Source organism: Lissotriton helveticus, chromosome 6, assembly GCF_964261635.1.
Source record: "Lissotriton helveticus chromosome 6, aLisHel1.1, whole genome shotgun sequence".
Classification (NCBI taxonomy): Eukaryota; Metazoa; Chordata; class Amphibia; order Caudata; family Salamandridae; genus Lissotriton; species Lissotriton helveticus.
Window position 1 is genome coordinate 1,949,458,682 of NC_136067.1, and position 144,179 is coordinate 1,949,602,860.

At 44.6% G+C, this 144,179-nt stretch overlaps 1 protein-coding gene across 1 annotated transcript; it reads right to left on the reverse strand.

Annotated features, from left to right (window-relative positions):
* Nucleotides 1–8,019: 8,019 nt before the first annotated feature.
* LOC144761978 (cysteine-rich secretory protein 2-like) lies at nt 8,020–96,770 on the reverse strand. The gene is made up of 8 exons (XM_078647147.1): nt 96,682–96,770; nt 90,691–90,755; nt 87,378–87,491; nt 84,388–84,478; nt 58,245–58,387; nt 42,425–42,510; nt 29,828–29,916; nt 8,020–10,337 (listed from the first exon to the last, which is right to left on the reverse strand). Exons 2-8 carry the CDS (start codon nt 90,751–90,753, stop codon nt 10,228–10,230), a joined length of 696 nt encoding a protein of 231 aa, XP_078503273.1. The 5' UTR covers nt 90,754–90,755; nt 96,682–96,770; the 3' UTR covers nt 8,020–10,227.
* Nucleotides 96,771–144,179: the final 47,409 nt, after the last annotated feature.

Here is a 144,179-nt window from a genome sequence, read left to right on the forward strand (position 1 = left end):
TTTCCATCATACTTTTAATTGTGTGACTTAAAATAGGTGTAGCAGATTCTGACCAGACTTCTATGAAGGAAGGCCTTTTATTTAAATCTGCTGATTTCACCTATGCCTGGTCTTTGAGCTTGTCTCTTGAAATTCATGGCCTGTTCCCTATGAACTGTAATTTGGTTTATATGAGACTGACATCTTCAGCTTAGAATCTGCCCTTCCTATTCTCTAGTGCTTTATTTAGATTAGGGAAAATCATTTATGGAACCAGTTCTGCCTTTAGTTTACAATCCATACTTGCTCATGATTTGCATTGTCAGCTATATAATACATTTTTTTTTTGTAAAAACAATTTTTATTGGCATTCCGAGTCAAAATATCACTTTTCAATGAGTGAATTATGCGGTAACAACCGACTTTCAGGATAATAATACATTTCTGACCAGATGCCTTTTATAATAACAATCCCCCAAACCGCCCCCTCCCTGGTTCCCACCCCCCTAGTCAGTGCGCCGGTGTCTTCTCTCCCAAGCAGCTGAAAATCAACAGTGAGTTACCTCCTGGAAACAATCGAAAGGAAAAGGTAAGTAGTGCATATCAATGGGGGACCTGAGCTATCGGGACCTCCGTCGTTACTTGTCACAATGGTGCGCTGCACTGGAAGTGGGGTACCCCTCAAAGCACTACCCTATGGTGTTGCTACTTTGCCATCCTCACTTTGGTCACTCTCCGGCGCCTGGAGCGCAGTCACTAGGGCCTCCCACGCTCTGGCCACCTCTAAGGCCTTGTCACTATCTAGTCGCCTGGCCTGTTGCAGCCGTAACGCGCTCTCCGCTTTCGCCCACCGCTCCAGAGTGGTCCTCCAACGCAAGTAAATGGGGCCCCGGCTAGATTTCCAATGCATGGTGATCTCCCGTTTGGCCAGTATTAGGCCCAAGTCATAAAACTTACTGGTAATGCGATTGCGGGGGGTGTGAGGGAACCACAACAGTAAGCAAGCGCCTATATCCGCGTCAATCTGCCGATCCGTGACAGCATTCAGGCAGGCCATTACTGCCTCCCAGTACTCAGTTAGCCTCCCACAGGACCATAACATGTGCGCAAAGTCTGCGTCCTCCGCTCCACATCTAGGGCAGAGGGAAGATGCACCTTCAAAATATTGCGAGATCTTAACCGGCGTTAGGTAAGCTCGGTGGAGGGTGAAAAACTGGACCAGCTGGAACCTGGCATTCCTAGTGCCTTTCCATGCCCGCCGCAAAAGCTGCGGCCACGTCGACTCAGGGATCGGTCGCCCGATATCCCCTTCCCATTTGGCTCTCAACCCATCCAGGGGCTGCAGAGTTTCAGTCGACAGCCTCCGATAGAGGCAGGTGACGGCCTTGTAAGTGCCAGCCGCCATGACCACATATTGACAGCACTCAGATGTCGGTGGCTCAGAGAGCCCCCTCTTCCAGTGACTCCGAATACCAGCCACCAGCGAGGCGTGCAACAGGTAGTCACCCCTTGGGAGGCCGTAAGCGTGGTACAGCTCTTGAAACGTGAGCAGCGCTCCCTCTTTGTAGAGATCACCGAGCATTTGCAGGCCAAGTTCCTCCCATGTCGCCAGCGCAGACCAATCTCCCCCATGCAGAAAGGCAGTGCACATCCCTAGCGGGATCTCAGGGGCATATGGGCGAGTGACGCCGGATCGCCTATGGCAACGTAGCCAGCAGTTACGAATCGTCCGTTCCTCCCCTTTAAGCTGGGTAAGGTCCAATTTCTGGCCTAGAATTATGAATGAGATGACGTGTCTCGGAAGGATTCTGCCCGCTACCCCCTCTGGGCCTCGGAATTCTAAAGCCACTGCTTGGGTAAGCCACTGCAGCTGCGCCGCCAAATAATACCATTCGAAATCCGGGGCCGCAAGTCCTCCGTCTGATCTGGGGCGCATCCACGTGGGCAGCGCCACGCGCCTCCTGCCCATTCCCCAAATGAACCCGGAAATTAAGGAGCGAAGTCTGGTAAAAACCGACGTCGGGATCCAGATCGGTAGCGTGCGAAACAGATATAAGAGACGAGGCAGTGCCACCATCTTCAGTAACGCCACTCGCCCCGCGACCGACAACGGTAGCGTCCGCCAGAATCCCATGCAGCCTCGTAGACTTCGGATCGCTCTTTCAATGTTACCCTCCAGGAGGTCCAATGTCGATCGATAAATGTGCGTGCCTAGATAAGGGAGGCAATGATATTCCCATCGCAGCTCACCCTCCGGCTGGGAATCGTCCACTCTCGACGCCAACGGGAAGAGGCAGGACTTCCCCCAGTTGACCCTCAGTCCCGAGAGGCGGCCAAAATCCGAGAGCAATCACTCGGCCCCACGCAGGGCCTCGTCCGTGTCGGCCAAAAACAGTAGGCAATCGTCAGCATAGAGGTGATATGTAGTGGGTGACGCCTCTTAGCTGAAGGCCCTCATACGTTTGGCCCATACGGGCGTGAGCAGCTAGGGGCTCTATGGCTAGCACAAATAGCAGGGGGGACAGGGAACATCCCTGTCGAGTCCCCCGCCCTACTCTGTACGGGGCAGAGATGGTGGCCCCCGTCTTGACTCGGGCTGTGGCCGCAGCATAAAGCAAGGCGGTCCACTTCACAAATCGTTCGCCCAATCCGAAGGCCTCCAATACTCAGAGCAGGTACGGCCATTCAACACTGTCGAATGCTTTCTCAATGTCAGTCGAAAGGACAGCGGCACCCGGTAATCCAGCGGCATTGCCTCCCATAACCCGGAGCAGCCGACGCACACAGGTGGCGGTGGTGGGCTGGGGAATAAAGCCCGCTTGGTCTGAGTGCACCAAAGCGCGCATGTGGCCCAGAAGCCGCGTCGCAAGAACCTTGCTCAGAATTTTGTAGTCCGTCGTGAGCATGGACAGTGGGCGGTAGGCCGAACGAGAGGTAGCATCGCTGCTCCGCTTCAGTAAGGGTATCACCAAGGCCTCTCGAGTGGTCGCAGGCAGAACCCCGGTATCCCAGGCCTCCCGGTAAACCGTCTGTAACCGCGGTATCAATACATCCGTGAAGGCTGCATAAAATTCGATCGGTAGCCCATCTGTGCCCGGGGTCTTGCGGCGAGCCATGTGTTTAATGGCTACTCTAATCTCTCCCTCAGAGATGTCCCCGCCCAAACGGTCCGCGTGTTTGGGGTCGAGCCGGGGAAGCCGCGCCGCCAGAAGGAACTCATCCAGCTCCACTGGCACACATGGCATCTCGCTCCTATGAAGGCGCGCGTAATATGTCAAAAATTGGCCGTTGATCTCCGATTGAGTATAAACCGTGTGTCCCTCCGGAGTGGTCAGAGCCACAATCGGGTTGCCGCGGGACCCTGGGGCGGCCAACCAGGCCAGTAGCGAGCCCACCTTGTCTCGTTCAGCATGAGCTCGAACCAGAAACTCCTTATAATCGAAGCAGCGCAGCTTCTCCATCGCTGTCGCCACTTCCTCCCGCGCGGCCGAAACCGCTCCGTGAGCCTCAGGAGTCACGTGATGACGTCGTTCCTCCTTGCTTAAGCGTTCCTCGCTTCGCGTTACTTCCTGCAGGAGGGTCTTGAGGACTCCTGCGGTAGCCGAAATACAGACACCCCGAACCACTGCCTTAAAGGCGTCCCACTCCAGTGCTCTACTGGAAGCTGTGCCCACATTAGCACCAAAGTAGCCTTCCACCCTAACGCCGACTTCAGCCTTAAACGCCGCGTCCTCCAATGCCAACGGGTTTAACCGCCACGTCGGGATAGCTTGGCGTTGCCGCATCCATCGAACCACTACCAGGCAAGGGTTATGGTCAGATATTGTTTTAGCCAAATATTCACTGTGGCGGACCAAGCACTGAGCATCCGGCGAGCACAGAATGCTGTCAAGGCGAACATGAAGCGTGTGTGGGGGGGAATAAAAGGAAAAATCCCTCTCTGTAGGGTGTTGGGTTCGCCATGCATCAACCAGGCCCCAGCTACTCTGCCACTCTCCCCTACTCTTCGCTAGCCTGTGAGCAGCCGCCTGCGCCAGTGGTGGGTGAGACCTATCCAATTCCACATCTAGTACAGAATTAAAGTCACCCCCCAGTAAGACCGTATTGGCTAGGACTGACGCCAGTTTCCCAGACAATCTTGCAAAAAAGGCAGGTTGGTCCACATTTGGGGCGTAGACGCTGCAGAGTGCCACGTCCCACCCGTCTAGGCGGCCCTGGACAGCTACATACCTCCCCTCGGGATCTATCACTGTCAGCAAGGGTTGGAAGGGAACCCCTGCCCGCACCCAGATCGAAACCCCCCTCGCAAAGGCCGAATAGACTGTGTAGAACAGCTGTCCCCGCCACCTGCGCTGTAATGCCCACCCCTCAGTTCGGTCAATATGTGTTTCCTGCAGGAAGGCTACTTGAATCCCCCTACGAACAAGATAGGCATGCACCTTGTGGCGTTTCAGCATGGAGTTCAGTCCCCGCACGTTCCAGGTCACACACTTCAGATCAGGTAGGGTCCCCATTCACAGCAGCAAGTACAGTACTGATTAAAGAAAAAAACCTAGGCGCACTGACAACACCCCAAAACCAGTCCCTGAAAACCACCCAACAATCCTGTGTCCCACCCATCCCCAGAATAGGCCCCAAACAGCAGAAACCCATCCAAAAGTCAAAAGCCCAAGCAAAACAAAACAATCTCTGGTAACTACCAGAGTCCCACAATAGGTGTGAGATGGGGGGGGTGGCCTGTCGCAATGTCCAACAGACCGTGAGCTACACATGCCATCCGGCCGGCCCTCCCCAATGTGTCCTAGTTGCCCCACATCCCCACCCCTTCAAAGGCAGAAACCACAATCGGCGTAAGGCAGTCCCCCCGCAACAATCCAACTCTCCGCTCACCCGAGCCACATGCCTCCGCCCCCAACCCAAACAGGAGCCCGGCTGCAAATACAATACCACTACGGAGGAGCATTAGGATCATTCGTCCAATAAGCCATCTGCAGTTCCAGGCGTGACAAGAGGTGGCCCAGATCCACCAGCGCCCGACTCCTCCGATGCCTCTTCCTCAGAGCCCTCCCGGGAGCCGGACTCCACTGCTGATGTCGATGCCACCGTCTTGGAGATGGTGGAGACCTCCCAGAGGGCCTCCTTGCGTTCCAGCTCGGTCTGCAAGACAGTAGGTGTCCTAGCTTTCGGTGGTCGCCTCCTGGGTCTCCTGGTCCGCCTGGACCTCTGAGCCATCATCCGCGGCTCCTAAGACGCGAGATGATCATCCGCACCAGTCTTGTATAGCTCCAGCCAGTCCCAAACGTCGTCCGGTGAATTGTAGAAGGAGGATTTACCGTCCATCATTATCCGCAGGCGGGCTGGAAATAAGAGAGAGTAACGGACCCCCTCCTCCCGAAGAGCCCTCTTGACTGCCAGAAAGGTGGAGCGTTGCCTCTGAACCTCAAAAGAGTAATCCGGGTAGATGGTGACATGGACGTTGTCCACCCGATAGGGCCCCAGTGCCCGCGCCCGCTGTAGGATAATGTCACGGTCCCTGTAGTGCAGCAAGCGCGCCACCACTGGTCGAGGAGGCCGACCCTCAGCTGGGGGCCGAGCCGGTACCCGGTGAGCGCGCTCCAAAGTGTAGAACGGGGTCAGACCCTCCGGGACCACCACGTCACGCAGCCAGGACTCCAGGTAGCCCAACATGTCCGCCCCTTCAATTTTCTCGGGCAGGCCAACCACGCGTATGTTGTTGCGGCGGTTGCGTCCCTCCGCATCCTCCGCCCTCTGTTCCAGCAGGTGCACCTGTTGTTGCAGCTCCCTCAGCGAAGCCTCAGCCGCGTTGGTCGTGGGCTCCAGTGCGTCCATTCGAATCTCAGCTTGCTTGACCCGGTCCGCCAGTTTGCCGTGGTCCGCTCGCAGGAGCCCCAGGCTCGTGGATACCTGCCCGATGTCATGACGCAATGCCTCCCTGGTGTCAGCGATGGCCTGCAAGATCTGCTCCATTTGGCCCTGTGGCAGGCCCAGCTTCGAGCCTTTGTCCACTGTAGAATCTTGGCTGCACGCCGGTCTCTCCTCAGCATCTGTCGTGGGCTTCTGCCGTCTCCCCATAACGGTAGCCGGCGGCCGATGCAGGGCGTGCTCTCAAACAGTACCGCCGAGTGCGCACGTCGTGTCGGTGGGCCAGCACTTTGGCCCACTAGCCCTAGGGTCACCTCCCGTGACTCGCTCGCGGCAGCGCTGAGGGCCTCCGGGTCCAGCACCCCACAGCATGGAGTCAGTTAAGCGGCAATGCGTGTGTTCTCCTGAGGCAATAGGTCCCTGTCCCAGCCAGGGGGGGTCAGCACCACTGCGCCCCGGACAAGAACCACCCCCGGGGGGGCCGGACCCCTCCACACACCCAGGGATCTCGTCTGGGTATCAGCTCCCACGCCGGCAGTGTCTAATGGAGTCCCCCAGGCCCCGATCACCTCAGGGGCCCCTCCGTGCCGCCCCCTCAGGGCTCTCACCGGCAGAGGTCCACGCTGGTTCCACAGGGGAAGCGGCCGGTGTCAGCAAGGCCCCCTCTGCAGCACACCGTCTCCAGGAGATGATCCGGTGTCCCCCCGGGCCCGGGTCTAGGAAGCCCCCGCAATCACTTGCGCCGGCCTGGTCACTCTCCAAGTGGGCTCCGCCAGCCGTCCACGCCTCAGAGCATCTGCGGGGTAGCCCGTCCTCCGCCGCCGGGGCTCCGGTCGCGGAGTTGCAGACCCGACCCTCGTGGCGGCCGGTGGCCGGGCAGCTCCTACCGCAGGTCGGCCACCCACTCAATGGATGCCGGGGATGCAGTCGAAGACCCAGGCCGCACAAAATGGCCGGCGCCGCCCAGGAAAGCTCAGGCCCAACGCGTCTCCGCACCGCCGCCGGGACAATTCCGCTGCCCCAAGGTGAGCCTCAAAGTCTGCGGTCAGGGATGTGGTCAAGCCCCAGCCAGCGGGGCCAGCAGGGGATGCTGTGCAGGATAAACGGGGAAGGCCGTGACGGAGCTCAGAGCTCACGCGTCCATTCCCAACGGCGGTCAAGCCACGCCCCTCAGCTATATAATACATATACCTAAAATTTAATAATCACTTTGATATACATGCTTATTTGATTAACTGATTTACTAAACAAATAAACCTGTAACTCTGACTAATTTGTTTATAAACCTTCATGATTGGAAACCATCTGCTCTGTCGTTCTTGTGAAGCCAAATAGATTTCATGGCAAATTGATAGCTTGTGCTGATGTTAGCTCCGACACTTTCAGTCAATAATCAAAGGTCCTTACAACCAGTGGTGCAATCTGTTTGATTATTACACCAAAGCTTACAGATATGGAAAAGTGCGCTGGATCAGTTCCATTCATTCCAGCCATCTTTGAATGAATTTGTTCAAATATCATAAATGCATTTAACGAAGACTATGCAGATGTGCATGCATCCACAGAGGCTTGCTAACAAAAAAAGCATTGGCAAAGCCAATAAGTATCTCCATACAAAGAACTATTGACTTGGTCAATGCTTGCTTTTGAAAGATTCGGACTAATTGGCATTGTGACCCTCTACATTTTCCTTTGAGAGGACAACATTTTAAAGATAACTTCAAATGTGGCCGTTATTTTATTAGGAGTGGACATTCATTATATGTTTAAAAGTTTGAAAGGTTTGCGTGTGAACCTTTGTTTGCATATTATGATAGTATATCAACCACAGTCAAAGACAATGGATCTGGCTTATTACTGCAAATAAATGCTGACCTGTTGGTTTCACCAATACTTGTTAAAACATAGAACTGAAACCTTGCACCCATGGTTTACTAAACTTCAGTGTTTAAACATTAATTGCAGAGATCTCTGTGTGACCTACAAAGTAGCATGTTTAAATGTTTTTATTTTTAATTTAAAAATATGGCGACCAAGTTTAGACAGCAGCATGTAATAAAATCTTTGTCTTTATATATTTTACTTATTTACTCTATTAAACACATCACAAGGCTCTGTTTGCAAATATTCTTTGATAAATACACAACATTACATGAATGTGTTGTACAATTTATTGCCTGAATCATGAGAGAAACACATATTTATTAAATAGAATAATGTAAATGTTAATTTTCCGCTTATCAATTCACAGATGAAAAACCAAAGGGGGGCATACATATATGATGGTGAATAAAAATAAGATGAAATTCCAATAATTTAGACTTCCTCTCTCACTGTGTCAGATAGAGCAAAATTTAGCAGTTTTAAAGTTATTATGCAGTGTACCTTCACATTCAGCTTACACCAAATTTCTGTTTTATTACACAAAAATAAGAAGAGCTCTGAGTTTAGACATTAGATCACAATAGCGTGAGTCATTCTACATAATTACATTTCCTTATATGGCAAGCATTGATTTATATTCAGATTAATAACACAAAATATCTGTGCAGTTTATAAAACGTATTAAGGAGAAAGAGGACAAAGGTCATAGATTAAAATGCCTTCAAGGCTGAATAGACCCCAATTCTTCCAAAATTAACAAGTTGAGTACTGTTAAATTGTGTAATATTAATGCATATCATTTGCAGCATTATAAATTGGCCAATCAGAATACCGAGCAATGAATGTAAATGTTATTATTATAATAACTTATTTTGATACCACAGGGGGTCTGAACATAATGAGTATATTATTTTCATATCATGATATATCAATAAATTAGTGGTTGCCCGGAAGAGTTCACTGAAATTTTAATTTCAAGCAAATGATGTATGTATTTTGTTTGCAAGCAAAATGATGTAGGAGATGTCCATTTACAAAGTGCAAAAAGACAATTGATGGACAGAATGCAGAACAATGGCGTACATTCACCCAGTACAGAGATCTGGGCCTAAATCCATCATTTTTTGTGCTCACCATGCCATTCCAGTTTGGAAGCAGCCATATGCAAATCAGTCTTGACCCTGTGCCCAATGGCTGATGAAGGGTGATGCCCTGAAACCGGTCCCAGGTTGCTTGTTTCCGGTCCAGGGAGAACCTGGCTTGGCAGTTCGGGCTGGACGGTTCCCACAAGGAGTCAAGCCTAATTTACATATGGCTGGGTCCAATCTGGGGTGGTGTGGTGAGCAAAATAATGATGGATTAAACCCAGATCCTTGGGACTGGGGGTGAATGTCTGCATTGTCCAGCATCAATTGTTTCTTTTGCATATATCGCCCTAAGGAGGAAGGGTATGCCCAGACATGGGTCCCGTGGTCACTACACCACTAGATTCAAGCTAGTCTGGCTGATGAAGGGTGATGCCCTGAAACCGGTCCCAGGATACTTTTTTCCTGTCCAGGGAGGACTTTGCATGGCAGTTTGGGCTGGACTGTTCCCACAAGGAACCGGGGCAAAACTGATTTGCATATGGCTGGGTCCAATCTGGGGTGGTGTGGTGAGCAAAAGAATGATGGATTAAACCCAGATCCTTGGGTCTGGGGGTAAATGTCTGCATTGTCCAGCATTCCGTCCATCAATTGTTTCTTTTGCATTTTACAATGTGGGCTGCTGAAATGTCCCAGCTGTCACAGTTTAATACATGTTTGGTATCTGTCTAATGCAAATTCCAAACATTCAATAAACTAATTTTCTGCCATGAACAATATGAGATTGCCAACAATGTGTACTTTCTAAGCCGCACACAAGGGCTAAGGTCTTGAAATTATGCTCAAACATTCTTAAACATGCTAAAAGCCTACACATCCGTTGACTCGACACATACTGTGAAGGGATTTTGTGTCCAAATGAATTTGGTATTAGGCAAGAATTTGACTTGGTTACCTATGATTGTTTTTTTTTTTAAATATTCAATTTGTATTTGGCACAAATGTATACGCTTATGATACATTCACAAGTAACATTTTAAATGATAAGTGTAGTTCTCAATTCAGTACAAAAGATTTTGACATACAACATCTCAACATGTGCTTTACAGTGTAAAATTACATTTTCCCTTGACTTCTGAGGACATTCAGATTTAAAGGCCTTCCATTTAAGACAATTAGCATGAAAATCAAATCTACAAATCTACAAATCTACTAATGTAGGTGCAATGTGATCTTTTGAGGCATGAAAAAATTCCCGTTACATTTCACAGAACTTCTCAAATGAGTACAAGTTTGAAGAATTTATGAAATTCCGTGTGGGGTAAATGAAAATAAGTGCTGTAGCAGGTGGTTTTGCTCCATCGATCTGTTAGTTGCCTTCATGCCCTGCAAACTCTTAGCCACACTTGCATGTTTCGTCACACTTGTCGCCCAGCATACCGGAATCGCAAGCATATGACAGTTCTTTGCAGTTACTTGCCTTGTCCTTATATAGGCAGGGATTGGCTAGAAAAGAGAACAAATAACACATTTGTCAAAAGAGGAATGTGGGATGGAACAACACAATTATTTCTATTCAGTAAAACGTATGTCCATGTATTTGCAAAGTGTGATTATTGTGCACCCTAGGCTATATCACCTAAATAGAGTTCGGCGGTATTTGAAATTGCTGGCAGTAGCAGAGGCTTAGAGGTGTATCATGGGCCAGAATGTAGGCAATGGAAATGGGCCTCCAACATCCCCCCCATTTGTTAGTAAGATACAGTCATAACTGAGGTGCAGAGTGCCATTCACTGCACCTGCTGTACCAATGTTAGATGCACCTCTGGCCATCAGTAAAGTGCACAATGGTTGATGTTAGCGCAATCCTGCACCACATATCTATGTTTTTTCCCTGCCGTTGGTATTTGAATAAACATTTTTCCCAAAAAATTAAAAGACCACCATAGGGAAAAATCAAATACTGCTGCCACCAACTGTTTAATGAAATGGCCTAAGTCCCTTAAAGTGAACAAACAGTAATGCCATAGTAAATTTAATGCCAAATATACTTGTAAAATAAAAATCATATTTTTTATGTAACTCTTGGTATGTATATTCTTCTGTTTGCCATTTTTACTGAAGTTGTACCAAGGCAATTAACAATACATTATGAGAAAAAGTGCAGTATAATAAAATAAATACACCTATATATTCAGTATTCAAATAATGAGACTACTAAAAAGGAAAATGTAATTAATACAATTTAAGTCTTAAATACACTGAATATCAGTATAAAAAAGCAACTTAATTCACAGCAATTTAGAAACATAGAACAATCTAGATGATAGAGAACAAAGGGGTCTAGGAATAATATTCAATGACCTTTCTATTAATATGGGACCATATGTATCATTCAAAATTGTGATCACAAACACCATAATTCGCCGAATTTCGGCGTTTGCGATCGCAATTAGGCTTAATGGTATGTATTAAAGAAAAAACGCCTCTCAAAATAAGGAATCGCAAAATTTGCGATTCCTTATTTTGCAAATACATTTAAGAAATCGCAAATTGTGATTCCTTAAATGGAATGTATGAGGCACCCAAGTTGTGCAAATATGGCATAAGGAATCGCAAATTACCACCAACAACAGGTTGGTAGTAATTTGCGATTTCTTTCAAATATTCAAATTTTTGCATTTTTCAAAGTGGCATGTGGCGCACACACATGCCCTTAGGGCATGTATGTGCGCCACATGTGCACCCATGTTCATTTCAGAGGTGTAAAAAAATAGTTTTTTTGCTCTTTGGGGTCCTTCTAGGCCCCCCTTAGAAAACCTAGGAGGTCAGGGGGTCTCTATCCTGCCCCCTTTTAATGTTTTCCCCTTTTGTTTTTCACCTCTTGTGTCTCGGTTCTTCCGAGACACAAGATGGCGGACTCTCCGGACCATTTGGAATGTTTACAGACACCCGAGAGCCAATCAGCTTTCCGCTCGTGCACTTCCGTGGCACGCTGTGTGCGCTTACCGGTACGCGTACCCAAAGCGCTCGAAGCGCACATATAGATATATACATTTTTTTGAAGGTAATTTTCATAAAAACCACTGGAGCGATTTTAACCAAATATGGAAAAGGCCCTACTGCGTACCAGTCCCTACCATTTTGCCAAGTTTGGTGTAATTCCGTTCAGCCGTTCGGGCTGTAGCCGTGTCTAATCGTCCTATGGAAATTAACATGGGGAAAACACGTTTTGGGACCCCCTTTTTTCTCGGCCCCCGCTTGACGAATCTACCCGAGACTTTCAGGAAAGAAGCGGAGCGGAACGGGCCATCTTCTTTAAGAAATTCGCGAAGATTCAACCACCGGCGCCAAAGTTATTCCCAATAGAATGTTGCGGATTTCCTATGGAAACTAGGTCCTAACTATATATACCTACTGGCGACCGCCAGTAGGTAATATATATATATATATATATATATATATATATATATATATATATATATATATATATATATATATATATATATATATATATATATTTCTGTATACACGTTACTTTCTGAATTGTGCAGCACTTAACCACTTTGAATCCCTTTGCACTGAAGTACAGAAGGGCCCACACACAAACCACAAGAGTTATGCAACAGGCTAACCTGGACCTTTCAGGAGAACATTTATTTCTGAGTAGGACGCATAACACTCTCCACATTTTAGAGCAAAGGTTAAAGTGGACTTTATTGAGCCTCTGACCTGCGGGATGCCAAGACAAGTGGACTAAACAAGGAGATATGACAGAGACAGAAAGCTGACGGGTACTTGATGTGGATGAGGCAGAGTCTCACCATCAAGAATGTTTCGTGAAAGTGGACTAGAGAATATTCTGTACCAAATAGACCCTTCCAGGTGGAGGAGCTAGGTCATGCAGTTACAAAGGTGGAAGTGGGAACCTGAGAGTTTCTGTTGGTCCAGGGAATGCCACCAATGATAAACTTGATCTACTCTTTAAAATCACATGTTTGGACCACTTTGAGAAGGAAATCCTGCTCTCCTGAGCAGACAAATTCCTGTGTACCTGCTGAAGACCTTTTCTTATAGTTATCCTGTTCCTTCTCAAAATTCAGCCTTCAGCACTTGTTGAATATGCGTAGCCATTTTCTGCCCATGCTGTCCAGAGGGACTTGCACGCATCTCTTGAGAGGATCCTGCCGCCTGTTGGAGGAAGTTGTCCAAGGATGCTCAAGTGTTGAGGGGGCTTAGAAGGACCTGCAATCAAAGGGAGCTTCTGCTCAGCAGGACTCACGAAAGTGGTTGGGTGTCAAGTACAGGAGGTGGAGAATGTTGTGGTTATGTTGAACTTTTGCCAGGTTGAAACCTTCCTTTTAAATACATCAAGGTTACTCCTAGAGTATGCCCTAAACAGCCCACAGGGTAGGGTGCTTTATATTTAAAAAGTAGAGCATGTGTTTTTAAGTTTTACATGTCCTATAGTGAAAAACTCCTAAATTCGTTTTTCATTACTGTAATGCCTGCCTCTCCCATAGGATAAAATAGGATGCCCTCTCCCATAGGATATCACAGTGTTAGACCTGACAGCCTTAGAGTGGTCTTTCCCCCAACTTTTTCCCTGCCTCCATCCATTTTTCTGATCTTGTTTTTGCTGATATTAGGATTCTATGCACTTTATCATTGCTAAGAAGTTCTAAAGGGCTTGTGCTCCTTCCCCTAAACATGGTAATATTGGTTCATTCCCAACTGGCATATTTAATTTAAGTATAAGTCCCTAGTCAAATGGTACCCCTTGCTACCAAGGACTATAAAAGAAATGCTACTAGTGGTTGTGCAGCACTGGTTGTGCCACCCACTTAAGTAGCCCTTTAACCATGACTCAGGCCTCCCATTGAAGGGCCAGTGTCACCAGGCCCAAACCTTCCCTTTTTATACATATAAGTCACCTCTAAGTGGCCACGCCTACTGGCCGGAAAGTAAAACAATAGTCTTCCGCTCCCGCATCGCGGGACGCGTGGGGGCTCGCGCCGGGTGAAGCCCGGGCCAAGGGCGGGCCCGTTGTAGCCCGTTAGAGTCCGGTGGAGGCTGGGCTGGGCCAGCCCTCTAACGTTTATACCTAACCCCGGCTGTTGAGTTGCAGTATGTACGTATTGTACACATTTCATACATTTTTGTATAGTTACACACTACATTGACTGGTGATCTGTCCCTGAAATAATGTCTACCCGAGGGAGCAGAAGTAAAACAGCTGCAGGAGGGACCCTATCAACGGGCACCTTGGATAATTTCATCATAAGGGCTAACACCTTTATAGACCAAGGGATCACACTAATGGAGCATAGGGTGTCCCAAGACCTCGCCCTGGCAAAGAAAATATCATCTATGGGACCATTTGCAATGGCCAAAACTCCTGACCAATCCAAGGCAGTGGGTCTTATAGATATCCAGGCAGATGTACATGTTAATAGATGTAGCTTGCCCAATACGGTAGACCTTTCAATGTCCCACCTATCATGTGCCTCGCCACTAAGCACTGATTTGGAAAACACCCCGGATTTAGCTATCAGTACCACCCAGGAAGACACAAGCGTTACTACACTGAGAGGCAGGAGGGAGGGCGCCATCCCTAAATCACAGAGGTCAAAAAAATTGAGGGGAAGGGGACGACATCAGGAAAAGACTACTGGGGCCGTTGTCCTAAAACCAAATATAAATCACGACCCTCTGGGTAGTAATATTATAATAGAGACCGGGAGTACAGGGAACTTAGAAGGTCCAATTAGCCCGGTTGGGAAAAGTGGCAGTGGGGAAGCAGCTGACACCCAATTTTTAATAAAGGTAGAAGAGCTCTTGAAATGTTATCTTTCTCCTATTGAGAAAAGGCTATCCCACATCGAAAAACAACTAGCCGATCTCTGTACCAAGCCCAATAACCAAAAACCACCTGGGGTCCAAAAAGCAGGGAGTAATAAATCATGTGGTAATAAAGCCACAGTACAAGCTTCTAAAAACCTTCCACCAGTAGCGGTGAACATTAATCCCAACTGTTGGACTTGGCCCGCAGGGCAGGTTCGCCCCTAAACTTTTTGCCTTATGTGTGACCCCGTGTCAGTGATTTATGGGTCTCTGCGCACTTTCCCCTGGGTCCCAGAGTGAAAGTGCCCTCCCATAGGAATGCATGGGAAATGTGTGTGTCCCTGGTAGTTCCTGATGCGTGGGGAGTGCAGGCTCGAGTTTAGTATGTGTAAACTCGTGAGAGTGAATGCTGCGAGATGGTGTCTGCGGCATGTATGTGTCTAGAAGGGAAGTGTTACTTCTGGACATTGAGATATGTGTGCATGTGCTGTGAGGGTGATGGAGCGTGATTGGCTGGAGCTGGCTGGCATGCCAGGCTCCAGGAAGTCTGGATGGGTCTGCCCGGTGGTGAGTGGGAGATTAGCATGAGTGATGTGTGGGAGGAGTGTACCTGTGTCCTGGATGGGCTGGGTTTTCCCCACACAATGCTGGCTCCGCCCCCCTGTGGTGTGTCTAACGACCCTAGCCTCCCCAGTGAATGAAAGGGGTGATTGGGCCATCAAGGGTACTCCCAAGCCAGCTGCAACTGGTTTCCCCCCACCCTGCACCTCCTAACAAAGGAATTCGCTGTATAAAAATGGGGCTGTGTCCCCACAGAAATTGTTCTACTTTTGGATCCTGCCAGAGGGGGCTGTTGCTGCTGCTGGGGCCAGGAGGACCGCCACTTGGACTGTCTCCCTGCCTGGAGACCCAGTGTGCTGGCTCTGGCCCTGCCCTGCCCCTCTGCCTGCCTCCAGTCCCTGCTGGAGCTTTTGCTTTGACTTAGAGTGCCTGGAGGCGCTCTTATTTTATTTATAGCGCTAGGAGCGCTTTCCTGGTGCCCCCAGCGCTCAATAGCGCTTTGCTGACATTTCTAGCGCTAGGAGCGCTTTTCTTTAGCCCCCAAGCGCTGGGTGCGCTTTATGTCTATTATAGCGCTGTGGAGCGCTTTCGCCGCTTTTTGGCATTAGCGAGTGCCACCTCGCTTTATCTTTATTTTTGAAGGCCGGTGCCTACCCGGCATTGCCCCGTACTTGAATTTGTAAATACCTCGAGGGAGCCCACTCCTCGGGTACTGGGAGCCCGCCTGCCTACCTGGAACGGGCCGCCGCGCTGCCCGCGACGACCCGGAAGTGTTCGGGCCGACCGGCCAATCGCAGCGCGGCCCCTGAGAGGCCGACCGGAAGTCCCGCCCCCGGAGCCGAGCAGCGAGGAGAAGGGCTGCCGGCCGTGTCCCCGAGGCGCCTGGCGAGAGAGAGGAGCCCCCGCTGCAGAGACCGGTGAGTGCCTGAAAGTAGGGAGGGGCGCCGGGACACGTTGTCGGTGTCCGCCCCCTCTCCCCCCCGGTAGCGCGATCTCGCGCCCAATGATGGAGTGAAGCCACGAGGGCTTCAAGGCGGCATACCTTTGTTCCCTGAGCGGCCCCGGTTGGCAGCGGGCCGCTCCAACGTGGGCAGCATTCGTTTTAGAGCCACGAGGCTCTGAGGGGCCATTCTATTCTCCGAGTCCCAAGGAAGGACTCCACCATTTCGGGGGCATTGTTGCTAGTCCGAGTTCCCCAGAGAGGGACTCCAACGGCGGCCATCGTGGTTACGAGCCCAGAGAGGCTCACTGGGCATTGGTTGCGTTGCGAGTCCCTAGAGGACTCAGGGGGCATTGTTAATTAGGAGCCCCGAGGCTCCAGGGCCCCATTGTTGCTTTAGAGCCCCAGAGAGGCTCAGGGGCCGTGATCTGGGTTGAGAGCCCAGCGAGGCTCCCAGAGGGGACAACCAGTTGTGCAGAGCCCAGCGAGGCTCTTGAGAGGGCATTTCTTTGTTCAGAGCCCCGAGGCTCCTCCAAGCCCACAGTCGTTGTTCTGCGAGCCCAGAGAGGCTCTGAGGGTGCCATTCCCTCATTCTGGTGCCCAGTGAGGCTCCAGCCCTTTTGCTTGGCGAGCCCTGAGAGAGGCTCGAGCGCCCCCCTTGTTTGAGAGCCCTGAGAGGCTCTGGGGCCCCATTTTTTGTCCAGGAGCCCTGAGAGGCTCCAACGTTGTTCTAAACCTTCCCTGCACCAGTTGCCCAGCACTTTGTGGGCAACTGCTACGTTTAGGCCCAGACATTGGGACACAGGGACAGTCACAGGTGGTGACTTACGTGAGTTTGGCGCAATTGTACTTTCTATACACCTCTGAATGGGTAGTTTATTCATCATGTGTTCTCTTGTGCTGCACCTCTGAATGTGTTTTTATGCGTCATGTGCTTTGCTTTTACACCGCTGAATGTAGGTTCTGCATCATGTGTTTCCTTCCCCTGCACCTCTGAATGTGTTTTTATGCGTCATGTGCCTTTACACCTCTGAATGAATGTTATGCATTGCATCATGTGTTTTCCTCTTACACCCCTACAGGTATTGTAATACATAGGTGGTTGTTTTCTCCCTAGTACAGGTGGTGCTAGTGAGGTCCTGTTACCAGTGATTACTGGTTGTGTGCTCTATTTTTATATTGTGTGCTACACTGATTTTTCTTTCTACAAGTGCTAAGTTCTAAAAGTGCTGATACCCCTGACAGTGGTCCAAGTGGCCCTGTCCTGTGCAATATCCCTTGTAAATTCCGCCCGTGCCTGTTGGCACAGTGTAACAAGATGTGTGTTTTATCTGATGTATATTTATTATAATACAAAGGCTATTTTTACATAACCTTGTGTGGAGTTTCCTTTGTGGTGGGCCTTTGGTTGTTGTTGCTGGGGTGCGTGCGCAAATACTTAACCTACATCGCCTCCAAGTTTAGCCTTGCTGCTCGCGCCACGTTACCTAGAGGGTGAGTAGGGGTTATCTTGGCGTGTAACTCCCTTGCCCTGACTTGGGTGTGGTGGTCTCTGACTGACTTTGGCGAAAGCCCTGGCCAGCCGGGGATCCCATTTCCAACATTGGCGGCAAGCGGTGGGATAAGGATTTGTGTTTGCCTTGTACCTTAGTAGCGGCTGGCTGCACCACAAAACTCTGCATTTTAGATAACCACATTTTGGGGATTATTGTTGTTGGTAAAATTCCATTGTTTCTTCTCCTGAAGAGTGTCATTTGATAATTGTGTCCTGTACATTTGTCCCCCGCCCTGCTTCCAGAGTTTGGTACCTGTGTCGCTTTTGGTCAGGTTGAGAAGTCAGGGGTGGTAGAAACTGCCTTACCGATCCGAGGGGAGGGTGTGTGTGGATGAATGGTGTGTTTTCCTGGACGCATGAGTGAGTTCTTTTTTAAGGAGAGTGTGGAAGTTTTGGAATTGTGTACTCCTACTTCAGATTGCAAGGTCCCTTGTGTTGCACGTGTCTGTGAGCATCCTGTCAAGATGGAATCGCCTTTTAACCTTTGTGGCCTGTTTAAGTACAGTGTGCATGAGTTGGTACGGTTATGTAAGGAGAGAGACATCCCAGTGAGTGAGTCAGACACCCAGTCCAAGCTTAGGGATAACATGATCCTGTGGCAGAAGAGTGACTGGGAGTGTGAGCACAGAGAGAGAGAGAGGGCCCGGGCCGCACACCAGGAGGGTGGTGGGCCTGAGGCGAGCCCTGAAGAGTCTGATGTGGAGAGTGAGTTTGACAGTGGGTGGGCGCCAGCAGAGAGCGAGTATCCCCTAGATAGGGAGTCCCTTGCTGGGTCCAGTGTCAGATGTAGCACCCCATCCCTTTCCCTGTCCCCAGAGGTGTGGTTGGATAGGAGAGAAGAGAGGGAGCACCAGCTGGCCATGGAAAAGCTCAGGTTAGAGCATGCCAGAGAGATGGCGCAGTTGGGTGTGAATGAGCGGATTGCAGAGGCTGAGAGGGCCTTTGCCAGAGAGAGAGTAGCTCGGGAGGGTAGATTATCCCCTGACCGCAGTCATAATGTTCTGGATCCCCCAGGGAGGGTTGAGTCCAGTGGTGGCAGCTATTTAGATTCCAGTATAGGAAATCCCAGTCCCAGCTCCCCCAGTCTGGTACCTGTTTCCCCAGAGGAGGAGTATAGGTTGAGATTCAGGGGCAGTATGAAACTGTCTCACCAGTCTTGGGGAGAGTTTGTGGATGAATGTCAAGATGCACTGTCTGATTGGTCATCGGTTCACACAGAAGGTGATTTTGTAAAACTGTTTGATCTGGTTCTCAGAGAGCAGGTGCTCAGTAGTTGTTTGCCAGGGTTGCGACAACACCTGTTGGACTATGGGTTGACTGATCCAGACACGCTTGCTGAGGAAGCAGAGCGCTGGGAAAGGGCCAGAGGTTCTGTAGAGTCATTGGTGAGTGACTCCGAAAGTAGTGGGTCAGGGATCTTCCAGCCCAGCGTGGTGGAAGAGGCTCAGTGTAGCCCAGCTAGGTCCCAGGATAGCGAGGAGGGTGTAGGGGCTGACTGCCTGGCTCAGTGGAGCAGGAGTCAGTGGGTGGCTGAGAGCCCCCAGAGGCCCGAAGCCCTGTCTCAGAGCCTGGGTGGTTTCTTGAGGGAACACCAGGTTGGGGACCTAGGCTGTCCTGTTAGCCCATTTGAGGAGGATCTCCTAGTGAGTAGAGGACCTGGAGCGTCTGTAACCAGAGCTCCTGTGGTTCCAGAGGCTGGCAGTACCGCTCCGGTAGGGAGGGTACAGGAGTCCAGCGTGAGGAGTGATTGGGGGATGAGTTTCCCAGTGGATGCACCAGTGGACCAGAGACTAGCCAGGTGGGCTAGATCTTCTTGGAGGGACCCGGGTGGCACCACTTCTGGTCTGGGGGATCGTCCCGCACTGTCAGGTGGACAGAGGGCGGGAGATCTGCGCCAGACAGACAGTCACACAACAGATGTGTCAGTTGTTAACCTCAGGGGGATTGCGTGTGAATCCCCAGAAGTCCTGGAGTGCCAGGCAATTGTTCCACCAAAGGTTTTAGACCGGAGGTTGGATGGCCAGGTTCAGGATCAGCCTGATCTGAAGGGTGGGACGACTGTAATCAGTGTCCTGACCGGTTCTTCTTCCAGAGGAACTTCTCCAGTTGGGAGAGGGCAGACCTCTGGAAGGGGGTGCAGAGGGTGGGAGAGCCCACCTCTGACCCCGGTGCAACCTGAGGGGTTAAACCCTGGGTTGGAATGGCGTTCTAGGTGTCCCCCTCGCACGGGGAGGAGGAACCCTAAAAGAAGAGGTAAGGGGAGGAGAGCCTTCCCTGAGACTCCTGGTCCACCTGAGGTTGTAGACCCTAGGCTGGAGAACCAGTGGCAGTCTAGCCCTGTCTTGCAGACAGGAGGAGTGGAGAATGGCTACTATGGGCCTGGGGTTACTACCCCCCACTTCGTGAGTAGGCAGGAACCAGTGGCACCTGGGTGGCCTAGGGCCTGGTCCTGGCCGCAAACAGCTGAGGAGTACCAGTGGGGTAGCCCAGCTGGTCCTTACGGTAGCTTTAGAAGGAACCCTAGGGGTTCACCGTGGCATAGAACAGGAGGGTGTCCCGGCAGTGGCGGGCCTGCGTCCGTGTTCTATCGCCCCAAGCAGGGAAGTCCATCACGGTGGTGATTGTTCTCCCCTGCGTTTTGGCTGGAAGGGGGTTGTGTTGGACTTGGCCCGCAGGGCAGGTTCGCCCCTAAACTTTTTGCCTTATGTGTGACCCCGTGTCAGTGATTTTTGGGTCTCTGCGCACTTTCCCCTGGGTCCCAGAGTGAAAGTGCGTGCGTGTAGTATGGCTGGCCTGCCCTCCCATAGGAATGCATGGGAAATGTGTGTGTCCCTGGTAGTTCCTGATGCGTGGGGAGTGCAGGCTCGAGTTTAGTATGTGTAAACTCGTGAGAGTGAATGCTGCGAGATGGTGTCTGCGGCATGTATGTGTCTAGAAGGGAAGTGTTACTTCTGGACATTGAGATATGTGTGCATGTGCTGTGAGGGTGATGGAGCGTGATTGGCTGGAGCTGGCTGGCATGCCAGGCTCCAGGAAGTCTGGATGGGTCTGCCCGGTGGTGAGTGGGAGATTAGCATGAGTGATGTGTGGGAGGAGTGTACCTGTGTCCTGGATGGGCTGGGTTTTCCCCACACAATGCTGGCTCCGCCCCCCTGTGGTGTGTCTAACGACCCTAGCCTCCCCAGTGAATGAAAGGGGTGATTGGGCCATCAAGGGTACTCCCAAGCCAGCTGCAACTGGTTTCCCCCCACCCTGCACCTCCTAACAAAGGAATTCGCTGTATAAAAATGGGGCTGTGTCCCCACAGAAATTGTTCTACTTTTGGATCCTGCCAGAGGGGGCTGTTGCTGCTGCTGGGGCCAGGAGGACCGCCACTTGGACTGTCTCCCTGCCTGGAGACCCAGTGTGCTGGCTCTGGCCCTGCCCTGCCCCTCTGCCTGCCTCCAGTCCCTGCTGGAGCTTTTGCTTTGACTTAGAGTGCCTGGAGGCGCTCTTATTTTATTTATAGCGCTAGGAGCGCTTTCCTGGTGCCCCCAGCGCTCAATAGCGCTTTGCTGACATTTCTAGCGCTAGGAGCGCTTTTCTTTAGCCCCCAAGCGCTGGGTGCGCTTTATGTCTATTATAGCGCTGTGGAGCGCTTTCGCCGCTTTTTGGCATTAGCGAGTGCCACCTCGCTTTATCTTTATTTTTGAAGGCCGGTGCCTACCCGGCATTGCCCCGTACTTGAATTTGTAAATACCTCGAGGGAGCCCACTCCTCGGGTACTGGGAGCCCGCCTGCCTACCTGGAACGGGCCGCCGCGCTGCCCGCGACGACCCGGAAGTGTTCGGGCCGACCGGCCAATCGCAGCGCGGCCCCTGAGAGGCCGACCGGAAGTCCCGCCCCCGGAGCCGAGCAGCGAGGAGAAGGGCTGCCGGCCGTGTCCCCGAGGCGCCTGGCGAGAGAGAGGAGCCCCCGCTGCAGAGACCGGTGAGTGCCTGAAAGTAGGGAGGGGCGCCGGGACACGTTGTCGGTGTCCGCCCCCTCTCCCCCCCGGTAGCGCGATCTCGCGCCCAATGATGGAGTGAAGCCACGAGGGCTTCAAGGCGGCATACCTTTGTTCCCTGAGCGGCCCCGGTTGGCAGCGGGCCGCTCCAACGTGGGCAGCATTCGTTTTAGAGCCACGAGGCTCTGAGGGGCCATTCTATTCTCCGAGTCCCAAGGAAGGACTCCACCATTTCGGGGGCATTGTTGCTAGTCCGAGTTCCCCAGAGAGGGACTCCAACGGCGGCCATCGTGGTTACGAGCCCAGAGAGGCTCACTGGGCATTGGTTGCGTTGCGAGTCCCTAGAGGACTCAGGGGGCATTGTTAATTAGGAGCCCCGAGGCTCCAGGGCCCCATTGTTGCTTTAGAGCCCCAGAGAGGCTCAGGGGCCGTGATCTGGGTTGAGAGCCCAGCGAGGCTCCCAGAGGGGACAACCAGTTGTGCAGAGCCCAGCGAGGCTCTTGAGAGGGCATTTCTTTGTTCAGAGCCCCGAGGCTCCTCCAAGCCCACAGTCGTTGTTCTGCGAGCCCAGAGAGGCTCTGAGGGTGCCATTCCCTCATTCTGGTGCCCAGTGAGGCTCCAGCCCTTTTGCTTGGCGAGCCCTGAGAGAGGCTCGAGCGCCCCCCTTGTTTGAGAGCCCTGAGAGGCTCTGGGGCCCCATTTTTTGTCCAGGAGCCCTGAGAGGCTCCAACGTTGTTCTAAACCTTCCCTGCACCAGTTGCCCAGCACTTTGTGGGCAACTGCTACGTTTAGGCCCAGACATTGGGACACAGGGACAGTCACAGGTGGTGACTTACGTGAGTTTGGCGCAATTGTACTTTCTATACACCTCTGAATGGGTAGTTTATTCATCATGTGTTCTCTTGTGCTGCACCTCTGAATGTGTTTTTATGCGTCATGTGCTTTGCTTTTACACCGCTGAATGTAGGTTCTGCATCATGTGTTTCCTTCCCCTGCACCTCTGAATGTGTTTTTATGCGTCATGTGCCTTTACACCTCTGAATGAATGTTATGCATTGCATCATGTGTTTTCCTCTTACACCCCTACAGGTATTGTAATACATAGGTGGTTGTTTTCTCCCTAGTACAGGTGGTGCTAGTGAGGTCCTGTTACCAGTGATTACTGGTTGTGTGCTCTATTTTTATATTGTGTGCTACACTGATTTTTCTTTCTACAAGTGCTAAGTTCTAAAAGTGCTGATACCCCTGACAGTGGTCCAAGTGGCCCTGTCCTGTGCAATATCCCTTGTAAATTCCGCCCGTGCCTGTTGGCACAGTGTAACAAGATGTGTGTTTTATCTGATGTATATTTATTATAATACAAAGGCTATTTTTACATAACCTTGTGTGGAGTTTCCTTTGTGGTGGGCCTTTGGTTGTTGTTGCTGGGGTGCGTGCGCAAATACTTAACCTACATCGCCTCCAAGTTTAGCCTTGCTGCTCGCGCCACGTTACCTAGAGGGTGAGTAGGGGTTATCTTGGCGTGTAACTCCCTTGCCCTGACTTGGGTGTGGTGGTCTCTGACTGACTTTGGCGAAAGCCCTGGCCAGCCGGGGATCCCATTTCCAACACCAACCCAGCCCCTATTGCTGAGAAGAGAGTTGAAAAGGAAGGTACATCTAATATATGTCCCGACCTTCCCCGTGAAGGGGCCATTCCACCTAGGGAACATACCACGCAGACAAAGGAAAATAAAAATGGCGGAGTAGCGGACAGAGGAAGAGTGGTGAACCTCCCCCCGGAGGCTTCACCTTATGTGGTGGTCATGACGGGGGTCCCAGAATTGGAGGATCCCCATGAGGAAACCAACTGGTCACTACTTAACAAGGTCCGACATTGGCTCAACCAAAATCGACCCTTACCACCACATCGTTGAAGTAAGATCTTGACAGTGCGGAGTGTGGCATGGCTGGGGCACCAGAGAAAAACTGTTCAGGGAGACTGTGTGTTGATTAATTTTGCGGACCCACACACTGCCGCTCAAGTCTGCTCATGGGACACACAAGATAGGTTTGAGGGTATAGCTACTAGGCGACTCTCCTTCTTCTATCCCCCAATGAGTGGGCCCACTCGGGATCTTAGAGTTAATAGTAACTGGCATAGAGTAGGGCACCGAGATTGGGGTTGGAATCGGGAGCCCTGGGGGGATCAGTCTCCCACAGAGTCAGTTTTTAGGGATAATTGGGGTGGCTTCCCGATCATGAATAGGTTTAGCTGCCTGGACATGGTGGATTGACACGCAGCATCACCAAGTCCCCTAAATAGGGGGAACATGGTTCCTATAGCTGTGACTATCTGTGGGAGGGGAAAGTGGACCCTATAGCTGCCAACTTTCATGATAACTGCGGGACTGTAGCTATCATACAAACAAAGTTTTCGAGGGGTACAGGTGACATCAATTTACCCCTGAGATTAGTTAGTCCCTTAGAAGATATTAGTGAGCCTATTTCCTGTGCGCAGGCTGGGAATAATGGAGTAACCCCTGACGTGTCTGTTACAGGCCACAAGGTTATCCATTTGCTATCTTGGAACGTGGCGGGGTTACAAAAAAAGATGGCTTTACCAGAATGGAATGCGTTCATCGAGAAGTTCGATGTATGCATGTTCCAAGAAACCTGGAGCCTGCTCCCAGTGCACAAATCTGGTTATGCAACCTTTTTCGTGCCCGCTTTAAGCTGTGGCAAGGGCAGACCGGCGGGTGGACTTCACATCTGGGTAAAAATTGGATTGAACTGGGACATTACCTTCCATGATTCACCGACTAGAGATATCTTACATATTTCATTCGCAGGACATATTAAGGGGAGTCGGATAGACCTACTTAATATCTATTCTAGAGGGACTCCGGGGGACACAACTTCATGTACACTGACGACCCTAGAACAGGTACTAGTCAAATGCCCCCAACCTCTAAAATCATAGTGGGAGGGGACTTCAACTGTACATTTGAACCCCTATCTTGGGACGATCCCCTGGGTATAGAGGAGGAGGACTCTAGATGGTCTATCCCAGCCCTGTCACTAGCTCCAATTAGAAAATGGTCAGCAAGGGCAATACAGATCAATGCCCTGACCATGGAATTCAATTTATGAGCGTTAAACGGTAGGACAACTTCTGACTGTGTTGGAGCAATGACCTTTAATAGGCTTAACGGCCCGTCCAGAATTGATTATATCCTACTGGATGTCGCACTGTGGTGCGACCTAATAGATATGGAGGTCGTACCTTCGCAGGATAGCGACCATAACCCCTTATGCACGAAGCTACGGTGGGGTAAACTAAAGGGAAGTGGAAACAAAGCCCCTTTGAGAACAACAAACGAGGTTGTTCCTTACAATGGTAACCGTAGGCTGAAATGGGACAAGGTTCAATTCCAGGAAGGGAATCTTGAGAGGATTAGGGCGCAGGTAGCTGAATTGACAGTAGAGCTGGAGGATCTTGAACTGGGAAACGGTAGTGCCTAGGGGTCGTCCTTCTCCTCGGCTTATAAGAACACGATTGAGGAAGTAGAACAATACTTTGTAGTCCAGGGTAAAAGGGGTAGAGTGCACAATAATCCAGCCACATCCAGTAACCTGTGGTATTCAGACCAATGTAAGGCGAAACGGAAGTAGTTAACAGTCGCCCTGCTTAAAAAGAATCCCTCACTAGTTAGAGCGGCTAGGAAGGATTACGTGAGGGTGTTAGTGTTGGCTAAACGAGAGTGGGAGGAACAACATTGGCAGGATCTTAAATCCGCTGCCAACAAGAAGAATGCCATGCTGTTCTGGGATTTAATTAACAAGGCTAGGCAGCAAAGTATACCACCCATTGCTAACCACATAACGGAACACCAATGGCACTCCCACTTCTCTGCACTGTATGGTGGGAGAGAAGTAATAGGTTCACCTCCCCCAGACCCAGATACTAGGACCCAATCTCCACTGGTGTTCGAAGAACCATTTCTGCCCTCTGAATTAATACTGGCCATTAGACATCTGACCCCTAGGAAGGCAGCTGGCCCGGACGGGATACCAGGGGACCTTCTTTTGAATGATCCTGATGCCTGGGCCAGACTTATTGCCTTAATAGTGAATTTGATCTCAAAGGGTTATCCTGTGCCAGATTCATGGAAGGGAGCAAAGGTGGTAACAGTGTACAAAAAGGGGGCCAGAGATGACCCTGCCAATTACAGACCGTTCAGTCTGATTGACGTGATCCAGAAGGTGGTTGGCAGGGTCATCATCTCTAGGGTGGGTGTCTGGATGGAGGAGGAGCATGTTCTCTCCCACTTCCAAGCAGGGTTTCGCCAGAAGGTGGGTACGATGGACCAGGTCTTCCGTTTTTCTGCGATCTAATGGAAGACCGTGACCATCAATAAGGGTAGCCTCTATCTGGCATTCATAGATCTCAAAACGGCGTCCGACCTGGTCCCTCGGGCAAGGCTGTGGGATATTCTGGAGAAGATGGGTTTTCCTGGGCCACTTTTGGAATTTATTGTGAAGCTACATGAGGGGAATTATGCGAGGATTAGATGGGGCACCCAGGGACAACTGACAGAGAGGATGCCCGTGAGGAGTGGAGTCCGCCAGGGATATGTTATGGCTCTGACCCTGTTCTCCCTCTTTGTGAATGGAGTGGTGGACCACCTGAGGGAGGAAGCGGCAGATGTACTTCAGCTGAAGCCGACAAGCTCCCTCACCGATGCGCTTCCTACAGACCATTGTCTCTACTGAACAAAGACGACAAATTGTTAGTCAAAGTCTTAATCAAATTAGTGCAGAACTTCCTGCTGCAGCAGTATTGTTGGACACAGAGAAACCATTTGACTCGCTTGAGTGGTCCTTCCTATTTGCCACTTTGAAAAAATTGGGGGTCCCTATGAGCTTCTCGACTCTTGTTTGACTTATGCACACATGCCCACTGGTCTGACTTAGGGGTTGATTACGATGTCGGTCGGAAAGCATTCCGACCGAATCAGTCTCAAAGTGGTTTCCGCCCAACTCTGATCAGGGTGGTCCGACCAACCGATTACAATGCATACATATGCTTCCGGATACGAGTTGGCCAGACTCCCATTGTTTTCAATGGGAGCCTAGGTCCCGACCGAACACATGGGCTTCCATTGCAGAATGGGGTGGCTGAGGAATTTCGGAAATCCTTTGGTGGGCACCCCTTGGCACCTGTCACACCGTGCATGTTTGGAAAGGGGGGTCTCTTGGGTACCCCCCATAGGACCGATTCAGAAGGCTCTGGGTTCACAGGTTCCTTCTACGGACCCCCAAATTCAGATTCCGATAGCCGATCCAATTCGGTAGAACCGATTTAGAAAGGCTGTCCGGATCTGACATTGTAATCGCTCGGTCAGAAACACGACCCGAGACCTGTACGAGTCGGCTCCGACTGACTCGGTTACTACGAATGCCGTCCAGGTCGGATTTGGAACCAAATTGGACGGTCCGACCGCTTTACAATCATCATAATCGGAGCCTTCCGAACTACATCATAATCGACCCCTAAGAATAAACTTAACTGACCAATTCACATTATCACGTGGCACCAGACTGGGAAGCCCCCTATCAACATTTTGTTTATTATTGTCATGGATCCACTTTTGCGACATCTGCAGGAGCGACATCTGCAGCGTGGGTTGAGATTCCATCATGACCCATTGTCTGCTTGACTCTACGCCGATGAGGTGATGCTATTTATCCGAGACCTGACACTAACCTCCTTCCTTTGGTTCAAGAAATTGTACCCATCAGAGACTACTCTGGGCTCAACATCAATTGGAATAAATCAGAGATTTTCCCATTGACGGAGGCCACTGTCCCATTCATCCAAGATTTCCCCCTGCTTTAGTGCACTAACCCCCTTGATATCCCCCCTTGGTAACTGGGTGTTTATTTGCACCATAGTGCTCCGGAAATTGTCCATCTCAACTACGGGCCAACAATGGACAGATTGGTAACACAAATTGGCCGTTGGATAAAGCTTCCTCTCTCGATTGCTGGCAGAATAGCCATCATTTAAATAGTGGTACTGCCCCCAATTTCTACATTTGTTCCTCAATGTCCCTATAGCCCTTATTGCAATTTTTTTTGCTGCACTTCGAGCTATGCTTAGTAGACTGATCTGGGCTGACAGACAGCTGGACGTTGACCATGCCATATCAATGTGGAGGATTTGGAGTCCCTGATTTTTATTTGTATTACTTAGTTGCACAAGGGCATTATGCATACTATTGGTACCACCCTGATGTAAGATTACAATACTTGAAACCAGAAGGGTCACATGCCTGTTAATGCCCACTTTCCTCTATTATACTTAAGTGCCTCCCCAGGACACCATCCGAGATACATACATTGCAAACTACCTACTGGTCCTGGGGCAGGTTGCAAAGTTACTTAAATGCTGGTCTCCTCTACTCCCCACATATACCATTGCATAACAATCTCTGGCTGCCTCCCACCACTGAAATACTCACTAAGCGTACCCTAACAAGGTGTAAACTGTATACATTGGGTGACGTCTTCCCCGATAACCAACAGCGCACCATTGCAGAATTGACAGCAGGACAGGACAAGTCCTACATGGAAAGGTTTGTTCTGCATAGACTGATTAACGCATGGCACTCCCAGCTTCCCCAGAGGTTCCCACGGAATTCACCCCACTTATATTGGTTATTGCATCAACAAGCACGGTGCACCTGGTCATCTGACTCGATACCTACCGCTTTCGCTTCGGCCGGCGGTCCGAGAGGGGGCACGGGCAGCATGGGAAAGAGATTTGGGCTACCCCTTACAAGATCAGACTTGGCTCTACTATGGCGAACAAACACATTACATTTCTAGTAATCATCAGCTTAGATTGGTCCATTTTAAATTCCTACATAGAGCTTACATGACACCACACTTATTAGCGAAGATGGACCCCGCCAAATCACATAGTTGGTCAATGGCCCATGCTGACTTCTCTCACCTGGCGTGGAGTTGTGCACCTATACTGGCATACAGGGGAGAAATCTTTCGCTATCCATCCCAAATGATTGAACCTCACTCCCCACTACTTGCCCTGTTAGGTTATGTCAAGCCTTCGCCGGCTGGGGTGAGAAGGTCTGCTGCTATCGCTTTGCTTCTCGCTAAGAGCCAGATCTTGTACATGGGGGGAATCAACGGTCCGACAGGCAAGGCTTGGTTACACAATCTAATATACTGTGACACTACTAGTGAAACGTATGCCACTTTGCAACCACTCACTGCTAGACCAAAAAATATATGGCAACTGCTGCAAACCTATTTATTGATGCACCCAGAGGGAGCTGACTGATTGTATTGTACCCAAATAGACCTCTGATGGATTATGCAGATACACGCACTACCCGTTTACCAGGCATTATGCTTACACTCCCATACAACTGCTCAAGAGGGCTATAGATGCCCCTTTCGTTCTAAGGTTACAGAGACATTAGGTACTACACACATGCATTGGTGGGCACTTTGAGCTCTCCCTTCTATCTCTTCTGACTGCTGCTCCAAAGGTGGCGAGCGTCTCTTGAGCCCTACTCTTTATGATATGGATATGTTCTCCATCGAATGCATAATGTACTGGTCACCAATGCTATACTGGTTAATACTATGGTGATGATATTATTATTTCACCCTGTATCTGTTCCATGATTGTTTTTCCACTTCTTCTTCTTATGCTTATTGTATTCTTTTGATGTTTCTTGTTATCTGTCTAAAAATTCAATAACTAAATAAATAAAAAAAACATACTCATACCTAAAGTTTCTTTCTCTTTAAATACATCAGAATAAAAACAACATCCACAAATACCACATATATGAGGGAATAGAACATTTCTATCGAAGTCTAAGACTTATGGACAGAAAATATGAAAAAGATGTACTTTAAATTCTTTTAGATTACAAGATAATGCAATTGACAAAAATATAACGTTAGCTTGACTTAATAAGACAACATTCAACTGCTTACATCATTGAGCTTATTTTTTGTTTATTATTGACAAATGATACATTAATTTGAAACTAAAATCTTCAATGAAAACAAACATACGGTTCATATACTTACTGCAGAGTCCATTTTCACAGTTGTTAGGACATTTACCGCATGGTGTGCCTTCTGTATATGGTGTATTGAGTTTACCAACAGTATTTCCCCTAAAACATTGGACAAAATGTAAAAGTTGAGAGGGATTTCCAGGTTTCACATCACATTGCTCATCCCATTTCTAATATTTTATTGTGTTTCTGTTAGCAGGTCTGACTTACTCAAGACTTGTTTGTTACCTTCTTCTGATTCTTTAGATGTATGTAAAGCCCACTGAATCCACCTGTGTCAGTGTGCTTTTTTTCTCTCTGTGTGGTGCTCTGGCTGATTCATAGTGGCTGGAGAATTTCGTTCTACAAGTGGTTTGTGTGTATGGCTGGTGATGCTATGCAAGCATATGAGCCTTGCTTTTGAGGTGTGATAATGGAGATTTTATGATCCACCAATGAATGATGTACAGGATGGGTGGTTGTATTAACGATAGGGGGTGGACCTGGTGAGGGCATTTCAGGGGCTTATGTGTGGTGGAAGCAATAACTTAGATTCAGGATATAAAGGGAGATAAAAGTAATGGGTAAGAGCGATGATGGAGTGAAGGTGGCAAGTATGTGGGGCTATGAAGGTGGGAAACTGCATGCATGAGGTTGGGGAAGTACGCTGGAAATGGGCAAGATAAGATCCTTGCATGACCCTGTCACAGGGCCAATATCTTCGGGCCACTTGTACTAATCCTGCCTGAAAGCCATTAATGCTAATCTTGGTGGCCAATATTGCGACTCTATGGCGGTTATAGTTAATCTTGCCTCATGTGCTTCGTGCCTATTACCGTCTCTGCTTTGCCAGGAGAATGACTCTGCTACATTGCTTTGCTGAAGGATTAGCCCAAAGCAATAACAAAGAGTGTAATGTTCCTTCATCTTTGAATCATATATACATCAAGAAGTGGAAAGATGCTCCAGCACATATAGCCAAACAATGAGGACTTGGCCAGACTCAATAAGTATGTCTCTCTGGGATGTTTTACAATGGCATACACCAATTCCTTAGTGCATATGAGCCTCTTAAATAAGAGAACTTGTGGAGACACAAAACATTCAACAGATTTTGACCAGATAAACCCACTCATTCCCTACCGGTAGAGGATAACACCAATAGTGAACACACAGAATAAAAATGGATCTTTGACTGAACCTAACCCAAATATTGAACAACTTTTCAAACCAAAGACAGCGTGGATGAGACACTTCAATTCCCAATTAGGGACAGTACATATGTGAAACTGGTTATTTCAGTCACAGTTTTAGAACTCAAGACCAAAAGCAAATGCATCCCCAAAAGCACAACATCTGATGGAAATAAAAGCAGCAGAGCCCCCATTGGCAAAATATCCGGGCGCCACATAAAGAATAACCAAATGTCGGAGTTAGATAAATAAAGTGTCATTATTTTTTAATTTATTTGGGAGTTTTATAGAGCGCTTTGTCTCTCTCTTTAGATACTTTAGAGCATTGAAACTTGTAATGTCTATATGGTTCGTTAGAGTCTGATCATTGAAAATGCTCCTTGTTTGATGTTCTTCAGTTGGGACCCCTTTGCTTAGGTGTAACAAATAATAAATGCTATGTCGTCAAATGTTGTGTGAAGTGCATGTATTTCTTTTTGGTACTTAGATTTCAGTTTGCGACATTACATTGTCTAGAATCGTGTGCTCTGAACAATGTGTTTTTATGTTTTCTTCATTTGAAGGATTGTCCGATGAGGAGGTGTGCAGCTATGGAACAAAAGTTCTAGGTTCTTGAGTAGCAGAGGTTAAAGGCTGCAAATGGCTTTGCCCTTTCTCTTAGTGGGAAATTTAGAGGAACTTCAACTTGTCTCTGTCACAGCAAGCAAATCAACTGCTTTCAGGACTGGTTTCATGTGGCTTACAATTGTTCAGGACATCTTGTCTAGATAGTTCCTAGGGAGCCAAGGGGTATAGCTACTGCAAATCCATGTTTAGTTGCTGCCCTAGAAAGGATGAAAACAAACCATGTAGCCCAGAGGCATTAACAAATGCTGAATGCTAGCTTACATCACTTAGAACAGGGTTCTTCAATGAGTAGCTTTGGAGCTGCTGGTAGCTCTCCAACTACCTGTGAGTAGCTCCCCTACGTGTAGTAAATAAAAAACTTTATTCGGTTGAATTAGATAGGATCCCATAATTGAAAAGAATGTTTCTAAAGGTAAAGTTTTTCAGAATGGATAATCTGATGTTTTCCCTCAAAAATATATTTAAGGCTGATATTTATTATACCATTTAATATGGCAAATTATGCACTGTGCCCCGGATTGGCGACAGAGAGGTCTAAGGCCTTGAAGCTCTGGAGTGCCTTTATCCCAAAAGAGCCCAGTTGCTGCTAGGCATCTGCATAAGAGTGGGTTTGCCTCTTTGCGGATGTGGGGAACCTGGAGAACCCAGTATAGAGGCAAGCTGAGGTCGCTGTCGCAGCGCTGTCCGCTTATTCCTTGAGTGCCCTGTGGTGATGAGCCTAGTAGCTTCAGACACTGGTAGCCGGGCTTGAGCAGAAAAAGGACAATGGGCTTGATGCCGCGATGAGATGTGGAGAAATATTCGAACCAATGTTGGAGGCAAGGCCCTAAAGCACAGATGGCAATTGCAAGGGGAAATGAAGATTTCTGATTGTTGCTTGGATGGCCTGGTAAGAGGGTGGCCTAGTAGCTTAACACCTTGCCTGCGGCGCCGATTCTCCCCCGGTGCTGAACATTCCAATCGCGGGTGTGGTCATGACGGAATGGTTCCGTTATGAGCACAGCGCGACCGATGCTCATGACGGAACCGTTCCGTCATGAGCATCGAAGGGGTTAAAACAGACTGTATGTACTTGAAGCCCTGACCCTGGTAGACTTATTAAGGCACCCAGAACGGGAAAGGGGGGGGGGCATACTGAAGATGTGAAAGTCGGTGCTGGGCCTGTGAGAAAGAGTGCTTCAGGAATACTTTAGAGGTCCGAGACACTGGCTCTAGCCCCCCGCCCCCCAAATCTCTGATGGATAACATTCAGGTGCTGCACATTGCACTGTGGAAGAAGCTAGCGGAACTAGGGTAGGCTTTTAAAGTGTTTAGCCAGCACCTGGAAGCCACAGAAACGCAGCTTAGAATGCTTACATATTTACACCACCTCACTACGACTACCATCTCTCATATGAAACAATAGCTTAAATGGCTGACCACCACCTCCAAGGACTAGAAGCACAGATCGTGTAGGTACAACCTACCTTCCTTTGCATCAAATTGTAAAGCGCTCTGATATCCCTTGGGATCAAGTTTGCGCTATATAAAACTTTATAAATAAATACAATTGGGCTTATTAGGAATGTAAAAGGAGGAGTGGAAGGCTGGCACATCGTGGCATGTGTGCAAGAACTATTTTCAAACCTACTCCAACTAGGAGGTGGTGAAATGGTTCCATAGAGTGAGCACACAGAGTGGGGAGGAGGGGGGACCAACCTAAAGATGTGGTGGTCAAACCTACAAGCTTTCCAGTAAAAGAAACACTAATGGAGGTTGCGAGGACCCTTCAGAGACTCGGAAAAAGTGCTGTGCCAAGACCTAACAGCAGCCACCCAGACAAATGTTTATACCCCGAGGGCATCCAGTTTTACATGTGGTGGCAAGACACCCTGACAGCTACGGCCGGTGGTGGGAGTACCTGCAGGCGGTGACGTGGGGAGGGGGAGTGGCAGGGTGGAGGGTAGTAATGTATGGATTACGGAGTTTAACAGGTAAATTAACATATATATCAATAAAACGAATTTCGTTGCGTGCACTGCATCACCAAATGTGATGCAGTGCGCGCAACGAATTTCGTTTTATTTATTTATAAGTTTACCTCCCTGTTAAACTCCGTGATCCATACATTACTACCCCCCCCTGACCCTCCCCCCCCCCCGTCACCGCCCGCAGGTACTCCCACCACCGGCCGCGGCTGCACCCTGATTGCTCCTCAGAGGTGGAACGTAGTCTGCTCAAGTTAGAAACACAGACAGATCAACACTCAGATGATGGTGGAGAAGGATGCCCAAAAGGTGAGCTGGGAGAAAGACCATGGTGAACCCAGATGACAAGTTCACGTTGCCTGAGATTACTCCAAAAAGATACCAAGGTGAAATAAGCATGAAAAGGAATTGCAATATAGCAAAACTAATTACATTGATCTTGAACACCTCAAAGCAGTATAGTTATAACCTCAATGTGAGCTCATGGAGAGCTAAAAGAAGGGGCATGGACCACTGAAGCCTAGTTTTGCTGATTTCAATGATTTACACACAGCCGATGGGAACCTTGGGAGAGGCATATAGTTTACCCAATATTTAGGTAGATGAGAGGAGGTGAGAGGCTGCTACAGATGCAACCCCCAGGAGGGAAGGTAATCAGAGGCTCCAGAGGGGAACAGTGTGTAGGTCCTGAGGTTGGTGGACAATGATGTGATTACTGCTGAGAATACATGTTTTCGCTTTTTTTAAATTAGAAAGAAAAGTCCATACAGGGTAAGAAAGCATTTTATTTGCCCAGCATCGAAAATAAACAGAGAATTGGCAGAAAAGATATGAAAGAGAGCCAACAATAGTCACAATCCTAATTTCAAGTAAAAGGAAGCATTGTGGTAATACTTTAACCCTAAACTCCTACGTCCTGGTCAGCGAGAGTCTCGCCGGCCAGCGAGTGTCTCGTCCATCTTGTTCAACTTCAATCTCCGTGCATCATTCTCTCGCAAAGACATTTCCAGAAAACAGATATTTAGATATTTCAGCCATCAACTCCAGGGATCCGGCATCATACACGAGAGCCAGGAGCGTGCCAACACCAATTTAGCCAAAGAGTTTCAGAATATCTATGAATTAGCCAAGGTGAGTGCCTCAACATGATCAACTTCGTCCTACCAAAAAATCTGAGATGCTATTTATTTACCTGAAACCAAAAGCCCAATCTAAACATAGGGCAGGACAAGAAGCGAAGACATAAACGACATCGGCCCCACAGTAAAAGCAGCAGTCGTCTGCTCGGAGTTTTAGGGCACAATGGCGGTAAAGAGTATAATAAAAGTCACTGATAGGTTTAATTTGATGAATCTTACTTTTAATTCGCAAGACATTTAGAACAATCTGCGCTAGAAGAATACTAAGCCTGATATCCTTAACCGCTAGCTCAGTATTCTGCCAGGCTGCCCCGGGCCCCAGAAGGGGGCCACCTAAGAGGGCGGCCACCCTTGGTGCCACATGATGGTACTAAGGGTGACAACTTGACAAGCCCAGGAGCAAGCCTGAGCTGGCTACCCCAGGTCCCTGCTGCACACGCCTTACCCAAAGAGCTCTCTTAAAAAAAGAGCAATCAACCCAACAGAACTGACCCATCTGTATCTAATTTGCAGTGTGTCAGAAGCAGCGAACCAGGCCCCCTTAAGGCTAAAAGGATGTCCTAGGCCGAAGGCAGTTGTCCACCAAGATCTTGACTTACTGAGTGAACAACATGATTTCAACCACCTAGCCAACTACAACCCGTGAGAATCCTGCTTAAAATTGTTATTTGGGCGTGCCCTAGCCGCGCTTACGGAAGTCCAGGTTTGACAATACCATTGCGCCAGACCACCGGACAGACCCTCTCCCCTTCTTTGTGCAAACCCTATAGTGTGACACAAGTACTGACCTTCAGATAAGTTCTGGAGAAGACCCCTGGGCACCCCCCAATGAGTACCATACAAATCTCCTGCCCGTCCACACTTGTGGTTACCCCTCCTGTCACCTAAGAGCTGAGGCCAGTAGTTGCAAAGGTACTTGAGCACAACTGGGGCTGATGTGTAAGGATGTCATGGTAATTGCACAACCGCTACACTTAACACTGCTTCTACTCTCCCTTACAAGAAGTCAGAACGGGTTGTTACCTTGCCCCCCAAGAGCACTTAACTAGGAACAGCATTCAGGCTCCGAGCCCGGAGCACCCCTGGCCATCCCTGCTTCACCCCGATGAGCGGTGCTGCCCGGACGCTGTTTTCCCTCCCTACCGCCAACCCGGCGGTCGAGCATCAGGGGGGGTAGTTATCTAATACTATTTTGCTTTGTGTTGCAGGCGGAGTTACAGGGCGATTCAACGCTGAGAGGTACAGAAGGGTACCCTCTACAGGAGCACAGTAAGGGTGCGAGAGCCAATTATCCCCAGGGAGATCCTCGGTGGGATCCTGGAGGAGTGATGGCGCCCCGTTAGTCCTTCGGGCGGTTGTGGACCAGAGCAACCGGGGGTTGCCTGCAACGCTCAGCCCCCCGTAGTGGGGAGGGCGTGAGTAAGGGGTGGACTGTAGGTCCGCCGGGGGGAGGGGCTAGTCCTTTCCCCAAACACCCCCGCGGTTAACACCACAGGGGGTTTATGGCTCATCAGGTGGGCAGGTGGCGAGGGGCTGCCTGACCCTGGATCGCCCGTAAGGTAACCCAACAAGTTGGCATAATGTTTATGCAAATAAAGCTGCAACAACTTTCTCCAACAAAACATTGTGTGATGTCTGTTATTATGGGAAATTGCTGTGAGCGGGCTGGGGTATGGGCCGATGTTGGCACTAAGGAGCTTACACCATTTGAAAAGGATCAGCCTCTTGGTCCTGTGCAACTAAGTACATTAACTTATAAACCAGACTGATATTTCTCTTCACAGGAGCTTTCATTACCAGATCTGAAAGGGTATTTCGGGAGCTGCTAATCTTTTTTAAGACTGGAAATAAAATGTCGTACTTCCGGATACCTATGAAAGCCCATATGGGGAAGGGAAAAATGCTGCTGCAAATTTTCAAAGAAAAGAAAGATATCCCCCACAAACATTTGAGACCAAATAAGAAGTGTAGCCTTCTCCCAACTCTACCGAAAGCGTTCATGAACACAGAGAGGTAAATTTGGAATATATGCGAAATATGGATTAATCGAGGTAGTATCCGGGATTTGTTTTTTGAGAGAACTCCATATGAGATGGGAAACTTTTACGGTCTTGGACCGGGTTATTTTGAAAGAAACTGTCGACTATGCCAACAACAGGAAGTTTCGATTCTCCTAATGGCAGAAAGTCACCAAAGATACAACCCTCCTCCCACGTTCCCTAGCCCTGAACCAGACAGAGTCAGGAAAAGAACGAAGTGAGATAATAAAGCTATAAGAGAGGGAGAGAAATCCCGCCATGTTCCTTAGGCAGCTGAAGGAAATGTTTCTTGCAGCGAGGCTTCCTATAACTCCATGGAAACGTCTGCCAACAAGACTTTATCTTATTAACCCCTTGGTTGCGGTGGTAATTCCGCCGCAGCGCTAGGGGGGAGGGGGGCCGCGCAGCAGCTCCATGCTCGTGACGGAACCACTCCCTCACAGGACTCGGGCGCGCTGTGCTTGTGACGGAGTGGTTCCGTCACTGCCCCGCCCGCTCAATAGAACGCGCCACGCAGGCACGAAATCACTGCAGCGCAGGCGTGGCGGCCGGGCCGTGACGGAACTACTCTGTCACGAGCACAGCGCGTCCGAGGCTGGTGACGGAGTGGTTCCGTCACCAGCATGGATGTGCTTAAGAAAGGCCATAGAAAGAAAAGAGCAAAACGACAGAAGAGGTACATATATCCGGGCTGGTTGATCATTTTGATAAGATTACACCTGCTAATTAGACCCAGATGCTATTGATTCCACTTTTTAAAGACATTAACTGTGTATAGTTTCCCATAGTTGTATTTGACGATCTCCTCTAATTGGACCGATAATTCTATCCCCAGATAGACAGCCAGGGAATAATTTGAATAAGAGAGGGCTAAATGTATCATGGGACACTACACTTGATTGGTCTGTCTGGGCAGCAAGCATACTAAAGTCTATTTTTGTTTGTATGTATATTAGCTTCTGTCCCTGTTGAATTTGCTATATGAAAAGAATGTGTTTTCAATTATGTATGAAATCTAAATGTATAACAAAAGACATTTTTGAATTATTGAGCACTGTGTACTGTTTTGTTTTAGAAGGAAAACATCTCTCTCTGAGGATGAGTACTATTGTTTATAGTCAAACAATTCATCAGAATGTATAAAGTGCTGCAAATCACCAGTGAGGGTAGGCACAGGAGTTGATCTGTTCATTCAGTCACAATGAGGGCAAAACAAGGAGAAAGCTGTGAAAACGAGGGAAAACAAAGGAGAAGGCACTCAAAAAAACAGGGAAAGGCAAGGAAAAAGGTTGGAAAAATGAGGGAAAAACAGAGAGAAGACTTAAACAAAACAGGGAGAAAAGCAGGAGAAAGCAGTGAAACACGAGGGAAAAGCAAGGGGAAGGCACTCACAAAATAGGGGAAATAGTGAGTTGGGAGCAGTGAAAAGAGGGAAAAGGAGGAGAAGGCACTAAAAAACAGGGGAAAGGCAATGAGAAAGCAGTGAATTCGAGAGAAAAGCAAGGAGAAGGCTATTAAAAATGGGGGGAAAGAGTAATAAATGAGGGATAAGCAAGGAGAAGTCCCTCAAGAAAAGGGGGAAAAGCAGTGGAAAGCAGTAAAAAACAAAGGAGAAGCAAAGGGAAGCCTCTCAAAAAACGGGGTAAGAAGTGGGGGAAAGCAATGAAAAGCAAGCGAAAAGCAAGGAGCAGTGAATACAAGGCAAAAGCAAGGATAAGGCTCCCAAAAAATGCGGGGGAAAGCAAAGGAAAGACAATAAAAATTAGAGAAAAAAAAAAGGGAAAAACAAAGGAAAAGCAAGGGGAAGGCACTCAAAAAACGAGGGGAAAAGCGAGGAGAAAGCAATGAAAAGGAGGGAAAAGGAGGAGAAGGCACTTCAAAAAACAGGGGGAAAGTAAGAACAAAGCAGTGAATACAAGGCAAAAGCAAGGAGAAGCCTCTCAAAAATAGGAGAAAGCAGTGAAAATGAAGGGAAAGAATGAGAAGGCACTTACAAAAGAGGGAAAAAGCAAGGAGAAAGCAGTGACTACAAGGAAACAGGAAAGCAGTGAATAAAAAGGGAAAAGTATGGAGAAGGCAGTAAAAAACATGGGGGAAAGCAAGGAGATAGCAGTGAAAACAAGGGGAAAGCAAGGAAAAGGCACTCAAAAAATGGGAGACAGTGAAGACAGGGAGCAAGAGCTATGCAGCAGAATGGGGGGAGCTGGGGCTGGGGATAGTGCTTCAATCAAACAGAAGTCATTGAATCTAATTGTTTACTGTGTGACTACTTGTGTAAATGTAATACAAGTTGGACATCCTTCGTACTGCACTGGTTTCTGAGGTCCTGCTTCTGCCCTACACTCACCACGTGACTCGGGGTAAACCCATTCAGGTTACCAGGAGTGCAGAAGTGTGTGGAGAAGTGTGGCTCAATGGTTAGAGCGGCAGACCCTGATGCAGAGGTCTGGCCCGGGACCAGGGTTCAATTCCCGCCTCGGCGGCTCTAGGACACAATCTCCTCGGACCTGATAATTCTCGCCTCGGTGCCTAGTCTAATCATGGGTGTGACTCTGGGCAATAGCTTGCTTAATCTCCACAACGGCCCCAGCAGCGCTTGGATGCCTGGCTTCACCTTGGGGGTGCCCAGGAGTGGACATTTCACAGGGAAGCCAGGAAGGGTTCCACAGTGGTATGAATACAGCGCTATGAGATCTCAGGGTAGAAGGCGCTATATAAATACAAACACATTTACATTCACATTTACAAGTGCTGGTGGCCAGGATGCCGGCAGTGAGCCCGGATTCTCATAAAGCATTAATAGAAAGCGTATGCAATGCTCCCTCTCCCTATGGGCTGGAGCAGTGTCTGGTAAACACTACCTACTGCCATCAGCACAGATCTTGGTGCTGGTGTAACCTGCGGATACTGTGGCTACTAGAGGTAGCTATTCGAAAGAGGAGTAGAAATATGGGATGATATTAGGGAAATTGCACCATTTAGTGATTCACTTCCTAATAATGATTCACAAAATACTTTAACTTAATACTTGAAATGCCTCTTTTATATATGAAATAATTTGGTTTGCAATTCACACAGCCATAGTTATATAAACTCCAAATGGAAAGATGGTAGGCTACATCTGTACATGATCGATGAATACGAGTACGTTTTGTTAACTAGTGAGCTGCTATGTATTTCAATTGAAACAAAATGGCATTTACCTCTCAGACCTTTAGATTCTCTTGTTGATAAAAATCTCTTCACTGCTGTTTTGAGGAATTTATAAACTACAGCCCGTTTCACAAATATGCCCTGGGGAAAGCAATGACATAGGCACATGCCTATGGTTATGAGCACTTTGCTGACTTTGCAAGATTTCACCAAGAATTTGAGGAGTTCTCTTTGGAAAACTGCCACTATGACACAATGTCAAGAGCATTCAGGAAAACTCGCATGTAATTCCTGAACGTGAAGCCAAAGTGCATTTGTACTTTGTCCTACGTGGGAATACACCGCTACCTACATTGCCATCACTCTGGATGCGGTATGTCCCCACGACTACGCTCAAAACCGATGGTCCTGCCTCTGACAGGAGAAAATCAGTGACCATTTTCAGGTGGGAGACTATTTACAAAATATTTTCATGGCATGTTCTCATAATTTTATATGATGTGATATGATTCAGTACTTAAATTGGTCGCAGCTACTCCAGGGAGTGTCGGGGCACAGTAGCAACTGGCAGGGCAGAAAGAGAGAACAGTCAGTTTATCGAGAAAACCAGGTTTCAGCTTCTTTTTAAACAACCTTGAACAATGCCATGGAACAAAAGAGTCAATGCATGCCTTTTATGAGACGCTTATGCAGATTTTCAAGATACATAGCGGAGCCTACGCCCCCGCGAAAGATGCCGTCTGTCTGTTTTCTTGTCTCCTTTGTGATAGGTTTGCGGCTAGATATTGACAATTACATTCAGCAGAATGATTTGTGTTAGCAGTAAAAGAGTTTTAATGATTTTGAAGCAGGAAAAATACAGTAGTGAATTTTCTGATGCAAAGCAGAAAAGAATTAAGGAGAATTTGGTGATTGCCCAGGCAATGCAATTGGAAAAAGGGTCTTGAAATCAAATGGGTTCAAATATGACGTTCATGCTGGTGTGAATGGAGTGAATAAACTGCAGATGTATGGTGGTGTTAGAGGTGATGGTATGAATGTGAATGTTGGAATGTTATAAAAGAGTATAGCTTGTCGCTTATGCGGAAAGATCAGGCACTGGAAGGGAGTATTGTCAGAATCCCAACATGATTAAGGGAAATGTGAAATAACTTCCACAGATGCAAAGAAATAACGTGATGTCTGGAAAATGCAGGATTCTGAATAGGATATTAAGAGTCAGAAATAATTTCGACTACTAATGCCTTCAGACCCAGCGATACAGTAAATTATGAGAAGCAAAATGACCCATAGTGTAGGGTAAAAGCAAAATCCATTGATTCTAAATGATGAGTTGGCAAGGAGCAGTTCACAATGGCGATGCAAGAGGAGGGAGGAGAATTGCTTACATAGAGAAGTCCTAGAGGTAGACCAAAATGGCCTTTATATTGACTGTGAAGTCAATGGTCATCCTGTTTCATTTTTGATTCCTACAGGGGCTAGCTGGTCCACAGTTCATTCAGCGAAGTCCTAAACCTAGCATTCTCTGGAAGAGAAGCCTAAGGTGTATGAATCAGTAATATATAGAAATTGTTAATTGGGCTACAGCAGATGTTCCAATTAAAATTTGGTCAGATGGAGAACAAGCAACAATTATTTTTTTTATTATTCAAGTCAGCTGAAAAGGGACTTGATCTGCAAAATGAATTGTGTGATTTATTGCATTCTGGATCGCATTGTGAGTGGAACACAAGATTATGATTAAATGTTCAAGATAAATTTACCATATTGTAGAGTTCGGTTATACCTAGTTTTAGCATAAGACCTGCCTCTGGATTTAAAGACATAGGGCCTGATTACAATCTTACCAGATGGGTACTCTGTCACAAACGCAACACATATTCCACCCAAATATTAGTATGGCATACCTTATTCTCTATTCATAGATATCGACCCATTTTTCTGCAGCCTGACTCTCTATGAACACTTCAATATACCTCCTTCTCCTAAACTGGGGTTGCCTAAAAGTGTAAAGTGTAGAGTGCAAAGTGCAACAATACAAACTCATTAATAGTAAAGTGCTGTGTGCGGAGCTGCCTTGTTGGACCCTTGATATATGCTCAATCTTGCTAATATTAAAGTGCTGTATGCTTAGTTAAAGTATTCCTCCCATTAAAGGGCAAGTGCCCCAAGGTGCAATATGCTTGTTGTCCGTGTCTCCCCCTCATTACGTCGATCCACTTACTCAATGTAAAGTCCCCTGTGCTCAACGTTAAAAACCATTACTACAATTGATCTTATATACTATACAAAACAGAGGGGTTTACAGGCTCAGTTCAATTGAATAAGACATTTATTATAAATGCACATGCAGGTCTTAGTTATCTATATATCAACTAAGCATATGTTTCACCTGTTCCTTGCGAAATAGCAAAATTATATATAATGTCAACATTGCATTTTTAAAGTCCTCAACTGACAATTGTATGTGCGTTTATATAGATGTAGGTGAAAAAAAGCACTATACTTACATACAGGCGTAGTGGCAAACATAAAGATGAAAACCTGAACATTCCTTACATGCACATCCAATGCCGTAAGTATTGCCCCAAACAAGCTTTAAATGATAAAGATTAATTATTGTTATTAGAGTGAATATAATTCCCCAAAGACATGTTATAGATATTTTAACAATGTTTTTTATTATGTTCTTTATTTGGCTTACCATAGCGTCTTTATCCATAAAATTGTACAATAAGTAATTAATTACATACATAGTCATTAAATGTTCTTCCATTTTTTTAATTGGGATAAAAAGTTTGATAAGTTTATGCAATAGAACGTAGACCATATATTTACTTTTGCTATACATGAAAGGAAGTGGGATTGTGCACACTGCCTCATTATTCTTGGACTCCCTGGCTTTTAAAGCCAGGGGGTAGATGTATCAACATACCCTTTTGCGATTTCTAAATAGCGATTGTTAAGGAATCGCTATTTAGAAATCGCAAACTGGGATGTATGTAGAAATTCGCTATTTTTTAGCTATTTCTTATTCTTCCTTATTGGCGAGTTCGCAATTTGCAAATTCGCAATTAAGGAATAAATTCCCATTCATTCCTAGAGCCAGGAGGCCCATAGGAATGATTGTGAAATAATTCTCAATTTGCGATTCGTAATTTGCTAATCGCAAATTGAGAATAATTTCAAGGGTGCAGGGGTGTCTCAAGAACACCCTGCTGCACCCCTGAAATTTACATGTGTGTGCATATGGCGCACATACATGCCCTATGGGCATGTATGTGCGTCACATGCCACCTTCACAAATGCAAAATTGTGCATTTTTAAAAGAATTTGCAAATTACCACCAACTACAAGTTGGTGGTAATTTGCGATTTCTTAACCGAAATTCGCAATTCCAAAATGCTACATACATAGCATTAAGGAATCACAAAATTGTGATTCCTTAAATGCTTAAGCAACATAAGGAATCGCAAATTTATGCGATTCCTTATTTTGCGATTTTTTGTTACATGTCAAAAAATGCAAAAAGACAGTTTGCGAATTCCGGCCTTTGCGAATCGCAAACGGCTTGATACATCTACCCCCAGGTTCTAAGCAGTCACAGCTCTCCCCACTGCTTATGGTTTGCCTTTAGGAATGAGGGGCCAAAATACTATTTTTATAAAGCCTGCAACAACATCGACTTTTAGACTTTTAAAATATCCTCAGGGTAAGGTGTGGAGTTACATGAGTACATTTTATACCTCCCAGTGTATGCTTCCCTTTACGATATAGTGCTAGTAGATTTTTGAGAGTAACTATATGTGCCGGTTGATGTTTCTTTGCTTGATTTTTTCATGCACAGATGTCTATCTGCTTGTTCGTGACTCAAACTCTAAATGCTTATGAAGCATGTTATTTAAATAGTGTATTTTGGAAAAACAGGTAGCCCATGGCCTTTCCATGTCCCTCCAAGTGAAACTAGGCTGTTTCCTTTTCCTTTGGAAGGATCTAGAAGTGGTGCAGTCTGTAAGAAAACAGAAGAAGCTCTCAGATGTCTCTGCGATGGATGACAGGATTTTGTGAGCAATTTATGACATAACGGTCTAGGAAAGGGACAGAATTAATTCATAAACCTTAATGCCTCCACCTGAATTGTCGCAGTCAATGACAGGCACTCACCCTTCCCAATGACCAAAGGCATGAATCTTTAGTATCATGCCTGTATATTGGGATGTATGCACAAAGGTTATGACCCTCTCAGGGTTAGAATATGATAACTCAGGCGTGGTTTCGGCGCCGATCGAAGATGGCCGCCTGAGGGGGACGCTCCACACTTCCAGGACTTCTGAGGATTTGCCAGTGCATATTTTGCCAGTGCATATTTTCGCACTTTCCCCCTTCAGAAACATCCGCTTCTGGTGTCGGATGATGCCAGCATTCCAGTGAGCTGATTCCCGTTCTCGGTGCACTGCGCCTTCATTATTTATAATGTTTTCTAGACATCGCGTCCGCCATTTTGAACTCTCACGGACTTCTTCTGAATATGAATCTCCTCAGCTTATCATCTTTCCCTCTTCAGCGCCCTGCTCCAAACCCATAAATTTTATGCCTGCAATTAATCTTTCATGGGAATATTGTTCCAATTCTTGTGACTAACCACGCTGGATGTTTTATATGCTGCTGTTCAATTTGCCTCAGAACTTTTTGCTTCTGTCAAATGCTTTATTGGAAGATGTACAGTGCTGTGTCCTACAAGATACTTCTCCTTTTTTCAAGGACTCTATAACTCTTTATTTATCTCCAATCTTTTACAACATGGTATCACTATGAATACATTATTTTTTGGCGCGCTTCAGTCAGATACTCACCAGTTATAGCACGTACTATATACGCCAAGTGTGGTCAGTATTCCAGATATTTCCAGTGACCTTCCAACACCACTTCTTTTCTAAGGGCTTAAACACCACGACTTTTGCTTGTCTGTCCATCAACCTCTACATTACTTTGAAGACTTTTGTATATGAATATTCTGCGTAAGCCGCAATTTATCTTTGTGCCTAAAAGACGTACCGTATCAACATCGTTAACTCCTACTTCTGTTCTAGACTCATCTTTTACCGTAGGATCGATGGCTGGGGTGTCTTCCAATCACACTTCCTCCTCACAGTCTTCATCCAAATCATCTCCAACATCCTCAGCCTCTAAACATCTGAAGCAGGGTCCTCCTTCTCCTGACAAGACGTCCCCTCCCATCTTCATGGACCAGCTGCTGGAAGAAATGTGCACCCTACGTCCATTTGTAGAGGAAACAAACAACAAGATGCAATTCCTGGAGGAGAAATGGTCTACAATGGAAACTAGAGTGTCTTCAATGGAACAGCAACTTTCAGTATTCCAAGGTGACTCCCAGAGACTTTCTTCTTTATAAAATGAAGTCCGTAGTTTGAAACACCACACCGAAGATTTGGAAAATCAAAATAGGAGGAATAATTTATGCATTTATGGCCTGCCAGAAGCTTTGGAAGGTGAAGATCCTGTCTCCTTTTTTACAACTTTCTTGCCAAAACTTTTGGACATGCCTTCTACCACATCCCTCAGCATTCAGAGGGCACACAGGCTTGGTCCTCGTCCTCCACTCTCTTCATCTCCGATCAAACCAAGAGGAGTCATCAGCCTTTTCTTAAAATTCACGGATCTACTCACAGTTCTCTCTGCTGCTAGAGCCAAGAGGCACATTTCTTGGCTTGGTCAGAAGGTATTTCTCTCTCAAGATGTCTCCAATGCCACGGCAGCTAGGAGGAAGGAATTCTTCGATCTCCGTCCACCTCTTCATTCTCTTGGAGCCAGATACGGCCTCTTTCATCCCTGCATCTTTAAGGTGACTTTTTAAAATCAAACTTGGTCCTTTGAAGAACCTGCAGAACTCAAAAATGATCTTCAGTCTCATACTGCAAGCAACATGGATACTGCTGGCCCATCTAGTGGCTGATTAGTTTTTACTCTCCTAACTGTAATGATTTTTCTTCAATGCGTTTGAATTGTTTCATAATACAATTTATTCTGTTAGTTTAGTCATGTAATTTTTAAAATGTACTTCCTGTTTTTATAATAGATTGTGCAGATTCTCTCCACGATCTGTTTGTCGTCTCCTCGTTGCTCTCTTTGTGTTTGGCTTTTACCTGTTACTTAGGTTTTACCCTCTCTGTTTATCTCAGTTTTATCAATTATGCAATTTCCTTGTCCCATGTGTATATGATGTTTATTGTTTATTTTTATTTGATTTCCTTTTATTTCCGTACATAGGTTCATTCATCCGTGTTCCACATCATGGTTTTGTTTCCCTTTTCTTCCCCGTCCCGATGTGGTTCGGACCCCCCATGTTCAGGTGTCTCATCTTCTCATGTGCCGTTCCTGCCCCAGTTTCTCTTTCGTTCCTTGTCGCTTCAGGTATGTTTTTTCAGTCGTCCTTTTGAATATGTACTGTCTCTTCTTCTTGCTGTTCTCTCTTCTTTTTCCCTTTCCCTTTCCCTTCTTCCGTATTTACTCTTTTTTCCCTCCTCCTTTGTTTCTTTTCTTGATCTTTTTATCTGCAACTTTCTTCTCCTTTCTCACTCCTATACTTACCTATTGCTCTTACTGTTGCTATGATCTTTAAAAATATTTTCCAATGTCTTCTTGTTCTTAAATTCATTGGTTCATATTAAATAAGCATTCTCTGAACTCTGAACATCACATTGTATGCTTAATGTTTAGTTATCTTATTTCTATCCAGTTAAATTCAGAGTTACAACATGGAATATTAAGGGATTAAGTAACCCTATTAAAAGACAACGAGTGCTGTCACACTTAGCTAGGTTAAAGACTGACATTGTTTTACTCCAAGAAACTCATTTGTCTGATTCTGAAGCTCCTAAATTAAATAAATGTTGGGTAGGCAACGTAGTTTCTTCCCTGGCTTTGGATAAGAAAAATTGTGTTTTAATTCTTTGTCACCAAAAAATGTTATGTTTCAATTGTTCATCAAGAAACTGACTCAGATGGTTGATGGGTTATTGTTAAATTACTTATAGATAAAATTCCGTTAGTTTTCTTCAAAGTGTTTGGTCCGGTTTCTGTTGACAATACTGTTTGGTTGCAAATTTCCGGTAAATTACGTTCATTTGATGATGATTATCTTATATTTGGCGGTGACTGCAATCAAATTCATGACCCAATCTTAGACAGACATTCCCCAGTCAAATTTGTCAATACTAAAATGCATTCACAATTTACCTCTACTATACGTCACAAATCCTTAATTGATATCTGGAGACTTTGTCATCCAGACCTTCGTGAATACAGCTATTCTTCTCCCCCACATAAATCACAATCCCATACTGACTATCTCTTTTTAAGTAAATCTTTAACTCAACACGTTCTCCACTCTGCAATAGGTTCTATTTTAATTTCAGATAATGCCCCGGTTTTTGTTGATTTTGACTTAATACCTTTTAGCCCATCTGCTGGTAGATAGCGCTTTAATAACTCATTACTTATGGATCCTAAATTTTCTAGCCAATTTCGCTCTTTCACTTCTGAATTTTTCACTATTAAGACAACTCCCGAATCCTCACCCACTATGATTTGAGACTCTTTCAAAGAAGCTCATTCTCTAAAATTTAAAATCTAGAATATGCTTATTATCACTTTACCACTGATTCCTCTTTAAATGATCTCATTGCTGCAGAGATTACTTTTAATAAATTGTCTAAAGAGTAATGCTTGTTACTATGGAGGCCAAAATAAAATGGGAAAACTATTAGCTAATTACTTAAAAACACACCGAGATAGAACTAGAATAGACTCCCTGAAAAGCTCTAATGGAAATACACTTTTTAAAAAGAAAGACAAATTTGTCTCCTTCTACAAGAATCTTTATACTCCTGAGACCCAACCACTTCATTATGATCTATCCTCTTATTTTCAATCAATTATTTTTCCTCCTTCTAAACATATTGGTTTTGACTCACTGGAATCAGATATTACTTTGGCAGAAATCTCTCGTGCTGTTTCGGTACTAAGACGAGCTAAAACCCCTGGACCTAACGGATTTACTATTGAGTTTTATGAGCATTTCTCGAAGCTTCTTCTTCCAAATCTTCTTTCTTTGTTCAATTCCTTTATTACGAACGGATCGTCCCAAGGCACCTTTCAAGAAGCTATGATTTGTTTAATTCCCAAGGACAATAAGGACGCTTATTTATGTAAAAATTATCACCCCATTTCTTTAGTTAATACAGACTATAAGATTTTTGCAAAAATCCTTGCCTTACGCATTGACTCAATCTTACCTGAACTTATTGGACCAGAACAATCTGGCTTTGTAAAAGGTCGATTGTCCTCTGATAACTCTAGAGTCTTTTTCAATGTTCTTAGTAAGGCCTCTTCCCTAGATTATCCGCTCGCTGCCATAGCTCTAGATGCTGAAAAAGCATTTGTTTGGATGGGATTGGAATTTATGTTTCATGCTCTAAAATGGATAGGATTTCCTCCCAAATTAATTTCCTTGATTTCTTTATTATATTCTGGTCCTAAAGCTTCTATTTTTGCCGTTTCAGACTATTTTTCTCTTTCTAGAGGAGTATGTCAGGGTTGTCCTCTATCACTTTTATTGTTTGTAGTAGCCCTAGAACCTTTCTTAACTAAAATCAGACAGGATACTCTGATCATGGGTTTCCAACTAGGTACTCATCAAGTTAAAATGTCTGTTTACGCAGATGATATTCTTCTATATTGTTCTAACCCAGAAACTTCTCTTCCCCCTTTCCTCCATCAGGTTGCTACTTTTTCGCCGTTATCAGGATACCGCCTTAATTGGGACAAATGTGAAGTTCAGCCCCTCATTGTTTTATGTCTTAAGCACTATTTCCTTCAAACGGGATTCTCCTGGCAGCCTTCTAAACTGCAATATTTAGGACTATGGTTTTCCTCAACTCTCAGAAACTTTAAAACTAAATTTTGGATACATTACCAAAACACTAAATGGTATAATCACTGGATGGCATCCTCTTTTTCTTTCTTGGTGGGGTAGACTAGACTTGATTAAGATGATGCTTACTCCCCTTATCCTATATTCCTTATCTATGATTTCTGTACAGGTACCAGGATATTATTTCAAGAAAATAGACTCACTACTATTAAAGTTTCTTTGGAAAAACAAACCCTCTCGAATAACCATATCCTCTCTCAAAAAGGATAAACTTAATGGAGGACTTAAGTTTCCTGACTTTAAATCTTATCATTATGCTTTCTCCCTAAAACAAGCTTCCTGATGGCTTTCTTCTGATTCCATTATACATCCCCTGGTATGGTTGTCAATTGAAAAATTCTTCACCTCCCCTTTTGACTTTCGAGAGACTCTTGCCTTCACCGCTAATACTTACTCTTTACGTTCCTCAGTTATTTCTCATACTTGTAAACTTTTAACTTCTCTCCTACCATCTTCTTATCCTTCCTTTACTTCTTTATCTCAGCAACCCATTTGGCTTAATAAACTATTGCGCATCAAAAATCGTTCTTTATATTGGAAATCATTGAGATCCAAGGGTCTGCTATGGATCTCTCAACTTTTGCTCAATAATAAACCTTTATCTTTCACTGATCTCCACTCTAATTTTGCTCTTCCCAATTCCTTTAAAAAACAATATGATCTCTTACTCCCCTCTCTCCAACAATATCTTATAACACTCCCATCTTTCCCTAATCTTCCTATACCATTTTCCACAATATTTCCCTTATTAGATACTTCCCCTTCTGCATCTTCTATCTACAAATGTTTAATATTCCCTTCAGAAAGACTGAAGTCAAGGACTGAATTGGCAAGGGAAAAGGATTTATCACAATGCTGGCCTGTATCTATATGGGATAAGTTATGGTTAAAAATTCACAAAACCTCAAGGGCGCCTAATACTACCCAAACTCTTTATCTTGTTTAGCAATAATTAATATATTCCCCAGCTACACTAGCCTTCTTTTCCCCTAATATCCCATCTATTTACTGGTCTTGCCCCTGCTCAAATGCTGATTTAAAACACATGCTATTTGACTGTCCTAGTATTTATAAATTCTTGCAAACAATTTGGTCTCAAATCAACAAAGTTTTTAAAACCAACATTCCCTTTTCCTTAGCAAATATTTTCCTAGGTTCCCTATCCCCTTATTAGCCTCAATCACGATCACATTTTAAGTTATTAGATTTATTATTAGCTACAGTCTTTCATTTAATAACTTCAAATTGGAAACATGCAGACGAAGTTACTTATAAAGCCTGGTGGAACGTCATATGCTTTCATCATAGACTCGATACTAATTATGTCACCCCTATTTCTCTAGCAATTAAAAGAGATTTATTATGGATTCCACTCACTATATACTTATCTAGATCTGCTTCCTTGAATACTTCTAATGGTACTGTTGTGAATACATCAGATAATGTCCGTAAACCGCCATGAACATATCTTGTTGTCTTTTACTTAAAAATGTTGCGTTGTTATTATGTTTCGCACATATGTAATTACATAATCACATCTTTATTGAGTAATTATTGGCATTCAATGTTTAATTTTAACATCCATGTTTCCTTAAATCTTCTTATGATGATACTTATATATTATTTTCCCCTTTTCCTTTTTTCATTCTTCCCTCTTTTTTACCCTCCAGTACAAAGTGTAACCAATGCATTTCCTATCCCTTAATATGAACTTTATTGTTAACTGTTACCTAAATGGTTTATTATATTGTTGTTCTATTTCCTCTGGTTTCAAAAAACTCAAACTTAAAAAAAAGATGTTAATTCCTTTTTGTGGCTAATGAAACTTTTGTATTCCCCACTTTATGGAGGAGCACACCCAGTCGACTTCCCTAGCCTGGATTAAAGGAAAACTGACAGGTGTCTCTCCCTCCCTTCTGTAATCAGTTAAGCTCTATTAGATAGGGAATGGTATGACTCAGACAAACCGTGTAAGAGGATTCCTTATCTGAAGGGGTTATTGCAGGTGAAGCCTAACTCCCATTCCCAAGAAGAGATAACCCACCTAACAGCTGGAATTTTACAATGACTGTTCATTTATTATACATAATTGGTTTATCAATCATGTGTACCAGAATAATGATAACTAATATAATAGTCTCTGCAGTCATAAATGAAAGTTAGGGCAATTCTTAAAATGCCTCAAACATATTTCATCATGCATCCGTGCTCTATTAGTCTAAATGCTACTTAGTTTTCAAGCATTCCATAGATTTTATAGTTATCTAACTAAACTTTGTTATGCCAAGTTATGTCAGTATACCTGCATACTCTATACTCCTGCTGAGCCTGCACTCGGACAACTATCTTTCGGCATGTAGCCCTCTGCAATGGGTCCATTAGTGCCCCCCCTCACAGACCCTGGTATATCTTTAAATGTTAGCCCCAATGATTCATTTTGGAGAGGGGCCTTCTCAAGTTGCTACTTCATACACTAACAATACCTTTTTTTCACAAGTGTATGGAAGACAGGCAATTTAATTGCCTCTGCTTTCTTCCAGGTCGTACCAGCACAGGATCACTTTGCCTGGCAGCTGTGATTGCAACATGTAAACTAGTGGGTAGAGAGTTACAACGAACACTGACTAAAGTAGAGTTGAAAATAAAAACACAGCAATCGTGCACACATTCTTAATATTGACCATTCGATCAGGTATTTCAGACACTAGGACCTATACCTGAACCACACAAAATACCTAATCAATGCCTCTGTGTAGAAACCTATGCGGAAACGGAACACATGGATCCATAAAGCAGCGCTTATCACATCAAATCTTGTGTATGTTTAGCATGGGTTGCTTACACGTGCATTCCATGTGCACCCTATGAATAGTTTCTCTTGGAGTACCGTGTAGTGTTGTTGAACTGAGAACCACCCCATCGCTGCTCATGTCTTTATTGTGCTAGTCTCGGGTATGAATTCAGCTATGGGGGTGCAGGATCAAGGCAAGTTACCCCACCAAAACGGACCACAGCAGATTATATCTAAGTGCATTATGGGCACAGAACATGCAAGTATTTGGCTAAATTGCACTGGTACATGAAAATAGAACCCCTCCAAACAATTTTCGGCAGAGGAAGCATTTGATTTGGATAAAATAATGCTCTTCATGGATGTTCTTGGAGCAAGGAAATGTGGGGCGCCAGAAGATACATGGAGTTCATATCTAGATTGGTATGAAGAGAATTTACTCGGTCTAGGGTGTGAAGTCTTAAAATCTACCAGGAAAAAGTAAAGGAACACACAAAGGAATTAAAAGAAAAATGCAACAAAAGACAACTGATGACAAGGTGGCAGAAAAAAATTAAAAAGATGGTTAGGCCTAGTCCTTGGATCTATCTGCATCTTAAAGAAACCCTCACCTATGATGATGGGATGCCCCAAGGTGTAGATTTCCTCGCAGGGTTACCTCCTCCTCCTCCATCTGTTCTCTTCACCGCTACACACACTCAGGTAACCTCAGTGCAGATACAACTCCTTCCTTCTACAAACCTAAGGACCCCAGGACTAGTTCAAGCACATAGGATGCCACTCCAAAGACGCCAGCTTCTCCTAATCAAGAGACGGTTTAAAATCACAAATGATCCCTGTCTTGTCTCCAGTTGCTGCTCGCAGTCGTGTGACACAAAAGGGGGGTATTCTACAGGCTCCGCTACGGCAATCATATGGAGCCAATGGTGCTTTAGTGACAGCCCATGCCAAGGAGATCAACCCAAGGAGATCTCAGAAATGTAGTTAAAGAAATTCCTAAGATGAGGAAAAAACCTCAAAGGTTTAGAGAGGAACTAGTGACCATCTTTACCTGTTCAGTATTGTCACTATTACTGACCTCAAAACCCTAATATTTATCTGGTGCCCAACTCACCCTATATGAGATATTTGATACTGAACATCTCTCTTACCTACCTCTCGGGAAGGTGAGCAGCATGACGGCCTTACTGTCACAAACCACCTGGTGAAGCCGTTCCTTTGAAGTGGATAAACTCGCCCTGGGGCTCTGTATCTTTGAACACCCAGGAATCCCCAACTCTGCTGTGGGGCACAAATACAATCAAGGAGTGCAAAGTTGCTGACAGGTTTGGGGGTTGAGGGAGTGTAGGGTGTTGAAGGTCTTTTATTAACTATAAGTGCATTGCCTTAAACCTATGCCACACCATGGTCTTGTCTATGAAAGAGACAGGTAAAGATCCTGGAGTACTAAGAAAGTATAGATGTAACATCAAGCCAGGCCAGCTACAGAACTGAGATCATTTTGCAGTACTGAAATAACAGGACAGGCATGTCCTGGAGAAGTGTGGTGAGCAGAAGCATTTCATCTTAGCACACCAGATAACATCATTGCATTGAGAGTATTCATTAAACGTGAGAATTCTGAAAATGGATGAGAAACATTTCCGCCACGCCCTGATAACAATGCTTTTAGTGAACCGTGAGAAACATCAGGTGTACCCTATATGTTGGCCAAATTCTTATTGTACATGGAGCAAAAGTTTAGGTTATTAAATTAGACAAAAGAGTTTTTTGTACTGCACACACAATAAACTCATGTATTTGAAGGCACTGTTTTATGTGAAAATGAAGGTAAAGGCGGTTCAATGAAAAAAAACCTTTGTCTAGGATACTGCATTTTAAGGACAATATATGTATGAATTACAGTTAAGTAGACTAGAATATTCAATTCACTAGACCTGCACTTTGGCTAAAATGTTTATGATTTTTCAAGGCGGGCTATGAACAGCTATGAAGGCAACTGGACTGTCTCAGCTCCAGCAAGGGGCAAAGCAAAATTGCGTATTTGTAAAAGACCTGTTAGATGCCATACAACCCCCTATGAAATTGCTGTCAAAATATATGCAGCCCACCAGTCTGCCCATGATGACGCTATTCGTGAAAATGCCCTGGCAGATTCAACTCTCTACCCCGATTGTGAATCCCCAATGGCAAGCTTCTAAGAGGTAACTAAGCTTCAAGATAAGGCATTGGAAGGGGAGGAACAGCAGGGGAGGCAGCGAGGAGTTAGTTTACATTCAGAGCACTTATTTCCAAGATGGCCGCTTGGTTTCTCCGAGGACCCTACTGCCAACTTTACTCATGTGCATCATGGAATGGCACATCAGCGAGGGGGGGAAGGGTTGCTGTCGTGCAAATAAGGATGACTTTTTCTTGGATTATTACAAAGCTTCAATAAGTTGTGTAAATACCTTCCATTTACAGGTGTCAAGGGCTTTGCCCAAGGTACACCGTCAACCTTGTCATCAACTTCAGCCAGGAGAATGGGTGCATGTGAAAGTGTACTCAACACAAACGCGCAGCATCGATGAAAAGGACCCTTCTTGAGATTACTCCCACCAATACAGCCGTCTTCCATCATGGATGCACATGTACAACTGTTTAAAGACTTGTGCTCCAGCTGAAAGTGGGAGCGAATCTCAGGGTGCAAGTGCTGGAAACCCCTTCCCTGACAAAGAAGAGGTTTTTGCACTGTTATTGCCAAAGGGGATATGCCACTACAAATTAAAAGTGTAGCAATAAAAGTAATGATTAGCTTCACCCATACCACAGTGACTGAGGAAAGCAATTGCCTGAGGTAGGGTAGCATTGATGTTCTTTGCTACTACAGGATTGTCCCTGCTCATACTATGGTCCTAACCAGAACGGCCCTTACCCAGCCTGGCCAGCAGCCAGAGAGAACTAAATCTGCAAGTGTTATGGACAACTGGAAATAAGAGCGAAATAATAGCGAATTATAATCTTCAGCCTTGGGATGCTGGAGATTTTGTATTAAGTATCTTTGACCTTATCCAGAATCCAAATTAACCTGTAGCATGGACTGATTCTGAAATAATAGAAGAAGGTTGCATTGTAAATAGCTGGCTTAAGAAAAGTTGGTCACAGTGTATATGTGCAAGTAATGATACTACTTTTAACCGTTATGTCAATGTCTAACATGATGATATCAGTTTCTCAATAGGTGATGATGATGTATATAAGTCAAGATTGAAAGAAGACATAAAAGGCGTGGTAAATGATGCAGTATTGGTACAGTGCAATCAACTCCAAAACACTTCATGCTTGGGTCCTGAGTAGTGGTGAAAAGAAGGTTCCCTGGTCACTCAAAATCAGATCATTAACCCTCATACCTAGGAGCAGCAAGGAAATACCCAAACCTGCACCACTGTCAGGGAACCACCATCCTTTGGCATCTTAACCACCCCCAAGCCCTGCAAAATGTTTTTCTCTGCAACAAAAACACCCATGCACCTGGTGGTCTACATTGATAAGCAAATACATATTTAGCATTGCGCCTATCATGCTGATTTAATAGCCTGGGTACAAAAAAGTGGAGAAGGCTCTAGAGGAAGTGAATATTACAAGCCACTATCAAGCTCAAAAAGGTGTATTGCGAGATGTGGTAGATGTTTTTGGCAGTACAAATTCACTTATTAACACCATTCCAGTAGATAAGGAAGTTAATAGGCGCCAAGTGAATGAGGACAGGCTTGCCAATGGAGTAATTCAGGAATTGGAAGGTGGAAGGGAGTTAAGGTACGGCAAGCTGAATCTAAGGTTGCTAAATTTGTTTAAAGGAACTGATAAACTGCACTTACAATTCCCCTAAAAAACAATAGACACTATAAAAGCGTGCACTAGAAGAACATCTAACATGACTACACACCTAGTAAGCTGTACCATGGCCTTTAATACAACATTCACTCGTTTGCAGAGAACACTTGCTGAATTTGTCAGTGGTTAAAAGTGCACACTATGAGGTAATTAAATGACTACCTGGGCTCCAGGTGGGCACATGGCTTGATTCAGTCCTCACACACTCTTTTATGATCAGTGGCCAATGACCTTCCTAAAAATTGGAAATACATGTGTGTTGGACCTGTCAGCCTTAGTGTAGTCTTCCCCCAAACTCTTTGCCTACTTATTTTAATGTTGTGGAGGATTTTTGCTTGTGTTGACCTAGGGACTCTGTGCACTTTACCACTGCTAAGAAGTGCTAAAGTCCTTGTGCTCACACTGCCTAAACATGGTTTGATTGGCATTTGGCAAACACAAGGAGATGATGGACGGAGCGCTTCAGACACTCGCCCCCAGTCACAGATCTGGGTTGAATCCATCATCTTTCTTTAGCTCACTCCGCCACCCCAGTTCAGACCCTGCTATATGCAAATCAGACTTGACCCTGTTCCTCATGGTAACAGTCCAGCCCAAACTTCCAAGCATGGTCTTCCATAGACCGGAAACAAGCATCCTGGGACCGGTTTCGGGGCAACAGTTACAGTTAAGACAACATTGGTCTTTGAATGGTATGCTGACAACCAGACAGAAAGGCATCCCAGCTGTGCTCCCTCGAAGACCTCTTGAAGAACAAGACACATGTCTGTGGCAGAGAAGAGTGAAATATTTGAGAGAAATTAACAGTTAGAAGAACTGAAATTTTGCAATGATGGACCACATTGACTAGAATGCCCTAGGAGGGCTACTGAGTCTGGTTTTACTTGCAACTCACAGCTGGGGGCTGTTGGTGAGTGTCAGTCTTGTTTCAAGTGCAGCCAAGGGAAGGTTGTTTTTTGCATTAAAGGTTTTTCCGGGGTGAATAGATAGAACCAGAGGGGGACGGCCCTGCAGTAAAATGCTGTTTGTTGGACAGTTTAGAAGACACTAGTCTTTGAATGTTATGCCGCAAACATGTTTGGCACTTAGGGCCAGATTTGGGAGAGCAAATACCGGTCGGTAACGGCCGAATTCGGCCGTTACCGACCGGTATTTAGGATTCGGCAAGTAGGGGCCAACATTTTACAGAATCGGTAAATTTACCGATTCAGTAAATTTACCGATTCTGTAAAATACCGAATCGGTAATTTTACCGATTCGGTAAATCAATATGTAGGTGACACTCCTAAGAGTGCCACAGGCCCTTAAGAGTCGGTATTTTACCACCCAATCCAATTGGGTGGTAAAATACCGAATTCAGGTGTGCATGCACATGTGTGCATGCACACCTGTGCCATGTGACACATATGTGTGCCACATGTCACACATGCCTGTATTTGGGGTGCTAGAGGGTGTCAAAGTGACACCCCCTGCACCCTTGCAGGATTCGGTATTTACCGATTCAGTAAATACCGAATCGGTATTGCCCATTGATTCCTAAGGGCCTCAAGGCCCATAGGAATCAATGGGCAATACCGATTTGGTATTTACCGAATCGGTAAATACCGAATGTTACCGATTCGGTAATTGGTAAATAAAATTTACCTACATCTCCCACCTTCTAATTTACCGATTCATAAATACCGAATCGGTAAAATTCGGTATTTATGAATCGGTAAATTAGAATTACCTACATCTGCCCCTTAGTCCTTCCTGTGACAGATCTCAGACCTTATGAAAATGAAAACACATGCATCTGGGGCTTAGAAGAGTTAAATAAGTAAAGCGCTCCAATGCCCACAACCCAGATTTGTGTTATATAAAACTGAAATATATCAATACATATCATCTACTACGTCTCCACCAATAAGGAAACAACAGGACCCAGTGTGGGACTCTTGCGGGACCCAGTGTGGTGCCTTGTGCTCCTGCAGGAATCTAGTGGGTTAAGTGAGGTAATGCTGGCTACCATGAAAGTCCCGTGGTATCCCAGTAACCCAAAAAATATGGGGTTTTTTTCAATTTGGCCTTGGAGGCTGGGGACAAACTCAAGGTTGAGGGGTCAGGGAGAGAGAGACAGACAGACAGACAGACAGATAGACAGATAGACAGATAGATATATAGATAGATAGATAGATAGATAGATAGATAGATAGATAGATAGATAGATAGATAGATAGATAGATAGATAGATAGATAGATAGATAGATAGATAGATAGATAGATAGATAGATAGATAGATAGATAGATAGATAGATAGATAGATAGATAGATAGATAGGCAGGCAGGCAGGCAGGCAGGCAGGCAGGCAGGCAGGCAGGCAGGCAGGCAGGCAGGCAGACAGACAGACAGACAGACAGACAGACAGACAGACAGACAGACAGACAGACAGATAGATAGATAGATAGATAGATAGATAGATAGATAGATAGATAACAAAAAAAATACATGCTGCAATAGGTACTGCTAATAGAAAAATTCGCAATACTGTATGTGCATTCTTTGAAAATAAAGTATTTATTTTACACAAACTGCGGCAAATGTTATTTTTTAAGCAAATACCGAGCCAAAGATAGTCCATAAAAGAAATAAACAGCTCAAAGTCCTTGCATACCTGTGTGTAATGTAAATACTGCTTGTTTGGAGTGGGGCCTATGGCATATTTGAAGTCGTATTTCTCGTTGTCCCACAGCGGGATAACTTTGTCCCAGAGCATGGACCGAGTTGTCGAAGCAAGGTTTTCCCCACAGACACATGCTGAAAACATGAAAATATTCATTAAAAAACAAAATCTTGATTCCTTACTCTCTGTATACATTTTTGTACTCATAAATTTATAGTCATTGAGTAAAAGAAAAACACATTATTCGCGTACACAGAACAGAAGTGCGAGGCAAAGTTCAACGCAAACAATCACGTTTAGTTATGAAAAGTAAGTGAGCAGATATTCTTTTGTCTGCAGTCTTTTGCAACACTCTTGGGCCTGAGTGTACCTTGCAAAAAAGAACAAAATATAAGGGTCCTAACTTCGAAGAGAAGGCTTACAATTGTTAAGCACTGGGATGGCCATATATAGCATTCATGGGCAACAGGAGAAAGGACACTCTGTACTGTCCCAACATCACACTTCTACAACCTGTGCCATTTATTTCAGTCTTTGGGTTGTACCATAGTTGCAAAACTCCATGGTTCCTTAGAAAATGTGTTTTTTTCACTGCACGTTTTTTTTGTTTATATATGTAGCAACAAACAGCTTTAGCAGTGTGCCAAATTTCATAGCATCATTACAGGGCCAGCTTTAGCGCTGGTGGCACCCAGTGCGACAATGTTTGTTGGCGCCCCCCTATGACCTCCTTCTACATGGATTCCCTCACTGCCACCCTTTAACAGTGCCCCTCAGGTCTCCATAACCACTCTCCCTCTCATGCATTTCTTTTGTTTTATAGCATCACTCATACCAGTGTAAGGTGTCAGAGCACTTTACAGCACATACACAATACAAAGAGACAATGAATCATAAGTGTGTAAATCAGTGTATAGGAAATGTTACATCCGACAGGACTACAAGGTGTAGAAGTCACACGTCCTCCCTACTGACAGGATATTTTAAGAGTGCTTGTTCTGGAGAAGCACACACCCAGAATTTAAAATGTACCATCATCGTTGGGGGTTGGCTTTACTAATACAAATTGATTTCCACCCAAATGAACCCTTTTTGTAACACTAGAATAATGAAAGACTGGGGGGAAATCATAACACTCTAATATATACCTTGCAGTTTGCATGCAGCTCTTTGATGACAATTAATAGCTCACTGTTCTAAATTAGGATTTAAATGTATAAACTGCAAGTAACAAAAGGGGCTCTCTGACAGAAGCAGTATGCACTGACCTATTTACATTGTATGCACTTTGTGACCTGCATGTTACACGTGCTTTGCAGCAGGTGTTTTCACCTCGTGTGCTACTTTTGATGTGTCAAAACTTCCACTAGACAGAACTCCGATCTCTCTGCAGCAGGTCCATCAATCACCAGAGTTCTCTTGACATTTTTGTGGTTGCCTGAAAATTGCTCTAGGCAAGGAATGGGCAGCAGATGCTTTTAAAGCCATATTGTACTTGTACATGGTGCCCCACCAAGGTCAGCACCTGGTGACCCTGGAGCCGGCCCTGCATCATTATACACAGAAATGGGCACTGAGTCACATCCGTCCACAATTGGCTTATTCTGCTCATCTTCATGCATTCATAACATACAATTCACATTTTGGATCAGGCCAGAGGAAGTGACTCCCTGTCATGCTATTGGCTATTAGGGTTGGTCCACCTGCCTGAGTGCTTTTATTGCAATGCATGGTTTAAAACATTGCATTCTTTTCATATAGAAAAATACACACATCCAGAGCTCAAGAGAGTAATGGAAAACTGGTGAATATCTCCAATATCGGATGTGTTAATACCTTTGTTCAATTTCGGCAGGTCAAACCTGTCAAAATTTAACAGGGGGAAACTGTATGGTATGTACTGTATCATGCAGATTTTGGAGCGTGTAACAACAAAATTAGCTGTTATTCCTTAGAAACTTGTGATAGGTGCTATTTATGGCACCCGATAAATAACGTACCCCGTGGAATTGTTATTTATCAGCGATATATAGCGCCTGTATTTTTATTCAGGGCCCAAGTCGAAAAGCAATACACTTCTCAATATAGTTTAGATAATGTGGCATTTTCTGTGGGAAATTTTCAGGAGAGTACAATAAAGCACCCATTAATTCTCTCCACACACTCAGATCATCACAGGACCATATGCAGATTTTAACAAAAAAATTGGTTCTAGCTCAAACGGTTCAAGTTACTGAAAATGCAACTGCACGTGTTGCAGCATAGTGGAAGATCCTAGGCAAAGTTGGACTAGTCACATTCCTGTCGCATGATTTGCATTTGTGTGCCGCATAATTTTTCATAATTTGGCTCTCTCCTGCTACATAATTCCAGTGGCCCTAGACATATTAAATAATTTAGTACTATTTCTGAGTGCTCTAAGCGTCCTTCGTACAATTTCCAACTCAATAACTATTACTCATCCGGCATATTAATACATAGGTATATATGCTGTGTTTTCCTCTTGGCATCTCGAAGAGGTAACATGCAGTGATGGAAATATTTTATGCAATTTAGACAGAGTAAGATGTATCATACGTTGGAACCAAAATGTTGAAAATTTAAATCTAGCATGTCTAAACACTGTTGTCCATGCTCTACACAACCCCTCCTGCGTGAAGTTGGCGTCACATTCTCCAACCCCATTTCATTTTCATTGGAATTAGGTACATAGGACAATCTTTCTGAAGTGTCATATACAGACAGAGCAGATACTTCAAATCAGCACAATGCCTGGCCCAGTATTTCAGCCATTACTTAGGACTCGGTGCATTGGGACTGAAGCCCCAAATTAGTGAGGCATTGACCTGAGATAGATTTAAAACTAGGTCTTGTCCAATCCAAATCCCTCCTGTGCATCTTCAAATCTGGGAAACATGTGCCCTTTGAACAGGGAGCGATTTGCTTTCACCCCCCTTCAATACACCTTGCCACACCCACTTTAGATATTAACTTATGGAAATGCAGTGGCGCCTCTAGTTGATAATTGACCGCTCCAACTTACCTAGATCTGTATTGTTCCAACACCTGTATCAGCAAGGCAACTACGCAGGGCATTGCCAGTATCAGCCTCCCACCCGAAGGGAATAGGTACTTTAATCCACAATTGCCAAGCTTCCCTGGCACTGATCTATCCTTAGTATTCCAACTGTTTATCATACAGCTAGTCAGATGTTGCCACTATGTGTATAGATAATAAACCATCAGTACGGGGGGCAAGCCCACTTTTTTATAGGGACACTTTAACTTCATAAGATTAACTTTGGGTGCAATCAATCCAAATTAAGGAAGACATTACAATGTGAAGTGCCCTAGAAAATACATGAAGGCTTTAACATCACCATCTTAACCAAAGCAATGTGCCCAAACAAAGAAAGTGTTGTTCAAAATGTCTCAGAATCCCGATGTCCTATCATGACTAAGGGTGCACAAACTGGATATTTTTGTGGAAGTTCATAACATTTCATAAGAGTTACGCAAACATTCAAATAAAGAATGTGCAATACTGTTTGTTCATTTTGTGATGCAAATGATTAGTATATCAGTTGCATATCAAAATGAAGTGCTATTTCCAAACTAGTCCGTGTAGTGTTGTGTAGCTCCTACCAAACCGCAGGATCTGCGCATTGTTTAGACAACATGTACTAAGGGCTTGGTGTCTAGAATGATTCAGACACTCCTGCAAGATATGTTGGTTTAGAGACCAGCTAGCGCACAGTGCCACCGTAAGCCCCCCTAACCTATCAGGAAGTGAATGGTCTTCTTGCAACCTCTGAACATGACAGCCCTGACCACTCAGGGATCATGGAAACAGTACAGAACTTTTTCCTCAGTCACTCTTGCCAACTTAGTCTCAAAGAAATATACAGAAACTACACCGTGGAATGTTTTCAATAATATTTATTGATCCAACGTTACTCTTTCATAAAACACGTGTGCTGCAATGATTAGTAGACAAAAGCAGATAAACGTGATTACAAGCACCAAAAGCGTAAATAGTAGATATAGTTCTCCCATGGTACTGAAGCAAAGTATGCAGGCATATAAAACAAGGCAGTAATCTAGCATACTCCTACTATGTGAACCCTACTCTAAGTGTACCTAGAGTGTATGTAGATGTAAAGCCAAGAATCCCCCAAAGGGACGAACCAACCCCATTACCTGATGGTGTAGAGTGAAGGACCCCATCCTGGTCATGAACCGGACACCCCTAATGAGATGTCAGACCGCTACATGGTGATTTCTCAGCATGCAAGGACTTCGGTGTCAGAGGCAGTGCCTCCTCTGGTAATCTATTGGGAGGCTCTTCTTTTATAATAACCCGGCTATGTGCATATATATGTGATGTAATGGATATGTAGATAGCCTTGTCACCTCCTGGATGAAGAAAGTGATGACATATGTACATATTGTGAAACAAGACCTTCTACATGATGTTCAGGACGTAGTGATAATGTTGTGCAAACAAGTTTAGTTTCAGGGAAACTAACATTGTCGTGCACTCAAATAGGTGCAAAAATTCAAAGCTGAAAATGTTATTTGTGAGGACAATGTAAGAAAAAAGCGACTTTCTTAAATGGGCCTAACTCAGGGAATATAAAAGTAGAATTAGCATATACTGTTTTGCAAACAGGTCCTTGTACATCAGGCCTTTCGTTCACCGGAATCGCACATGAACATTCCACGAGGGCAGACCTCGTGTGTTGCTCAAGCGTGATGAAATGGATTCTGACCCACTTAAGCGCTATTAGAATTTTTGATTTTTGACCTCTCATGTGTCTCACTCACTGACTTGAATTGTAACCATAAGGCCCATGTCTGTGCAGGCATTCCAAGAGGGTTACTTGGAATTATGGAGCAACTGGGTCAAATAAAATCAAAATAAAATGTAATACCAATGTGCAAAGTTATTTAAAGCCATTATAATTTCACACAATAAAATACCAAGAGAGAAAAACATACAATGCAAAAGTAAAACTTGTGTAAATCCTAAAATAGATTATCTTTTCATATTTTTTCGCTAGTATGAGCTGTTTCCAGCTGCCAGTGTCAGATTGATGAGGCCATAGCCGTGGCTGTGCGAAGTTTGCTAAAGCAGCAGTGCTCGCCGTGTCATCCTTGACTGTGTCCAGCTGCTGGTTGTTGAGTCGTAGTGCCACAGTGTCCTGTTTCGAACTGCAAGCGTAAAATGGGTGAGGCCACATTGGCAAAACTGGCAAAGTACCTCATCATTGGACCAGATAGGCCTTTATTCTAGCTACAAATAGTGTCAGGACCCTTACTACCCATGTGTTTAGACAAGGGTGTTCTGGGTTTACTGCAGGAATAAGGGCCCACATACAAGCTCAAATTGTGGCTTGATTAAAACCCCCAGGAGCATCACTAAGTCCCCTGCAGCTCCTGTGGTGCAGTGGTGGCCCAACCTTCCACAGGGCCACCAACTCTTCAATGGGGCCCATTCAGCCCAAGGCTAATAAATATATATGATATAGGGAAAACTCAAGGGCCCTTCATCACCTTCTGCCCAAAACACTGAAAACCCAGTGAAACACCTTTCTTCGATCGGATAGCATGCTTGGGCAAATGCAAAATACATGTATCCTGGTCTCCTGTCCCATACCGCAGAGTCGGCATCCTGCAGTCTCAGCAGATTTTTAACCAGGCAGGAAACAGCAGCTCACCACACTCGTGTAGCTATTTGATTATTTCCCTTCGCCCCCTCAGCTCTGTTCACTGTAAACCTGGCTAATCTTTCTCAAATTAAATCCTGTTATATGGCGCCTTGCATTATTAGTCTCTATTCCTTGTGGCATGCCCCTCTGTGGGCCCGATATCCAGCCTTGCAAGGCATTATTAAGAAGGTGATTACTAGAGAAGGTGATTACTAGAGAAGGTGATTACTAGACTAGTTATGGAATATTGCATTAGTCTATAGTCCTTGTTCCATGCTCCTGTGTGGGCCAGATATCCAGCATTGCAAGACTTTATTAAGAAGGTGATTACTAGACTCGTTATGACATATTGCATTAGTCTATATTCCTTATTCCATGCTCCTGTGTGGGCCCTAGATCCAGCCTTGCAAGGCATTATTAAGAAGGTGATTACTAGAGAAGGTGATTACTAGACTAGTTATGGAATATTGCATTAGTCTATAGTCCTTGTTCCATACTCCTGTGTGGGCCCCAGATCAAGCCTTGCAAGGTATTATTAGAAAGCGATTAATTAACTCATTATGACTTTTGCTCCACACTCCCTTGCGGTTCCAGACCTGGCCATGCTAGATATTACCAACAGACCTGCCCACGATCATTTGCGGTTTTATTGCTGCCCTATCGGCACTCCCAGACCGCTTAGGCTACGATATTTTTTAGGAGCCAACCTCACACAATATACTTTAATCTCTCTCCTCCTAATATATCAGAGGAATACACAAGATTTCCTGGTAAGTGTGTTTAACTCCGATATACTTGCACGACTACTCAGTCGGTAATACGGAACAGCCTGAGACCTTATTAAGGATTTTATTTATATGTATTTAGGATGTTGTCTCTCTCCCTCTATATGCTATTATCTCATGATGGGATTTAATTCTACTAGACCAAGAGGCCATTTTGACCTCATTGACGTTGATTTTGACAATACACGGATGGATTGTACAACAGGTTGATTAACTCACAGATCTAATGCCATCTTTCGATCTGTCCCTGTTGCGTTTTGTAAAATCGTCCAAATTTCATTTTAATTTTATCTGTGTTTGTATTTGTATTCTTATTTTTGTCTTTACCAATGTTAACTTTATTCTGTTATGTTTTCTTCCTTATTTTTCTTCCTCCCCTTTATTGTTGTCCCTTCCTATTGTAGTCTTGCACAAACCCCTGACACCTACCATTGGGGCTCTTTAAAACTCTTTTCCTTTTTCTCCCCTGTTGTTCTATTCACTTTTGTTTGAATCAATGCTTCTTTTTCTTTTTGTTTCATCCCACTTGATTTTTGCACTAAATTTGTCAGCCTTGAAAAAGCCCTCGGCCTGTGGGCCATCGGGCAAAACACCTGTTGGTTGTTTTTCTTTTTGAATTACTCTTCTAGATTAAGAATTAAAACGGAGCAACAGACTCTGAAATGAAGTCTGGATTTTTGGAATTACTTACCGGAATATTATTGATCCTAAGGCACAGCTCTCTTCCCCAGCTCATCTCCTTATCAGGAAACTGATCTAGTCTAGGTTGAATTGCTAACTGGAGTCGCCTGAACTTGAGCTTTATTATAAAGCCCAAGGTTAATGAATTAATTATTTATTTAATTTTCCCTCGTGGTCGCCTGTCGAAACCACCAATAACCTAGCCCACCGCTCTTACCTGCACGATCTGCTGCTAGCTTTATATGCAATGGAAACCCGAGGTCAAAGTAGGGCTGAGGCTTTAGGGACCTGTTGGTATTAATAGCTTGCTGGGGGTGAGCCAGCTTTGCTGGAGCTGGTGTATCTTCTTGCAGGGAGAGGACTCTGTACAGGCTGTTAAACTGTTTTTTTAATTCACCAGTTGATAACTGGATGTGCCATAGATTGGTCAGGGGCTTGGACCAACTGCAAAGTGTCTTCTAAGAAATATCTAAATGTTGAATTTGTATTCTGCTTATTTATGTCTATCCAGACACATGCGACTAGTGAGTTTTCTTCAGCCCATCTAAATCTGCTGCACAGCTTCAGAACAGAGCTTTTGTGGCCCGTGTTTGTTCTGTCCGGCTCAGCTCCGGACGAGTCGTGCCTGCGATGTATAGTTTGGGAGCCTGTAAACAAGCTGATAGGCGGTTCGTGCATCCGGCAGAGGGTTTGTGGCTTTGCACATCCCTTTTTTTAATGTGTTCCACTGGGATGATGAAGTAGTGATTACTCAGGTGGTGCAAGGTTTGTACAAGCTTAGCTATGGTAAGATTCCAGTATCACATAGGTGCTGTGTAATCCGCATACCTAGATATTAGAGAGCATCTGACTGACACAGCATATTCGAATCCTTGAGAATAGCTTAATCTCTATTACCTAGCGCTCAAACAGGTTTTAGTCAAGACTATTGTCAATGTGTAAACCAGGCCAGAAAAGCAGAAAATATCCACAACTGGCATTAGAGACATTGTATATGAATATATAAATATGTATATATATTTTTTTCACTGAAAAAACTTAAAGATTAAAGTGACATTATAGAAACGAATTGTAATATTATCTTCCTTTACACTAAAAAAAGTAGATTGAAACAAGGTTGACCTTTATATATGAAGTACAGGAGCCAGGCGATAGTAACATAAAGCAGGTTTATTCCCCATGAAGAGTCCCATCCATCCGTTCCCATCAGCTGCTCACCAGATATGCCACTAACAGAGTCTCTAGGCATTCTAGATGACATAGCCTCATTCCACAACTGTGGTCACATCTACAGTACAGGTTTAAACATACTCAGGCATCTAAGATGCCTCAAATCCCTACTCCTTAATAACTTAAAGAACAAAACAACTTATAATACAAAGATATAAATTGGCAATATAAAAGCTAAAAAAGTCAAAGTTTACATGTACCTAATGTGTAAAGAGTATATCTATCTCACATACCGCATTAAGTAAGCATGTGGAGTAGTTCTCTTTCCAGACCTTCTAAGAGACAACTCTGGGGCACCAGAATCCACTGAACCCTTGAGGATTCCATCATTCCTGCATCCTGGAATGCCAAAAGTCAAAGAACCTCTTCGGATTATTTCCTCCCTGAGCAACACCACTCTGATCAAATTCCATATTTTTTTATGTTTTTTAGCTGTCATTCTTACCCACATCGTTGAAAACTTTAATGACTTGCATAGGTTTGACGAAACCTGCAGAACCTCCTTTCATGCATGGTCTCTTAACCATTTCCCAGTTCCTTACCTTGACCCCTGTCTGCTTAACAGATTTCTTTTTCATCAAAATGCTTCTTGGAGCCTCAATCTTCCTTGCCTCCTATGAGCCCAGTCACAACCCAGTTCAACACACCCAGATCTAGATTCCATATCGTTGACCCATGTAGGTGCTACCAGGGTATTGGGCTGCCTACACTTAAAGACCTCAAAGGGAGTCTTTCCTGTGATGGCATGGGGAGACACTGTACGCTTCTACCTGCTTGACAACTTCCTCTCTCCAATCCAACCCAGCATCCTTGGCCATGGTTATACTCTCCTTCAACATGCGGTTAAAGCATTCCACCATTCCATGGGTTTCTGGGTGGTACAGAGAGCACATCTTGTGCCCCACACCACGTTCATCAACAAATTGCTCCATTTCTTTTTACACTAATTGCACCCTGTTATCCGTAATAATCACACTGGGTATACCTTCCCGCCCAAACAACTCATAAAGTGAGCGTATCACATGTATGGTCTCTATTCCCTTGGAGAAGGTAATTTCCGTCCACCTAGAGTAGAAATCAACTAACACCATCACATGTGACTCACAACCCGCACAACGAATGGGCCCCACTATGTCTCTTATTACGATAGGTTGAACTTTGGGTTTGGCCACCTTTTCACTCATGGCTGGGATCAAACTGGAATGGCATGGGGAGCAAAAAAACAATGGATTAAAGCCTAGATCTCTGTAATGGGGTGAATGTATGACATTGTTCTGCATCCTGTCCATCAATTGTTCTTTTTGCATCTGTCACCCCAAGTGGCACGGGTATGCCCAGATGTGGGCCCTGTCAAGCTATCCTGGCTGATGAGGGGTGAAATCCCGAAACCAGTCCTAGGATGCTTGTTTCCAGTCCAGGGAGGACCTGGCATGGCAGTTTGGGCCGGACTGTTCCCATTGGGCGCAGGGTCAAGACTGATTTACATATGGCTGGGTTCAAACTGGAATGGCATGGGGAGAAAAAATACAATGGATTTAGGCCAAGAACTCTGTACTGGGGTGAACGTATGACATTGTTCTTCATTCTTTCCATCAATTGTTCTTTTTACCTTTTAACTCATGGCACACTAAACACATTCCCTGATCACCCTCTCCACATGAGTGTCCATCCTGGGCCACCGGTACATTAACCTGAGCCTATTCTTGGTCTTGGAGATACTATTGGTTCCTACCTGAGGGAAGTGGGTAGAACCAACGTTGTGCTACTGAACAAGAAGCCACGTTTTTCCACTAATTCTTCCCTGACGTGCCAAAAATTCTCAGATTCTTCATTACCTATCATCTTGGAGCTCGATCCTCTCTTTAACTAGTCCATCACTTTCACCATCCCCTGATCGGAGACCAGTGCATCACGTCATTTCTTCTCAGTGATGCCACCCTCATTTTTTTCACAAACCATCTCATCATCTTCCTCAGAAGTGCTAGAATGACTTTCCTCATCCACCTCCACCAATTTGGATAATGTGTCTGCTACCTTGTTGTCAACTTCTGGTAAATACTTAACCTTGAAATCATACTCTTGGAGGGCAACAACCCCCCTAGTGATCCTGCTGGAAACAGCATCAAACCCTTTCTTTTTAACGATTGTAGATAAGAGCTCTTTGACCATCCTTTCTTCAAAGCTACTGCCCAATAGAAGATTCTTCAATTTTTTTACAGTCCAATGTACTGCTAATGCCTCTCTTTACACAACAGAATTGCGTAATTCTGCCCCTTTGAGGCCTCGGGAGAGAAACAGAATGACATTGTTGGAGCCCTGACCTCCTTGCCGTAATACAGCACCTAACCCCTTCATACTAGCATCCGTAATCAAAACCGATTTGTGCCTTGGATCAAAATTCCTCAATTTAGGGGCATTGCCCAGTTTCTCCCTCACTACGTTGAACTCCTCTTTACACGCCTTGTTCAACAAGCTAATTGCACCACGGAGTTTAAACAAATAGTCAACAAAATGACTAATCAAAAATCTCAAGAAAAGGACAAAGCCTCATTGACGACGAAAATCAATGCATGGATTGTGTTGCCAACATACAAAATGTTAAAGCCTCAATCATACTTGTCGGAACTTTTGCAAATCGCATGAAGCAGCAACTGACCTTACTGAGACAGGGAGTTTACTCAACTAAAGATCTAATCCCAAAATGGAAACGGACCAAGGAGACAAGGAGACAAATCATTGCTCCACCTAATCTGTATTTTTCCGGCATTATTATCCACACGGAAATAACTTTTACAGCCAATAATGAAAAGAGAACAAATAGGGACTTGCAGATGCGCCACAATAAAATGTTTAGGAGGCTCGACAGTACAATTGGCATGTAAAGCAATAATGTTTTTGAGTTTAGCTGCAAACAAACTAGATCAGAGAGATTGAGAACTTGAACCATGCTAAGCATGTAAAGTGAAAAAGTGTAGATAATCAGCCCGCAGCCTGTATAAGAACTACATATCTCATAGCTAGACTCACTATTACAAGACTAAAGGAACCAATTGTCCTCTGTTTTTTAAACATTTTTATTTCAAATTTTAATGAGAATTTATCAATTAATCTGTATTTTGCTCATGAATTTTATGTGTTTTAGCGGTTAAGCCACTCTTTTTATGATTTAAATTAAATCAAATAAAGTAATTCTACGATGCCTCGTTCCACACAAATACAATCCCTTTCCAAAGCTGACCTCTCATGTGGGCACACATTCCTGCAAATCCCTGTACAAATTTACTGTAGCATTCGACCCTCCAGAGGAACTTCATTAACTCCTATTTGTTGGCAGGGGACCGTAACATTTGTATGACACCAACCAAAACTTCCTTGGGCATTACACATTCTCCAGAGATTGTGTGCCCTAAATAGTCTATAGATTTCCTCCTGAACTTGCATTTCTCCATTTTGACAGTCAGGATGAAATCACTCAGCCTGCTCAAACCTGCATGACCCTCTCATCCAACCAAATCCTCTTTGGGCATTACACCTTCCCTAGAGATCATGTGCCCTAAATAGTCTATAGACTCCCTCCTGAACTTGCATTTCTCCATTCTAACAGTCAAGTTGAACCCACTCAGCCTGCTCAACACCTGCATAGCCCTCTCACCCTGTTCAACATTATCCCTACTGAAGACCAAAACATCATCTTGATAGATTCTCACACCTACAAGCCCATTCAAAACCTTCACTATGGGCCCTTTGGAACACTGATGCTACCAACACCAAACCAAAAGGAAGCTTGGCAAAGTGAAAAGAGCTTGACAAATGCAGTGAGGTCCTTGGAGGTTTTATAAAGCCTAATCTGATAAAACGTTGACTTAAGGTCTAAGCTAGAAAATACCTTAGCCCCTTGCTAAAACATCAACACATCAGAAATCTTTGACAATGGGTACCAATCTACTATCACATGCTTGTTTAGCTCCCACAAGTCCACACACAAGCACACACTTCCATTGACCTTCTTGGTTGCTACAACTGGGGCAAGCCACTGTATTCCTTCCACCTCCTCAATAATGCCATCTCTTTTGAGTTTATCCAACTCTGCTTGCATTTCCTCCGGCACAGTTACAGGTGCATTATGCATTTTCACACAAACAGGTTTGGCCCCATCGACCAGGTGTATGTGGTGAACATAGTGCCGGAGACAACCAAGTGCTCCTTGAAATACACTTGGAAAACGTGCCTCCAAACTGTGTATAAATATTTCAAAGGCATCTGCTTGAGCATATACCCCTTCCATGTCAAAATGTTCTTTCTGCCTGATGGGATCCAGTATCACCCCAACATCTCTCTGGTTGAACCAACTAAGTATAAAATTTCCCTTTTGAGGAATGTACATGTTGGCATTGGTGTAACTCTCCTTGTATTCAATAAGATCCCAAAAATACCCAAATAATTTAATGCGTTCACCACCATATGGATATAGTCTTATATCAGGGAAAAACACCTTAGTCTTCTCTAGGCCACGGCAGAGTTTGAAGAAAAAAAACTCCACTGAGCTTTGCAGAGTTCCGCAAGTGGCTGAGTGTGTTAGGTCGCACAACTCCTGCTTATTTTTATTGCCAGATGTTTGTCCCACCGCAGAAAATCAGCACGAACTGCACCATACGCAGCACAAAAGGGCGCTGCTTCTTTCTGCTCCTCGAGTAGATGTTCTACTTGAGCAGCAGCTTCCTCAATGCAAACAGAAGATTTCATTACAAGAAAGGAGGCTACATTATGCATTATTCTTTTATTGCAGTCCAAGTAGCTGCATGCATCACAATATTAAAAGGTTCCAGAATAGAACATTAGCAACACATAAAAAGCATGAGCCATCAACAATCTGCCTCTTTTAAATGCGGCGCCAAGCAGACAAGTTCAATTCTTCTCATTACTACTAATAGCTTTTTATTTCTATTTCCAATTACCCCCGTGTGTGGCTTAACCCCAACCCCTCCACCACTACCTTCATACCGATCTCCAATTTATAGAGATCTCCTTTTCCCTTGTCCCACCCTTGCTTGGGCACTCCCTCTCCCCACCCCCGCCTCCCTTGCAGTGTCCAGATTGATCTGTTTGTGGTTTCATGGTATGTGTTTTGCCTTTGAGTGTTCTCAGGAATTTTGTCTTTTTTGAGCCTTTGCAGCGCTTGCTTTCTATGCTTGATTTCGCCAACTTTGGGCTTTTGCAATGCCTGCTTGCCATGTTTGATTTCCAGCTTACTTGCTCTTTTATTTATTTTCGCTGTGTCCAAGCACAGGCAATGTTTCCTCTGAGGTCCCGCTGGTTCTCTCTTCCCCGATGCAGGCCGCTAACTCTTGAGCTGCTCTGCATCACTTCGAGGATTAGAGGAACGCTCCTTGGCAACGGGGACGCTACGTCCACCTGTTGCCAGGAGTCTTTCTTCATAACGCTGCTTCTCGGCCTCCAGCTGATTGCTTACACGATCATGCTCAAGGCCGGTTTTCACCATGGAAACCTAGCAGCAGCTGATCGCGTTCAAGCGAGTTGTCAGTTCCTGGTCGTGATCGCGATTAGTTGCTGCTCCCAATTACCGCAAGTGCTCTTTGCTAAATCATAAATTTAAAAAAAAAGGGGGATTTTAAAAGGAAGAGGATTATAAAAGGAAAAATAGCTTCTCTTTACTGCTTTAAAATAAATCTTTACTCTGGCATTTCCTCACCCTCATATCTTTTAGTTTAATCTTCAAAACATTTAGTTTAAAAACTTTACTATTAATTTTAAGAATAACCCTACCATAACTTTTTTATCCTTTGAGGGACACTTTTAATACATTTCAAATTAAGCTCTTTACCTGCGCAATGTCTGACTCCGATTCAGATAACATAGATACCTACTCCTAACATAGATAATGAAGCCCTCAAAAGCATCCTTCATAAGGAAATGAGGTCCTGCATGATGGAGACCTTGAGCCACGCCATGTTCTCAAAAAGGTCACTCCCTGAGGAGGATGAGTTCACAGAAATTTTTAACCCTCTCTACTCTGATGACATCACCGAATTAAGGGGTTAAAGGCTAAAGAAAACTAAAAATATTGACAAGATCAATATGGAGGTCCTAGCACCTCATCAAATCAGGGAGGTCTTAGCACCTCAACTACTAATGGAGGTCCGCGCACCTCGAACTCCCTGGGTGTCCCTAGCGGCACGACTTATCCGGGTGTCCCTGGCGGCACAAAACATCTGGGTGTCCATAGCGGCACAAAATATCATAGTGCTCTTTACAATATGGGAGATAACGGGTTTAATGATGTCGAATCCTCTGGCATACCTGATGAGTATGTCCTTGATCTTGATGAGGACGATCAAGAATTTTACATATGGAAGGGGAACTCCCTTCTTCCTCCAAGGATATTATATTTGGCCCTTTGGGGGAAGCAATATTTTCACCATTAAACCTCAAGCACCCAAGAAGTTCTGAGTGGTGCCCAGAGGCCCACGTTGCAAAATTCATTAAAAAATGGTTGATAAACCTCCTAGAGAGAGACACTCGTAATATCCTTAGAGCCAAATGCTCTAGATCCTCTATTGAGGACATGACACGTTATACCCCGAACTTAGACCCCGAACTGATTAAATTCCTCTTCAAACTTGATCCCTGAAAGGGTGCCAGGACCATCTTCTCGATGTACTGGTTCCATTAGCCAGAACCTTAGATTCCACTGAACAAAGCCACATCAATGGCACTCCTCTCAACACCGATCTGATCAGGGGCTGGAGCCAGAGTGCAGTAATACTACTGGGAAATGCCAACGCTAGCATTAATGCAGAAAGATGAAGAGTCGTTCTGCCTAAAATAAATCCAAAAATAAGTGATATGGCAGATAGAGAACCCTCACAAAACCCACAAAAATTACTCTTTGGAGAGGATCTCATTAAATCCTTGGGGAAATATGTCTCCACTTTTACTGCCTTGGATAAGGCACAACAAAATATGCACAAAGGGTTTAACCCTAACCTTTTTGGGAGGGCCGGAAGACGGGTCACTCTTCTGGCCGCTTCAATCAAAGGCCCTATTCAAGATCCCGTGGTTACGGAAGAGGGTACCAGCAATACAACATACCTCAATTCTACCCACAGAGAGGTAGAGGACAATGCAGCAGAGGATTTAGATCCCGCTGAAGTTCCAACTCCAACATCCCTACAAGTGAGTACTCTACCCCCTCTTCCTTCCCCTTCTTTCCCCCAAAAAGTGGGTGGCAGAATTGGTGATTGATCACTCAAGATCCTTGGGTCTTAAACACGTTCAAGGGGTTTATGATAGACTTTACTCATATACCTTCTAAAACTTCTTTCCCGAGAGACATGCCTCTCTCCCTAGATCAAGAAAAAATAGTAGAGGAGGAGATCTCCTCTATGCTTCAGAAAGGAGATATAATAGAGGTCCCCTTAGAAGCATTAAGCTTTTTAAGCACATTCTTTCTTGTAAAAGGGTTGGAGACCTGTCATAAACTTAAAGAACTAAACAAATATTTGATCTACAGACACTTCAAGATGGAGGGCCTCCACCTCCTGAGGGACTTACTTTTAGAGGGAGACTGGCTAGTCAAACTGGACCTAAAGGATGCTTACTTCACCATTTCTATGTCCGAATCCCACCAACCCTTCCTTCAATTTCTCTGGAAAAATCATCTATACCAATTCCAGGCTCTCCCCTTCGGACTAGCTTCTGTCCCCTGATGTTGGACCAAGGTCATGTGTCAGGAACTCAATAGCAAGTATCCTTGCCCCAACTAACCCAAGAAAAGGTAAATTGAGCTGGCAAGGAAAACTGAGAAGAATTGCTCCTCACTTGTGGCTGTTGTTTAGTAGGCTATTGCACTTGATTGCGTGCTCGAGTCTAAACACTACTCAAGATGGCGGCCGTTGCCGAACTGAGACTAAGAATTCTAGTGTTTGGAGGAAGGGCTCGAGACCAAGACAATCTGTAGCGCGAGCCCCAGGTGAGCTGCGCACTTTAATTGTGGAATTTGCCAGAGCACAGCGTATTTCTACTGCGTCAGTCCCAAACAGAGAATTTCGATTCCTCAAGACCCAGTCCCTACCCGCAGCTCGCGGAAGGCTGTGCACACCGAGAACCCAGTTCCTTTTCCCCTTTTTGAAGCTTCCCGAATCTTTCCTGAGAGAATATAAATTCTTGTCAGGATTCTTGAAGGTTGCGAGAAAACTACAGAGACAAGAAAGCAATTATCAGAACCACCTTTTTTCCCAGTCTTGAAGATTCCGAGAGAACCTGAAAAACGTCTGTCGAAGTAAGAAATCATCTTTCTATCTATTTGAACTTCAATTGTCACAGAGACTCAATTGAACTGAATTTAATACCTTTTCATCACGATACACAACTGAGTTGCCACGTTTAGTTTTTTCTCTAATAAGGAAGTGGGGAAATTCGCTAAGCTCCTTTCCAAGGAAAAAAAAATCAATATACTACGATTCTTAGAGAGACGACAAGTGGTTAGTGAGGTAAGGGTACAGTTCTGGAGAGAGAGTGGTAGTGTATCAAGAAAGAAATGAGAGACATTAAATTGTACCGTTTTTTCCCTGCATAGGTCTACCTAGAATAACCACATTGATGTTAACTAGACGCTACCATCACAACACTTCCAGAGAGAGCGGCTAAACCTGTAGAATGTCCAGGTAGTTATTCTAGTCAGAGAAAGAGGTTTCCAAGAAGGTAGAATTAGGGAGCTTGAAACCTGAGTTATTTTCTTTCACCCATCTGCAGGTCCAGCTAGATCTTTCCCGATCAGAGAAGAAGAACGCAAGCTAGTAGTGAAGAAAACAGTCCTGAGGAGAAAGTTGGCAGCAACTGGAGAACACAGGCAGTCTCTCTATCTTATCCAATTCCCCTTTCCCTTCGTGGGTGCCTCGCCAGAACATTCTGTCGGGCAGCTGCGCAGGGGATTTGGGATCTGTCATCTGCTCCTGTGGAGACTCTGGCACTCAAGCTAAGGTCTTGACATCATGAGAGCAATCACCTCGTACCTAAGAGAAAGAGGTATTTGCATGATCATTTATCTAGACGACATTCTTATAATGTTGCAAGACCTTTCACAATTAGTCCTAGATCCCAACAGTAGGAAGCTTAGGTTCATCATAAACAAATGAAAATCAATACTCATTCCTTCCAGATCTCTGGAGTTCCTGGGCTTCACAGTAGATGCATCCAGATGTATCCTTTTACTCCCTTCCAAAGAAATTGCCAAAATCAGGAAGGAAATAAGACATGTCCTGAAACAACAGGATTTATCTCTGAGGGAGCTAGCCAGATTACTGGGTCTCCTCTCCTCCTCCATCCAAGCTTTTTTCCGGGTCCCCTAAACTATCAGACCCTAAGAGAGCCGAGAGCCCTAAGATCTGGTACGGAGATCGTATCTGTCTGGATCAAGAAGCCCAATCGAAACTAGCCTGGTGGCTCGAGAACCTAGACGCATGGAACAGAAAAGCAATCTTTGGGTCAAAACCAGAGTTTGTATTAGAACCAGATGAGAGCCTTGATGGCTGGGGAGCTTGCCTTCTCAATCAGAACACTGGTGGTATCTGGTCGCAAGAAAAATCCTCTGACCACATAAATTATTTGGAACTAACAGCTGGCCTTTACGCCTTGATGAGGTTCAAACATTCTCTCCAAGGGAGGTCAGTCTTTTCTAAAGATGGACAACATTTTCCGCTGTAGCCTATATAGATCGTCTGGGAGGCATCAAATCTGCAGACCTCTCGAATCTAGCAACGACACTATGGATTTTCTGTCTGGAACACAAGATCGCACTCAAAGTGGAATACCTCTCGGGCGAATCGAACATCTCTGCAGACTGGAACTCAAGATTCCTGTTAGATCACACCAATTGGAAACTCAATGTTTCTGTGTTCAGAACCTTGAACAAGATCTGGGGTCCCCTAGAGATAGACTTATTTGTGAGCAGACTAACTTTTCAATTGGAGAACTACTTCAGCTGGATGCCCGACCCGGTGCTCTGGCGGTCAATGCCTTCCTACAGTCCTGGAAAGAAGCCAAAGCTTACGCGTTCCCTCCTTTTGCCATGATTCAGAGAGTTCTTCAAAAAGTGAGACAGGATCAGTGCTTCCTTGTCCTACTAATTCCTTTTTGGCCATCTCAGGCATGGTTCCTGACCACTCTAAAACTAGTTTGCAATCCCCCCTTCTTAATTACTACCCTAGAGAATATACTTACAGACGTAGACGGAGGAGGTCATCCCCTAATTCAGAGTGGGAGTTTAACCCTTCTTGCCTGGAGAGTGTCAGGAATACCAATGAAATCTAAGGACTTTCGATAACAGCTGCAACTCTCCTCGGAGAGTCTTGGGCCCCAGGCACTCACTACAGATATAACAACATATGGAGAATCTGGGTACATTGGTGCCTGGAAAGGAACCAGGATTCCTTGGAGGCAACTATTGTTGACATAGTTAACTTCCTTGTTGAACAATTTGAAAGAGGTCTCAGCTATAGAACTATCAATTGCATAGATTGGCTATTTCTGCTGGCTGTGTCCTTGTCAATGGTCAAACGGTAGGTAAAAATGTCATTGATTGCAGAGTGATGAAAAGCATTAGTTTAAGAAGACCTCCTAAACCTAAATATGAAAGTCTCTGGGATCTCAAGCTAATCCTTGATCTTTTCAATAACTGGCCTGTTAATACTCTCCTAAATAGAAAAAATCTTTCCATTAAGATGGCTACTCTACTATGCCTAATTTCATGCAGAAGGTTCTCTGGTGTCAAAATCCTGGAGATTACGAATAGATCTTATAACATGTTCGGTGTAAAATTTGAGATTTATAGAAGAACAAAGACTATGTCTGATTCAACCTTTTACCCACGTTTTGATTTATGCCCAAAACTTTGAGTTGTGGACTGCATGAGAGAGTATGATCGCAGAATGTTTGCTCTTCGCCCCCAGGTTGTAAACCAATTACTTATATCCTTTGTTAACCCACACAAAGGTATAACCTCGACCTCTATTTCTAGATGGGTTAAGACTGTTATGAATTTAGCAGGTATTGACTTAAAGAAATTTCAAGCTCACTCCCTTAGAGGTGCTTTGGCCAGTAAATCTCTCTGGTCTGGAGGTAAGTTGGATGACATTCTCAAAGCGGCTGACTGGTCAATTGCTAGCACCTTTGCACATCACTATTGCAAACCTATTGAACATATGTCTAACATAGTTTTACAAAGCTACCAACCTGCATAATGTAGCCTTTGTTCTTGTAATGAAATTGCGATTCTCCTATTACCATGACTAGAGAATCTGGATTTCATTAAAGACACGGAGGCTGACATTATCTCTCCCATCCCACCCTTTGGTGGTCTTACAATGAATTCATGTTCTTTTAATTACAGGAAATAAATATACTTTTTTAAACTGTACTTGGATCTTTTCTGACTTCTTCTATTAGCTAGATACATTTTACACTTTTTGCTACGTGCAGGAGGTATTTACTTTTCTCTCTTTTCAGGTAACCCTTCTTAACTGCGAGTCATGAGGCCTTTGGTTTTACCTTCGTTCTCCCTCCTCAGAAGATCGTTTTGAAGTTTAGAAGTTTAACAGAAGATCGTTTTGAAGATTAGAAGTTTCAAGTTTCATGAACTTATTTTCCTCCACATTTAAAAGAGGCAGATTGTTGATGGCTCATGCCTTTTTATGTGTTGCTAATGTTCTATTCTGGAACCTTTTAATATTGTGATGTCGGCGGCTACATGGACTGCATTAAAAGAATAATGCATAATGTCAGCCTCCGTGTCTTTAATGAAATCCAGATTCTCTAGTCATGGTAATAGGAGAATCGCAATTTCTCTATGCAAGCAGTAGCGGCCATCCGCAACCTCCCACGGTGAGAAATCTCACAGGGTGGTAGACTGGAGTGAGATTTTCATTGCTCGCACTCACCAACTCAACGTTAAGGAGCACAAGCGAGGAACAAATGTTGCTCAAATACGGTGAGCGGAGTTTTTCAGAACTCTGCACACTACACGGAGCACGAAGTGGGAAAACCTCAGCGAGTAGAATAGAACAGTATTTCATGTCCAGGCCTAGTCTTCTCCATGATTTCTTTAAGTGAAATTCCCTGGAAACAATGGTGAACTTGGCCCCAGAATCGAACAAGACACAAGTTGTTTCACCTCATCCAACCGGCTGCTACTTTAATTTCCACTTACTTGCAGAATAATCTGCCCACACTCCACATCTGTGTCCTCATCACTTGAAGAATCACACCTATCCTTGATTTTGCTGCTCACCTTCCCCTTGAATGCTTTTCCTTTGCAAACAGTGGCAGAGTGCCCTTACTTTTTGTAATTGCTGCAGGTAGTCTTACTTGCTGGACATAGTCTATCATTGGCTAAGTGCTCTGTCTTTCCACAACAAAAGCATTTGCCTTGGAACATACTTTTCTTTTTGACCCTATTGTCAACATATTTCCTTTTGTCCTGCTTATTTTCCATGTGCTTAACTACATGCACTGAATTTCTTTTCTCCTCTTCCTTTTTTATGACCTCAATACACTTCATGCAATGTTCTATCTTTTTAACAACGAGGAGGACATCATCCAGAAAAGGTTCATCCTTCTGCCACAGCTCCTCTCCCACCCATTCAATATTGTATCCCAACATAAATTGGTCCCTTATGCACTCATCCACTAAGGAACCAAACTTACATGTCAAGGTCAATTTACTTAAACATGTTATATAATTTTCCACGGTTTCCCCTTCTACCTGGTTCCTATAACCAAAATGTTAATGTTCGAGGATGGTTGTGACTGTTGGCAGGTAGTGCCTATCCAATTTAGCAATACATCCTTCATACTCACTCAAATCTTCACCCAAAACCTCCGGCAAGTGATCAAAAACTTCTTGCCCTTCTGAGACTAAACAGTGCAGAAGCAACGCAGTCTTTCTTTCTGAACTCAGTGATGCCCCACGCACCTTGGAATATCTTTCAAACACTTTACGCAATTTCTACCACTTAGTAGGTGTATCGCCAGGGGATGTAAAAAAATGTGGCTCTGTTGCATAGTGCATGCCTTGAAAATATATGCGGAAAATAAATTGAATCTACAAGTACAGATGAAAGCTCCCACAGAGGAATTCTGCATCCTATATATGTCCCTCAAAGCCTGCAAACAAGAGGTTAACACATTGGTACAATATAAGACCTTCCAAATAAGCAATATTAAACCTTAAAATGTGATATGGCAGGGAAAAAACCAATGCAAGAATAATGACAATATAATATGACAATGTAAAATAATTATTCCAATGGGAATAAAACTGTGCCCATTGTGTTGCAGTCTCCAGAACATGCAGGCAACGCCAGGCAGCCAATGCAAAGTAAATGACAAATCTCCAGATGTGCGGTCCGGTAGTAGTGTGCATGTCACTGACGAGAAAGGCACACAGTTGAAAGGGTGCGCGTGACACACAATTGTGAATGTCACTGACAGAAACGCTTCACCGATGCCCTGCCTAATACGCCTGCCACACATAGTGTGCGAGTCACTGACACTGTGATAACGTCCTGGATTCTCCCACAACGTACTACAGCAAGATGGCTGCCATGTGCGTCGCGTGATGACGCACGTGTGACATTTTCTGAGGCACTTCCGTGCTGCTCAGCATCATGAAAAGGGAGAGAACACTGAGAGAGGACGTCAGGCGCCAGACAATGGAGCTCGAGAAGAAGGACGAGGACTTCCCCACAAGATTATTCGTGGGCCACAAAGGACCACAGACCTGCGAGACGACGATGACGACAAACAATAGCCCTTCTTCTCCGCCCTGTAGATCACATGAGTTGATTTTCAAACATGTGCATGTGCTCCAACGCATGAAAGAAAGTTGCAGACAACGGCTTCATACGCGCACACATGAAAAACATATGCGTTGTTGTTGAAGATGTCGCCTTTTAACGTGAAAATACCTCCGCCTCCTTCTGCTAACCAGCCTGTTAACAAGCCTCCTGGTCAGCAATAAAATCACATGCCACACACAGCTCTGGCCCTAACAGCTGTAATCAAACCATCCAAGATAAGGAAACACTAGGTAGATATACAAATGCACCCAACGCCTAATAGAGAAGAATAACTCCAAACATGAACCAGCAGTGTCCAATGAAATCCTGTAACAGAGGATCAGCGCAGCGTTGGTCATGGATATATTAAAGGCTTGATCCTGGGCACATGTGATGTTAGGACGCTTCACCTGCTTTCTAATGTATTGGGTAACACATCCCATCCTCATCGCCAGTGAAACAAGGTAGACTTTTATATATGAAGTACAGGAGCCAGGTGATAGTAACGTAAAACAGGTTTATTCTCCATGAAGTTTCCCATCCGTCGCTCCCATCAGCTGCTGACCAGAGATGCTAATTACAGAGTTTCTAGGCATTCTAGATGGCATAGCCTCATTCCAATACCATGGTTACATCCACACTACAGGTTTAAACATACACAGGCATCTTATATAACACAGAGATGTTGTAGTTAGGTGAAAATGTCAGTTAAAATATACCATTTTAAACCAACAAAACCACATAACTATCAATGATGTTGCTGCAGATGTTGCAGTGATGTTATCAAGAATGTCATAGAACATTTCATGAGTGATGTAACCATATAGTTATAGTTAAGACTGAGGGCCCCATTAGGATGTCGTGTGGATTGCCACCGCCATGCGCGCGCTGGCGATCTGCCCGACATCCTTCCCCACCCGCCACCCATTTCCCCCCGCCATATTACTACGGCAGGGGGGACCGCGGCAGACAGAAAGACCGTCCGCCGCTTTTCCGCCTGGTCAAGGAGTTGACCGGGCGGAAAAGAGTTTCATATGGTGGCGGTGTCTGTTAGACACCGCCATCCATATTAGGGTGAAGGCGGGGACATGCTTTTCCATGGCCGTTGCCGCCACGGAAAGACGTGCAGGAATGTCTTGTCCCCAGGGACTCCGGGGGTGAGGGGTGCACATGGGGGTACCTATGGTACCCCCCTGCACTTCACTGTACAACGTGACAGGCACCGCATGGTGCCTGTCACGTTGTGCATTGAAGTGCACAATGTGCATTTTCAGCATCGCGGCAGCGGGGCTTTTAGCACCGCCCGCCGCAATGTTAAAAATGCGGGATTCGCCCGCCAATGTGGCGGGCGCATCCTAATGCCCTCCACGGGACCGCAACCCTTATGGCGGGCAGTCCTGTTTTACGTTGGGACACCCTAATGGGCCCCTGAGTTTCCAAAGGAAATTGGTTCTTTGGTTCGCTAGAAACATTGGTGACTTTTGATGAATCTTCACAAACGATTTCTCAGAAAAAGTTAACTCTGGCCCTTCCTGGAAAGTTTCAGCCTGATCTGTCAAGTGAGGCCTAAGGAAAAAGGCAGAGTCCTAAAAGGTTTTTTTTCCGTGCAATTGCCCATAGAAAAATTGAGTAGCACTGCAGCTAAAACGGCTGAATGGAACGACACCACATTTTGCAGAAAGCTAGATCTTTACCCAGAAAGCATCCATTTTGTGATTTGGTGTAAATCCATATAGTAGCTTTGTTGAAATGAAGGATCAAAATGAATGTATATCTAGAGACGCGGGAGTACCTTGGCCGGAAGATCAAAAAAACATAACAATCTGATTGACTGCCATCAACCTCTACAAAGATGTAGCAGTAGCCATTGTAGGACCTGGGGACTCATGCCCCAATGGCCTAAAAAAAATAGGTTGTATGGGTGGAGGTTAGTTATACCCTGGCCGCTAAGGCCTGGTGGGGTGCCCCTCTGGGCAAAGAATTGATTTTTTAGTTTTTGAGGTACCATGGTAGTACCGTGGTCCCATTGCAAACTTTTTAAAATTCATATTAGAAGCCTCCCAGGAAGGGCCAGGGCCCAGTGGGTCAGTGCATCTTTTCATGGTAGAGGGGCATGCGGCTCCACTCCTGTGCCACATATTTATTTGAGGAGGGAGCGTGCCTCCCCAAACGAGCAACGTAATGTCCACAAGGACCCCATCCCCTGGGGCCTGAAGCAAAAGACTTTGGGGAGGGGTATGGATTCCCTCTCCCGGAGCTGTGTTATGCTCCCAGAGACCCTTATCCTCCAGGGACTGATGTAAAACAATGTCCTGGGGACCCCATTCCCAGGTGCACGGTTGCTCTCTACCTGCGAGAGTGTCGGCTGAAAACACTAGATTGCTACCACCACCGGCGGGAGCAGAAAGAAAAGGTGGTCCCAGCTGCACCGGAGCAAATAAATGCATCTGGCTCTCACCAGCAGCCAGGTCGGGTGGTTGCAGGGATAGCAGCGAGCCTCGAGAGCCTTAGCCTCCCCATCTGGTCCCCAACATCTGGAGTTGTCAGTGCCCTGGGTGGGACCGGGGCACCCTTCAAAAATAAATAAAAACTCATTACTATAAAAAAAGAAAAAAAAGAGTTACTACCTCACTGCTTCACTATTGAAGCGGTGGGGCGGATAATATCATGGAATGTTCACTGCTCCATTCCCGGTAGATCCACATAAAGCCCTGCATTGGCTTTGTTTTTTAAATTGTCCTCGTTGTGCAATCAGCAACCCAGGAGACATACAGTGTTTTTAACTTTCCAGGGGGGGGGCTGATGTGTACCCTGCAGCCTTCTACAATACTTTTGTAAATTGTTTGTGTTGCCCCTGCCCAGGGTTGAGCATCGGAATAATTTATTGAGACCCATTCTGAGCCCTAGACTGTGTTAGTGGCCTTATTACCAGTGTTAGATTCCTATTTACCACTACTAATAATCCACTTTCCATCAGTCATGCTCAGTAGCATTCAAGTATGTCTTGGGCACACCATCGGGGCTTAATTTGAGGTTTTGGTTTCCGTTCTTTGGCACCAGCAATTTAATTGCCAGCACCTATGACAGTCTGCCAAATGGTGGCGCTGGTTGTCTAATTTAGAGATTAGCACAACAGTTGTTTATTAATTCAATATTCATAAAAATAACTGATATCTGCTGCTCAAGCCACTCTAATAGCTTAGGGGGCCAAAAGTAGTCTCAGCTGACACTTGTTGGTGTGTGATGGTGAATGTTGTGTTAGTATGTTAAGATCTAGCATCAGCACCTGTTTCCCATCCCAGAAGCTTCTCCTTGCTCCTAATGTTAAAGAACAATAGTTGCTGTTGGACTGTGCATGGGCCACACACATCCAAGGCAGTATTTACAAGTAGTGATGTAAGAAGCAGGTTAGACTGGAAACCAAAAAATGCCACAGCACAAATGTTCAAAGAGGCCTCACGCTGCCTGAGGCCTAACTCCCTTCTCCCAGGCTGTCACTGCCTCACAGTGTCAGCAGGAACAGTGGAAGGAAGACCTAACTCCCTTCTCCTAGGCTGTCACTGCCTCACAGTGTCAGCAGGAACAGTGGGAAGACAGAGTTGAGAGCCTCCTTTTGATTGCCGCAACCATAACTTCAGCTTCTCACACTCCATCGCGAGAGAGAGAGAGGGAGAGAGCGAGAGAGACAGAGAGATAGAGAGAGGGGGTGAGGCTGTAGATTAAGGTGCTGGGATGCTGATGGCAGTGAACTTCCACAAGTGTAAATTGTCACTGCCACTTCAGTCTCTCGAATGGAGATCTCAGAATCACAATGTTCTAATATGAGACATTTATTGAATACCCCCATGTAGAATATCTTTGACTATAAACTTACTGCTAATTTTCCTTTCTGCTTCAGAACTGTGTTCAAAAATGCATTTGTCGGCAACCCTTTTAGCGTTAGCAGCAGCCTCCTTGTTCCACACCTGCAATGAATCATAATAAAAACCCTTTGATGATGATTGTAAAACAAAATATTTCCTTCTGTATCACATTATGGAATTCTTGTCTTGGAATAGAGAAACTGGGGGGCATATTTACAAGCCCCATTCGCCACCAGAGTGTCACTTTTTCCGATGATCTGGTGGCGTAGCGCTAGGGGAAATACAGGGGTGTGTTGTATTCTTGTGAATATGGCGCATCCATGCATTTAAAAAATGTTGGAGCGCGCGTTGCCAAATTTGGTGTAAGCCGTGCTCTGACATTCTTTTGTAAATATACCCCTAAATGCTATAAAAAATCTTAAGGTTAACGATTGCTCAGTACTTTTTAAGCTAGGGTGGCAATGGTACATACAGATTTTGAAAGCTAGTTTTAGGCAACAAAAACTGAAGAATGCTTTTATCATAAACTGCAGAAAACCAACGATAGAAAATCTAAAGTACATGCAGACATCTTCAAGCTACCCCAAGGTTTATTCTTTGCCACACAATTATCCATCCACAAAACACTGGATTAAACAGCTCCTATTGCACCAGGAGAGACAGTGGCGCTGAATAGCGGCTTCTTTCCGCTCAGCGCTCTGAAGCAGGTTTCCAGCTGCTACTCTTTCTCCACAAAGTGCAGGTGGTGAAAATTGCACTGGTATGATCACAGTGGAACCCTGTCATGACCACTGTGCAGTAGTAGAAAAGCGAGAATTGTCGAAATTGATGTCTGTAGGGGTGACTTCACAGCTTGGAAACAGGGGTTCGTCGTTGCAGCTACTGATTTCCAATTTCCAGGTTTCTCAGATGTTTTTGTTGGGCCTGAGTATAAAACTACATGTGAGGACCACTTCTTGTGGAAATGCCAAGTGGCATAAGAACCTAAACCAAAGTATAAAAAAGCCAACCTAGTGTTATATTTTTTACATCACGTGGAGCCTCCCTGCAGAATGCTGTGATAGAAGTCTCACAATTAATGATGAACAGCAAGGCTTGTTTTTTAAATAAATGAATAGATTTTTTGGAGCAGCAGCATGGGGGTTATGCAGAGGACTGGGGCCTGGACCATAATATCCCCTCTGGGACTCCTTGTGATGACCCTGCTGACTGGTGCTGTCTGCATCTCATACATTAACTCATAGAATTTCGGAGTTAAATATATACCTTGCAGAGAACATGCTTTCATAAAAACAGGTGTATAGCTTTATTAGAGTTTACTATAAGACTCAATTCAATTCAAAATTGCTTTATTCTATTTTCATTTTTGAATTACAAAACTATAAAAGCATAGCGTAAAACACTCTATTTGAATTCATTATTAGTAGAGCAAACAAAAACGTTTCTCAATATGAGACTCAATTCCGAAAAACGGGTTATACAAAAAAGACAGTGTATTAAAATTCAGAGTTGTTTCCTAGATGTAATTACCACTTTTAAAAATAGTGCAATGTTTCTTGTGTAACATTAACTATCCAATAGCTGCAATGCGAGATAGGCAGGCCGACATTGTCTGAGGCCCCAAATTTTTAAAATAGGAAGGATCCACCTTTTTCTTTGATCCCGATAATATTTACAGAATAAAACAACATGGATTGTCAATCGGGAAGAGAATCCGTCACAGGGACAAAGTGATACATTTTCAAACCAGTCATTTGTCGTGGGAAACGATTCTAGTTGATAAATAAAATCTAGTTTAAAGCATGTAAGTACAAATCTATCACACCCAGTTCCATAGTCAGTCAGATATGGTTGCATTGCACTAGAAGAAAGGAGCATCTGATTTAATCGAACTGTTGGCTTATGAGCCTCACTAGCATATCTAAGTTCTTCTAGGTGTGACATACATTGTTTTTTAAGACTATGGAATCTCTTCTAAAATAACCAATCAAATCCCTGAAGAAATGTTTTTTTCTGTCCTGCATAAAGCCTGCCATCCATGCTCTATTTTGCCTCACAGCAATACATGGAAAAGGAGAAAATAATGAGTGGAAGTGCTTGAATTAATCTGACACTCTGTTAATTACTCTGAGTGCATCATCAGTGAGGTGAGGTATAGACCCACATCTGGGCCTGTAAGGAAAAAGCGAGTGGGGAAAAGATAGTCAGATTCACTAACACAGCACATGTGTAGTGAATACAAAAGCTTGATTTAACCTGAGCCTGCAGTGGATACAGAGAACCAAATGGAGGCTACATTAGACTTGATTGTTAACAGGAAATTCTCCAGTTTGTAAAGGATGGGTTAAATCATCTGCTGAAGGGGTCTCTTTCCTATAGAGAAAATATGGTAGAGTCAGTTTTCACCAGAGGAGTAGCCTCAGACAGGATCTGGTATCTCCTAATTTTAAAATGATTTTACATTACCATTAAACTTTACATCACGTCTAACTCTGGTTGTGGTACAATTAGAACAACTTTTGGAAAACCTAGAACATGAGATATCTGGTGTAGTATTCCTTTGTAGAATGTTCTATTAGAATTGTTATGTTACATTGAGTGTTTAGCATTCTGTATGTGGGAGTTGTTCAGATGAAGCTGGCTTCCTATGTTGGTGGATGTATAAGCTGTTTCTCCTGTGAATAAACTACTCATGATTCAAGTTCCAGTCTGCTGGTTTACTTCATCTGGCACTCAAATATAGGCAGAAGATGATTAATAGAAATTTTGGGCTGAAAGCTTTCTGAACTCGATTAAGGTTAAAATATGAAAATGAGGTTTTTTTTGTGCCATGAAATTAGCATTCCCTCCATGTTTTGAAATGTGGAAATAAACGTAAATTAATATTCAGAATACTTGAACAAGTTTGCATGAAAATGTGTACTCGTCCTGTTCAAAGATGCTGTAAAGAAAATGCAAAGGAAAAGATTTAATCAAAAAGAAAATGTACAATGGCACTTACCAATTTTTGCATGTCGCTGGCAGATGGGTCGGCGTTTCGGCGGCATTTATTGTGCGTGTCGCAGATCACATTTTGAACATTGCCATAACCAGTATCCAGGTTAGAGTCTAGGCCCTGTCAAATATAATCAGGAAAAATAATTGTCTTTGCAGAGAAAGATCATCATCAGCTAGGGGGCTAGCAATTGATATAGTCAAAAGGTGAAGGTCTATAAGGCTATAAGAACATTCCCCACTGAGGTTGGAATGTGTTAAGATGAACAGTAGGGAAGAGAAAGTCAAGCATTGGAATGTTGGAGCAGAAGGGCTATACCACCAATTATTAACCCAAAGGAAATTCTTTGTCTTCAGTGGAGCTTGAAATATTGCAGTGTTCTAATATTTATGATAAAGTTCAAGAGCAGGGGGCGCACAGCTTTTTTCAAATGTTTGTAAAAAGTTGTATTTTCAAAGATAATAAGGTTGGGTGCTTATTCTCATTCTACGAGAACTAAAGGTGTGCCCGATATACAGGGATGTCACTATGGACACATGGTGACACTTGATTATCTAATATTTATGATAATAACGTCCAAAATAATCATACTATATTCAATAGGTAAATACACACAGCATATGTGTTTATCCACAAATCATAAGGATGACCGGGGTGCAACTTTAGGCCTCATTTGCAATATTTTGTCATAGGACAGCACTATAAGCCTTCCTGCTGCACTGCCCTACGGCAAAAGAAAAGAGCAGTAATGCTATCAGATAGGGCGCATTCCTGGGCTCTTTTCCTGTGCTGGCGCTAAATTGGCTGCTAATCGCCAATGCAGGCTTGGTGCAAGGGTGTCTGCGTTATAGGGATGATTGTTTTTGTGCAGGAAGGGATGCCTTCCTGCACATAAGCAATCAAAGGAGGGGGTTTCCTCCTTCTATATGCTGCTGAATGCAGAACACACAAAAAGAGGAAGAAAAGAGGAGAAGTAAAGTTATTTCTCCTCATTGATCATCCCCTACGCCTCCCCTAGGGAAGCGTAGGCTTTTGACTCATTCCCATGTTTACAGAACGTTGTAAATCTGGGAATGTGTAAAATGCCACGTAACGGCCATGGCACAGCTCCCTATCGCAGTGTGAGGCAACGCAGTGACTTGCACTGCGTTGCCTCACACCATATCTACAAGGCCATGAAAACCCCAACAGGGTGGTTTCATGTGGCCTTGTAATTATAGCACTGCAATGTGTGCCACCGGAGCTTCATTAAAAGTTACATTCTAGTGGCGCAGGGGCCTTGTAAATGAGGCCCTTCGTTTTTTGCAAGTTTCCAGGATATGCCGGCACCTTCTTCATGTGGTTGGTGATTATGACCATTCGTCAAAAATGTAACTGTGTACAGCATGTGTATATAGTGACACAAGCCCAACTCTGGCTCTGTGTATGCAGCACTCAAATGGAAATAGGCTTGACACATTTTGTAGTAGTTTAATAAAAGGACTTTTGGTGTAAGTTAAACTTTAAGGCCAAAACTTAAGTTTAAACAGTGTTAAATTTGAGCCTGTGGTTTCCGGTGCTCAGCACCGGCAATTAATCCTTATAGCACAAACTTGACCCAAAGGTGCACTTTTCATGAGCACCAGTTAAGGACACATTCATTTTTTGTAGGCCAAGGGAGATTAAGGGGTTTGCTCAGAATCACAAGATGTTGAGCCCACACCGAGACTCAAACCAGGTTCATCAGCTCCAAAGTCAGAAGCTCTGGCCCTTATGCCACATTCTCTCCCCACTCGTAGAGTTTTTGTTAGTTCTGTTATAGGCGGCAGATGTTGCCTCCTGATGAGAGCCCTGGCACTTATTTTTTCACAAATTAACCACTGAGTTTAACTGAGACAAAAGTCTAGCTCTTCTACTCGTAAATGCTCTTTGTGAATACCGAAAGTCGTAAAGTTTGACTTTTGCCTCAGTTTACCTTTATGAATGGGGCCCATTGTTTTAAGTGTAGAATGACTCCATATGGCGGCTGCAATTCTTTCATCCAGAGCCAAGAGACATTTTATGATGAATTCTTAAATTCATTAAATACTATCTTTGCATTGAAGGTTTCCCAAGGTACAGCATACATCGCAAATATTACCAATTAAAGGAAGAAACTGTTATTTATTCCGGTATATTTCTAAATCTGTGTTTCTAGGGCCTAATGTATTATTCCCATTTGCACACCAGGGATGTGCAATTTTCATACTGACTGATTTGTAAATGGGAATGCAATTTGAGTTGCAACCTATGTACTGATAAGTTGCATTGCAAATTGTACATTCTTGGGGGATCACAAAATGACCTTTCTAATTAATAATGATTAGGAAGGTCTCACTTTGCAACCCCACGTGGCTGGATGCCGATGCTGGGATGGAAGCAAGCAAGAGACAGCAGATATTCATCTCTGTATTTTCTGTCTGGAACGAGAATCATTTTTTAAAGCAGTCTGTGTCCATTAAAGTTATAAGTACCACCTTAAAAGATGTTTCCCATTTAGGAAGACACCAAGGACCCAGACATGATTCACAAGGTGGAAAGAGTCCTTCAGGGACTCCTTTGTCTCTTCACATCAGTCACCACCCTAACCACGAGGTCGGTCACTCCAGTGGTGGCTAGGGAATGGGTGTGGTGGTACGACGGGGCCTGGTTTGAAAATATTTTTTTTAAATAGACTTACCTTTACTGCTGGCTGCATCTCCCCTCTGCTTCTCTGCTCTTCCTGATTCCAGTCTGGAAGAAGCTGCAGGAAGCACCTGGGCACACAGGCTCCCAGGAGCCAATCACAGTGCAGCGTTGTGATGTCTGTGTGCCGTGGATTGGTGCTCAGATCGGGACAGGGAGCATGCGCATATTCCCTCCCAGGCTGTTCATTACAACCTGGTGGCAAGTATTGAAAGTGCGCATGACTGCTTGTCCAGCCAAGCAGTCATGCTCACTTAGTGTGCATAGTCCACTCCTCCTCCCTGAGCCCCCAGCACCACCCTAACCCAGCCCAGCAGCAACCAAAAATAAAATGAAAATAACGTTCAGTTATTATCATTTTATTTTTCCCTCTTTCACTGCTCTGTGAGCAATGGGGCGACGCCCCTCCACCTTAGCGGAGGAGCCGCCACTGAGTAACTTATGAATGGTTTGTGACTGCAGTGGTATAGAACATGGGGACCGAGATAAAAATTATTTTTCTGGTTGCGAACCCTGTGATTTGCATCTATACCTTTGCAAGTAGATGAAAGCATGGATGTGCTTTGACGTGTTTCTATTCTCTGATTATACCATCAATAAAGTGTAATTGTCTTACCCGGACAGAAGAGCAATGCAGTCCAACTGCAAAGATCACAGCGACTTGCAGCTGCATGTCCATTTCTGAAAAGGAAACAGTTTCTTTTGTTTAGTTTAACATTTACAAGTTGAAGTAGCCCGTGTCTGTTCAGTGGTCCATTAATTGGAAATACTTTAAATTGTTAAAAACTGGAATAATGTGTAATGTGTGTTCACTGATTCGAGATCCCATAGAATATGTGAATTATTGTACAGCCTCTCCCCACCCATCCCCCTCCCTCCCCCATCCACTACCACCTGCTTCACCCCCAGGAGATGGACTGTTTGGCAGATGCCAAAAGAAGCACTGTGACCAACAAGAAAGAAATGGCTACATTATGCAGAATGTGCCTCGCGGCAGCATAGGTAGCAAATGTCCACATGTCATTTGTGACTCATTTTACCACTCCTGGCTATTTTGCCAACAGAACGTTGTATTTTGGGATTTGTAGTTTTGCTTTTTCCATTGAAAACATTAACTCAGAATTCCAAGCATGCACATGACTGTGGGTTAACATTTCTGGACTGCAGTGCATGTAAATGTAAATGTCGGAATTTGTAAAGCGCACAGCTACCTCCACCGGAGGTGTCCCGGTGCGGTCCGTATACCGCTTAGGAACCCTTTGTGGCTTTCCTGGGAAATGTCCACTCCTGGGCACCCCCCAGGTGCAGCCAGGCATCCCAGCGCTTTTGTGGCCGTTGTGGAGACTAAGCAAGCTGTTGCCCAGAGTTGCAGCGTGGGACCCATGATCAGAACAGGCACTGAGGCGAGAATATCCAGTCAGGGGAATTAATGAGCCGGAGACCCGCAGAGGCAGGAATCGAACCCTGGTCCCTGGCCAGAGCTCTGCATCAAGGTCTGCCTGCTCTAACCATTGAGCCACACTTCTCCTCATGTAGTCACTAAGCAGCTTTGCACACTGTCCTAGTGTAGTATGCTTCCACCAGATAGCTGTCAGTAGTGCATCAAGTGCAATGACACCGGGCAGTGAGGTGCCCACTTAATACAATTACATTTATATTTTACTAACAAACTAGGACTTGGGGTTGCTTTTCCTTGCTTGCATTGGGGAACATGGCAATATTGATATGCAACTGGCCATCATATTGAACAGACTCCCACCTAGCACATCACTACAGAAACCACCCAGGTTCTGACATGTAAACACACAGTGTGCTTCCCAGAGCTCCTCTGTGCACCATTGAGTTCATGGTCCCCCAGGTCACGCTTTGGTGGACCAAAGGAGACATCTCTGTGCATCCTGTTTCTATGGAGTCCTGGGCTCACCACACAAGACATGGCTTAGACCTTGCCTGCACACAACCTAGCATGGACCCCATCTCTTCAATGACTGCAATATTGCCAGTGCATTTAAAGATTAAAAACACTACAGCTCAGTGGCACTGGGAGTAAGGGTGCTGCATTACCCCCAAAACTACCATGATTGAGTTCAGAATGTAAAGGTATAATAAATAAGATGCCGACAAACTTAGTTTTTATCTTCTCACATTTGCTGTGCGTTCAAAGCTGAGGGCCAAATGTCAACCTATGTCTTCTGACATATTGTTGTTTTTTCTTTAATCATAGATGATGCTGCTGACTTTTTCTAAAGTGAACTATGTGACAATCTTACTGGGGTACAGAGAGGGTGAAAAGAAAGGCTGTAGGTTGTCATTTTGCATCAGCATACAACAAAATAATAAATACCTGTAGAGAACAGCACAAAATATTTCAAGGCATCAGGGAAAGCACAAAGGAAGCACATTTTCATCTCTGAATCATTATTGAAACAAAGATTTTAAATTGCTCAAAACACTTGGTGATGCACAAATGACAAATATTTGCAGAAACCCGTTTTCTACACATTTTGCGCTATATGGTTTTTTTATTAGCAGAACTATGTTCTGTCACAATTTAGTGGCCATCTGTAAACGGCAGTGTGCTACCACACCAGGCTTCAATAAAATATTTGCGAGAGTGTGTTCCATAATGCACCATGAAGTATATACTACACCCTTACCACTCTCCTGTTGAATGGGTGTGGCTCAATTGCTACACTTTTTCTTTGTGTGACACTTGGATTTTTCACAATCTCTATGACTTTAGTGACACAACACTGATGGCAACACCCCACTCCGAACAGCAGGAGGTAATGCAAATTACCACCTTCCAAGAAGGACTTTCCAGTCCCACCTAAACCACTGCATGCCATGTCTAGATTCTGATCTTTCCATCTTCTAGAGGAAACATCACTGGAACTCATCACTTCCTGAGATTCAAGCCTACCCCTCATTCATCAAGTTAATTACTGCCTAAGGAGCTATCTCATTAGTTCGGAATTGAAGAACAATTAAGGACAAACATTGCACGATCTGTGAACAGGTCCACTGGTAAACTACCCTGTAACCTGCCTGATATTTTCTCCTTGTCTTCACATCACAAAATAGCCTCCTGGCAAAATACACCAATTACCAGCTTTGGTTTGTGTAATTCCTTCTATTACCCATAAACGTTCTTTTGTACGACCTTTCTGCTAGAATTCTTATGTGTGCTTGTCAGAGATAGATGGGTGGATGGATGGATGGATGGATGGATGGATGGATGGCTGGATGGATGGATGGATGGGTGGTTTGGTCGATAGATAGATAGATAGATAGATAGATAGATAGATAGATAGATAGATAGATAGATAGATAGATAGATAGATAGATAGATAGATAGATAGATAGATAGATAGATAGATAGATAGATAGATAGATAGATAGATAATTTTCGGGCATCAGATCTGCATCACTTTTGGTCCTTCACTGTTATCCTTGCCTGATGCATTCCTATTACATTTCAGAGTCCTGTATGCTGTATACATGCTGTCCAGCAAGTGTCCCCTGTAGTGTACCTTCCTTTGCTTAATCTATCCTTTGCTTCCTATACATTATACATTAAGCTTTGCAATTTTGTTCATATATTCTCTTTGGTCTTAATGGAGACATAATAAAGCACAGCTCAGTGATTCGCTGCTGCTACATTGTCCACTGATCGGTTTCCCATCTCAGCTACCCGTCAAGACCTGACTACTCTTCCAATTGGAATGTAACCTTTACCGCGAATCCATCACCATGTAACGCCTTTATGACACAGTCTTTACCATGCAGGTAAGTGCCACACAGGCCATTTTTAGGTACCTTACTGCAATGCAGCATTTTACCACACTGTTAAAGTATTCATTTTTTTCTTAATTACATAATATATATCTGTCTATCTACCTACCACTTTAATAGTTTAAAAAATGTACTTGTGTCATTTAAAAAAAGAGGTTTGGGGTTTAGTAGTGATAAGGGGTGGTATCCAAATGTTAGTATTCAGTGATCAGAAAGGGTTTTTAGGTTTTATAAGTGGGTACGATAAGTGGTAATAAGGTTTTTTTTATGTTCTAGATGGGTAAGAAGTAGTAAGGGATTCTCAAGACTCATGGATGAGTAGCAGAGTAGGTAAGGGAATTTAACGGATTACGGATGGGTAAGTGTAAACGTTAGCTGGGGTATTTAGGGCTCATGAGTGTTGGAGTCTGTAAAGTCATAAGTAGAGCATCTTATTCCATTAAGAAGGAGCCCTGGAGAATAGAATTCTTTGAAACTTGGAATTATTCCATCTTGAAACCTAAAGGAATGAAGAAGTGGGTTTAGTTAATTTGCAGAAGAGCTGCACGTATAGTTAAAAAAAAAAACTCAGGGCCTTAATTACAAAGAATTGGCAGAGGCAAGCACCACAAGTCATTATACTGTCCTGCCCTAAGCCAATTCGAAAGGGCAGGAAAGCACCATATTTACAAGATACAGTGCATTCCTTTCCTTTCAACCAGCGCTGGCGCACAATTTGCGGCCAAGTTTAAATACAGGATCCCTTGCACCATGGTGTACAGTTGTCTGTGTTGTTGGGATGGTTGTTTTTGGTGCCCCTTCCTGCACAAAAACAATTACGAGAGGCACTTTCCTCATGCTGTGTGTGCTGCAGAATGCAGCACACGTGGATAGAGGGAAAAACGAGGAGAAATGTACACATTTCAACTTGTTACACCTGCTCTGGGGAGGTGTACATTTTTGGCACTGCCCCAGGTTTAAGTGACGTTGTAAATCTGGAGCAGTGTCAAAATCCATTGGTGTTGAGTGGGAGCACCCACAGCAAAGCCCATGGAACGCCTCCTTGACGCAGAGTTATACAACGCATTGATTTGCACTGCCTTGCCTTACTCCATATCTGTCAGGTCATGCACAGCCACACAGGTTTGCTTTGCGTCAACTCATAGAAATGATTCTGAGGCCTGCGTCACCGGATCGTCATAAAAAGTGACGCTCCGGCGGCGCAGGCCTCTTGTACACGAGGGCCTAATTTTCCAAGCAGTAACCTACTTAGTGGCAGGGAGTTTTTAAAGAAAATTGCAAAAACTTTCAGCTAATAGTCTTTTGAATAAATAAAAGAAAGATATTGGATACCCTGAGCAGTATCAGCATTGCCGCAGGCTCATAGGGCTGTGGGAATGATCAGAGCAATGCTTCATCTTAGCGGATTCGTCCAAAACACAGAAATAAGATGTTTAATAAGTGTTCCTATAAAATCAAAAATAATACTAAAGTATATTGTAGCTAATCGCTCACACTACTAAAAGAAGAACACCTTCAATCTTCAGTCGCAGTAAATTTAGCTGAGAGATCAACAAATCAACCAGTAGTAACCACACGTGATCATCTAATGGTCTCAACTAATGGTGGGAATTAAAATATGCACTGTTATTAAAAGAGTGCTCGTGTGCTTAATGCAAATCAAAAGCATTATTTGTTAGCAAACAGTCTTTTAACAAGATCAGGTGAATGTTCACTATTCTTTCACAAGAAACTTTTGTATCTTTGCTTACTGTTGGTATCCCTGTAGAATCAATGTGTGTTAAATTAACAAAATTACAAGATAATACTGCCACGGCATGCTGCATTTTACATCATCATTTGCATTTTCTGGCATCACAATGTAGGCAATACCGCATAATTTGGTCCCCTCTTCCAGTCTACTTACCATGGCCCTGACTACATTGACTCTATAATCACTATCGTCCCCATTTGGTTCTTGTTTTCTGTCCTGTTGTCAGTGCCTAGAGGCAGAGCTCTGGAGCCTGACGCTCGCTTGTCAAACAAAACCTTCTGAATAAAACACATGTATTTTAAACGCAAGCAATTGTTCAGCTATCATTCACATAATGGGACAGCAGGGGGCAGCATCGACCCAGCCGATCAGCAGCGCCAAAAAGCAGTTTTAGATTCTCCCTTCAAGCAGGGTATATGAGTCTTGGATGCAAATCAAAGGTCATCGGACACCTTCAGGTAACTTTTTTTCTTTTTTTTAACAGAACTAAAAGATGCAGGACTCGTGTACTTCTATAATAGCATGTGTTATGTGTAATAGGCGTATCATACGAATATGAGAATACACAATATTTGAACTGTCACTAATTGGTTATTCCAAGCTTCTTTCAACAGAGTGAACATTTAAGGTTGGTAAGCGACTTTTTAAATCCAATTGCTTATATTATGTAGCAGAGCACAACGATGGGAAATAAAATAAAGAGATAAATTGAACAATTGTCGTTTTGGTGAAAGGCAGATTCGGCTCTGAATAGAGGAACATAACGGTCTCACCTTAAAATTGATTAGGTTGGATTAAATCTGACTAAAAACCCCACTGGTCTATTTTTCTTAAATCGAAAAAAAAGGTTTTCTCATATGGGCTGAACGCTGCGTATTACACAGAAGTTCTGCCGTAAATGCAAATAAAGTCTAACTTCACCACCCAGAGCAGATGCTCTTCGTGGACTCGGGTCGCCTGTTAGCGCTCGGAAGCCCTTGTTTGGGTAGCCAAGCGCTTTACAACACCACCGAAAATGGAATGAAAATGACTAAAAACTTTGCAAACATGACTACTCACCGTTTGATGGGCCGGTCAGTGGCGAGATGTCTGGTAGGTCAGAAAGATTCTGTTCCTATGGTTTGCTGAAGTGGGTTTGCTGAAGTTTTATAGCCAGGATAGTTCCTGTTTGGTTATTTCCCGGTTATGTAAGGAGGTCATTAAATTTGGCCACAGGGATAAAAATACAGAATACAATGCAACAATGTAATCAAACCCAGTTTTAGAAGGGCTGTTCTTTATGCTGACAGAGGGAGGACTCACAAAACGATAGTTCTGTCCATTCAGGAAGGCCCCAGGATCCGGGGGGAGGGGGGCAACAGGCATTTTGGTCTTAGTGCAATCCATAGTGTGCATACTTCCCAGCAGGAGACCTCCCCAGACATGTATTAGAAGCCAAATGGTTGTCTCTTTAGCTGTAATTTCAGCCGTCGCTAGGTGGCGCCCTAAGATAACCATCTCGCTTTCAGATATTTCCCTGCTGCACAGAGGGGGGCGCCAAGTGTTTCTTTTTTCTACACCTCTGCAATATAGAAGTAACACTTGGCGACCTTAGTTGTTGCACAGATAAAGACCCATAGTGTCTGATACTAACAAAGGCTGGCTTTATAGCAGCATGCCGACAAGCCTTCTCTCCAGAAATGTTGGCTTTGATAAATAAAAAAAAACAATTCACACAGCCAAGGAATTAAATATAGGCTGCCCAGACATTTTTAAATAAAAAATATTCGTCAATTAAGACGAAATAAAGAAAATTAACCATTTGATAGGATTGTAGGGCCATATGTATCAAGCCTTTTTCTCGTTTGCAAATGGGAAAAAGCCTTTTTGGGATGTATCATCCCAAAAGGCCATCGCAAAATAGAGAATCGCAAAATTTGCGATTCTCTATTTTGCAAATGCAATTAAGGGATTGCAAATTGCGATTCCTTAAATGCAATTCTGGAAGCACCAGAAATGTGCTATTGGCCTTAAGGAATTGCAAATTACCACCAACTTAAGGTTGGTGGTAATTTGCGATTTTCTTTATAAAAGCACTTTTTTGATTTTTTTAAAAGTGCCATATGTCACACATACATGCCCTTACGGCATGTATGTGTGCACAATGTGCACAAGTGCATATTTCAGGGGTGCAACAGGGTGTCCTTTTGGCCCCGTGCAACCTTGAAATTGCATTCTCGATTTGCGATTCTCTAATTGGTAATCGCAAATTGAGAATGTCTTTCCATTCATTCCTATGGGCCTCCTAGCCCATAGGAATGAATGGGAAGGTATTCCTTATTTGCAAATCTCAATTTGTGATTCACAAATAAGGAATATGTAGGATTCGCAAAATGTTTAGCAAATTCTACATACATTGCATTCTGTGATTCTCCAATTGCGATACGCAAAAAATCGCAATTTGAGAATCGCAAAACTCTTTTTTGATTCATATGACCCTTAATGAATAACCTGTCCTTATACTAAACATGGGTGGAGAGAGAACCTTGAGATCAAAAAGACAGCCTAAAGATGAAAGTGAGAAATAGAAATAGTCACATGGTAGGTCAGCAAATCTAGAAAATGTGGAAAATTATTAAGCCTGAGTTCCGGCTGGCTGAAACAATACCTTTGGCAGCGTAGCGTTAAGGTTATATCCCATGGGGACCCTTACATGTTACCGCTGGAGTGACAGGTCAGCGAAGGCTGTTGCATCCTCTCCCCTGCAGAGGACTGCCCGCTGCATTCAGGGATCCCACAAAGCAAACAGGGATCTCCAGGGCCGGCCTTTAGCATGGACGAGCTGGATGAAGGCCCAAGGCACCAATATTCTGAGGAGCACACAGAGCTGTCTGCATTAAGGTACTTCTGAAAGCTGCACTCTGTTGTCTTGTGCTCCAGTCTTGCCCATGTCCGTGTCCGTCAGATTTAACAGTAAGTGATTTTCATTCTTCATTCTCATGTGGCGGGCTATGTTTTTAACACCCCATTGTCCCATTCCTTGCCTTCAACCTCTGACCCCTGCTGGCACACATCAACAAAACCATCATTCTGCGTGAGGCAGCTAAGCTATCAGGATTTAAGTGTGCTCAGGGAGGTCCAGAGATATTTGTGTAGAGGCCAGTCACTTGTACTCTTTAGTTTTAGATGTCCTGGTAGTGAAAAACTCATTTATTTTCCACTACCACCAGGCCTACCTCTTGCATAGGGTAATATTGGGTTACCTTATTACATTTATTATGTGATAACTTTTGTTTGGGAGCAGGTAGAAATGTCGTGTTTGGTCACTAAAGAAAACCCTTTTTCATAGCAAGCTCAGATTTTAGGTCACAAGTCTGAAAACTGCCTCTTTTAGAAAGTTGCATTTTCTTTTCCACACCATTTAGTGTCTGCAGCCTGCATTCCGGGTCACATGGCTAAGTGTAGTTGGCAGTTGGCCTTTAGTATTCCTCCAAGACAGCAAAACAAAGGGGGACTGGGTAGTGATAGGATGGCAATCCTTCCTAGATGGGAGGGGCAGAGCTGCACACAGCCCCACTTACACTTCAAAGGAGCTGTCTCAACCCTTTTACAAAGGATTTCACAGTAGTCTTTTCTGACTCCAGAACCATCTTTGTGGGGCAAACACCAGAAGTTTCTTCCACTTTAAAGCTAGCACCAGTTCAGGACAAGTGGCCCGTGCAAGTACGAGTGGTGGGGCGGGTCTCTCATTGTCATCTGTTGAGTCTCACCCCACCGCTCTGACCTGCATGGGCTGCTCCTGCATCAGTTATAAAAATAGGACTCTCAGACCCATCTCTTCTGTTCACTTCTCCACCTGCAGTGGACTCTCAAAGACTTGCCCTGCTGGGTTCTTCAGAGTACTATCCTGCTGCTCCCAGAACACTGCCCTGCTGCCTGAAGCCTGCCCTGTGCCCTCAGAGGACTGCCCTGCCACTTAAGCGCTCTTTTCTGCTTCAACACAGGAATTCCAGTGCGGCTCCACTGAATAATTTGCTGTTCTCCTGTTCAGAGCTACAGGTGCATAGCATTTTGATCATATTATAAACGTTTAGCCCCACAGAGCCCCAGCACTGCAGACAAATATATTTTTCTTTTTCATTAAAAATTCTTCATCTTCAAATATTGAGAGAGTGGGTAAAATACTCCCTCCAATCCTCTCACTTCATCGTAGGTTCAACCTCAGAAACCATGAAAGGTTGTGAAGAACGTAAATTCAGTTAGCTCATTTAACACATAGGGCCCGATTTCGATCTTGTTCGGAAGGGCTCTGAATCGGATTTGGAATTGCCTAGACAGATCCGGAACCCTTGTTCCTTACTAATTTGTTCCCAGTTGGGAACAACAAAGTACGATGTCTAGAAAACCTTAGCACTTACCTAATCGGTTCCAAAAGGCATTTGGAGAGATAGAGCCCTCCGCAGCTGAATCGTACAGCTCTATGGAGTAGGTTTTCCAAGCGAGCAAGTACGTTGAACAATTTGGACAGCCTATCCTATTCAGTTTGCCTGCATCAAAAAGGCTTCCAGAATCGGTCTTTGGGGTCCGGTAGCAGGCCCTCCTTCACCCAGGGCCCTCCGAATCAGGCTCGTGGGGGTGCCCATGGGTCCCCACTTCCCAACCATGCACAGTGTGGCAGGCACCAAGGGGTGCCAACAACAGAGTGCATGTTTATCCCCAACCACCCCTTTTGTCAATGCGAGTCTGTGTACGCGTTCGGTACACAGACTCCGGTTGAAGTCAATGGGAGTCCGGACAATTCGTATCCAGATGCATTCAAATGCATCATACTCATTCGGTCATACTCTCCCTATCCGAGTCATCCGGAAAGCATTCCGGACCCAAGTCAGTCTGTATGCTTTCCGAACGAGATCAGAATCGGGCCCTAAATCATTCAATAATATTATCAGCAATGCAGAGATTCTGTTCAAAATAGTTTGAGTCCTAAAGAGGTAGTGTGTTGATAAATATCCCACATTTGTTTCTTCTAAACACCTCAGAATACAAGTGGTCAGCAGATGCTTTTTTCAATAGGGTACACATATGGATAGGAATTGCGCAATACAATAATAGTTGATGATCATTAAATTAGGTAGCATGAGCTCCTGTGCAGAAATATCGGTCTCTCACCTTTCTTGGCTTTCTATGGTAATATAGCTGATCCAAAATGGCAGTACACATGTTCTTGCAAAGTCCCAGGGCAGAATGTTGGGTGATGACGTGACCGCTTCTTCTGGTAATAGCACTGAATCAAACTGGCAGCCCGCAGAGTTGCACAAGTTCATGCAGCATAACGTAACACAGAGATCTAAAGATCAAAGTCATCATGACGGTTGCATTATGATTTGAAAGAAGTTCCTGAAGGGATTAACACCTGCAGTTCTCTTAAACATCGGATATACCTTAAGGTGAGGGAATCTGGTAAAGTCTTCTACAACTCATGCTGGCCTTTGATCTTTTGAAAATCATGCTTGTAAGCTCTTTGTTCTTATCAATGGCCTCTGCTTCACTCTGATTGCTTCTTCTTTTTCTTCATTCTTTTGATGGCACAAATATTATTTTGCCTGTTTCGTGTGCTAGTCACAACCTTCTGTTATAAATAAAGATACTCCAATACTTCTTTAAAAGTTTTTCCTTACTTTTTTAACCTATTCTTCACAGCTGGGCTCAGAGAAGTACAGCGTTTAATACTCGACCCTCTTCTCAGCAACCAACTTGCATTCCCCTCCCCATTCTAGATTAAGGTGCGGAATAGAATGAATCTGACAAGCAGGATACTCTTCTGATCATGTGTAAACTTGTGCCCACTCACCACAGTTGCAACACCACACTTTACTCCTGTTCAGCAGGGGTAAATTCCATTGATTTCTAAAGCCAGAAAAGCAAGTCAGGCAGAATTTGGTCATTTAATATAGTGATGTAAAAAAAAAAAACAAGAACATATACCAGAGGTCTAATGTACACAGGGCTTTTCCCATCACAAGCTTATGATTCACAGGCAGCTGTTTTGCAATGTACAAAGTTTGTTTTGTGTATGGGAATAGTGTTTTCCTCTCGCAAAGTAATGTTGCGACTCATTCCAAGTGTTAAATAGGAGTATGAAAATAGCACCCCCTCTTATTTGTGAGTCACAATGAAACATATACATGGTTTTAGACTACTATTGTGGCTACAAAACCATTGATTAGTTACCAACACTTGGTTTCGTCTTGGTAACTGATTTGCTGGGAAAGCTATCCCTGTGGGAACACTTTCTGTAGGCAAGTGGGTTATTAGTAGTGGTAAATATGCACATACCACTGGTAATAAGACCATTACCACAGTCCAGGGCCCAGTAAAGGTCTCAGTAAATTATTCCGATGCTTAACCCTGGGTAGCTTGGCTGCGAGTAGGCAGGCTTAACTTAGGAGACAGGTATGTAAAGCATTTAATAACACTACTTCAGTAAATAATTAAGACACAACACACAATAAAAATCCGACACCAATTTATACAAATAGAAAATATTTTTATCTTTAAAATGACACCAAAATGACAATAATCCAATGTATGGAACTTAGAAATATGAAATTTGAAACATTTAACACTATATAGCACTTAGAAACCTAGAGCCCCACTCTGGGACATCTGGTCGGGCTTCACCAGGTCGGAGTCAAAGTTTCAGGCTGACCGCTATTTAGCCCCGCTCGGATAGGCAGGCCTCAGTCAAAATGTTACCTTCAGACTTAGAAACTTTTCTGGAGCTTTTTCTGCCGGGATCCCTCGAACCTCTTCACCATTCCAGATTGGGTGATGGTTCACCGGCTTGCTTTTCAGGGAGCTCCCAGTCAAACTCTGGAAGTCGGACCTCTGGAGCTTTTCAGCGGGAGGAACCAGCGGGTCAGGCCTGCTCGCAGTGGATGGTGGCCGGCTTGGCTCTCACGGTTGAGTCGGTCCCCTTATGGAGCTTTTTTCCAAAGTTGTTCCAAACTTCTTGAACTTCTTCCTGGAGTTCCTCTTGAGGGCCCAAAGTGTCCAAAACATAATCCAAGGGTGTGGAACTTCCAGGATGGTCCTTGAAAGTTTCGGACCACAAATCCCACAATGCACCTGAACTAAAGTCTTACAAATCCTCTGGATGCACTCCAGGGAGGGGATTCTTGGTGGTGATGGTCCAGGTAAGCTGTGTTGACCTACAGCTTGTTTGGAGTCCACTCCCTAATCAGCAAGCAAGGTATACCCACATGGCTTTCGTTCCAGATAATGCAGCAGGTGCCGGCAGTCGGAACTCTGGGCCTGATCATGCAAATCAAGTTTCCAGCTTGGCAATCCTTCTTCTTCTCTAAGGTTCAAGCTGCAGTTCTGAGAGGCTCTGCTCGTCCCACAGTGTCCTCTTGGATCAAGCAGGAGAGCACTGCTCTCCAATGAGGTGCAGGGAAACACCCCAGAGCATGATCCTTTCCTCCAAAGTGTGGCATAATCTTCTCCCAGAAAGCACTATTCCTCCAAAATTCAGTATGTCTGAAATCTCAGCAGAGGAGCAAAAACTAGTTAAACCAACCTCTGGTACGGCTCATTTCCATAGCTCTCCTCTCCCTACCATCTGCAAATTCCTGACTCAAGCCTGCCATCTGGCTCAGGTCAGAGACGCTAGTGGGCTTGGCATTCCCTGCCTGTTCTATTCCCCTTTTGAAGTGTCATGCTTCACAACACCTTCCTCCTGCTTTGGCATTCCGATTAGAAGAGCTCTCTCCACCAGGTAGATTCACTCAGGGTGAGCCACATATCACTTCATCGAAGCAGCCTGGCTAATCCTGTTAACTCCGAATTTTGGCTTACAGACAATAATGTCTTATATTTCTTTCTTTTCAATTGTGGAAAATTTCGACATAATGCTGGATTTATCAATACAATACTCCTAAGTCCTTGAATGATGTTTTAATTCAATTCCTAGCAATGGTTATGCGTTCATAAATGATTGCAATGTTATCATATGGGGGTATGTATCTACAACTGGGAAAATGAATTTTCTAATTGGGTTTAGTACATCGGCCCCAGAGATAATGATGGAAGAATTGCTTAGTGTAAGGAGGCTTTGAGGATGATTATTTTAACTCACAGCATCCACAAATAAAGTCATCCATTACAGTGAATCAAGAAATCTACCATGGTGATGTATGTGCCAACTGTGGGATCACAACATTGAATCTTCTTGGCATCTGAGATTTCCCTTTGTCAAGGAAGGTATGGAAAATAGGAGTCCCTACCAAGTCTAAGATTTACAGTACAACGAGGGCTTGTCACCAGATCTGATGAACTTCTGTATTTTTTCCAACTCCCTGGAGCATTGTTCGAGTGCAGGGTCCAGTCTCACCTCTGCAGTTCATATGTTGGTCTTAGAAATATGGGTTTGCTTTCTCCTTAGGAGTACAGACATCCTGGTCAACCATTCATGACGTTGGCAGGAGGAAAATCCAGGGGACCTTATGAAGTCTTGCTTGCAAAGATACTGAAAGCCATATGTCAAGTATTTAGAAGCATCAAACAGGAAAATGGGTGAGCACCATTTGTTACAGATTCTAAGGGCCAGACGTGCTAAATTCACATACAATGCAGCACAGCAGCCAAAAATACTGTGTTGTGTTGCGTGAGGAGAGGTCAGGAGAGCTCCATTTCTACAGGTATATGGCACTCTGCTCTCTCCCTAGCACAGAATATTGCTGCCTAGAGCCATGCACACACCTTTGCACCATAGTGCAAGGGTGTGTGCGTGAGTCTAGCATAGGTTCTGTGATGGAAGGGTTCCCTTCCAGTACAAAATGCTATACCTAGATAACTTTAAAAACGTGTCCTACTTCGTATGTGTGCTGCACAGTACAGCACATGGGCAACATCGGAAAAGAAATGAGAAATGAAAACATTTCTCCATTTAACACCTACTTATAATTTTTGACGCAAAACCCTGTTTCGCAGTTTTGGTAGAATGGGTTTTCATCAAACGGCATGGGTGGTTGCGTCGAAATGCCCATGTACCACCCACGTAAGGCCTCCTTGAGTGTAAGTAATGCAAAGCAGTGCAAAACTTTCCAGCGCAAAACAAGTTTTTCACTAGAAAGTAATTAAGAAAATAACATTTGTGCTGGTTTGCGTCACTTTTGTGATGCGACACAGTGCAAAATGTTTGTAAACTTTTTTTTTTATAAATCTTTTTTATTGAACAAAAGGAGCAGTTCCCAAGGGTACAATGAACAATGTGACAGGAGCCAATCGGGCCCCAAATGCAGCAAGTAACACAGAGTCAGCAAGCGGGCGGAACGAAAAATTGGATAAGCATGATACAGTACACGTTGACAGTGGTGACTGCTAAGAAAGCACAATGGAAACAGGAGTGACAATGGAGTGTCAATACAACCTAAAATCAAACAAGAAATCATAATTGTGAGTGCACGAGAGCAGAGGGGTGAAACAATAATTGTCAGCAATATGTAGAGTAGTGGAAGCTGAGCGAGCAGAGACAAGCAACATATCAGGTAATTGCAGCCGCGAGGAGGGAACAGTCCCCCGGCCCGTGGAGGCCTCTCAGCAGAGCCATTCATACAGCGTACAGTGCGTGCCAGTGCAGCGTCCCTCCGTTCAGCTGGGAGTGTCGTGAGGCGACAGGCGTCACATAGTGACCGGGTAGATATGTGCTATGGAAACTTCCCGGGTAGCCTAGCCCACTCCCTCTGGGACAATGGACGCTATCGATCGAGCTTGTGATGCTTGGGTCAATTTCGTGACGTATGCGCGGTACGGTCCCCAGATATCCAATGGCCGGGAAGCAGTGGGAAGGTGTCCCGAGTATTCAGCACTATCTGCATTGCATTGGGCCAAACTGCGGAGCCAAGCGTGTACAGAGGGGGGACGCTTAGCGCACCAGTGCAAAGCAATCTCTCGTTTGGCTAATAAAAAGCTAATGGCCGCCAACTTACGGAGTGGGCGACGAAAGTTAACCACATAGCCGAGCAGCGCTATCTCAGGGGTGAGTTGCAGAGGCAGTCCTAAAATTTCCCCTAAGGTCTTGTGTACCTGGAGCCAATAATGTTGGAGCATCGGGCAAGTCCAGGAGAGATGGGCGAAGTCAGCCTGCGGGGCAGCGCACTTAGGGCAGGAGTGTGGTCTGTTGGGATCGATTCGATGTGCAAGTGCCGGAGTGTGGTATAACCGTCTTAAGAACTTAAAATGTATGAGTTTGTGTCTACTGTTTATGGACACTTCCTTGGTGGCAGCGCAGCACGCCTCCCATTGGTCATCCGTGATCTGTGTGCCAAGGTCGCCCTCCCATGCGGCTCGCACCGCTGAGTCAGCAGTGGGGAGTAAGGACAAGCAGAGTTTGTATAGCTTCGAGACGACATGTGACCCCGTGGGTGACTGAATGACGTGGGTAAGCATGGCGGAGTCATCGGGGGGAAGCGGGAACGTGGGAAATTCCGCACGCAGCATTGATCTGACCCTGGTCAGGCCGAATGAATCCATAAAAGTACGATCCTGGAACGTCTGGTCCTCAGTCAAGGAGAACACATGTCCGTCGGGGAACAGGTCTCCGATCGTGGTCAAGTGGAATTTGGAAAGCGTGCGACGAACTACCGCGTCACCAGTGGTGGGGAGCCAGTGAGGATTAGGAAGCGGGAGTGCGGGAGAATACAGCCGATCAATTCTCAGCAACCGTCGCAGCTTCTCCCAGGCCCAGCAGGTGGTGGAGACCGTTTGAATATCTTGAGGGTCGCGGGGAATACCGCGAGGGAGAAGGGACTGGAGGGCTATCGGTAGTGCCATGTCCGCCTCAGGGCGCAGGTGGGGGATTCTGGCGTCCGGGTGAAACCAGGAGTGGGCATATGAGCACTGTGCAACTAAGTAGTAAAGGAAAAAATCAGGCGCCCCGAACCCGCCGCGTTCATAGGGAAGTGTCGGGGTGCGCCACGCCACGCGGGGAAGTTTGCCGCCCCACACCAATCGAAGAAGGGTTGTACGAAGTTGAGCAAAGAAGATTTTTGTTAGTGGGACGGGGAAATGTTTGTAAACTTGGTTGTAAATGTTGCTAGGATGACTGGTGTTTGAGGGTTTCTTGTAGTGGAGATGAAATCTGTTTTCTTGCCATGGATGAGAGCACAAGCAATGCACGTTCCGAATTAAGCAAAACAGAAATTTTGTCTAGGTGACTTGCAATAGGCAAACAAGAGGGACACACTGCTTCACCTGTTAACCGTTTACACTCAAAGTATGAAAATCCATCTGTGCAGAAATGCAGGAGCTCACCAGTAGGACTTAGTGTGGCTCTGGTGAGACATTGTACTTTTACTCTCCCCAACTAAGGAGTTGCCAGGAGTAACCACCAGCCCTATTTAGGAGCCTCATCCATTTGCGTCACACACCTTGTGCTTCATTACTTCTTACAGGAACCAAAACTTATGAAATCTTTTTCTAGTGTTGATCACAATTTCATCTTTCTTGAAAAAACTCTAGTCTGTGATTATGGCTAAGAGGGTCATGTAGATTTTGGCAAAAATGGCTACCACAGTGCCAAACATGTGGCCCACCTCCGATTTAAAGGATGGGTGGAAAACTGATTGACTGCTGCTGGAACCTCTGCTAGTGGGCAGTCATTCACAGCAGCCCATCTGCCACAGGACTGCTGGTCTTGATGTGTCAGGAGGGCCACCCTATTTAGCACAAGACTCCTGACGCAGTGCTCATTTCCACCTTGTGTGACATGGTGGAGCAAGGTATGGATTATCAACAGTTGCCACCAAATGAAGTTAGAAATCTTCCTACTTGTCATCGCTATTACAGTTTATTTCTGAGACACAAAAAAGCTTGTCCATCCTCATTTATTGTGAACAAATTTGCTCTCTCCGTGATGGCTTTTTTGGTACAAATTGTCCACAATTGCGACAGAGAACTTTGCAAAGAGTGGGCAGAAGCCATGGAGTGGGCAGAGCTGGGGTCCCAACCCACACACCTCACCCCACACCAAGACCACTCCCAGTCCCCAGCCACTGGGGTCTACATGACCCTCCAAGTGCGAATGCAGCCTCCTACCTTCTTCCAGATTTAAATCTAAAGCAACTACCAGAGCCTTATCTTGCTAAGGAGGTCCACCAATAATCAGATATTTTTCATCAACACTTTCCAATGTCATAAATGAACGGAGCAGGCGTTTTTTTTTATTTGATCGAAAATGTTAGCTAACACATTTTTTGTAATAACATTGCATTGTTTACCTCCTTTGCGGTTTTGAATTGTGAATGTTGTTTTTTTCATATTCAATTCTATGGCCATCGATTTCTACACTGTTAATCCTTGGACTTGGCCTGGCTTCCAAAAGGGAGCCCCACTTACACTATAGAAGTTTTGATTCATCTCCCACTCCATCAGGGAGACTGGGTAACACAAAGGACAAGCGTACAAAGCACAGTCACCCAAGGGGGACTCTTGGGATTAGAAGGTGCTCATTTTAAGTACGCCCGGGTGTCATTTAATTACACTGGAGTAATGGGAGCCATTTTTTAAATTTTGATGCAGAATTAAAAAAACATACCCAGTCACACCAGCCTGCGTGATTGAGAGTATTTTGGAGAAAAACAATTCTACCACGAGAGCACATTTAGCAACCACTCACACTATTTGTATTCTGCTGCATTCAGAACTATTTCTTAAAGCAAAATGCATCCTCGTGTCCATTTTGCACTGAGAGAATAGATTAAGTTGAGGGAAAATCTACCCAAACAGCACATTTAGCCCTACTTCTTAGCGCAAAATGCCTTCTGCACCCATTGTGGACACCAAGAGAGCATTTTGCAATATGAAAAAAGAGCTAAATGCCGGGGTAAAGTTATGTGAAAATCCTATTCCAAAAGCACATTTACTAAGTGGGAGCAGCTGCTCGAGCTCACTATTCATGTTCTGTTGCGTTTATTGCTATTTCTTACACAAAATGCATTCTTGTGCCCATTTTGGATGAAAGTAGCATTTGTGCATTAAGAAATTGCTCTAAGAGCAGAATTACTTTCTCAGCTAATTAAGCGTAATCTCACTGAATTTTCGGGTAATTCCCCGTGATTACACTACACTGAATTACGCGAGTTACTCTCACCTCTAATTTTAACGCCCAAAGAAGGATGAATGGCTAAGTCAAACTTTCTGGGTTCAAACTTGCGACTTTGCTGCCATAAACAGATCTTTCCATTAGATGTATCAGTGCACTGTGTGGCCAGAGCCCGCCAAGGGATTAGAACATGTGTGCTGCATGTCTCATTATGTATTAAACACCAGTTGTGTTTTTACCCTGACTGTTATTACGAACTGTGGTTAAATCTTAATTTAGCTACTAATCAAAGTTTCGGGATACCAGTTTAGTTGAAAAACCCACATCTCCTGAATTTTCCAAGGAAACATCCTGCTAGTGAACCAGGAGATCGAGGTTGCCGACTGACCCGGCCCCCCTGGTTCCAGGATCCCAGCGCGACGCGGCGCTTCCGGTACTACCCGGTGCACAAGGTATATGCGGATGCAAGATACCACTCTTCTCCTGCCTCTGGACCCTCGATTTAGCGTCCTTGATTCACTGATGAACCTACCAAGCGGATAATGCCTCCCTAATTGGTTCCGCTTTAAACTCCTTGCCTGCGCGCTCCTCCCGTAAGCTCTTAATTCAATTGCCCTGGACCCTCAAAAAATATATAATCTGTATCATTGATATACCGGCTGTAGCGGATTATCAACTATTCATTAAGTAATCCCGCGTCTATTTGAGCTCCAGTACCCTTACCCCTCTGGCAAAAGAGGCTTTTAAACTAAAAAGGCAACCATTGTTTTGTCCTGATGATGGACCCCATCATTTAGCAAGGGGTCCGAAACGTCGTCGACCCACTGTGTACCATATACTTGTGAAATAACTTGTTACAAAAATTGTGTAATGGTACCTATAGGAAATTCTCTGTTTAAACTTGAATTTTTCAGAGTCTGTTGATTTTGCCTTACAAGCCCTTTTTGTATGTTGCTGTTCGTGTATTGTAGTGGCTGGGTACAGGCTTGTGCCCCACGCACGTGAATTGTTGAAGGTGTTATTGTGTTTTGTAAAACTTTGATTTAAATATAAATTTTGAGGACCCCTGCCCGGCTGGGCATGTCTTCTATAATATAGAACTGACTGAGTCTATATTTATTTTCAATTATTTGTCTTGCTGCCAGGGACCATTGTTGTTTCTATATAACTAAGCTCCCCGAGGTCCCTCGCTGATACTAATTGGGGTCCCCTTGTTGTTTAAAATAGTGAATGACAGGAGGAATGTATCCAAAGAAAATGCTCCTAGTAATGGTGAAATGTGCACAAAATGGAGCACACACATCAATTTTCTAGATAGCCCTCATTGAATGAGTGAAAATTCGTACTAGTACCGCCATGCTGTGCGCGATAATTAAGGCGCCGACTGCTGGTAATTGCACGTGCGGTTTTACCTCAGCAGTTGAATGTAGACTCGGAAGGAGTACCTTAACTGTCCCACCCCCTGCCAATAATGTAAATCGATGAGCGGGTGCACTTATATAACATTCGCAACTAGGTAATGGCCCTGTTTGGAGGATTTCCACAAAGTTATGTAACAGCATTTTGACTGTGGAAGTCTTTTTCTTCCAATGTTTGACAATCTATTGTTTAATACTTTATTGTGTTTAACTCAACCGCAGATTTGGGAACCAACGTGTTTCCTGCTGCAAACACGCCAGTGTATGTTAGCGATTTATTTGGTTGAAATTGTGGAAAGTCGCTAGACCAATCACTTGCCATGTTCCGATTAATACCTGATCAGGCCGTTAAAGTGACTGCACGCTTTTTTCTGATTTTTGTTCAAGATGCTGTTGGTGTTTCTTTTATCCATGAGGCTGACTCAGCTGAGTCAAGTTGGCCTCATAAAGCACAGATTTTTCCCCCTTCTTCTGTGAACCGCAAGTGGAGGGAGATCCAATCAGAGCCAATCAGAGCTGTCAGAGGCGCTTTCGTTCTATGAGCTTCTGATTGGGGCTGTGCCGCAAACAAGACAAAAATACATTGCCCACTTAGATTCCAGTCACAACCGTTTAAGAATATGTTGAAACCATTTCCATGAATACATGTCTATAGCAGCAGTTCGGCTAATACCTACAATCCATAAAAACTTAAATAAAAGCATAAAACAAACGCCTTGCACTAGAAACACCCTTTAGAAAATGCTACCCCACCTTTGGCTACCTTCAAAAGTTCATCCATACACTTAGGGGTCTAGTACAATGACGGGCGGATCGCACCGGGAGATGGGACTGCCCGCAATGTGTGCGACGGTCCCACATGTATAATTAGGATGAGCCCACCACACTGGCGGGCGCGTCCCGCATATTTTGCATTGCGGCGGGCGGTGCTGTCAGCAGCACCCTCCGCAATGCAAAAAAGGCATCTGTGTATTTGCATGCACAACGTGGCAGGTACCGTGTGGTGCCTGCCACGTTGTGCATGCAAATGCAGAGGGGTACCATAGGTACCCCCCATGTGGTCCCCCACCCCCAAACATCCTGGGGGCCTGCAACGGGCCTCCAACTGCAAAAACCACATGCCTTTCCGAGGTGGCGGCGCCACGGATAGGCTGGTTCCAACAGCCTTTGCAATATGGATGGCAGTGTCTAGCAGACACTGCCGCCATATTCAACACTTTTCCGCAGGTCAACTCGTCGACCGGGCGGAAAAGCGGCGGACGGCCTTCCCGTCCGCCGCGGTACCCCCGCCATCATAATATGGCTGGGGGTAAATGGGAGGCTGGCGGGAGATTATGTCGGGCGGATCGCCCTCGCCATGCGGGCAGTGGCGATCTGCCCCACATTGTAATAGACCCCTTAATGTGCATAGCCAGAAAGTCTCAACTAACCAATCTAAACTGAAGAGCCAACTAAAGCAGAGGCTTAAGTGCAGCTTAAAATGCACACATATGCAACTAACCACCAGTTTAAGTCTGTAACAGCCCAGAGGGGTTGATAGTGATAACAAGGCCCCATAGCAAGAAACTGCTCACTGCTACTAGTTATCGTTTCCTACTACAGTTGCTATTTAATAAAGTCTATTCAAGTTCAAAATTAACGGTATAAACTTTGATGATTACAAATAATAGCACTTTAAACAACTAGTAAAAAAATATAGTTGATATTCAGACATAGCGAGTCGGCGACTTTGGGTGCATAAAAATGAGGACAAATTATTTTCACTTGAACTCTCCAAATGAATTGTGGAGACAACTTTTCAAGTATTTACATAAAGCATCTGCCCCTACAATGAAACATGACATGGTTGAGTGCTTATGTATTCTCTTTTTAGTGGCAACATTTCCTTCTACTCATCTTCACCACCTACCCTTTACTTCCATGGTTGGAAAAGGATTGTTTCGCTGGCATCAGTGTTTTACGTTGGGCGTGTTGGAGGTGGTCACCTGTTATGAATGACTGCTCAGTGTTCAGTAGTGAAGGGTAATGCAGTATGATGCTTTTGTAGCCATAGGTTCTGCATTGTTTTGCTCAAGCGTTCCCTCACTTGTTTATTAAAGTTTACTTTTACAGACGGGACTGTCTTCCTTACGTTTTCAAAGCTGGCCCAGTTCTAGAGTGAGGGACTGTTGGCCAGGCCCTCCCAAAGAAGCCCCTGGTCCACCCAAGGTCTGTTCTCAAGTAAATAGTGTCCATTTGTTTTTTTATTTTAGGTCTCAGCTCGAGAAAGCGAGCATGCACTGTCTCTCTCTCTCGACATGCTGTATCTACTGTTGTGGTCTTCAGCCCGCCCATAGGCCTGCCATTTCCTGGCTCCCACATGGCCCTGTTGTTCCTTCTCCCCATTGTTCCATGGCATGCATGCGTCATGCCTCTCCCTCACTTTAGCCTTCCCCAGAGCAGTGACCAATTACTGCTAAAAATATGCAGCAGACATTTTATTGCATGGTTATGTATTGTTATGTTATGTTATGTTATATACATTTCTGGAGCGCACGTACACCAAATCGTTTCATTGCACTAAAGTAACTGAAAACATAGCATGAAACTGATCAGTACACTTATGCTTGCCTAAAAAGCCAGGTCTTCAGATGTTTTCTGAATACAGAATAGTGGGGGGTAGACCTGATTTCAGAGGAAAGGGAGTTCCAGATGCCGGGGGCAAGTATCAAGACTCTGGAGCCGCCCAGATTCCTGTGCGTGTGTCTTTTCCTTTCTGCTCTAGGTTTTGATCAGGAGCAGCACATTGGCCCGCCCTGACTTGCATTATGGGTATTTATTACTTTTCACTATAATCACGTGCACTTCACAACAAATTTCATAATCCTGGTCCTGATGAAGCGCCAATGACCTTTAGCGGCAACAGAGCCACGAAACATGTTGACCGTTTTTTGACATCAAGGGACAATATGCCCCTTTTTGGAATTATACCCCGTTTTGGAGCTTATTTATTCTGTCAAAGGGGGAAACTACCTACATTGACCTTTTCTAAGGTCACCCCTTGTCAGTTTTAAATCACCCTCATGCACCATCCGGCATGCTTCAAAAGATCTCCGACAAAGTGACCCTTCGGGGGACCCGTTGTGTATTGCAGCTCTGGTCCGAACGAGGAGCAAATGCCCGATGTTGAAGCATGACACCTCCTAGAGTGTGTGAGGGCAACAAGAGGCAAGATATGGTCTTCCCCTTGATTGATGGGACCACCCCTCCTAGAACTTCTGTCCCTTTTTCTTCTATTTTTGTAGGGATGTGGCATGTTTGGAATCATGTTGGAATCATACCCCAACACCGATCACATTGTTGGAGGTATAATGCCATATATAGGGGGTCCCTTAGGGGTCTGCCAGCAAGCTAGTGGTGCTGCCGACCACAAACACTGTTCTGCCCTTCTGCTGCTGAGCTGAGCTCAAGCAGGGGAAGGTAGAACAATAGGTTTCCTGACACAGGGAGGTGTGCCCACCTCCCAGACAAGAGTTAGTGTATTGGTCTGGGGCGGGGCGCTTTCCAGCGCCACCATTCTGTACTGAAGGGCACATTTGGTGCACTCCGGTTTGAGCCAGTTCAAAAACCCTTGGTTGCCGCTCTGGCACAAAACTGGACAAAGGACAGGCGAGTATCCTCCGTTCTGTCCAGACCCTTCAATGGGAGGGACCCCCAAGTAATTCCAGCACTGTTCTTGGGTGTTTAAGGGCTCCCTGTGGGTGGTTCCTCAGATTCATCATGGATGAAACCAAAACACTCTTCAACTGTCCGGACACTTGGACTTTTTGGAGTTCGCCTGGAACCGAGACTGCATAAAGGAAGACTCCTGCTGCTCCTGGTCTTGCTGTTTTGCAAGTCTTCTGCATTGTCTGTGTCTGTGCTTTGCTCAGGGTCTCCTGAAGACATGTGGGCATCAAGGACATCAGACGTAATCTCCCTTAGAGTGAAGGAGTCACTCCCCTGCATCTGTAGACCCCGCAACTGAGCTGATTGGTCTTCTGCTCCTGTCGTCCTACGTACATCCTGAGCCACAGAAACATAGGTGGTGGTTCTGTGGCTTTCCAGGGGCCTGACGTATCTTTCCTGGGATTTGGAGGATAGTATCCCTCATCATAGCCACTTGGACCAGCCCCCTGTGCACTGCATCGACATGCCATTGCCAAGGCATGTTGGCTCTCCACTCCATAGATACTTGGGATTTAAGAAGCTACAGCCTCTAGCACCTCATTCTTTGAAGATCAGCATCCTCACTGCACCCTTTTCACCGTGGGCCTCCGTCTTTGTTGAGGTGCCTGATGTCCTCTTGCAACTTCTGTGCCTTCAGCCTGTGGATCCTCATGTGGATCGTCTTCTGCTTTGTTGGACTCCCCTGCTTGGTCAGGGCCTGCTCTGACTCCTCTGTACTTGGTGAGTCCCTTGGACCTTGCTGGTCCCAATGATTGTATCTTGTCATCTTCCACGCCAGCTGTGGCTACCGCCAGACACTGACCACCTAGACACCGACATTTGACGTGGGGCAACTTGTACTTGGCTCCTGGTCTTCCACAGCATCACCTGGTCCCCACAGCTGCAAGAAAAAGGTCCTGGTCAACTCTCCTGAGATCCCTGCCAGTGGTGGGCATTGTGCTTCCATGCCTCCAAGTCACCTCCGAGTGCCATAGACTCTCTCCCCTCTGCTTGCAGGTTCTCCTCTTCAAGAATCCACCCTTGGATTCCATCTGGCATCTTCAGAGACTTCTCCAGGAGCCCTTTCTTCCCAAGTCTTCCATTGTCCTTTACAGGAGGATCCAAAGTCACTTCACCCATATGCACCTGGCATTCCTGGTGCAGGTAACTTGGTTCCTGGTGCATCCACAGGTGGGGTGGCTTTCCAATTGTTCAGGGTCCTCTGGGAAGGGTCCTTCTTTGTTAAAACTGCAACCTCAACCTCTCCATAGACTTCCATTGTGCACGTGACTGTGTTTCTAACCTTCACACAGCCTCCAGGGGGTTCCTGGGTGCTTACCTTGGGTGGTTCCTTGTTCGTCCAGCTCTTCTGAGTCTTTTGGTCAAAGCCCCATTCTTCCTTGCAGTTCGCATTCCACTTCTTTGGTATATGGTTTGGTCTCCCCCAGCAGACCAGTGTATGTTTGTGCTAATAACCTGATTTTTTGCAAGTATTTTCATGTGTATTGATGTTGATATCTCTGGCTAGGAGATATACCAATGTGATAGTGATTGTGTTGTGTAATAAAATGAAATGTTTTTCCTATACACTGTGAGGTTATTTTTAATCTAATATATACTATTGATTAAATGTGATGAAACAAGCTGCTTCACACTGCTCCAAGATAAGCCTGAAGGGTGCTCTTCAAGGCTAACACTTTGAGAGCTTAAAAGTTTATCAAAGACAACTAAAATCACCTTAATGCTTGGCTAGATCAGTGCAAGGTCCATCACTCTTGTAAGTGTACACCATATACTAAGCCAGCTTCCGACATTGGTGTGCAGTGGTTGGGATTAAAGCCTGCATTGTTATACCACTTAATCAGGTCAAGGTTACATGAAAAACCACCACTATCTAGGCATATATATAATACTTTATCAAGTAAGTTTTACTGAACTTTTTGGATTTCCTGTCAAGGGTCTTAGCACAACCCTTTCTCCAATCTTTGGAAGTTTAAGCTCACTAGGGTAGGTAGATGCACTACACCACACTACACCTAGTACCATGTCTTAGGTGGATGATTCCAGTGGGATTCAATCCTCTAGATACAGTGGCCCTTTGTTCCAGGAACCTAGGGCCCTGGCTGCAGCTATAAAACGCTAAGACTGGTAGTAACCCTACCAAAGAGCAGCTCTTAGAGATGCTCTGGCAGGATGACCACCAAAGTCCTGATTGGTTAGATGGGCAGGATAACTTGGGTAGGGGTGGTGATGCTCCAGAAGAAGAATCAAGGGAATCCTAAACCAATGACCCTGCTTCTGAGCATGACCAGGAGGAGTCTGAAGACCCCTCACTGGTGAACACTAGTCTTCCAGGGAATAGTACTGATGGTACAGAGGGAGGCCTTAGGTACGGAAGTGGGTTCTGGCCCAGTCAGAACACCAAATCAGGTTGTCTTAGTCTGTGATGGTGGCATATATTATTCCACTTTTTGTTCCACTAACTTGGGAAAATACAGGCAACTAGCTCTTAAATGGTCAGGAAGCTGAAGCATACAGTGTCACCATGATGACAGAGAAACTTGTGACTCCTGAACAAATTCTACTTGGTCTGATTTACCAAGTGGGCAATGCTAACAATGTCAGGACATATCATCCAATGGCTGTTATTCATATCAGCTGGGGAGCTGTAGTATCCTCCGACCTACCTGTAGAATGTCTCCTAGGAAATGATTGGGAAATTTCAGCCTAGTCTGAAGTGGAGTTTAAGATCCATGCAGAAATTATGGGAATTTCAGTAAGTGTATTTGCTGTCATTAGGGCTCAGGCCAAGCAGTTAGACATTGAAGGAGTCCCGTATCCTGAAATAAATGGACCAGCCAGCTCCCAAGAGTAGGAGCAGGAAGGGTAAAGGTTTATACTCCTCTCAGATGTCCCGTGAGAATCCGTCTCCTGAGGGGGATGATCTCAGTACCTGTGAAGGAACTGCACCAGAGGAGTTTGGGCCTGACACAGCCGAGCTACTGGGAGTAGTAGGACCTTCCAGGCAAGAGTTTGGTCTGGAGCAAAAGGCCTACCCCTCTCTTGGACAACTCCGACAGCAAGCTGTGTGCTGAGGAAGGAGAAAATGCCAGTGGGTCCCATAGCACATATTGGGAAGGTGGGGTTCCCTATTCTGAAAGGAGAGACCCGAAGCATGGACATACCTCAGAAGTTTAGGGGATTCCCTATCACCCCAGCACATGACATTCCCCTTGCAGGACATCTTGGACAAAGTAAGACTTGGGACAGACTTGTTCCTCACTTTCACTGGCCCCACATGTCTGAAGATACCAAGGAGTGTTGTCGCTCCTGTGTCACCTGCAAAGCCAGTAGTAAGTCAGGTGGCACTACAAAGGTCTTCGTAATCCCACTACCTGTGGTTGGGGTTCCTTTTGAAAAGGTAGAGATAGACATTGTAGGCCCGATAAACCCTCCAACAGCATCTGGACATAGTTTTATCCTAGTGATGGTGGACTATGCCGCTAGATATCCAGAGACAGCTCCCCTTAGGACCGCTACAGCTCCTGCAGTGGCTTGGGCCCTCCTGGGAATTTTTTCCAGAGTTGGATTTCCTAAGGAGGTCTTGTCAAACAGAGATACTAACTTCATGTCTGGCTACACCAGATCTTTGTGGAAAGAGTGTGGGATTCATTACAAGTTCGTCACACCCTACCATCCACAAGGCAAGGGACTTGTTGAAAGCAGCCTTGGTCCAGGCAGGTAACAGCGGTGGGGTGGTGGGGCCGGGCAAGGAAGGATTTCAAGGGACGATGCAGAGGGAAAATGAAATAATTAATTTTCCCTCTGCATCCCCCCGTCAAAATCCCCCCTTACCCGGCCCCCACCACTGTTACCTGCACGGACCGGGGCTGGTTGAAAGGTTCAACAAGACCCTGAAATGTATGATCATGGGACTCCCAGAAAAACTGAAAAGAAAATGGGATGTCTTACTAAGAGAGGTTCCTAAGAAAGGGGTGGGCTACAGCCCATTTAAACATCTGTTTGGACATCCAGTTAGGAGTCCATTATGTCTAGTTAAAGAAGGATGGGAGCAACCTCTCAAGCCTCCTAAACAGGACATAGTAGACTATGTACTTGGCCCGCGTTCTCACATGGCTAAGTACATGAAGAAGTCCAGCAAAAACCTTGAGGCAAGCCAGGTGCTTCAGAAAGCTTGGCGTGACCAAAAGGCTGTATTGACTGTTTACCAGTCAGGACATAAAGTGTGGTGTTGGAGCCTGTGACCCCAGCAACTCTTCAGAACAAGTGGAGTGCCCCTCACGCCATACTTGAGAAAAAAGGTGAGGTCACCTACTTAGTTGACCCAGGTACTCCAAGAAGTCCCCACAGGGTACTGCATGTGAAACACCTGATACCTTTTGTTGACAGGGCTGATATGAGCTTGGTCATGGCTACAGATGAGGGACAGAAGGATGAGAGTGGCCTTCCTCCTGATGTCCTCTCTCACAGCCCTGTTGAAGGATCAGTTGAAGGAGTAGTCTTGAGAGACATCCTCACTGATCAACAGCAAGCTAATTGTAGACAAGTTATTTGCCACTATCCTAGTCTCTTTTCTTTGACACCCAGTCAGACCACCTGGTGTACTCATGAAGTGGACACAGGTGGCAACCTGGCTGTGATGAGTAAAATTTACAGACAGCCTTACCATGTCAGAGACTGCATCAGGACATAGTTTCAAAAGATACAGGAGTTGGGGGTTATGAAGCCTTCAGCTAGCCCTTGAGCTAGTCCTCTAGTCCTTGTGACAAAACCTCACACCCAAGATGATAAGAGAGAGATGTAGTTTTATGATGACTATAGAGGCATCAGTGCAGTCACTAGGACTGATGCCCATCCAATTCCAAGGGCATATGAATTGATTGATACTATGGCCTCTGCCAAATATCTCAGTACATTTGACCTGAATACTGTTTATTGTTAAGTCAGACCCTTTGAGAATGTCAAGCCAAAGACAGCATTTTCAACCCCCAGTGGGCATTAGCAAGTTATTGTGATGCCTTTTGGTTTGAAAAATGCACCTGCCACATTTCAGAGGATGTTAAACAAAGTCCTAATAGGTCCTGTATTTAGCTCCACCTGGGAGGATCACTGGGTCCACTTCAGAAATGTACTGGAGACCCTGCAAAAGGCAGGCCTCACTATCAAGGCAAGTAAGTGCCAGATATGGCAGAGCAAGGTTGCGTATGTGGGCCACCTTGTAGGTGGAGGCCAAGTTCAACCATTGGAAAGCAAAATTCAGACCATCAAGGACCGGATTGCTTCCACATGTCACATCAGACCCGCCCCCTCCCTTCACCACTTTGCAAACGCGCCGTGTGGCGTGTTTTAAGTTGGGGGATTAAGTCCCCTTGAATCCTGAGGGTCCCTGGGGTCCAACTAGCCCACCAGGTACCTCCAGTAAGCGCCACAGAGCTGCTTTGCAAAGAGGTGTAAAAAGGGGTGTGGCCTCGACCACCTCTCGCCAATGCAGCCCTGTGGTGCTTACTGGAGGTACCTTGAGGGCTAGTTGGCCCCCAGGGACCCACAGGATTGTAGGGGAATTAATTCCCCAACTTTAAACGCGCCACCGGGCGTATTTGCAGAGTATTGCTTGGAGGGGGCGGGGCCTCTGGAGCGATGCCAGCTTTTTAAAATTTATTTTCAGAAGGGGCTCTGTGGCTCCCATTCTCTTTCTTTTTTGGGGCACGGGTGGGGGCCTGGCCAACCTCTTTCTTTTTTTTTTGTTGTGAGGGGTGCCGTGGGGCCCCCATCCCCTGGGGCTGGCTTGTCCGTTTTCTTTAAAATTATTATTTTTACAGGGGAGGGGGACCATGTTGCCCCCTTCCCTGCCACTTGTGGCCCCGGGGATCCCATCCCCGGGGCCTGGCCTGTCAGTTGGGGACCGTAGGGGGAGCCCCAATGCCCCCACAGTCCTGCCGGCTCCCCGCCTCCTGCAGGGGCTGGCATTGCTTTTGGGCAAGGGGAGCTGCTAACATGCAGCTCCCCTTGCCCAAAAGCAATCCTGCTTTGCTTCATTGAAGAGAGAGCAGGTTTTCCTGCTCTCGCTTCAATGAAGCAAAGCAGGGTTTGCTATGGTAATGTCCAGCCATAGCAAACGGTAATGTCCCGGGGTTGGGCACCCCGGGACATTGCAGGAGCTGGCCCTTTGGGGTGGCGGTCCCCAGGGCCATGAAGGGCTCCAGGAGGAGGGCTGTGCAGCCCCCCTCCCTTCCAGTGCAAAGCCCCAGGGAGGTGGTGGTCCCCGGGGCTAGGGGGTCCCCACATTTGCGTAATTAGTGCCCCGGGGAGGTGGTGGTCCCCGGGGCGTGTGGGCGGGCCTGAGCTTACGCGCTTTGTTGTTTTTTTGTCCGAATTCGCGCACCCAGCACAAATCCGGACAAATTTTTCTTTTTAATGCTTTCTTTAGCCATCGAAGTCCCTGTGGGACCACATCAGCATGCCTAGGGTGTTGGGAGTGTAATTCCGTTCAGCAGTTCGGGCTGTAGCCTTGTCTGAAGGTTCCTATGGAAAATAACATGGGGAAAACGCGTTTTGGGACCCCCTTTTTTCTCGGCCCCCGCTTGGCGAATCACCCCGAAACTTTCAAGACATGAGCTGACCAGAGCTGATCACTAGCTTTGAAAATTTCTCGTAGATTCGTCAACCGGCACCAAAGTTATTCAGATGCGTGACGGTTTACAGGTGAGCAGGTGCGGCAGTATCCCAAAATTCATCATGCGTTATAGCGCGCCCCATTGGGCAGTTCTAATGACCCTGTGCTGCGCATGCTGGGATTAGTAGTTGCCAATAATATCCCAAATGGCTGCTCACCGAATTCCTGACACAGGGACATGACCTTAACACTGGCCCCACAGTCACAGCTCGATGATATCAACGGTTGTGGCCCCATATGCAGTTCACAGGGTGGTTTACTCCTCGCGGCTGGGCGGCCGCATTTAGATCATAGCTCCAGGTTACCCATTGTAGGAAGCACTCGGACCACTGTAATAGCTTCAAGCGTTTTATTGCTATGGGCAGTGTCATTGTTCATATTAAAAAGCAACTTCGTCTGCCTGACACGTTTCGAAATAGATTTGTCTTCAGAGGCGTGACGGTTTACAGGTGAGTAGGTGCGGCAGTATCCCAGAATTTATCATGCGTTATAGCGCGCTCCATTGGGCAGTTCAAATGACCCTGTGCAGTGCATTATGCGATTAGTAGTTGCCAATAACATCCCAAATGGCTGCTCACCGAATTCCTGCCACAGGGACCTGCCCTTAATCCTTAACACTGGCCCCACAGTCACGGCTCGTTGATATCAACCGTTGTGGCCCCCTGCAGTTCACGGGGTGGTGCAGTCTTTGCGGCTGTGTGGCCGCATTTAGATCATAGCTCCAGGTTACGCATTGTAGGAAGCACTCGGACCACTGTAATAGCTTAAAGCGTTTTATTGGTACGGGCATTGTCCTTGTTCATATTAAAAGGCAGCTTCTCCGTCTGCCTGATTTGTTTCGAAATAGATTTCTTCTTCAGAGGCGTGATGGTTTACAGGTGAGCAGGTGCAGCAGTATCCCAGAATTTATCATGCATTATAGCACGCCCCATTGGGCAGTTCTAATGACCCTGTGCTGTGCATACTGGGATTAGTAGTTGCCAATAATATCCCAAATGGCTGCTCACCGAATTCCTGCCACATGGACCTGCCCTCAATCCTTAACACTGGCCCCCCAGTCACGGTTCGATGATATCAACCACTGTGAACCCCTGCAGTTCAAGGGGTGGTGCACTCCTCGCGGCTGGCCGGCCACGTTTAGATCATAGCTCCAGGTTACCCATTGTAGGAAGCACTCGGACCACTGTAATAGCTTCAAGCGTTTTATTGGTACTGTTCAGTGGAGTGCCTAGAGCTTTTGGTCCCAGTACCACTGCACTTGCAGCACTATAGAAATCATGGCCCTAGTGTCTGCTAGATAACTGCACTTATGACTGCCTATTTAGTAGTGACATATAGCAATATTTAGTGTTTAGTGAAGTTATGAAAACCTTTGGCCCCAGTGCCACTGCACCTGCTGTGCCACTTAAATCAAGCCCCTTTTAACTGCAAGGTAACTGCAACTGTGACTTCCTGTATAAAAGTAAAAAATAGCAATACTTGGTGTTTAGAGGAGTCCTAACAACTTTTGGGCCCAGTGCCACAGCACATGCTGCACCATTCAAATCATGACCCTGTTGTCTGCAGAGTACTGCACTTGTGACTACCTGTTTAGCATTAAAATATAGCAATATTAGGTTTTTATAGAAGGGTGCCTAGAACTTTTGCTCCCGTTGTTATTGCACCTGATGCACCATTGAAATCATGATCCTAGAGCCTGCTTAGATAACTGCACTTGTGGCTCCCTGTCTAGATTTACATTATAGCAATAATCTGGGTTTAGTGGAGTCCTTAGAGCTTTTGGCCCCAGTGCCACTGTACCTGCTGCACCATTCAAATCAAGTCCAGTTTAACTGCAAGGTAACTGCAATTGTGATTGCCCATTTAGTAGTCAAATATAGCAATATTATGTGTTTAGAGGAGTTCTGACAACTTTCAGACCCGGTGCCACTGCACCTGCTCCACCATTCAAATCATGAACCTAGTGCCTGCAAGATAACTGCATTTGTGACTGCCTGTTTAGAAGTAAAATATAACAACAATCAGTGTTTAGTGGGGTCCCTAGAGCTTTTGGTCCCAATGCCACTGTACTTGCTGCACTATTCAAACCATGGTCCTGGTGAAGGAACAGGCTGCAATCACAAAACACGAGGAATACTATTAGAATAGGAACATGACCGCGTTTACAATCCAAGACTCCGCAGCAGTTGTCTGGTGCTGTAATGTTATACAGAAACTGTCCTAATTTATAAAGGAGGTTAAAACATGCCTTCAGAGCACCACAGAGCATGCTTGTGTAAAGCACTGTAATCACTTTGTTCGGGTTTAAGCTGCATACACACGAAGAGTAGCTCTTGTATATTAACGTGGTTGTTAAAGTGCAATGTTTATTCCAACATATAAAATTTGATCATGATTACCTAATAGATTAAGTTGTCAAAATCGATCCAATAATGCCTACAAAGTGCAAAGAAATGTACTGAGGGATGAATAGGAAATGCCACAAATGTTCTAAGGCTAAAGCATCTGCTTTACACAACAAAGTAAAAGAAAGCAAGCATTCCCGCATACTGTTAGATGCTGTCTGCCTTCTCTGCGGGAAGAGATTTTATCTTATAGTTTAATAGTCCCTTAAGTCTCGACAGTGAATAGGGTTTAAACAGTGTGAATTGCCCAAGATCACCATATGTTAGGTTGACAATGAGACTCAAATGCACTTTTGTCCTTTGTAATGTTCCAGCTGCACACATAATTGCCAATTGTGTACAAATAATATATAATATAGGCTATAAGGTTTCTGGGAGTGCTTTTAATATATCTGAACTGAGAATGCCCAAGATAAAGGTAAATTACATCAAATGCAAACCTTTATTCTACCCAAAATGCATATTTAAATCAAGGTCTTCTACTAATCGTCACAAAAAGAGACAAATTACCATCCTGAGATTTGTATTACACTACTGCTGGCTTCATTCAGCCCTGTATTGCATTTCAGGCAATTCAGCATGTGGGTTGCAGTAACGCTTAGAAAATGCACAATATTATTTAATGAAACATCAAGCCAATAATGCAACAACCCCCATAATAAAGAAAGCAGCGAAGGCCAGTTCAGTTATTAAGTGTGTTTTCATAGCATCCACAAGATGAGCTTATATATTCTGTAATAGCCAGGTGAAAATATAGCTTTAGTAGAAGATAAGCATCGCAAATGTATGCAGCCAGGGGAAGATATGTATTGGTAAACTGTAAACACTGTGCAGCCTTAATGTAAGAAAAAAAGTTCCACCCACTAAAGCGGATTGGAATGAGTACTTGGGCCACGGGATCATGATAAGAGAAACACACTTTGAAGAACCTGAAATAAAATACTACAGCCCACAGAAACTAAGGAAACGCTAAGTGGCAAGCACACTGAGGAAAGTAAGCCCCTTTTAAGATATGTTAAAGACAATACATTTCGCAAGTTCTGTGCAGGCGAAACTAAAAAAGTCTTCTACTTTTGTCAGCTGGGTGAGAAGTGGCTATCCTTGCTGTTTATTTAGAGTTTTTCTTAGAACGTGCAGTGGCGGTAATAGATAATGAAGTTGTGCAAACTGAAATACACATTAATGCCCCTGAAGTAATTTTGCTCCCTAGCACCCTTGTAACTACATCTTATGTAGCCACCAAGCATGGTACCAAGAAGAAAGATTTTGGATCCAACGTTAAAACTAATGCTTATCCTGCAGTCTCAATTTGGAATGTTTTTGAAAAATATTATTGCTAATTTTCCCCATATTCAGTAGACTTGACAGCCGATTGTCTGCAACTGAATCCGTGGTTCATATCGATATGCAGCATTATCGCTGTAAGGTGGTCTTTCAAAGTACTTCCACTAAATCCTGTGAGACAGTTTATTTGGCTTCCCAGAAATCGCTGTCCTCATGATTAGCACCCTTACGTTATTTATGATTATTCAAGCAGTTAAACATAAATACAATACTGATTCTATTGCTGGTAAGACAACTAAAATTAATCCACCAAAGCACATGAGGCTACACATTTACCACTTACTCCAACAGGCACCTACCTATGCTATGGTGTAAGTTGATGTGACCATGTTGGCCCAATCTCAGATGGAAAATCATGAGCAGTTAAAAATAAGACCAAGAATTGGCTTAAAACAAATCTTGGGGGTAAAATCTCAACGCTGGGTGTTTTCAATGATGTGAATATGGAGAGATGAGCCTCCTGGATGCGCACATTACCAACAACAGCCTCAGTAGTGTTCGGTGGTTAATGTCAGAAGTCCACACCTGCTGTTTTTTTAATTTAGCATCTGGAGAATACCTTCATGGGATTCAATTAAGGCATCTCTCTTGGCTACTTTTGAAAACCTACATTGTTTCCTTCTGCTCAAAGCAACATGATGGACATCAGTGCCCATAATGTACACTGTTCTTCTATGATTACCACAAGTTTCTACATTATTATTTACCAATTTGGAATCACTGAACTCAAGGGATTGATTGTCCCCCAGTGTGCCTGCTTCTGAAGACGTGTGTAATTGTTTGTAGATGTGTGGTACAATCTTAGTTCAATTGCTCTATTACTGGTGGAGCTAATGGTATAATCACCTGGAATATTACCAGCATGTAATCCAAATTGCTCAACAATAAATGGATACATTTCATCAAGCACTGCAACAGAACACCTGGCGAGTCCGGGATTACTTAGATTGATATTCTTTTACAATCCCAACCAAATCATCTTTATCAGAGAGAGTAAAGGTTGGTCTCATTGTGTGGGTGGTGGGCTTCCTTTGTTGTAGCATCAGTGCTCCACCTACTGAGGTTCCTGCCATTCAGGACTGTATTATTAGTTTTAGCTTCTAAAACGTTTAGGTGCAGTAGTGGTTGCATTTTTTTGGGATCATTTTCATGCTATCCTAGGTACATACTTGCAGAAACAACTTTGATTCACAGGTAAGTTGAACAATCGGGTTTTTGGAGAAGGAGTGATGTAGAAACCTGAGTGAGCCCTTCCCACAGAGAGCAGTTCCCTACCTAGCCCGAGTCTGCAGCTACAAAGACAGCTACAAGTCCAATTACCGCAATTGAACCCAATGCTCGGGCAATAGGGCACGCCCATATCCATAGGCATGCCAGCAGCTTTATTAGCCAATTAAGTAAGCATAATAAGCAATATGCAACACCACAATGTGGTTTTGAATTCAAAGCGATTGATTTTGGCTCTGCACTTATAGAGGACGCTTCGCCCCAGTACAAAGGGATAGTCAAGGAGATTTTTTTAATGGAAAAATTGAAATCACTTGAATATGAATGAGTTTTCCGCTTCATCGGTTCTCCCTGCTCTAACATGCATTATTAAAATATTTGGCTATTATCAATTATTTCCAAGGCTGCACAAGTATTGTAGATTATGTTTTTGTTTCTAGCAAATTAAGGGAGTGTATTTCGGGATTGCTTTATAATTTCCAGTGCTTTTAGAAACCACAATCAGGCACGCACCTTTGCACCACGGGTGCTTGTGAGAGTGTAGTGTAGGCATTCTACTGGAAGAATACCCTTGAGATACAAAATACTATGCTTACACTAACTTTAAAACTTTTCTCTTTTCAGATATGTGTTGTACAGTGCAGCACACAGGCAAGGTGGGAAGCGTTAGGAGAAATAAAGCATTTCTCCTTTTTAATGCCTGCTTCAAAGTGGTTTTATTTCTTGGTGCTTAACCTTGCCTACCATTGTTAGTAGATAGGGGATTGTATAAAAAATCATGGGTGGGGCATTATTTTTGGATGAAAAACCTTGCCTACTATTGTTAGTAGATAGGGGTTTGTGTACAAACCGTGGGTGTTTGCATGAGAACACCCATGTACCACCCATGGAATGCCCCCTTCATACAGAGAAACTGCCTTGTGTTACTTTCAGGCAACTTTCCAGTGGAAAACAAGTTTTGCGCTGGAAAGTATATGCAACAAAAAAGACTTGGTGGATGTTTGAATCACTTTTATGACACAAACCCAGCGCAAAAGGTTTGTAAATCTCGCCCCCTATGTTACCCAGCAAGGCGATGAGGGAAAGTGGATTAAGGCTGAGCTGGGAAATGATTGGTCCAGCCAAGGTCTAAAGAGTCTTGTGGTTGCTTCTGTGATTATATTGTTTTGTTTTGAGCGTATCACAATATATGTTTCACTGTGAATGACCTTTCAGGTGTTCAATGGGCTAAAGAGTCTACTTTGAAAGGGCAGAAATGGTTTGACTGTTTCTGCTCCCAGGAGAATCACAATTTATATCTTACTTTGGAGCGTTCTCCCAGTAACGCGAAGGACATTATTCAAAATACAGCTCCTTCCAAAAAAGCCCTTAGACATTGCAAGATTGTTGCTAGGAATGAAGCCAACGTTGACCACTGCCAGTGTCCTTAAATATGTATGTGTAATCTGGAATATTGTGGCCAGACCCTTTTCAGAAAGACCAAAGCATCTATTGGATGTACATATCCCTGCTTATTTATGGTTTTCATATTACAGCTCACCTATGATTTATTGTAACCTCTCTGGGTATTTTTTTCGTAGACATTAAACTGGTTTTTAGCCTACAGGAGTTTGCTAAGGCTAGAAATAGCGGTCCCTCTGGCAAAGCTCCTCGCCTAGAAATGCAGTCCGTGAACAAAACCACAAATGCTGACAGCATAAAATACAACCAAAAGTGTTGCAACAACACTTTTGTCAGAGAGAGGAAATCTTCTCACATGCCTGTCTGAAAAGTTTCGATAGCAAAAGAAAATTATTATTATGTGAGTCACATATTGGAAGTGCAATAAGGTCTTAGAGCAAAGATTTATATCTTAGAGCAGTGTTTCTCAAATTGGGTCATCAGCTGATTTCTGGTGGGTCCCGAAAGAGTAATACATTCAACTGACTTGTTAATTTTGTGTTTATCTTGTCATATTTGCTGAACTTCAAAGACAGAGGTCAAATGTCAGGCCATGTCTCCTGACTAATTGCTGCTTATTCTTTTAACATGGGTACTGGCGTTTACCTTACATTCTCTGACTGCAAGGCGAGAGGAGTTTTTAAAGTGAACTATGGGGAAAATGGAATGTGATTGGAAAGGCTGTTGAATGTCATTGTTTGTAACACACAACAAAATATAAGAAATGATAAACAAACTGCAAACATATTTCGAGTATATCAGTCGAGAAAGACAAAATTAAGCACTTTTTTATATTTTTAAAGTGTGAAGCAAACACGTATTTTAGTAGAATCAAAACAAATAAAGGCACTTTTACTTGGTGATGCTCAAAGGATACATTATTACTGAAACCAGATTTCTAGACGTTATAATTTGTGTGCTATGTAGGTTTTTTAGTAAAACTGTATGTCTGTGTAAATGTATTGTCCATGTATCAGAAAGTCATAAGTTTGCCCTGTTTATCCCCATTTTCACTGACTGGTACTGGTGGTAACTGACACTGACTGTACCCTGGGCTCTGCTAACCTGGCCCAGGACCAGGGCTCTGATTAAAAAGGTACATTTAATTGGGTAAACTTACAATTGGCAATAACAGACCCTATAAGTCCCTAGTATATAGGACAAGGGGGTTCAAACTACCTATATATCCTGAGTATATAATAGGGCATGGACGTTTAGAGGTCGAGCACTTGCATGTGTGCACTGCTGTGGGCCTGATATCATTTGAAAGCCAGTCCTTCTTTGCAGACTGTCTTTAAACTCCATGCAAATTCGACTTTGATCGTATGGGCACTTTAAAAGTGATAATCTACCTTATTTCTACATATTAGTCACCCCTAAGGTTTCCCCAAGGTATACCAGGGGTGAGGTACCATGTAACTATAAACATTGCCCTATAAAAGATGCGTTATATGCCCCGGTGAGGGAAAAACTGTCCATTTCATTTTCCCAATTGTAAATACTTAGGGGCATATTTTCATGTCCCTATCGCCACCACAACATCACTTTCAGTGACGTTGTGGTGGCGATAGGGGCTTAGCTCTAGTCACAAGGCAGCGTTAAGTCACCTTAAATGGCTTAACGCAGTTTAACGCTGCCTTGTGAATAGGGCAACCTTCATGCTGTTATTAGCGTGAAAGGGGCATGCAGTGGGTGTTCCACCGCAATACCCATTGAGTTTGACGCTACCTCCTATTCTTAAGGGCAGCGTAAAAAGGAGGTAGCGCTAAAGTTAAGAGCAGGACAAATCTGGTCTTAAGGTGGCAAAACGAGGAGAAATGCTTTAGTTCTCCTCGTTTTTGCTTTTTCCATGTGTGTTGCCTTGTGCAGCACACATGGAAAAAGCAAAATGCCATGGTTTGTTTATGTACAGGAAGGTGTCCTTTCCTGTACATAAACAAACCTTGCTTTAAGATGGCGTTTTGTAACTTACATGTGTGCTGCACCAAGCAGCACACATATAAGTTACAAACTGGAATTTTAGGTTTATTTATGTGCAGAAAGGGACATCTTCCTGTACAGAAAAAACCTCCCTGCTTGCAGACACCCTTGCAATCTAGTGCAAGGGTGCATGCAGTGGCGCTAAGTTGTGAAACTTAGCGCCATCGGAGGGGGAAATGTGAGGCTTCACCGTATCCTTGAGAATAGGGTGCAGCTTAGCGTTTCCATGGTGGCGGAGAGAGGCATTAAGCCAAGAAGGCTAACGCCTCTCTCCGCCACTTCAATGAGAATATGGCCCTTAGTTCCATAGGCTAACATTGGAAAATTTGATTTAAGTATAAATATTGCTAGGAAGGGGCTCAAATTATGTCATTTAAGAACTTGAAAGATTAGTAATGATAACTACAACAGCTTGCCATGGTTGAATTTATCATAACTACTACAGAAAATAATTGATAAGACTTTCATTTCTGTGAGTCAAAATCCAGCCTTCTAGCAGTCTCCCCTGATTGGTCAGCTCTAACAGGCTGTCTTGGTTAGGTGATATGTGGCCTACCCAGAGCAGAGATTAACCGATGGGGGGAGCTCAGCAGCTTCAAAGAACAGGCCAGGCAGGGGGATGCATGATAAAACCTGGGCTTCAAAGAGAGCAGGACAATAAGGAATGCCAGCCTGGCCCAGCCCCTCTTCTTGACAGATGGCAGGGCCAAGGATGGAATTTGCAGAGATCTAGAGGCAGAGTGTTACTAGAAACGAGCCTGGCTTATCCAGGTCCAACTCCTATGGAGAGAATTCATCCATGTTGGATTTTGAAAGTGCAGTTATTTGTGGGACAAAGAGATTCCACGCTTTAGATGAAGTTGTCATGCTTTTGGGTGGGACCCAGCATCTCATTAGACAGGGGTGCACCTCTGCTTGTTGCCCCAGACCATTGAATAAAGATGTAAGAGCTGCATAGCCTCTCAGATCTTCTGCCTGAAACTACAAGGAGAAGAAGGACTGCCCTGCCGGAATCTGAATCTGTACCTGAAGGCCTGCAATCTGAATGTCTGCACCTGTTGCACATTCTTGTACTACAGCTCTAAGGACAGTACTTTGCTTCAAGAACGATCAAGGAGTGGAGTCCCTGCAAGCTACAGGTTAACAAAGCCCACCTGCATCATCTCCACCAAGAGTCCAGAGGGTTTTAACATATTTATTTTTGTCAGAGATCCCCCTGGCCAGATGTTGCATGTCTTTGACGATGTGTATTTGATAAGCTAGAGTCAGCACGTAGTCTGACCGGGACATGCTACGATGAGGCCCCGATAAATAAGTGTATTGAAGATCGGTTGGGTGTAAGCCCCTCCATATGTCGACAAGGCCCATCACGCCAATAAAGTTATGGATCCGCTTGCGGGAGGGCGGCAATTCCCTCTGGGGCCAGCAATCAAGTGAGTCAGAGAAAATAGAATTAAATAGCCCCCGATCAATAATCTGCCATCTGGTAAGCCGAGAAGGAGATCGCCGAGGTCGATAAAGACTTGGGTGTGCAAGCCTGGGGGTATACAGACCAAGATCAGATCAAGTGTGTTCCCTTCCCAAGTCCCAGAGATGGCTACAAATCTGCCTTAAGCGTCAGTGCGAACCAAGGCAACAGTTAGGGGGAACGATTTCCGGACCAGAATGCCCACACCCAGGGAGCCAGAGCCAAAAGCCGAGTGGGCCGCTAAATGGAAACCCCAACTGGACAGGGCCATGACATGCATTACCTAGCAAGGGGGTCTCCTGTAATAGTACAACATCCGCAGTATGGCGCTTCAGAAACTGGAGAACCACACCCCTTTTAATTTTGTCACCCAGTCCGTTTACGTTCCACAACAGTAGTTGAAGCTTTTGTCTAGTCGCCGTGCCCATTACTCCTTTCTAGAGGAACATATAGATCTAGAGAAAAACACCCAGAATGGTCCTTGGAGGGAGTCTGACCCGAGCTCCATGGACCAATTACCAACGTGTACCCCAAAGAAGTGGAATCTGCATCTGCCCTTATGCGAGACCTGTCAGATGTGTCATGCCTGTGCAGCAAAAGAAATACAATACACACAAAAACAATCCCCCAACCCAAAAAACAACCCCCGAAACCCCCCTCCCTGCCACCCTGCTTGGCGGTGTCAGAACCTTCCCCCACCCAAACTAGCAGAGTGCCTATCGCCCACCCTTACCAAACTTGTGGGTGCTTGTAATCAACCGAGCACCTGTCGTGGAAATTAGCAACTAGAAACCACATTTCACAAATTGAGATATTCTGGAAGTATCAAGCCCCCCAAAACCTTGTGGGACCAAAACTGAAGGGCCTGGGACCAATCAAATGTCACATTAAGTCTCTTATGAAAGAGCCCCCGTAAAACCTCATCACAGTTCGAGTACATGGTCCGCAGTACTTGGGTGGGGGGGTGATACACGAATCTGGCCCGATAAATAAGAAACCCAACACATTTAAGGAACTTACATACAGACCAGTCATGCAGGACCTCCAGTTGCTGCCACTTGCTCTTCAAGTGGGGTGCTTCTGCCGGATACACCGGTGCCCTACTCCAATCTTGCTCTCCGGATGCGATTGTGCCTCAAGCTTGCCGTACGCCATCCTTCGAGCCAGTCCCAGGTCTCCTCAGGGGTGGTGAAAAACCAGACCTTCCCCTCCGATTCCACCCTCAGCTTGGTGGGGAAGAGCATGGCATATTTCAGTTCCTGCTCACAAAGCGCCTTTTTCAAATCCAGGAAACTGCGTCGTTGATGTTGCACCTTGAGGGTGAAGTCCGGGAAGAAGGTGATGCGACTGTTCTGGTATGCCACTGGTGCCGCTGACCGGGCACACTGCAGGTTGACATCCCTGTTCCGGAAATTGAAGATCCTAGCCAGCAAGGGCTGTGGGGGGCCCAGGGTCTCAGCCGGCCGCCCAGCACTCGATGCGCCCTTTCGACAGAAAAGAAGTTGGAGAGACCTGTTGGCTTCAGGTAGGTGGTGATCAATTCCTCCACAAAGAGGTCTGCTGATGGCCCCTCTGCCCGCTCCGGCACCCCCAATATACAGACGTTGTTGCGCCCGGAGCGCCCCTCGTAGTCGTCCAGCTGCACCTCCAATTTTGCAGCGTGTGTCTGCATGGCTTCCATCTTGCGCTGCAGTTCAGAGAAGTCCTTGACCAGTGAATTCGTCTTTATCTCAACGTTCTTCAGACGCGAGTTCATCGAGCGACTGTCCGCCCGGATAAGGGACACCTCTGAGGATAAATTGTCGATACGTGATTCCAACGATGTGCGCACGGTTGTGATGGCTTCCATAATGTCCTGTAGCATCGGTTCTTTCTTTTTTCCCACCCAATTGTGGCTTCTCTTGCGCTGTGGGTCCCTCCTTCGGGCTTGCGCCGGGGCCACCATTCCACGCATATTTATTCAATTTAGCCTGCACTACTGCTTTAGAGCTGCAACCTCCTGCCATGGCGCAACTGGCTCCACCGGCATGGACTCCAAAAGAAAGGGGCACAAGGCTATCCAGTGCAATTGGTGGGTTGACTGAGTCGTCACTCAAATTAGTAGCGCGATTTAAGGGACACAGCTATCTAGGCTCAGGCAATCGAACAGACCGCACACAGCAGGGTGACAGAATCAGCGTTCTCTGCAAGGCCACACATCCATCAGGGCCCACTACCAGCTGGGCTGGGCCAGTCAGTCACACGAGGCCCCCGGTGACCATAGGGCCCAGCACCCCCAGCAGCGTCCACCAGTCCAAGATGGCTGCTGCATGCTTAGCCTCCCTCACGGCCTCCACGAGGAGAGTCAGAAGTGTCCCACCTCCCCACGCGTATCTGTGGGCTGCACAAAGCCTATGTGTCGTCGCTGGTTGTAGTTGGAGCCTGCCGGGGGGATATATTGTGGAGATGAAAGGACAGGGGCCCAGCAGGGGAATCATGTCACTACCGCCAAGTCTCTCCAGCGGTGGTGAAATGTGCCCAGTCGTAGTTGATAGTGCAACGCTTCCACATACAGTGGGGCGGTACCCGGGCACTATCCCAAGCAGGTCGAGGGATACTTGAGCCATCACTCATCGGTATCGATGGTTGGGGCAATCGAGTCTCCCCGCAGCGGGCGGCAATCAGGCAGTCAGGATATCACCGGGAACAAGCCTTTCCGGTGCCTCGCACCACAACGCCTCAGCCGTGGGTGCCGACTCCGCAGTAGTCGTTCAGGGAGGTCAATCCAGCGCCGGCCCCCTGGAGTGCAGTGTAGATGTTGGTGTGTTGAAGGCCAACAAAAATGGAGCCGCAGGTCGCAGCGCAGCAGGGCCCATGCTACAAGGGAGACTCTCCTCTCCCAGCCAAGTGCATCAGCGGCTCGCTCTCCGAAGTCGCCGATTGGAATTCTATGGGGATAGTCTCATTCAGTTCCCCGTACTTTCTGCTGCATTCCGGTAGGTAAATACACTAGCTGCCGGATCCATTTAGGATTGATATTTACAAAAAGGGGCACGCCCGACGGAGCCGCCTCAAGAAGCGGCCATTTTTCCTGGTGGTTGGCCATGCCCTGTAGTGTGTTTATATAGGGACCTATATCGATACTCCTATTTCTGACACTTGTCCGGTTAATAAATCACTAGTATCCATACAAAGGCACAGAAACCCGTTTTCAGATTAAGTCATAGCGCATGCTATCACATTTAGCAAGCACTATTCCTCCAGCCCCCTAGAAAGCACACCGAGTTCTCAAAATAAACCAAACCTCCAGCAGACCTGGGAAATCCCCCGCAGCTATTGTTTTGATTTAGTTCGAGAACTCCTGTAAAGAATGTAAGAACGACCAGTTCTTATGACATCCTTACTGATGTATTATGTCCATCCTTACGTCAAACTCGGCACCTTTCAGGTATAAATATACCGACGCTGCCCTAAGCAAAGACACGGTGGTGATGAGCTTGGAGCAGCGCTACTTGCCGGAGAGCCCAGCTGATGCAGGAAGCCCACGGACGCTGCCCCTCCCTTTTGACGCGCTGAGAGAGACGCTGTCTTTTCTCCTGCCGAGAAATCCAGCCTCCGGCGTTTTCCAGCTTGCCCTCGCGGGTGACTGGGATACCGAGTCCTGAGAAAGAGATACCAGCCCTCCTGCCTTCTAAATCCCAGGTACTGAACTGACTAACCCCTTACAGAGAATTCTTGAGTCAGATTCTTGGCAAACCAAACTTAACTTAAACTGCTACTTACTTACTCCCTCCCACGTATTAGGCTCAGGTCAGGTACACCGGGGTAGGCGTAGTTAGAAGCACCAGTTGAGTACGATTAGTCAATGTATATATGTATGTATCTCTTTTATTCATTTTAAAGTATCATATGGCTAAGAAACCATATCAATGCTTTTACAGTATTATTTTATAATCCTGCTTTTACTGTATGCACTTTACTTAACCATAAGTATTGCAATTGTAGCGATTCATTTCTCTTGTATGAGAAAAGAGACTGATCAATAAATAACACCTTTTTTATTGAACACGCCCGTCTCTTCTTTTCTCTACAATCTGGTGAAACTAAGTATGCACGTATTGACTGAGTAAAATAGTTGTCTTTTGTTTTCACACGACTCTAGAGATATACTCTTGATTAGGGGGAGCAAAGTTGTCATGTTCTATGGTTGTCAGAAACTAAATCCCTTCTTGTCTATCCAGGGAGGTTAAACTCCTCCTTGCCTATTCGAGAAAGTTTCTAGTGAACTCTGAGCTAGCTGGCACACAAAACTTTAAGTCTAATATCGTCAGTAGAAGACCTAGTTAACCTCTGTCCTACATCTATACTATTGAAGATATTATTCCAATGCGCAGAGCCTATTGGGATAACAGGAACTACACTACATGGCGCCCAACGGTTTGGATAGGCGATAAATCTAACGCAAGGCATTAGAGTAACTCAGTCGTGCTTTTTCACACAGACCCTTTCTCCCATAAATACTCCCAAGACGTCTGGAGTGGGTCAAAGGTTAAATCCACCAAACTTAGTAGGAGGAGACTCCTATGTATAGTTTTTGGTTTATTCAACGTTGAAGGATATACTGTTCCAAAATATTGTGCATCTAATCTTTGTTTCCTTGGAAACCTAATCTGCAACAAAAACCCTTCTGTCAGTAAAAATGTCAGAAACTGAAGAAGAGAGGGAGACAGCTAGAATAGCAGCTCGTCTCATAGAGGAAGACACAAGTCTCCTGCAGACTGACCCGGACGCAATACTCATCCCGGTCAGCATAAGAAAAACTATAACACTTAAACTTATAGAAAATGGACTAACACCAAGAGGTGGTACAGTCATATTCGTAATTGAGGCACATGAATATCGGCAGACAGAGGTATTCTATTCATGGATAAACTTTCCAGCAGCAAACGCTGTAACAAAGGAATTCCACTATTACAAGATAGAGGAACCTCCGGATGAGTACACTCCTTTCGAGGAGGTGGAAATACCACTAAAATACCAAGAGCACCTGCTCTGGTTTAAAGGCGCCCTAAAACATAATGATCACATCACCAGGCTCAGTCCACTAGGTAGACCAGGAGCAACGTGGCCGGTTCTAGCCAGCTACACATCACAAGCTGACATTAATAGAATGTCAAGCAAAGAACTCTTAGTTAAAATAAAAGAATTAACACAGGCATACAGAGAATTGGTTCAATATGCAACTGAGGATATAACTTTCCTCCAAAGGTTGAAAGAAACAGATATAGCAGACCAACCATTTGAACTTGCCAGAATCATAGAAAAATCCTATGAAGAACTAGGAAGAGATAGTTTGGGTGGGAAACCAGTGAAACCCCAACTAACTGAAAATCCTGAAAAGGTATTTATTAAAAATAATCTAAACACTCCAAAAAAGAGCTGGGATGGAAATAAACAATCCACTCCCAAAGAAAAAAGATTCCAGTCCAGAGGAAGGTCTCCTCGGCGGAGAGAAAGATCTCCGGACCAATGACACAAGTCTCCCCAAAGGGAGCCCTCTGAGAAAAGATACAACCTTAGAAATAGGGATAATATGAAGAAACCTGATAGATATCAAGATATTGATACACGTCCCTCTCAATCTTTTCAGGCTTCCTCGCAGAAATCGGAAAGAATAGGACGGTCAGAACACAGGGAAGAGCACGTCAAGTCCAAAGACAAGGAACCTGCTCATCAGAATAAAAAGTTACCATTTCCAAAGAAGAAGGTAGCCAGTATTAAAGTAATCAAACATGCCAAGGATACTGAGGGCACAGCTGAAAAACGGAGAGTGGACTCAGACAATGCTAGACAGCGCAGCAGAAGTGAGCATAGCTCGCAAGATCCTAATGAATCATCTGGAGACAGTATTGTATTGTATTGTATTGATGATTTGTAAAGCGCGTTGGCTACCCAGGGGCGTCCCAGCGATATAGAAAAGAGTGAGTTGGGCTGGAGAGGCTGGAGTAAGAGAAGCTGAGTGAAAAGTTAGATTGGAATTTTGCTGAAGAGCCAAGTTTTTAATAGTTTACGGAAGGTGAGAAGGTTAGGTTCTGATCTGATAGGGAGGGGAAGGGAGTTCCAGATCCTAGCCAGGTTGTAAGAAAGCGAGCGGCCTCCACATCTGGCCTTCCTAATGCGTGGTACTGAGGCGAGGTGGGAGGTTGTAGACCTGAGTGGGCGGGAGGGTAGATAGGCTTTCATCAGGGGGGAGTTAATAGAGGGGCCTGTACCCCAGTAGGATCGGTGTGCGATGCACATGCTCTTAAATTCAATTCTGGATCTCACCGGGAGCCAGTGAAGATCCTTCAGTCTGGCTCTGACTGAAGTTCGGCGGGGGATATCCAGGAGGATTCTTGCCGCACAGTTTTGAATGACCTGGAGTCTGTTAAGTGTAGATTGTGGGGCCCCCAGATATAGGGCGTTTCCACAATCGAGACGGGAGAGGATCAGGCCTTGAACCATAATCCGTCTTGAATGGAACGGAAGGAGGGGGAGGATTTTGCGGAGAAGTCTCATCAGCCCGAAGCAGGTGGCAGCAAGCTTGGTGGCTTGGTAGTTGAAGGTTAGAGTGTGGTCGAGCCAGATGCCTAAGCTCTTGATTTGCTCCTTGGGTTGCGGGGGGCTTCCTAAGCAGAGAGGCCAGATGGGATTAATGGATTTCGAGATGTTATTTCCAAGGAGCATTATCTCTGTTTTGTCCCCGTTAAGTTTGAGACAAGAGCTAGACATCCAAGCAGCGACGGCTTCAAGGCAGATATGTAATCTGTGATGAGAGTTCGGGGGGGGGCACAGTGGACACAAATGAATATATTCAGGTGGAAACTGCAGATACCAGAGTTAGCAAACCTCATAAAATATATGAAATAACATTGCGTATAGAGGGAGATAAGACTAGGAAAATAAGGGGTCTATTTTGGGATAATCTCTCCAAAGGCTATGACATCCTTCTAGCTGAAAAAGATTGGCCACCAGAGTTTGTCAGGGAGTGCCCTCATGGCGAAGAAATGATTATGCCTGCCTTCTCAAATCACATTCCAATTCATAAAAAATATACACTTGCAAGGAAGTGGGCAGTAGCCCAGGCTCCTGCATTATATAAAAACCATGTGGGATGGGATGAGGACTCTCCTCCTCACAAAATCCAGTTAAAATCTCAACCAACTGCACAGAGGCAGTACCCAATTAAGCAAGAAGCTAAAAAACAGGTCAGGGAGATCTTAGATCAACTTGAATACCAGGGGGTGATTGAAACTTGCACCTCACAAATGAACAATCCTTTGTTTCCTGTCTCCAAACCAGATGATTCATATTGTCTAGTTTTGGACTACAGACACCTAAACTCATGTTGCAAGAGCTTTGCAGTACAAAACTCACACAGTGCAGCACTAATGAATAGCATAGTGCGCAAAAAATACAAAACAACATTAGACATTTCTAATGGATTCTTTTGTCAAAATATAGCACCAGAAAGCAGATATTTGACCGCGTTCTCAATAAACGGCTCGCAGAAAAATTTCTGTCGTTTGCCACAGGGGTTCAAGAACAGCCCAGGATTATTCTCAGCGAGAGTAACAGAGTTACTACAAATATATGATGATAAGGCATTATCTTATGTTGCTGACATCTATCTAACAGATGATGACTTGGATACTCACTTGAAAAGAGTGAACACCATAATACTTGGGTTCGCAGCAGAGGGTTACAAATTCAACTTCAAAAAGTCAAAAATTGCCCATCTAACTGTCCTGTTTTTAGGATATGAACTATCAAGTGAAGGCAAAAGCCTGGCTGACAATTTCCTAGAGAAATGTGCTGTAATCCAAGCACCAAGAACGCTGAAAAACTTACAATCAATTCTAGGTTTCCTGAATTTCGGAAGAACTTACATTCTAAATTATGCAGAGAGGGTTAAACCTCTCTATGACCTAATAAAACCAGATTTTAAAAGAATCAATTGGACTCAAAAACACACAGAAATTTTGAGATCTTTACAAACAGACATGTTAGTTAAAACAAAACTACAAACACGCGATAACACACGCAACCTTGTAATTCGAGTCATCCCAGGAAGATGCGGATTCACATACGTAACCTCTAATGAGGGAGAAACGGTACCAATAGCATACAAATCACATTTGTACACAGAAGCTGAAAAAACATTCAGTATAAAGGAAAACATTGTTCATGCGGTTCAAACAGCTGTAGCAAGAGAAAAAAAACAAGCTGACTGCAGACGTATTACAGTCAGAACAGCAGAATCAGCTTTTGAGGCATTAACAAGCCCATGTAATTTACCTACTATGGCACTAAATCCAAAATGGATACAATGGGAAAATTCCCTTGCTACAGACAAAGTAAAATACTATTTTGATCCAGAAATGAAAAAATTAAAAAATCTAGAATATGAAAAAGAATATCCTCTGCCAATCGACATTCTGCCCATACGACAGTACGCCTGTGTAATATATACAGAAGGACATGCTCAACCCTCAGTTTGGGGAGAGCAAGCATATAACGCCACATGCGAGATTATAAAAGAGGTGTGGCGCGGAGGTAAATTGAGACCTCTGTTTACAAAAACACACTCAGTGGAAAATAATTCAGAACAACAAACTGAAATAATAGCGTTAAAAATGGTGCTAGATAATGCCGATCGCGAATTCCCAACACTAATAGTGTGCGATTCGTATTACTGCGTCAAATCATGCAATAACGATTTACAGAAATGGATTAAAAACGGTTACAAAGATGACACAGGTGCCACAATCAAGCAAAAATCGCTTTGGGAACAAGTAGTTCTTTTACAGAAAGAACTACCAAAGACTCACGTGATACACTCACTGAGTCATCAGCGTGATGGCGTTCACGTTGCAAGGAATTCATTGGCTAAGACAGCCACAGCGGAACAAACTAAATCGGCTTCCGTAGCTACAAAAAAGCGTTCAGAAAAATACATTGACGGGGAAACAATGCTGGCGGTGAAAACGTCATCAAATGGCGACTGCTCAGCGCTACCCATCAACTATCCACTCAATTATACATACATAATCGATGCAAACTCCGTTCCTTTTGCTATAATCCCTGGAGTGGGGGATAGAGTAATTCCAAACACGAACAGGAGAGTCTTGTTAATAGCAGACGCACATATGGGTGAGGGTCTTAGACACCTTAAGCTTAAGGATTCTCTGGAAGAATTACAATCGGTATACTGGTGGCCAGGAATGAGCCTGCAACATCACATATTTGCAAAAAACTGCCCAGACTGCAACAGAGATCGCAGTGGCGAGAGAAACGGTATATTACCATGGCGTTTCGCTCCAGATTGGATTAAAACAAAAACCCAGTATGAATAATGCGTCATATTAACAAGTAGAGACTATTTTCACTTATAATGTAGACCCCAGCATTCGGCTGACGTCTGAACTGTTATAAAAAAGATTTGCGAGTCTATAATGGCATATACGCTAGGAGCATGCTACGTTCTGACCAATGCCTTTCCTTTAGCTCTCGAGCTTATAGGGGGGGCATGGCCAGCATGAGCATTGCATTGCGGGACTCTTCTCACTTCCTTCCTGAGGGAAACGGGATGGTGTAAAGAAAAAACCAAGGCATAGAGCAATCTATAACGGCAAAGGTATTAGGTTCGGGAGCTGGGTGGGTCAAACATTTAATAAGTGTCCAACGTAGTCTTAATAATCTGCCAAGAAATTCTCTGAGAGGTCTCAGTCCGTACGAACTATTGTTTGGGACTAGAATGTTAATCCAGGACCTCGATAGTCAAACTTCAGTGGTGAAAGAAAAATGCTTTGATATCAAAGATCGTTTGGCTATTTTACAGGACTTAAATGAAACAAGAAAAGACCTGAGCAACATAAAGTTGAAACAACAGCCAACAACCACTGAAGAGAAACCACCTGTCCCAGCAAGGCCTGTCTGGATTCCAAAAATCGGGGATCTGGTCAGAGAGAAGATCGCGGTAAAGAAGGAATTTGGGCCTTCTTACAGAAAAGCAGTACCTGTCTTGTCTGTCAACGGGACAAGATCAGTAGTATTACCGCCCCTTGCTGGTAAAAAGGAGAACCGAGTTGTATCCATCGACCTGGTTAAACCACAATCATGTGGCCGATAGCAAGTAGTAGGCCAAGTGGACTCCCAAGAAGTAGTAGAACGCCAAAGTTTGCTACAACTACAGAGATTCAAACTGAGAGACTAATCACATTTGATAAACCTACAGTGAATCAACAAGGACTATGCAACAAAGCAATGGAACTTAAACCTCTTGAAACCCAAATCAAAATCTTACATCAAGAAACACCAATCTACAATGATGTAACAACTGACTATGCTAATGAAACAAAGCAAATTCCTAAAGCAAAAAGGTATCCAGAAGCAATTGAAACAATTGACAGAACAGCATCTGGCTACTTCATCAACTTCGATGATTTTTCTGAGGATCCAAGTGAACCTGAAGAACAGCCGACAACAAAAACTTTTAAAGACAAAGCAAAGGAACTTTTTCATCAACTAAAAGAAACCTAACTGATTTCTCCGTGGATTGAAATTTGGGTGGCACTAGGTGTATTTGTCCTTATACTTTGGCTCATCATGGTACTATGCTTGGGACATTTTATTGAGGGAAAATATGTCACAATGGACACAGCAAGTCAGAATATCAACTTGGACCTGAAACCACACAAGTCTTCACACATCGAGAAAAGAGAACTTTCTTTAGTAAACTTCACAGCCAATCCTATACCCGGTGGGGTAGCATGGGACAAAACTGATTACGAAATCTATGGTCCGGTTGAGCTCCTGAAGTATCCTCATCAATTCAAGATTTCATTAAGTGACTTTGTAAAAACCAAGCACATTCGCTGATGATTGGGACTTTGAAAGTATTAATGATATGATGTCAGATCTAGTGATGTCAGCTAAATTTACAGAACATGATTATTTGCAAGGTTCATCTAATTATGACCAGATGTATTGTTTTAACCACTATGGTAACCATTATCTGCATAAATCTTCTCAACCTAGAAATGTTTTAAATTATAACCAATGGGAACATTGTGCAACTCCACCAAAAGGCAGTTCGAAAACATTTTATGATAAATACTCATACTTCTCAGGGTTCAACACAAGCAATGCAGAAACATTTTATTTTAAATTGTTAAATAAGACAGGAATGAAAACCATGCTTACAAACACTAAATTAATCTATTCAGAGACATTTTTTGAAAAAATGAAAACATTCAGTTTTGATTTCTGGAACAATAATATTGAAACAAAAACAATCTGGGGTACAAGAGATTGGCAAGTGCAAGGTATAGAATCATTCTTTAGAGCCTGCATGATCCCAGAACAAGTTATATTCTTGAATGATACAATTCAACAGACAACCTGTCTTGGCCTAGCCAAAATTAAAGACTTAAACAAACCGTCTATTCCAAAACCAACACCTGACAGTAATGACACTACAGATGTTGAAATAGACGTATCCCATATTTTAAACCAAAACAGAACACATCCTGATTGGAAAAAATGGTTGATCTGGCCCACAGACACAAATAACTGTCAAGATAGATTCCTGAACAAAATACAGGGGTTCACATTGACCAGGCCAGACCCTAGATACTCCCAGAGACAACATCCAGGGATTGTAACTACTTACAGTGTAGGGAAACTCTGCCTCGAATGGCTACATACATCCACACTGGTTGAAATTAAGCAACACTTGACTTTACTTAAAGAAGGTGCTGACTTGCGTGATTTCATTATGGGACCACGCAAACAGCGTCAAAAACGTTTCATAGCGGCCTCTATATATGCAGCTTACAACGAAGCTTGGAAAGAAATTCAAATTGAGACAGCAGAGAGAATACGGGAAATTGACCGTGTTAATTTGGAAAAATCACTTTCTGTTGTAGACAATGGGTTAATGACTCTGTCTTCCAGAATATATTCACTGGACAGTATTGTATCTTCTGCAATCGATATAATAGAGCAAGACTTACTGATGTTGCAACACGGTCAGTCACAATTACGTTCTATTGTACAGCTTGGCTGGACGTTACAAAATCTGCGTTCAGGCTACGTGCCTTGGCGTTTAATCAACACAACGTCATTATTCAGTATCTTTAACCTTACTGATACACAAATCAGCTTGGCACAAAAGGGTGCTGATTATACAATTCTGAGCATTGAAAAACTTGAGAGATTGCCATTGACAATGTCAGAACGACCTGTCATTGAATGGATAATACATGGGATAATAACTATTCCGATAACGACTTTCCAGTTTCGATACTGCCAAAAATATATACAGGCAGGCCAGTATGAAAAGTTGGGTAAAGGATATATTAAGTCAACATGGAACTTACCTTATACACACACATGTTACAGTAATAAAGGACATAGTGTATTTCTTAGTGGTAATAATTGTGAGAAATCACTAAGTGGTATACTTCTGTGTCAGGGTATAAGTTTGCATGGGGCCTGTGAAGGGACTTCAAATAACCTTTCATGTCACCAGCTCGGCACACCTGCAACACAAATAGAACCATTCTTTCGAAGACTTTCTAACGGGAGTTACATTCTAATTGTAGATCACAGATGTTGTGGCTTACTGCCAGGAAAACCTTATCTCATAAGCGTGAGCTCCAGGGTCACTTGTTGTGAGAGAGTATTGTTCCCGAATGACGCTCCAGACAGGGAGGAACAAATTTGGCCCAGTTTGAAAATCTCTTCTATTCGAATTGATACTTTAAGCAGAATGAAGACTGTGCTCCTACAGACGCCAACCCATTTGACATCATCAAAAGAAACGTATGATCTCCAAGTTGCAAGGACAACGGGTGAGATACATGCATTGTTATCAACAAATTGCCCCCTACACTTCGCAGAAATGCTAAACGAAATCTTAAATATTTCTGATACAAGTGGTATCGCAAGTGTATTTAAGACAGTTTTTTCTGGACTGTTAACACCATTCAAAGCAGTCCTGGGTATTTTTCCTAATTTCGTCCATTCCATCTTTGGCGGACTTCCACTCCTGTTGGGACTTGTAGCAGCCATTTTATTTTTGCTGCTCCTGCTTCGTTATGGCAAGGTATGTCACAGACAAGACTCCAGCAACAATGGAAGAAACGATCCTAGCTATACGCTACCGGGACCGCATAACTAAAGTCCTTGGACTAGCCCGGCTAAGAGATCTGGTTTCTTTCGTTCAGACCCATGTGGCAGAATTGTGTTATGCCTGTATTGAGGTGCATGCTATGCGGCGAAGAATGCGTGTTGGACACCTGTCTTACACTACAATCAGAAGTACCATTGGATGCAGATACTTTGTTGAGTCCAGTAAAGGCTCATGCATTGTGCTGTCCCCAGCGGCTACCTATCCTGATGACGGCATTCGTGGAGACTTCACCACTACGATTGAAGGGTAGTGAAGTACAAGATGAAAGCAGCATCAACCAGGTACGACCTTCTGTAAGCAATGATGATCGTAACATCACTGAAAGCGAACATGCGCATGACTGCATGGTAGCGACATTTTCCAACCTAGTCGAACTTTCACCAGAAGCGGTAGACTGTTTTTTCGAGAGTCTGTCTGAAATGATATTTTTAACCGGAACAGAGAGAGTGACTTCAAGCAAACGTGCACACAGCGTTCCCTGAACTCTGCATTTGGTCTTCAGCTTTAAAAACAAAGCTACTGAGAACTTTTTTCCTTCTTCCCCTGAAAACGAAAACTTTTTTCTCCAAATCCAAAATATTCACCTTTTTGGCACTT

What these genes read in the sequence shown, in the direction of transcription:
- LOC144761978 (XM_078647147.1), bottom strand. Translation starts at nt 90,753, where the DNA reads ATGGACATGCAGCTGCAAGTCGCTGTGATCTTTGCAGTTGGACTGCAT. An exon ending in AGTATTTACATTACACACAG is followed by an intron (nt 42,511 to 58,244) that starts GTATGCAAGGAC and finishes TATCATTTAAAG; the next exon opens with CTTGTTTGGGGCAATACTTA. An exon ending in GTTTGCCACTACGCCTGTAT is followed by an intron (nt 29,917 to 42,424) that starts GTAAGTATAGTG and finishes CCAATGTTTTAG; the next exon opens with GGGAAATACTGTTGGTAAAC.